General features: G+C 37.1%; 4 protein-coding genes, 1 long non-coding RNA gene and 1 pseudogene across 8 annotated transcripts; 3 read left to right on the top strand and 3 right to left on the bottom strand.

The window, feature by feature from the left end:
- The first annotated feature begins 9,888 nt into the window (after nucleotides 1-9,888).
- LOC105051315 (BAG family molecular chaperone regulator 3) lies at nucleotides 9,889-11,419 on the top strand. The gene is made up of 2 exons (XM_010931684.4): nucleotides 9,889-10,178; nucleotides 10,884-11,419. Exons 1-2 carry the CDS (start codon nucleotides 9,941-9,943, stop codon nucleotides 11,111-11,113), a joined length of 468 nt encoding a protein of 155 aa, XP_010929986.1. The 5' UTR covers nucleotides 9,889-9,940; the 3' UTR covers nucleotides 11,114-11,419.
- Nucleotides 11,420-20,031: 8,612 nt separating this feature from the next.
- Nucleotides 20,032-32,532, top strand: LOC105051316 (uncharacterized membrane protein At3g27390). Its single transcript, XM_010931685.4, has 10 exons — nucleotides 20,032-20,400; nucleotides 21,487-21,595; nucleotides 21,699-21,891; nucleotides 21,990-22,126; nucleotides 29,457-29,745; nucleotides 29,967-30,073; nucleotides 30,156-30,300; nucleotides 31,479-31,677; nucleotides 31,758-31,998; nucleotides 32,079-32,532. Exons 1-10 carry the CDS (start codon nucleotides 20,307-20,309, stop codon nucleotides 32,332-32,334), a joined length of 1,770 nt encoding a protein of 589 aa, XP_010929987.1. The 5' UTR covers nucleotides 20,032-20,306; the 3' UTR covers nucleotides 32,335-32,532.
- A 3,051-nt stretch (nucleotides 32,533-35,583) lies between these two features.
- LOC105051317 (uncharacterized) lies at nucleotides 35,584-52,562 on the bottom strand. The gene is given in 8 exon segments (XM_010931686.4): nucleotides 35,584-35,962; nucleotides 45,339-45,405; nucleotides 48,204-48,695; nucleotides 48,698-49,834; nucleotides 49,837-49,890; nucleotides 49,893-51,594; nucleotides 51,733-51,800; nucleotides 52,355-52,562. Coding segments are annotated over 8 exon segments (3,810 nt in total). The 5' UTR covers nucleotides 52,482-52,562; the 3' UTR covers nucleotides 35,584-35,799.
- An 8,387-nt stretch (nucleotides 52,563-60,949) lies between these two features.
- On the top strand, nucleotides 60,950-78,232 carry LOC105036854 (uncharacterized). 4 transcript variants are annotated; one of them, XR_012134550.1, is made up of 9 exons: nucleotides 60,950-61,460; nucleotides 62,236-62,320; nucleotides 72,803-73,025; nucleotides 73,121-73,362; nucleotides 73,451-73,660; nucleotides 73,742-73,834; nucleotides 73,913-77,303; nucleotides 77,437-77,511; nucleotides 77,617-78,232. It is a non-coding gene; the product is annotated as an uncharacterized lncRNA (long non-coding RNA). The 4 variants fall into 4 exon arrangements; XR_012134552.1 differs by having other exon boundaries at nucleotides 73,121-73,660; nucleotides 73,913-74,014; nucleotides 76,783-77,303; XR_012134551.1 differs by having other exon boundaries at nucleotides 73,121-73,660; nucleotides 73,913-74,014; nucleotides 74,097-77,303.
- A 4,934-nt stretch (nucleotides 78,233-83,166) lies between these two features.
- LOC105051318 (very-long-chain 3-oxoacyl-CoA reductase 1) lies at nucleotides 83,167-88,215 on the bottom strand. Its single transcript, XM_010931688.3, is given in 4 exon segments — nucleotides 83,167-83,616; nucleotides 86,713-86,782; nucleotides 87,463-87,874; nucleotides 87,877-88,215. Coding segments are annotated over 4 exon segments (957 nt in total). The 5' UTR covers nucleotides 88,106-88,215; the 3' UTR covers nucleotides 83,167-83,370.
- Nucleotides 88,216-98,348: 10,133 nt separating this feature from the next.
- Nucleotides 98,349-111,544, bottom strand: LOC140851472 (uncharacterized; annotated as a pseudogene).
- Nucleotides 111,545-115,325: the final 3,781 nt, after the last annotated feature.

Below are 115,325 nucleotides of genomic sequence, written 5' to 3'. Positions count from 1 at the left end.
AGGGCAATGCTCATTTTATCAAATATAAAGTAAAAATCATAAAACAATTTAATAAAATAATTGTAATTTTTTAAGATCATTCTTCTTACAAATTGTGAGCAGACAGTACTACGAATTATTAGCTTACCTCTACCAATGACAGTGCTTACCAGTTCACACCTAATTAATATAAATTCAAATAATTCACATTAACTTTTAGCTTATTAATAATTCCCTAATTTTAGAGTTCTAATATTCAAATTATCCCATAATTTCCCTACACTTTCTTTATTCAAAACTCAAAATAAATAAAGGGATAGGGTTTTATTTCATGAATGCAAAGCCCTTTGCTGGACTTCTTATCTGGATGATTTCAACACACAAAGCAAGGCCGACCATGAAGGAAGATTTGCATCAAAAGAAGGATGAGGCCAACAAAGTGATAGTATCGAGCCACTCAAATCGGTCAAAATGATCAATTTCATCATATCAAGAAATAAGTATCCAATTAGAATAAGTGTAATGGTTCAGGTTATCAATGGTGGAGTCCCAAGGCCAACGGGGATCAGGGTGAAGACTGGCATGATGGATGATCGCAACAACACCAGTTCAGGATCCTATAGTGGGGTCAATCCTGAGGTCCACAAGAAAACAATAGGGACCCTCCACTGGATCCATAGATCCATGTAGAGATAGATAAAAAGAGGAAGAGACGAGAGAAAAAGAGAAGACAAGACGAAATATAAATAAGAAATAGAAGAAGGAAGTAGGCTTCATTACCTCTCGGCTCGCATTGGAAGGAGGAAGAGGGCTATGGTGATTGGTGGTGTTGCTGGAGCTAAGGCTAGCTAACAGGTGGTTGGCGATAGCGAGTTGGCTGAAAAATATGAGAAAAAAAGTAAATAAAAATGAGTTTTTTTAAAATATAATTTTTTATTATTTATTTTTAAAAATATCTCTAACCATAATTTATATTTCGATCTATTGTTCCTGTATGAAATCGTGGTTCCAACCCATAATTTCAACGTCATCTCAATTGAAATTATGGGTTGAACCCATGATTTTGACTGGGGGATGTGGCAGTTCAAAATAGCAAATCCAACTAGCGATTTCATTTCAGTGAAATCGCGAGTCCAACTGACGATTTCAGTGAAATTTCAGATCCAACCCATTATTTCATTGAAGTCATTGAAAACGTGGGTCTAACCTATGATTTTAATATTTTTAAATACCAAGCCAACCCATCCTGCTCCCATCCATCCAAGAAACCTCTCCCCTATTGACAACCTCATCCCCTATCAACTGAACCCACCCTGCTCCTCATCTATCTGAGAAACCTGTCCTCTTATTGGCAACCTCATTCCCACTCTAAAATTGACCTAATGGCTTCAAGAAAAGGAAGAGATATTTCAAAAGAAAAAAGAACTCGAGTAGAAAAAAGAAAACAACCATCATGTAGGTACGAAGAAGATTTATTTTTAAATAGTAAGTATAGCGAAAACTTTAGATCAAATTTTTCTCAAAGAAATATTGTAGAGGGAAGAGTAGTTGATTTAAGTTATTTTAGTAATTTTTGAATTAAATTTTTGTTTAAAAGGATAGGCTGGCTTTCTATGATTACGCTAAACAAGCCAACATATCCTAATCTAATTAAATATTTTTATAATAATTTTAATTTTAATAGTTCAGTTTATTCTATTACATCATATGTGAAAGAAAAAATTATCGAGTTTGATTATAGTATTATTAATCAAATTTTGGATATTTTGTCAAACGATGATAGATATTTCAGTAGTATTTGTTGGAGTCGTAGAGGTCTAGATTATCATACCTATATTAAAACTATTTTTGAGAGTGATAGTTTAGTTCGAAGTGCTAAACCTAGTGCACATCTGTTATTACTTAAAAATAGACTAATTCGTCATATTTTTACATTCAATTTCCTACCTAGAGGAGGTCACAGAGATAATGTATCACATGGATATTTATCTCCTCATAATGATTCTTTCAGATGATAGGATTAATTTGCTATATTTAATAATAAATTATATGAATGAATGCTTTCAAAATCTCAAAACTTGTTTACCTATGGAGCTGTTATAACCTCTATCTTTGAAGCCTTTAATGTCTCTATCACTGATGATGATAAAGTTAGTAAGCTTAGATCCATTGACACCTACAATTAGTCATCTCTAAAGCATATATACTTATTGATGGGATATAGAGGCATATGTTTGAGGTAGATGAAGAAGAAAATGATAGTGAAGGAGAAGGTCAGCCTATCGATAGAGACCAGCCTAGACATCCTACAATCCGATCGGTAGTCTTCCGATCTACATGTATTGTCTACTTGAGTAGATGCATTGAAGATATTTGTCAGGGAGGGACTTGCATATATGGATGTGTGACTAGACGAGACATTTGTATAGAAAAAATATCATAATATGCCTAACTTTCTCAAAGTAAAAGGCACACATTCTGAAACGGCGTATAATTTGTCACTTTACTAAAATTACTGTGAGCAACAAATTAAGGCTTAAAATAACTGCATGAGTCACATTATCAACTGATGTAAAGAGTAATATAGTGCTTAACACATTAAAAAGACGACCCATCTCAGGTAACAATACATATGGTATTGCAGAACTAAATCTAGAAAATGGACATAAAATTTAACATTAGCCTTTATTAGTTCTAAGCACATGTGATGCACATGAAAAGATTATGCAACCGTAACAATTAATGAATAATCAATGTATTACTCCAATATATTTTAATACAACATAAATGATTAAATTTTTTAAAAATATTTATTCAATTAAATTTAATCTAATTAACATAGCACAACTTGATCAAATTTAACCATATCTTTGAAAATAAATATTATACCATAATAATTTAAAAAAAATGACTTATGGTGGGGAATAAAAAAATCAGATGGAGAGGTAGAAAGTGGGGTGGTCAAAGGACCGAGGAACACCAAGAGTACAATGGGGCCGGATGGGGAGCATGGTGGGGTTAAACAAGGGCCAGACCAAGACAAATGAGGTCAAATGAGGATCAGATGGAGAGCTCGGATGGGAAGCTTTGTGGGGCCGGATGGGAGCCGAAGGGTGGAGATTCGATGATAAGAAGCAAGGTGGGCCGGAGGGCATAGATCGGATGAGAAAGGGTGTCGGATGTAGAAAAAGAGGTCAGAAAGAAGGGAGCAAGAAGGGACCACGATCAGAGAAAAGACACAACAGAAATCATGGCTTGAAGCCATCATTTCAAGGAAATCGTGTCTTCCAGACACCATTTCAGTAAAGCCATGATTTCACAATATGGTACTTTTCAGATGCAATGTGGTGGGTGGGTGTGCAACATAGAGGGTGAAATCGTGGCTTGAAGCTATAATTTCACCCTTGGAAGGCAGTTTGGGAAATAAGTTGGCGATGGAGGTATTTTTGAAAATTTATAATTAAAAAATAATATTTTAAAAAAATTCAAATAAAAATAAGGAATGGTGATGATTAGGCATTAAATCAAGCCTCAGGCATTATCAATGGTCAAGGGGGGTTCGATCAGGATCGGCAGCATGGTGGCGGTGAGGACAGGTGGCTAGCAAGGAGGAAAAGAAAAGAATAAAACAAGAGTCAGGGTCAAGAACACGAGCATCAATGGTCTCATCATCAAATCAGACTTTCTATCAATCGGACCTGCATGCAGGTCCCAACAAAGTGTGGCAGTGTTGCCGGTGACCGAAAAAAAGAAAAGAGATGGGGCACCGATACCTCATCTCCGGTGATATCTTGATTGGGATTTTGGGGAAAACAGAGTGGTGGAATGGTGACAAATAATAGAGTAGATAGGAAGAATTGGGTTGCAGGTGGCTTGTCCAGTGGTGGTATAAGCTGGGGAAGAGGGTAGACTATTTAAATAGAATTGGATGATAGGGTTTCCTGGCCTCCAGCCTCCTACCTCCTAGAACTTCAACCCCCCACAGGCAGTCATAAGGGAAGGTGGACTCCCATTGAGAGTCTGCTACCTGCTTGACATGTGCTGAGCACGTGTCTGACCAGCCTTGTGGTTCAATTGGATGGCAGGTTCAGGCCCAGGCCAGTTCCATCAAGTTAGGTTTTGCAAAGAGATGGAACTTTGGGTGTCCAAGAACCTGAAATATTTCAACTTGGCTTTGTTGGGCAAGTGGAGTTGGTGCTTGCTATCTTTATGTAGATGACACTCCATAAAGTATGCTTATCAGGAGCCTATATTATATAGATGGCACTCCATGAAGCCTATATTATACAAAGGGTATAGGATATAATTGGATACCTGGATGTTAGGTTCTGGTCTCATGAAAAAGGGAAAGGGTGGGCTCTCCATCGCCAGGGCCAAGGGGATCCTGGAATGGTCCCAAAACCCATGGCCATGCTAAGAAACTTGTGTTTCAAGGATTCCTAGCTCTGGCTCCTTGTAGGCTCGAGTGCTTGTTAGTTTTTAGCATTTGGCTTGTGGTAGTGTTTGCGACCTTGGTTTCAATTTGTGGGTATCCAATATATGGATGACAGATTAGATAGAATGATGTACCAAAAACAAAAATATATCATATAGAATGGATGGTGGACATTTATTTTTATTACATTCTTGGAAGATACTAACATGGAATCAAAGTAGATAGATAAGTATATATGAAGAATCAGGGTAAGTGCTTTTAAAGTGAGTGCCCTACATGGCGTGCTCTCTTACATGTAAAATTAATGTTGGATGCTAATGCCAACTCTTCAAGGTCATTCATTTGCTTTCATTCTAGTTTCATATTAGCTCCATATTGCCCTTGTACTTTGGGTTTATGAATGTTCTTTCTTTTTTTTCTCCTTCAATTATAGCCACTCTTATCACCAGCTTTACAATATTAATTAAAATCCCGGAGACAATTTTGAAAACAATGATTTGCTTATAGGATTGTAGATGGGCTTCTGTTCCACTTGGATTCTTTTTTTTTTTTTTTTGCTCCAGACTAGCGTAAAATGAAGAAAAGATTAATATGTGCATTGTTGATTGATATATGTGTGCGCGTGTAGAGAGAGAGAGAGATTCTATTTATAGAAGTCGGTAGTATCGAACAAATTGATCATATTTCTAATGAAGGTAATACTACTTGATCTACCAATCTTTCTCATAGCTAAATGGTAAAAATTATTCTTAACCAAACTCTTAAATTTGCTCCATGTTAGACTAGAAATATCGATATCCCTCTCGCAAAAATTTTACCAAAAGTATGATGGAAAAGCTTTAGGAGGGTAAAAGCTACCCTTTGGATGATGATGTAACCTTACACGGTAAAATAAGTTTGTAGCTGATCCAGCTAGTTGTCTAGATGCTCCTTGTTTGAAGCTCCATCATGCACTGGTTTCTCAATTCAACTTTTAACTTTACAATGAACTTTATTTTTGAAATTGGAGATAGCTTAGTATAGGAGTTGCTAGTGCTTTCTAGGCATCAATTAAGATGCGAGCATGTCAGTTGAGTGGTCACTAGTTGCGTGTGGCAAGTCATCACATTATCATCTCTCGATATAGAAGCCATCATTCTGATCCTTACTTTTCGATGCACTTGAAATACTACTAACTTTTCTCCCATCTACTTGAATTGCTCGCATGTGTGGACTACTAATTAGGTCCGCACTAATAAGATGATCAAATCAAAGGGAGAATAAAGCAATTGTTTCAATCTGCTTAATTCTAATCGTTCAAAAAAGAATAATAAAATAATAGACTTTCAAAAGCGGGATTCCAAGCCCTTTACTTTTTCAAAAAAAAAAAAAAAAAATCCTCTATTTATATTAGGGATGTTTGTATAGCAAATCTGGATAAAATTTCTCTTCTAGTTAAATGAAGTGAAAAGCAAGGCAGCACCCTTTTTACTTTCTTCTAATCAATGTGTAGAAAATTGTGGTACAAGGCCCTTGATTTACACTAGTGAGCTCGGTCATTTTAGAATCAGAGTCGATTCCTCTTCTGGTTAAGATAACTTTTTTCTTATCTCACCTAAAAAAAGATAACTTTTTCTAAAATAAAAAATATTATAAATATTTTCAAAATAGGATAAAGGTTAGATCTCAACTCTATTAACTTAGCCTTTTGTTACATCATCACATACCTCCTAGATTACAAGTTATAGCCTCCCAAACTTTGATTCATGACTGAGTATTGGATATAGTGAATCTCCCACTGAAACCCATCCAAATCTACGTGAACTGGTCAAAAGGTCCACAGTGGGTATAATGATCTTCATGGATTCTAAACTTAAATGCCATCTTGTATCTCGCTTGATCTCAAAATGAAAAATTTTCCTTTTCGGTTGGAAATTAGACTTGTGCTTTAATGAGAGATGAACTTTAAAATTTGTGCAAGATTTAAATTAGTTTTAGATTTTATTCCAGCCAATAGTCAAACATATTTTTGACCCATGGAAGATTAATCACAAGTGTAGAAAAACTCCTAGTCCACAAAAGCATGCTACTTAATATTCAAATCAATTATTTTGTTAATGAGTTACAAACAGTACCTAATTCCAAAAATTGTTACATTATTAATGTTTGCTAAACTAAAAAATATTAATTAAAAAACTTGGAGGTCTTTATTCTTCTTTATGAAAATTCAAGAGCAATATAACCACCTTTTTAGGAAAATTAGGAAAATCCAATATCTGCTCTGGGGTAAATTTTATGTCATTTGAGAATTAAACTACTGCTTTATGAAGTGAACGATTGAGTAACTCTTTTGCTATCCAAGCCCATGCAGTGTCTTTTTGTGCCTCTCTTTCTTCATTTTTTTTTTTTCCCCAAGCTTCTAATAAATAAACATCAATATTAGAAATTATAAAGTTGATATTAGAGAGATTCTCTCTCTTTCAGATTGTTGGGTACGTACTGCTACCACAATGTTTGTCTCTCTTCTTGCTCCACCCTATGCTCGACATTTTTGGTGCTACAAATCTTATCAATTAATTCCTTGGATGCACATCCGAATATCCTTGGATGACTAATGCAGTGTTTAGTAGGTAATATATAACACCCACCATGCTTTGCTTCATGGTTATACTGCCAGACATAGTCTTTTTGCTAGCAAGATAATCTTATACCTTGGCAAGACATCAAAGGAAAAAATCACCTATATGGCAAGGTGATTAAAATATTTTTTAAAAGTATTTAAAATTAGGGGGGTAATTTTGTTTTATGATAAAATTTAAATACCATAAGATCTGATTCATATTAAATGCATGCACTTATCCTTTACACTTATCTCTCCAATTAAATGCACAAAATTCCTGTTCTGCAAAATAAATTCTACACTTTCAAACTATTTAGATAATTTTTTTATCCCTTTAAAATTTATTCTGTAATCAAATACTATCAAAGGCTAGAACAAAGGAACAAGAGAGCAGTCCCAAACCTTCTTCGCCTTAATAGAATTCAAATGTTGATAGCAGCTTTCTAAAAAGTAGGCCTACATGAACTTTTATCCTTGCAGGGAGGATTAGCAGCATGATCTGCTAGTCCAAACGACAGTGAAATCTTTTTAAAAAGAAGAAACCATAATGAACCATGGCCATGGGATAAATAGGTGATTTGACATCACCAACCCACCAAAAGGAAAAAGCTCTGGGTTCATCCAAGCTCTTTAGTGGAGGGAACTTGCTTCTTGATTCATTTTTCTTTGAAAACAAGAACTTTCATGAGAGAAACTTTGACAAAATTAGTTGGAATCAAAGCCTTAAGATATGTGTATATAAACCATTTCTTCTGTGATTTGATCTAGGTTTAGCCTTTTAGGTAGGCCTCTTTTAAATTGTAATTCAGCTCAAGTCTAAGTCTAGACCCAAGACCACCACAACTATCATTAAATATTGGATTGATTTTGAAGACTCATGTAGACATCTAATTAATGATCAATAGGGGAGTTATGTTAATGATTTCTATTAGGTATTCAAATAGTGAATGTATCTTTATGGACCAGGCTAGTGTCTTGGAGTAGAATCTCACCAATGACTCATGCAGATTGGAATAAATTATTAATTTAAAGTATATGCACCTTTTTTTCTTAAAAAAAAAAGGTGTAGGAACTAAGAGAAGATCTATCTTGTAAGAAATATTTGGACCAGCCATCATTTTTCCCATCAGTGCATATTGGAGAATACATGCAATAGTGATTTTGAAATATACATCATTAATTAGAATTCACAACCTCTATCATATCAAATGCTTAAGCATTATGTGTGACTCGCACCACCAAATCATGCCTGAAAATATTTTTACTTCTTTATATTTTAAATTTATTTAAGAGGCATCTTTCATCTATCTTTTCTCATATGTGTTGTCTTGAGAGACAAAATCACAATTGATTTATCACAAATAAAAATTATACTTAGGAACCATCAAATTGTATCCCAAGCTATCAAGAAATAACATGATATTTGAGCATCCAATGACATCCATTCATACATAAAGTACCATGTGAATTCGTATATGCTCATAATTGTTATTTATTATTAATTCTTTTTAACTAAGGAAAAAAAACCAGAGACATGCATGTTGAACACATGCAAAAATATAGTTACAATGGGTCTATGCAATAATAAGCTAATATGCATACCAGCCCTCAAATTATATATCCCCATCATAAATAGACAATAAAATGCAAGATATTTAAGCATCCAATGTTAGTGATTCCTATGCAAAGTAACACGTGCATTAAGATTGCCTAAGATTTTTATGATAAGAAGAGTCAGGAATCCATGAACACATGAGGAAATAGTCACAGTGGGTTTGTATCAACAAACATATGATTAATGAGTATCCAAGGCCAGCCTTTCATGTGCGAGGTAGATATACCCAAGATTTTTATTAATTAGCATCTATATAACTAAGAGAATGCTGAGGAACATGTTAAAAATATGCAAAGCAATGGAATAATTGTTGGATTGTGTTCCAGTTAATAAATCGACTTCCTCGGATTCCTCAGTTCAGATTCCTCATTGTATGTTAGTGAGTTAAAAGAGTTAACAAATGAACTGGTATGAACTAAAACCAGATAAATTGAAGTATGTATGTATATATAGTATCCAGATAAACCTTGGCAAGAAGTATTCTAGAAGCTTAGGTATATAAACCAAACATTTAAGTAGAATCAAATCAATAGAATAAAGCAATCCATGTAAAATTCCAAAAGGAATAAACATAGAAACTTCAAGCAAGATTAGATCAAAGATCCGATTAAGAACTTCGACTAATTAAGCTATCGAGTTGGATCGTAGATTCATCATGCCAGGTGATCCAAAATCAAGTAATCCTTAACATGTTAACCAGGTTTTCTGTGGTTTCCTGTAAACTTTTCATGCACTTCCAAATCCTTTTTTAATCATTTCCTGCTAAAATTTCGCCCATAGATTCCCGCACTAGATTCCCACATTGGCAACGACAATTCTTAACTGGCTAAGAACTATCTAGTTTTCCCATTTCATGGAGTGTGACCAAACCTTCATTATTAAAAGACCCACCAGATTAGGCCTAACCGACCAACAATGTATCATTATGTTTCCCCACCAATCAAGCAAAGCGTGCTGCCAACTCCATGTTCTGTGATGCTCTCAAATCCCCCTGAAAACTCGCCACAGGAAACTCCACTCATATTACTATTATAATGGGATATCCAAAACATACCATCTCTTTAGCCAACAAAACTCTCCAGAAGGTAATAAAATTTCCATTTCCTTAGTGTTTAACAGAGGCCTTCAAAAAAGAAGCTTACCAAAGCCCATACTTTTTCATTACTTTAGACATAAAGCAGCTCCTGTCTATCAATAAAGTCTTTATCCTGATGCACGCTTCCAAAGCCTGTCCAGCCTCTATAAGTACTCTCCAAAGTCACCAGACTATCTAAACGCATTGACAAAGAAAGAGAGAAGAAAGAAAGGAAGAATGATCAAGTTGAGATCAAAGAAGCTCTTCAAGAGAAGCTCTAAATTGAGCAGCAGTTCGAGCAGCGTTGTCACTGGAGGCTGTGGTGGTGGTGTCAACATTGAGTGGGAGATGCGGCCTGGGGGCATGCTGGTTCAGAAGAGAGAGGGAGGAAAGGGTGATGAGGAGGTGATCACTGTTAGAGTCTCCACTGGGTCATATTGGCATGACATCTCCATTGGAGCCACCTCCACATTTGGTAAGCAAATGCTTTAGTTGTTACAATGGACCTTTTAATGTTGATTTGACTGTTTAGTGGTATATTGACATGAGGTGCTCCTATCTATCATCCAGCTAGAAATTTTCAAACCCTTTTTTCCCCCTAAGTATTGTATTGCTGTGTTTTAACAACCATTGCTAACCATCATCATGACAAATTAAAAAAAAAACACTTCGAACTGTTAGAAAATAACAGCAATACAGCACTCTGCATATTTTACAGACAACAAACATCAACTTGTTCTTATGTTTAAAATTGTAACAGTATATTGTTAAGTAACAGCAATGGGGACATGATATAGTTGTATAGAATCTCGAATTATTCTCATTTTTTCCCTATCCAAATGGTTCTCCATATTATAGTCCAGACTCAGTTTACTCAAGAAATCTGTTTGTTGTTATTAGTGATGGTGTTTTTACTAGTATTCATTTTTCTTATTTCTTCTGCACCAAATGTGTACATTAATATATTAATTATCTTATGTGCTTTATTTTTGTCCAAATTAGTAGATATCTTTTGTTTTCTGACATCTTTGTTAAATCACATATGCTGACCTTGTGACCATGGAGGTGCCTTAAAATTGTTAGGCAACTAGAGTAAATTTTCCTTGTTGCTAAAAGCCAGATCAACATCACTTCTAATTATGAAGTATCTGATCATCCATGGGTGTGTGTGGTATTGCAGGAGAGATGAAGATGGTTGTGTCCATGGTGACAGGGCTGGAGCCCAGAGAGCAGAGGCTTTTGTTCAGGGGAAAGGAGAGGGAGGATGGAGATCATCTCCACATGGTGGGAGTCAGGGACAGGGACAAGGTGCTGCTGTTAGAGGATCCTGCCATCAAGGAAATGAAGCTGCAAGCAATGTCAGGAAACCAAGTCATGGGGAGCCCTTGCCATGCCATTATAGAGGTGTAGGCCATGGGGTTGTGTCTTTGTTGCCTTTTGAACTAACTTCTTGAGAAGGTGCAGGGCCAAAGTTTATGCTGCCTCTGCAAGAGATAACTAGTCTGCTTCTAAATGTAGTGTGATCTTGAGTTATATGTAAAGCTGATCTCAAGTGGAGATGTTTCAGAGTTGCATTCCATAAATTATGGTGTAATGGAATGAAAACCTGACTTGCTTATGTCCAAGTATCAACATGTAGTTTTATGTAAATTTGATTTCATGTGGAGATGCTTAATACTTTCTCCTAGAAAAATGTAAGTTATTTGATGATTTTTATATCCTTTCACTTCTAGTTTTTATGCAATTGGGATCAAGGGAATGCTAAAGAGGAACTCCTAATGTCTTTTCTTCTTGAAAAGAAACTTTTAGTCTCCCAATCATCTAAACCCAAGCATTTTAACTACTGCTAATTATTTTTAGCTTTTAAGTTAGTCGTTTCATCACATTAAAGTTTAAAAGCATTTTAAGTTAATGCAGCAAAGAAAATTTGGACCCATATTCAGTAGCAACACACATGTGGAACAAAAGTCAACTCAGTTAGGGTCAGCTATATGAATCCTTTTCCTCCATCTACTCTGTTTAGAGCCATATTATCTGAAAAATGTATAGATATCATGTCATTCCTTCTACTTCATCTCTTGTGATTTTCGGTTTCCCTCTATCTTTTTTCTTTCTACATATTTCAAATCACTTCTTTGTGCTGGTACATCTCCAAATTATCTAAGTTACACTTTTCTTAGTTGTTTTCAACTGGTGTTACCCCCACCTTTTTCTGAATAACTTCATTACTTGTTGCATCTTTTATTGCATTATCATGCATTTATCTCAATATTCTTATTTTGGCCATACTCATCTTTATGCATATATATTGTTTTCTAGCTGCCTATTGTAAAGTATAGCTAGTGGCTATTCTATAGAATTTTCCTTTTCACTTATCATGTATCCTCGGATCATATAATATTCTAGTCGTACCTCTCCATTTTATCTTGCCTACATGAATAGCATCCCCTTCAATTTTTCTTTCTTTATGAATAATCAATCCTAGATATCGAAAATAGTCGCTCTTAGGAACTTTATGTTCTCGATTTCCATTCTACCTTCATCACTATTTTTAATTTACTAAAACTATATTTTTCATGTCCTGTCTTGATATACTGAATCTAAAATCCTGAACCTCAATCCTAATTTGATCCACTAACACTATATGATCAACAAATGACATACATCAAGAAATATCATCTTGGATATGCCTAGTAAGCTCATCAACAACAACACAAAAATATAATAACTTAGAGCATATCCTTGGTGTAAATCTTTTATGATTGGAAAATTGGTTGTATTATTACCAAGTATTCTCATACTAATAATCACTTCATTATACATATCCTTACTCATATTAATAAATGGATTTTTATTTTTTTTCCAACATCCAATATTAGACTTTTCTAGGGGATCACTCATATGCTTTCTAGAAGTCAACAAATATTATATAAAAATATTATCAATAAAAATTATATAAAAATATTATCTCTTTTCTCTATAATTCTCCATTAATCTCCAAAGGAGAAAATACCTTCCATAATCAACCTTCTTGATATAAAACTAAATTAGTTCTTTGATACATTTATATTATACCTCAACCTGTGCTCAATCACCTCTCCCAAAATTTAATAGTATGGCTCATAAGTTTAATATCAACATAGTTAGAATGATTTTGGATATATATCTTTATTCTTATAAATAAGTGCCATACTCGTTTGAGTGTTGTTGCCTTTGAGTGGTTTCACCACATGAAAGTTTGAAGTATCAAGCCAAATCAGATTACTTATGAAATGCTAATTGAAGTCATTGCACAAGATTGTAAACTAAGATTTGCAGATCTCTGTAGGAGAGGCAAACCATTTGATAAGACAAAAATAAACACTACAGGATGCAAGAAAGAAATGTAGATGGCAATATTCACTTGAAATCCACTCATGAAAGTATCTATCAGATATCCTGTGTATTTTCCCTGCCTGAGTCTCATGCATTAATCTATCAGAGCAGAATTTGTAATCAAGATCCTTTATTATGCTTTTTATGGTTAACTATTTAATCATATCAAATAGTACTGGGCTGCCACATATCCATGAAAATTTCATCACCATAGTCCATAAGTTTAATATTAGTGTTCCCCTCATGACTTGATATGCTGTCAATAAGCTTAAAATGAATTACTCGGTCTCGAACATTTTTTATGCTTTCTTGTTTGGTTTGTGCAGCTTCCTTTTACTCAAACTTTCTGATTGTCGTATAATCCCAAGTTGCTCTGCAAATATCATTTTCTTCCTGCAATAAGTGCATGGATAATATAAATTTTATTACAAAAATTTTTTGCCACCTATTGAAATATTTTTACTGCCTCTGGATGTCAGAATAGAAAATTTTCATTAAAAATGACAACAGTAGACATGCTACTTGCTTTATGATGAGAGTTGGCACAATGAAACATATGATTCATCTACCAGCATCATAATGTACATAGCTAAACATTATTTGCATCCTCTTATCTGCTAATCCAAACAACAGATGATAAATCAGCACCTATGAATATAATTTTTACTTAATGGGAACTTGTATAATATGTCTTTAATTTTTTCCTCTCCAGTAGTTATTTATTGATGTATCTTTTACTTAGGGATTGGTTCAACATGTTCCTGTTAGAATGACTTTCTCATTTTCAAAACTTACAAGGTATTTTGCTGATTGTTGATTCTATATTTTCCATTATAAATTATTCGTAGGTACATTTGATTCGGATATAGAGTATGTTTCTTAGGATTCCAAAATCAGCTTCTTAAGTGGCCTCCTCTTCCCTATAATGTGCCTGCTCTTTCTTTGTGTCTATGATTCATGACATGCCTCATCTGAGCCCAGTGTTCGTGAGACTCTATTTATAAGTAAATATTGAATGTTGAAAACTAAAACCCATGAAAAGTCAGTGGTTTGTGCATGTTATAATTTCTTTAGAGAATAGGAGGGACAAAAACTTATTGAGAATAAAAGAGAAGTAGTTCCAATTAGGTCAGGTTTTGTGTCATGATGTCATGTAATGATTAATTATCTTGAGATGATGAAGGAAAAAAAGAGAAGAATATGCAAAAAATACTAAGCATTGCATAGTATGAGCGTGTATATTGAGTATTTTGTGGAAATATGTCAGTCCTTTGTGTCATCAAAACATAGATAGAGGACAATCTTTGCTTCAAGTTCACCACCTGTCCACTAATTGCAATATAAAGAGTGCATGGAATAAAGCATACCTTCAGAAACTAGAAATTTGTTGCGATGTTCATTGCTCGCAAACCATTAACTGATTCCATGGTGCACCAGCCATGGTGTTGAGCTGCAACTATTGAGGCATAACCTTGCTTTTCAATCAAGCATGTGTACGTGATTCCTCTTCTTTCATCCTCAAAAAAATGGATTTTTCAAAAACATGCTTACAATTCAATGGACTTGCATCGAAAATTGAACCCAAAGATATGGATTTTCAAGTGCACAATAATCATTTTGCATGTATGCAACTATGTATCAACCTACATCCATAACTCTCAGACCATATTTTAATATTTGTCATATGAAGATCTAAAGAATCATTAATACCTCATTCCTTGTGCATGGAAGTTTCACCTGAAGCTATAGATTATTTGCAGAAAAAATATATCGATGGTTTAGTTGATATTATGAGAAGTCTCACTAATGATTTAGTATTTTTGACATTAATTCTTGTGGTCCATACCACCATCAATCACCAAGGAGTACATTATCTAGTTCGTGTGGCAAGACAATATTTTTGCTACTATTTATGTAATTTGTATTATTTGCTTTCAACAGCATGCGTTTATCAATTATACTTTCAGAACTTTTATTACTAATGATTGTTATTAGATCAATGTCACCCATTATTTGACAATGAAATAATATAATCATTTGTTTATTGTTTCAATACCTCATATATAATTTTCACTTTTTGGTAATAGGAACAAAATTTCACCTTCCTTTCTATGATTTAGCTGCAAAGGTAAATGAACTTTACATTCCATATAATTAGAAATATGACCATGCTTCATGACCTTATGCATCTGATTCAGATTTCAAATTGACCAACAAATTTTCCACATATATAAAGAGAAATTTCTTTCTAATAAAATTCCTGGTGTAAAGTAATTTTCTTTGCTAAATTCTAGCATCCTATCTCTTCAAAATGATTTTTTACTTGAATATGTTTCATCTCATTTTAAACTGCTGATGCTTGACAAAGTAGTTTCATACTTTCATAGGACTGAAGTACAAAATTGAAGCTTGCTTTTTATGTAACAAACAAGCAGTTGTGCCTTTTGATTTGTGCACCAGACAGGATATTTCAATAAACTCTTTGGTGGGCGGAAATTATTCATGCATTTGAGACTGGTAGCAAACCAACAGCTAAAGTACTCAAAAAATCAACAGCAGACTTTATTATGAGAACATGCATCCATGACTAGTGATCAAATCCAGTTAACAGTTGTTATGAAACTGACCACAAAGTTCTAAATACTCCATTGCTATCTTAAACAATCCTAACAACCCTAAAAGCCCATCACCAGTGCTTTACTTTTATGACTTATGAGCCACAATGCTATAAATCAGCGGCCAAAGGATACAGTGGCCTGGTGATGATTTATGCTATCAAACATAAAGGAGATTATTTCCATAGCAGTCATTTCAAGGTAATAGAAAGCTAACTAATTTCTTTCAGTATGTGCAGGTTGAAGTGCTTAGGATTGTCAAGATACATGAGATACTTTGCCCAGAACCAGAACTTTATCTTCCTGATAGAGTATATGTCATTGACAAGAAACCTTACAACCAGATGCTTTTTCAATGGCTTCCAAAGAGCATCAGGAAGGTGGCTTCAAGGTAGCACATAAATTTGGAGATGAGTTATCCAACGAGTAATCCAAGAAGGCAAATGTCTGGATTCTCAGTTATTGGTCCCATTGCTAAGTTGATGGGATCCATATTTGAGATTGGGCAGCATCGGCGATGCGACTTGCTTCCATCATAGAACTCTATCGCAGAACAACGGCTACAGTGACTTAAACTGCAAGAGAAGGCAGTAGTTGGATTATAATTGGTCTGGAGGTTACATTCTAAATACCTTGCCTAGCAGGGAGTCATGCCTGGATCATCTATTCTTCTTATTTAACTTTAACTAAGGTGTCTTTTTCCAGTTCAAGGTCTGCCAAGTTTCTCCACAGTTTGATATTTCAGGCTCTGGACTTGGTGATTGTATTAAAGAAGACAACTTAAATGACTAAACTTTCAATTAGAATCAATTCTTTTCTCATCAAATCTTGATTCTTAATATTTCATAATTCTTCAAAAAATATAGTAACAAATAATTGTTGAAATTCAACAAGACAACATATTACTATAAAGTTCTGGCAAATGGGTCGTCCGATGATTTACTTGTTCATTTCTTTCAAGTTTTATGAGTCAAGTTGACTTGATTCTTTTGTTGACTGGACAAAATCAATAATCTTATAATTTCTCATATGTTTATAGAGAAGCCAATGGTATTGTCAAACTATACTAGAGGATTCCTCGATTGATCTTCCTATTCAGTTTTGTAATATTTTATTTTCTAATTTCCATGGATTTATTTGTTCACCATTAATTTAAATTTATCTTGTTTACCAAAAAAGAAGTCAACGTGATGTATAATCTTCACCTCATAAACTTGGGTGATTAAGTCAATGAGATGGTAGCCACTGGTGGCTTCCGAGATGTTGCACTGAAGTTGCATCACAATCAAGAGTAGAAATGCAAGTTTGTGGGGCAAAAGCTCAATGACTGCAAGATGTCTACGATACTCACTGAGTCTGGATCTCGGTCCATGAGTAGAACATGTTTTTAGCTCACTGGACTAATTATTCAAAGCCACTGGTTGGATTTTAACTACTGTTTCCATCTGAATAGAGAGGGGCATTAATTATATCTCATGTGTTGTTACTTTGGCTGATGGAAACTAATATCTCAGTTGAAATTATATCAATATATTGACAAAGATTGGACAGTTTAATATTTATTTTAGTTATTAATTATTTATAATGATTGTTATTCTCATTTTTACTATATTAGCTATGTAATATCACCATGAGATTTCAAAATATCTTGGCTTTCTCCAATATTTCTGAACTTATGTTTCTGCTATGACAATTCTAGACATCAGTTCATCTCTGTCTCAGCTACCCTACTGGATGTCCATGACCTTTCAATTTTAAAAATCTTAGTTTTAACTTGAACTTTGTGGATTTTGTACATCACAAACAGAGTTGTGAATGTGCTGACTCTGCCTAATATCGTTTCAGCTTGGATTTTATGAAGCCAAATTCATTACAAAATTTGTCCAGGCTCTTCCCACTTGCTTCGCATTAACGTCATGGTTAACAATTTAATTATAATTTTGATTGGTTCCTGTTAGTCCAAACAAAAGCTAGAGAAGCTTTTCTAAAAGGAATTGCTGCCACTAGTAAGTCTGAAATTGACCTGTCAAGTTGGAGAAATTCTGAGCTCATCTATCCCTGCTATTGTTGCACAATTTCTAGTTACTTGAGTGTTATCTCGGTGGTTTAAGCGAGGGGTTTTGGGAGTTTTGAGTCCTGAAAGTTTTTTATACCTCAATATTTCTCCCTGAAAAAATTTCTCCAAGTAAATATCCAAGTTTCGTGATTTGAGACAGTCCTAACCTCTCTGACCTGAGTCACATACATTATATACTCATGAATAATGCTAAGTTTGATCCTATCAGAGAGGAAAAAGAATTTTTTCATCCTACTCAACTCTAATATCTCAAAAAAATTTGAAAGTTTATAGAAGAAGTAGGATTTACGTATCATTTTCTCTCATTGATGATTATAAAATTGAGGTACATAGTCTTAATTCAAGTTTTGAGCTCATCTATTTCTACTATTATCGTGCAATTTCTAGTGACTGGGGTTATTATCTCTAATTTAAGCAAGGGATTGGGAATTTGAGTCGTGAGCGTTGCTTATACCTCAATACTTCTGCCTATGAAAATTTCTCCAAAAATCCATGTTTCATGATTTAAGCCAGCCGTAGCCTCTCTAATCTTAGTGATTATGCATTATCTATGCTTGGGACTACTGAAAATTAAAAGTTTAATTTTTCTTTTACTACAAGATGGACTACTCCCATCAATGATACACTTTCCACTATCATTTTCTTAAAAGAGTTTGTACTTTAGTAATGGAAAAAAATTAAATTAACAGTTATTCTTAAACACAAGTGTATCAATAAAAATAGTCATCAATTTTGAAAATAAAAATTATTTTGTAAATTTGCAGAAAATCATTTGATACAATATTTAAAAGAGAAAGATGATTATTTGACAGTTGGTTTGGAAAAGGACCCTTCCACCACCAAAAGAAGAAATAGAAGAGTGACAAGCAACAAAAAGGTTTAGTGCGGTTGTCTTCTATCCTAAATTTAAAAATACTTAAACCTTGCCTTGTGCCAGCAAAACGACAAAGTCCGTGAGTCCCTATCAACTGAGATGTCAGTCTCAGTTTATTTCTGCCGTATGCTTCTTTACCACTTTTGGGCCCACATGCTCTCGGACCAAAGGTTCTAATTGGACTGTGGGAAATACCTACGTTATCCAGCTGAAAGACACATAGCATAAGGTGAAGCTGGCCCAACCTCAGCCCTAATTAGAACATTTTCTTATCCGGCACCCCAACGTATTTTTGAGCTTATAATGTATTAACCTAATAATAATAGCACTGGCTAGCGTTTTAACTTGTAGATTTGATAGTCGATAGCTTCTATCTGAGTTGCACCTTGACTGGATTCTTGCCATGTCTTACTGAATTCACAAGCAAAGAAATGTTTAACCTAATAATATTTCTTTGTGGATCCCATAAAATATATAGATAGATAGTAGATATCATATACACATGAATCTGAGATTTCATAGTCATCTTTTATAATAGTAGTTGAGATATTTTAACTACTAAAGAGCACATCAGATTGCAATATTTTGTGATCATTATCTCAATAAATTATAATATAATTCACATATGATCGACTATCGATTGTAAATTAAATAAGATTTGACTGACTCTACCGATGGAATCTATTATTTAGCCAACAACAACAATAAGCATTCATCATCAACTAATATCCACATCCAAAAATAAATAAATATGGATCCGAAATTTGAGAAAATATATTCTACGTATGCACGACATGCCGTCAATCTCTACGTAGAAATGAACGAGTGTAATTGATTGTATGCATGATCAGCATGCCGTGGAAGATATAATTTCTTCTAAAACTCAATTTTGAATCCACCAACGAAAGAAAATGCAAACCACTAGTTAAAAACAATATAATTTCTTCTAAAACTCAATCTTGAATCCACCAGCAGAAGAAAATGCAAACCACTGGTTAAAAGCACATTCTATCATCCACCAATGAAACAAAGGATTAGCCCGTCTCTAACCAAGCTCACCACCCACACTCCACTACTGACAAAATAGAAGCCATAATTGTAACTTAGATTCTATGTCACAAATATTGTCCATCCAAAATGCCATTATTTATCTAACATTCATAAATCATCATCTAATACAGATGGATGGCTATGATTGAATGAGTCCATCCATCAAGTGGACCAAACCGGTGGCTGTGGCCTACCTTCCGCTTTGCCTTTCTTAGAATACTAAACCACTGATTATTATTCTACGGTCTTCACGCAAGCATATATTCTCTTCTCGCCGCTGGCTTCTGAATGCCTTCAAATACTTCCAATTTCTCGTCTCTCGGCCGGCGGCAAAGCGGTTTGGTTAACCGCCGGCTTCTCCTAAAAAGGCTTCCGTGTCCCAACCACTTTCCAAATGATTCCGAGTTTCTATTAGAGGAGTAGAGAGACCCACTTCGGTTTCCATATCGGCCATGGTGGATTCGGTGGGGGAGGAGGAGGAAAAGAGCGATTTCGACGCATTTTTTTGGTGGGTTTTAAAGTGATTGGTCTGCTTTGCGGTTGATTGGGAGTTTTGAGGGCATTTTGATGTGGGTTTGAAGGGTTTGTCCTGGGGGTTCTTTTCTTGGAGTGATGGAGCCTCCGAAGGGGTTCTGGGCAACGCTTTGGAGCTTTCTTCGCTTCTTGCCCTACTTCCTTGGGCTGCTGCTTCTGGGCATCATCAAAGGTTGGTTCTTTAACCCTTCTTCCTTCTTCTTCTTCTTCTTCTTCTTTTGTTTGGTATTTGTTGTTAGGTTTAATTTTTCTTGGAGTATATGGATTAGGCGAAGTTATTTTTCTGTTAGAGATTACAGGATTGTGCGGGCCATTTTTCTTCAGAAAATTTCCAGCTTTCAAATTGGTTTTGCTAAGTTGAAACACACGGACACAAAAGAAGAAGAACAAGAAGATTACACTGTGGTTTAAAATGACTTACGATTAAGGCTCTGGAATGGTTTTGTCAGGTGAATTATACTGATGGAAATTTTGACTTAACTACTGAGTTTCAAGTCTTAGTCTGATCTTGGGTTTTGAACTCATCGTTGGAGGATAAGTTTATCTTCTGTTGGTTGCAGAGGTGGCAGATTCATTTGCGCTTCTACCAGCTCCAAATTTAGAGTTTCTCATGCTATTAGTTATTAAGATTTTGTTGGGTACTAACTGATCCAAAAGCTATCTAGGGCATTTGAATGAACCCATATTTGGACAAGGATTTCCTGCAGGAGTATCAAACATTAATTTTGTTTTAATTATAGGGATAGATCTTTAGAGCTTATACTACAATTGCTTTGGAGTACTTAAGTTGACTGGTAATACTATTTAAGGGTTCTAAATTTCTAATAATTGTTGGACTAGGCTGACAACCTGGTTACTGGTCTCTAAACAATCTAATATTTGTCAGATCACCTGGAGTACTTAGGTTGACTAGTACTACTATCTAAGGGTCCTAATCAAATTCTTGTTTCTTCTCACTTTGTCCCATCTGGCTCTTTCTCTTTGTTTTTCTCTATTTTAATTTCCCTTCATGACTTGCCACTTCTTTTCGATGGGTACCAAAATACTACATAATTCTTTTCTTCATTTTTTGTTCCTTGCCTATATCTCCATGCCCCCATTTCCTCTCCTTGTTAGCCACGTGATTAGTATTGGATATTTCCAGGTCACAGGAAATATTGATACTCATTTACATGCAGGATGTAATTTATAAGTAGTGGTAACAATTGATACTCATTTACATGCAGGATGTAATCATTTCTTCACTTTTCATCTTCAGGTGCTCTGCTTTTCCCATTAATATGTCTTATCATGACAATTGGAAATTCTGCAATCATTTTGGGTCTCTGGCCAGCACATGCAATCTGGACTTATTACTGTATAGCAAGGTAATACATATCGATATCGGTTCACAGTTCCTTTCTCTTTTGGTTTGTCATCTGTATTGTTTATGACATGTTAATTGTTTTCCCTGGTTTTTTTTCAAGGCAGAAGCAAACAGTTAGGACCTGTCCTAAAGCTTGTCCTTGGCACTGGTATATCAGTCATCTTAGTGTTGTGGCCGCTGGCTGGCATCTCAGGAAGTATCTTAGTGGGTGCTGGGTATGGCTTCTTCGCACCAGTACTTGCTACTTTTGATGCTGTTGGAGAAGGAAAGACAAATGAGTTTATCCATTGTTTTGTGGTATGTTTTATGTGTTACTTCTAGAATTAATTTGGATAGTCTTCAGGTATATTCTCTTTTAGAATATCTCCAGATTTTGAGGTACTCAAAAAATGTAGGATGGAACATGGAGTACGATTAAAGGATGCTTTACAGTGGTCAGGGACTTGAAAGATGTGTGCTTTCACTCTTATTTCTCAATTATGGATGACCTCCGTCTGCATGATCCTCCAGCTGGGAAACCATATGAGATCAGGTCCGACATTTGATCTTTTTACCCTTAGTTTGTCCTCTGTGTATTCTAATTTCTGTTGTTGTGCAATCTCTTGAACAGCTCTAAGTAAAACAAAAAAGGGGGAATAGAAAAAGAAAGAAAATAGATGATGTAACTTCAAATCAACATGCTTCCAATTCTGTGCTTTTGACCTATTCTTAATTTTGAAAATTGATCTATGTTTGTTTTAACTCAAGGAAAAAGCTTAAGGAAAATTCATTTAGGTTCAAGACACACATCTAAATGCACAGACAAACACAAATGACGTAGTGCCATCATGTGTATGACATGCTTGATTTGTGGTAGTGTCATGCAATAACTTTTGAAATAACTGAAGGTGCACTTGGTATTGCATGCAAGACTAATAAGGACTGTTTGAGGGAATTATTTTTTATTAAATTTGACACTTCTTGTAATTTTAGGTAAAAATGACAGGTGGTGATTTGGTTGAATATTTGGTTGATTTAGTTGCATTTGGTTGTGTAGGTTAGCATACTCCTTTAACTCTTTCTATTGTCCTTTTATGGACTTAAATTTTCCTTAGTTGGATATTGCATTTTTAAGTGTAAATTTACCTTTAGAATGAATTCTTTTTTGAGTAGAAAAGAAAAATTAAATTATCATGGTAGGGAGGATATGGGAATATGCTTGGTCCAGAATTCCCCTATGTCCATGCAAGGTGTCTATATTTTTGAAAAAGAATGAATGTAGTAAAACATATGTTTTCCAACAATAGTAATTTATCTTGTTTGTACCAATATATTTCTCATGCAACTTGTGGTTTGGCTATAGCCCTAAACCCTTGTTACAAAAGATTCCTACATAGGTTGACACTGTGATCTTGTTTATTACTGAATTAAAAATTCCTTATATTTTGAACAACTGTTCTTATTCTATTCTAATGTTGATTCTTTCATCATTTTTCCTAGTGGATTTGCTTTCATCCACTTTATTGACTATCAAGAACATGTGGTTTCAAAAACCACCGAAATGGGGTGCGATCGATACCATATCATTCTGGATGGAATCGGCACAAGTACTTGTGCTGGGATGCTGAAATAGTTGTACCAGTACATACTAACCTTACTGGCCTGTCTCGATGCATATTGGCAATACCTGACGAACCATACTGGTCAATATCGGTGTTTTTACAAGTTTTTGAAACATGTTAGTTTCGTTATGTACCGATACTTGGGCTTAAAACCTTGGGGGATGAACTCTCTCCCCATGCACTTAGAGTACTCAACCTTAAAAAGGGTATAAATCCTCTTTGAAGTAGTTTGTGTTGTGGATGTTATGTTGTTTGCACACAACTTTCATTTTTCCATGAGTGCTTATTTTTGGATAATAACCTTTTGATATTAAAATGATCATGTTTTCTGGTAACAATCTAATTTTACTTCTGTTCTCTTGCAATAATATGCTAATACTGAACTGTGAAGGCTGAAGAAACAGTAAGTACCTAGAAAGCAGGTATCCATCCATTTCAACCTACACAATAATCTGACTACATCAACCAATGTCTCTTGCTACCCTTGAATTTGTTGAATAGAGCAACACGTATGCTGCTATTCATAAAGAGTTGCTACCATATTGTACTCTCTGTTGCTTAATATCGTCTTTGGAATTGATCATCTTCACATTACTCTTATATGCTTTATGTCCAAGACATGAAATTTTAACTCTTGGGTGGGAAAACAGCATTGGATTTAGGTCTTGCTGGAATTGTACAGTCCCATTAGTACCATATCTGTCGAATAGGAAACCAAAAATCTAGGGCACTTGCGAGACCTCAATTCTCTATTGAACTGGGATGTCTCGATTGTTCGAATCTATCTCAATCAAGATTTGCCGTCTCACTACCGGACCCCACATTGGTACCATTTTATTATAGTGTTGGTAGTGGTTCGGTATGATACGAGATAGCATACTGAGTGTCTATGATGCGAGACACCATATTGGTACCAACCCGGTTAGGTACAGTATGGGTGTACCAGCAGTTCAGCATGGTATGGCATTCCGTGGTCTCACCTATCTTGGTTGCATTCTGATGCTTGGAATGCACCTGGATGGTCACGATGTATTGGGATACATTTTTTTTTTTTTAATGTTTTCTTTTTTATTCTTGTTGTTCTTGGCTGTTTTAGTCTATCCTAAGTTCTTAACTGTATCATCGGCTGCTGATATTTATTGTTTTGAAAGCAAACTGAGACAAGGTCGCATACTGAACTTAAACTCTTATTCAATGGTTTAATTACCAACATTGACACTTATCCTCTCAGCTTAATATGGTACTAGGATGAGTTGGGATGGACCAAGATGGACTAACATGGTCATCAGCAATAAGAATGAAAAAGAAAAAGGTTAAAAAAAAAAAGGCATTGCAGAATCAGGCTGTCCCAAGTGCCAAACTGTAAGGATGCAACCATCCCAGTCCATTCCAACTGAAATGGTTGGAACATCCCAATCCAAGAGAGAACCACTGTTCCATATCCATCCCAAGTGCCAGTCTCCGATCAGAATGGTATGGTATAATACCATTGGGATGCAAATCCTGGGTTAGAATCATGACCAATATATTTTGGCTGCGGTCATAGTGAATGTTTTATCATATTATGAAGCTATATCTGCTTAGGTTATAATCTCCACAGCTAGGTTGGTCATTATTTTGAAATTTTAAAAAAGCCCTCCTAGATGGAGACATAAAGGTCAAAGTTTCCGTGAACCAATAACTTGTTTCTGTCTTGCTCAGTGTATAGTAAACCATGCAAGTCAAAGAAATCCATGGATCAGACCAATCTTCCAACGAATGAAATGATAAGTTCAGTGAGTTTGTTGTGTCACATGCCTCAAATAAGTTATTGCAATCTGTTTATATATGTTTGCAAAAAGAACATCAGAAGCTAGGGTTTTGCTAGTTTATGTTGATGACGTACATATAAATAGTAAGGTTTATTCTGGAATCAGTATTACAAAATATAGTCTTAAAAGGATCTGCCAAACAAAAGGGCTTATCTGCTTATGCCTACTTAATAAATTAGAATTTGCTTACTTTAAAGAGGGTAAATGTACCTTAAAGAAGATTGTAGCTGGGCATGTGCCTTCGTGGATATCAGGCATGTCTATCACGAGGCGAGCAACATTGCAGACTGGGTCGCCACTTTTGTTGCTAAGCACTCAGGAGAGGCACTCTGGACTCATGTAGCAGTTTTGCCGGTGTCCTTTGGGATATCTTTTTTTCTGGCTCTTTTGGGTGTATTTATACTAGGCTTGTATAAGTTCTTTGTCTTATCAAAGAAGAAGAAGAAGAAGATTGTAACTGACTACATAGCTGAAATAGGACTCTTGGTATACACCTATAGATCTGATATATCACTTGATAATAGAGGAAAGATATTTGAAAAATCCAATTGAAGGAAAACTCATTTGCCTGATCTATGTTGCTCAAATCTTCCTATGTGATCCTAAAACTCCTAATAAAAAAAAAAAATAGCGCATCAAATCATAAGATATCTCAAGAGAATGATCATCTTCAATTGATTAATTATAATCTGCAAGATACTGTAAGTATGAGGGAAGAAACTTTGCTAATTGGAGTGAAATTATAATGTTTTATATAGATTAATTATGGAAGCTAAGTACAGGGCAGTGGCTCATAAAACTGGTGGGTGATATTCTTGAAGTTGTTTACACAATCAGCAGAATTTACTAAGGGAGACACTAGAATGTCATGTGATAATCAATCCACGTGTTTATTTTCTGTCCAGAAATTCACGAAAGAAAAATTATACGGAAATTGTGGCTTTAGCTAATTGTTATTAACAGGCAAGTGGTTGATATCTTTACCGAATCACTTGATGTTATTTAATTGTGTCTAGAAACTAAAGTCTGTAAGTCATGTATTTGATTTTTAAGATGTTTTTTAGACCCATTATCAGGGTCAAACACTTTCAAGGTTGTAACCTTTTTGTTACCCAACTACACTAGCATATGTTTCTTGGTCATACCAACCCACCTTCCTGGTGACTGACTTATGAGCTGATAAAAAAATGGAGCACTCAATCCTGTTACTCTACAGAAACCTGCTGGTTCTTTTCCTCCTCCATTCTGTCCCTTATCTTGCCGGCTACTCCGGTTAACTCTTCTTGTTTGTTCTTTCTGTTGTGCCATCAGTTCTCATCATTTTTCTCTTTTCCATTTTCTGGACATCCATCCATTAGTTAAAGGGAGAAGAAGATTTTTCCGGTTAAAGGATCTAATTTGCAGAGACTTGTCTAATCAGATGGAAGATTGTACCTGATAAGTTTGTGGTTTTTTAGATCTTGAAATGATTTGTCTTCATTTGACAGGAAGCATATACATGCACAACATGTGGTATTGAAGAAGCGAAGTACTAAGTGTCATGCCCATTCACATCAGGGGCTGGCACAATAGGTACCATACTGTACTATGTAATGCCAGGGAAGTGTCTGAGGCTCATGGGAAAAGCAAAGTAGGTCCATGACCAATATGGACTGGCACAGAGTGATATGTGTCATACAAGGGTATGTACCCTTGTATGGTACCTTGGCTGCACAATACATGTAGTATGCATGAACTGGCATGACATGATATATTAACTATTGTAGTACTAATCAATGCAAGCTATGTTTTGTTAAAAATAAGTGGTGCAATGACTATATCATGTGCATAGGATTGACACCTGATGAATTCTTTTGCTCGTATAAGTTAAGTCACTGAATACATGGGGCTGATGCTGAAATGAAAGACTTGCACTCTTTGCTCTAACTTGGCTCCTCGATCTTCTTAAGTTTCAGCATGCTGGCTTGCTGTACTCATGTTGTGATGAGATGATAGAGACTCCTGTTATTGATAGGGTGTAAAAGCATGCTTGTAAAGAATCATAGAATTGGTTAATTTAATTGTAACAGTGTCAATAATGATCAAATAAGGAATCACCACTGGCATCATCACCAAGCCTTTTCCAAGAAATGGGGTGATTGACTATAAAGCACAGCTTCATGGATAACATGTGCAATTTTTTTTGATTGAACATCAACTTTAAGTCAATTTTCAATTCTTTAAGAATTGTGTTGAATCCTTGGTTGAGGTGACTTCGGGCAGGTGGGGGGCTTGTGGCAGCCTCCTTCATCATGTGTTCGATGATAGACAACAATCAATTTCATAGAGGGCCAACTGCATAAATGCAACTAATCAGACCATGACTGAGATTGAAAAAATGATATTTCAAACTACAAGAAATTGTCTACAATTGTTTCTTTTCTGTACTTATGATCCCAGAACTTTCATTATGATCAGATATTGCCAACATGAAGCCTGACCAGCCAAATATTTAATTTTTTTTTAAAATTTTCAGAGTCATAATTTCAAGAAATATCTAGCAATTATTCTTTCTATTTTTTAGTATTTTTTATAGGCCAGACTAGTCTAGGGGGCTTTTTGGGTGTCACTTGAACTTGTTGGAACTAGCTTCCCATATGAATGGCAAGATGGAATGATGTTTGGCTGATTGAATGATTAGTAATTTTCTGTTTTGTGATTTTATGGCAGCAGGGGGATAGGAGGGAGAGAGGAATGGTTAAATGGGTCAAGAATTTAACACCATCACTTACCAATATTTGCTTCTAATCAGTAAGTTCTAAGCTCAGAATAGTTCATCTTGATAGATAGAAGCCTTGGTCTGACGTGATGCCATTAAAGTGTGAATCTTGGTTTATCCAGCCAAAACATGTGTTTGGTTTTCCTACCAGCTCTTAGAATTTACATTATCAGGCTTTCAATTGATGCATCAATTCCATAATGACCTGGAGTGAATGTCAGTATCATAGAGATGCATCCTTAGGTGCAAGACAACATAGTTAAGGCTACATTTTCCTGGTAGTGGTAAAAAACAAAGTTATGGGTGGGATCACAAATATTGATTGTAAATTTAGGAGCCCAGGTCTGTGGTCTCTTGGGTTACAACTCAGGCTGATTGGGTCTAACCCAAACCAACCAGGATATCTTCCATGCCTAACATGACACAATCCTGTCTTGGGTTAAAATTTCTCCAATCCAACCTAACCTACACTTGTCCTAAGTTAAATTCAGGTTGGGTTAGGTTAGTGTTGGGCTGGTTTAGGCCACATTAATTGTGTTAGTTTGGGCTGAATGGGAATTTAAAAATAGGGAAAATTTGGGTACATTTTGTTGAATTAATATTTGCTGGATTGAGGCATCAATCATTCATCATATTTGATGATACACGATATTATAATTTAATAGAACTAAAGATGTAGTTAGTATAGAACATACAAGTAGTTTATATAAAACACATATGAAATATGTACTGATTAATTTATATGAAATGTGAATATGACTTATCTATTTGTTTACTTGTTGGGTTAAGTCGGATAGGTTGGCTTGATTCGTGTTTGGCTTGGGGTTTGAGCTAGGATTGGTTTAAGCTGAACCATAACCCAACCCAACTTGATGTTTGGTAGGGATTGTTGAGCCCAACCCAAATGTATATAACCGTGACCCGACCCTACATACTGAGTGGGTTAGGCAATTTGAGTTCCTGTTGACCCTATCCAGGTTGTCCCCCTAGTGTTGTCTAGGTAGATTTTTTTCACATTTTTTAACTTGGATGGAGGACACGATTTTGTTGATTTGTGTTAAATACAAGCCTATTTTGTTATATATTGCATTACTTTGGGACTAGCTAGGTCTTAGGCCAAGGCAAGTCTAAAACAGACCTAGGTTTTGTCTCTGCAGCAAAGCCAAATTTTGAAGGGACTATCTTGGCTTTTGACAACCCTGTAAAATTAATATTAAGCCAAATCATTACCAAATTTCCAATTACAATCCATCTAAAATACTGAACTTCATTGCCACATTTTGTGAGTCAACCATACCCAAAGCATTTGCGCACTCTTGCTCTCTCTGTTGCTAGATTAGACAAGTAACGTTATCAAAACTGAGGTGGCATGCTCAATCTGTTAGTTTTCCTGTTCCCCTTTCTTTTCTTATCTTTCACCAAACATATTTCCTTGAAAAATGCTTTTCTTTAATATAGACATGTTGGCAAAGGCCTTACCGGCAACATGTTATCATTTCTTTAAGCATGCCTTTTCCTTATGGCATCGCAATATCTAAGAAGTGAATCTTGTTATTTTGTCAAGGAACCAAAATTAGCTTGTGATCTTATTACTCATCAGTATGCTTAGCATTTTGGCACTCTCTCTCTGGTTTTGCAATTTGGCTGAATAAAGTAGTTTGGCTAATAGGACTTCAACTTGATATCTTCCAGGCTGCAGTGTATTCCTGGTTCTTTTTTAGTTGGTATACTTGGAATCATGATTGATGTGCCAGTGATCACAATAACTGCCATATGCAAGAGCCCATACATGCTCATCAAAGGATGGAATCGGTTGTTTCACGATCTCATAGGCAGAGAGGGACCATTTCTAGAGACCGCTTGTGTGCCATTTGCTGGTCTTGCTATACTCCTCTGGCCATTAGCAGTTACAGGAGCAGTTGCAGCCTCCATCATGGCAAGTTTTCCTCTAGGTGCATATGCAGCTGTTGTTGCTTATCAGGTTTGATTTGTTTACTTGACCATTATATTTAGGTAATATATATCTTGTACCATTGATACATATTTTTCTGGATGGGGTTTATCTAACCATGTCTGACCTACATCATTGCCTTATCCATATTCCATGTATGAAAGCCATATGAAGAAAGTTTTTTTTTTTTTTTTTATTCCAATTTCACATTCTGGAAATGCATACCGAAACTCAAATCTTTGATGCCTCAGGAGTCCTCAATATACATGGGGCTTTGCTACATCATTGCTTCCTTATCTATGTTTGATGAATACAGTAACGACATACTTGACATGCCAGAAGGGTCTTGTTTTCCTAGGTGCTACTCGAATTCTCATTCACTCATTCTCCGGAAGCTTTCAGTAAAACACTGACTAGCCATTCTTCATGGATATTTCTAGGCCTCAGTATCGGAAGAAGGAATTGTTACATGCAAGCACTTTCCCCAGGCCTACCTCTTTTCGCCGGGAAAAACAGGAAGGAAAAGGCCCTCCTTCACGCGCTACATCCTTCAAAAATAGCATCCGCGAATTGAATCCATTCAAGGTAACATATTTAGACATGCCATAAGCATGCCTGGTATTATTATGATCTCTACTATTATAATGCGAGTGCTTGGGTTTTGACTCCACCTGAGCATTTGACTCCACTTTTTTGGATCCCTGGACTGTCCTGCATATGAGGGAAAGGAAATTTGTATTTTACCTTCTTCTTTTCAGAAAAATGAGTAACTGTGAGTCCCTTGCCTTGGATCATAACCATCAATGCAGAACAATTTTATATTACTAGAGTTCATCCAACCTTTTAGAATTGAAAATTAAAAAAAAAAAATGACACCAAGGGATGGCAGAGTTGTATCTCATCCATAGGGGGCTCCCCTCGCTCCCTTGTATTCACTTTCATGGACTCTGTAACATTTTTATTCTTCTTTCCTTTCCCATAACCATGATACACACCTCTCTCTTTTTTAACATAAAGTTTGCTTCTATTAATTTAGTTGTTCCTTTCTTAGAGAGTACTAATAAAGGTACATAAGGGGACGGCCCAATGCCTAAGGCTCCCACCATTGCTGGCTAAGCACTGTGATGTGTACTCAGCCTTAACCTGCATGTGGAGAGACTGTTTCCATATTTCAAACTCATGACTCTCAGGTTACAATGGAGCAAGCATACCGTTGCACGAAGGCTCGCCCCTTAAAGGTTTATATATTAAAATTTGGAGTACTATAATCGGTTGAAAGAAGCGGGAAAAAGAGAAGAACACTATTATCAAACATGTATAAATGATATGGGATCATAGCCATCCCTGCTGCATGAATCTTAGCCAGCATGCATCACACATATCAAAATCTCGTGCATATGTATCGGAACTCATGGTCAAAAACTCAATACTCTGCCAAACTGTAAAATTGAATCTGTTCAGTCTGTAATAAAACAGAACGACCACTTTTTAATTGGTGGGCTAGGTTCATTTGTAAACAGCCTATGGAACAGCCCAGGAAGAGGGACATTCAGTGATATTCCTTAAGGTCCCAGTTTTGAATCTTGGTGGTGGCATACCTACCATATTTCTATTAAGAAACTAGAGAAACAAAGAAATACTCAGCCTGTATCAGTGCCTTTAGAGTTCAGGCTACCATCAATGGTCATTCTCTGCATTATTGTCTAATGGTCCTGTATTTTAAATGTGGAATTTATGAGAGCTGATTTGAGGTACTGTTATAGTTACTTGAACACCTATTCTTGGAGTGTAAGCGCTATGGTGACAATTTGGTGTCTGAAGGAGTTACAACCAGTGAGGATATTGAAGAAGCCAGATCAGGCAAAGGTGGAAGCAGAGTAGTAAGCATAGGTTTGCCAGCATACTCCATCCTTCAGGCACTTTTGCGGTCTGGAAAGGCCAATACAGATGGTCTACTGTTAAGTAAGACAGGCATCAGTCAGATTTTCACTTGATTTATTTGTTTTATTTCATGTATTTGATTTGCTCATCTTGGATTTCAGGTGACAACACACTGATAACCACTGATAATAGACCCAAGGATAGATTTTTTGATTGGTTCTTTGATCCTTTAATGATCATCAAGGAGCAGATCAAGGCTGAGAATTTTTCAGAAGAGGAAGAGAACTATTTGTCCAAATTGGTCTTGTTACTTGGTGATTCCAAGCGATTGAAGAATCTTAATGCTCAGTCTCCCCCACTAAATGAGAGGAGGCGAGCTGAAATCGATGCATTTGCTAGAAGGTATCAAGGAATTGTGGCGATCAGTTACTACTTTTTTCAATCTTGTTATCTTAGACATTTTTTTTTCTTCCAATTACAAGGTTGCAAGGAATCACCAAATCTATCTCAAGGTATCCGACGGCCAAACGCCGATTTGATGACCTTGTGAAGTCTCTCTCTGAAGAGCTCGAAAAGAATATGAGAGGAAGTCAGTCTGTTAATGTATCTCCACAATCTCAAAGGTCACAAGGTGGCATTACCCGGTTATTTAGCCAAAAGTCGCTTGGGAAAAAAGCAAGCATCCAAGGCGACAATCAAGGGGCATTGTTGGCAACTGATGGACTACCAGTTGTATGACAATGTTGTGTATTCTGTTTATCATCACCAATGCCATTTGTCTTCGCTTTCAGAGTTTCTTTTGAGGTGCAGGTGAGGTAATTCAGTTTGAGCCCCCATCAAAACCTTCTATTGTATCTTTTCAGGAAGATACATTTGTATATTCAATGTAATTTGTATTTGTTTTTATATTCATTTAAATCATTTTGGTTCTTAAAATCCCGTCAACTGAGAATGCCGAGGATATTTCAGATCCAACCTTGAATCTTCTCTAAATCTTATTGCCATCTGGGTATGCAAGAGTTAGTGCCTTTACACGGTTCTGGGAGTAACCAGCTCTCGCTTGCAAGGTTGACATTGAAAAATTGAGGTCCACTTTGATCCGTTGGCAGTTTTCTGAGTTGCAGTAGTTTTATATCTGTTTTTGTTGTTTCATGTGAAGCAGCTTATTTGGGGTTACGTTAATCTTCACTGGTTAGGGGTAAAAAACTTATCTTTTTTTTTTTGGTAAGTATTTTCCAAACTGCATTTAGATAGCAAAATAATTTATTTATATTTTTTTATGTATTGAAAAATGATTCAAGAATATGTTATTTATATTTTTTTTGTATTATTAGTTTCCTATATAAGTTACTAAGGTCTATCCATATTTTTTATATTATTTTTATTATATAAATATAATAATATATAATAATATATTATATTATAATATATTATATTTTATATGTTATAATATTAATAATATATAATATATATTCATAAATATAAAAACTATACATATAATGTAATATAATATTAATATATTAAAATAATATATTAGTACATAATATTATATTTTTATTATAATAATAATATAAGATATTAATATTATATTATAATAATAAAATAAGATATTGTATTATAACATCATATTATTATAATCATATCTAATAATTAAATATCTTATATTAAAATCATAAAATATTATTATTCAATAGTGATACTATATTATATTATATTATGAAATTAGGGGTATATTAAAAATAAAATAAAAATATTATTTTTTTGATTGATGAGAAAATAACTTATCCATCTTCTAAATGGATGTTTCATTTCATGGATAAATACTATTCAGGGAGAAATAATTTATCCATGAGAGAAGTGTGAGAAAATAGTTAAGTTGGCAATGAAAAAATTGATCTATCTATGAGGGTAAAAGTAGTATGTATATTATCCATCCGGATTTATTTTATATCCAAATCAATCCAGATATGGATAGAAATTTGAGGATCCGACTAATATCCATATCTATTTTCATCAAAAAAAAAACGGATATGGATATGGATAGACAACTATCCGATTCATATCTAAATATCCGAATCTACGTATAATCCTATATAATTTAATATAATAATTATTAATATTAAAAATTTATAAAATTATATAAATATATTATTAATTTAATTTATTATTTATTTAATAATATTTTTGATGTTACAGTCATAAATTTTAATTATCTAAGTAATATTCATAATTATATCCATATTTTTAATATTCAAATTGTATCTGTTTAAAATAAATATGAATATAAATTTTTACATCTAAATAATATTCGTATTCATATTTATATTCGTCAGATAAAATAAATACGGATATGAATATGATGATATCCGATCCGTTTTCAACCCTACGATATTTATCCACAAAAGAATAGCCCTAAACGGTATCGGTAACGTTGATATCTTGTCTGGCAACTTGGTTAAAAGATTAATGCATCCGGAGAAGGTTAGGAAGGGTCGTTAACTTTATGCATTAAGCTTATCTGATATTCTGTTCTGGACGGTGGCTAAGAAATTTTGTCATGGATTAGTTAGCCATTGCCTAATGTTGAGGTTCTTTATCGGCTTCTTTGCCACTAATGACAGCTGTTTTTTTTTTGCTTTTTCTTTTTATTAGCATATATGATCAAGAGATTTTCTATCATAATGGTTAAGTAAATTATCAACAATTTCCTTTAAAAGCAAAATTATCAAAAAGAAAATATCCATGTTGAGACTGTATTTTGAGAGAAAAAGTCTATTTCCGTAATGGAGGAGACCGACCTACAATTGTCCAACCGCCCTAAAGATTTAGAAGATTATTGATCTGCCACTGACCAATTTAATCAATTTGGGCAAATTTTGAACAAGCTTCGGAAACAAAAGCCGTCATATGTAGAATTCAATTAAGTTCTGAATTTACTTTAGTGTATCACTTAAAAATGAAATTAATATAAAAACCAAGATCTAACTTTTTCTCGAATATGAAATTACTAGAAGTTATAAGTTCTAATTCAGATAGACTTTAATGTATCACCTAAGACGAAATAGAAATCAAGATCTAACTTTTTCTCAAATATGAAAATAATTAAAATGTTTTTATTACATATGATAATTTACGTCCTCTTTTAATCAAAAGAAGAATTTAATCTAATTTAAGATGGACTTTAGTAATATAAAAAGAGACATTTTCATTCTCTTTTAACTAGAAGCAGAAGAAGGTTCAGATTTTTTATAAAAAAAAAAAAGAAAAAAGAAAAAAAGAGGACCTTTATAAAATACTAGAGACCTTGCACTTCACTTTTAGCTAAGAATTCAATTCCAATAAAAATCTCACTAATATAAATATGAAATATATAGTTTTGAAGAGAGAAATAGATGAACTGAAAGCAAAAACCAAAGACTCCACTTTCCATCCAGTAGAATCCAACAAACGGAGTGAAAGTAAATAGCATAGGTTCTAATTTCCTCCTCTCATATATACAGCTTATGGATCTTAAAAGACCAATAAAAGTAAAGTAAATAGCATAGGTTCTAATTTCCTCCTCTCATATATACAGTTTATGGATCTTAAAAGACCAATAAAAGTAAAGACATATAATCCCTCTTTTTAAAATTCTTATTATTTATTATTTTATTTAAGAGATTCAAACAAAGAAGCTTGAAAGAAATCCTTCGCCAGATCACCTAAATATTATTCACAATACACCAAACTCCTTGTTACCTCTATCTCATCACGTTTATGTTAACATTTTCCCACGAGAGGGCTTCCCAAAGAACCTCCCCGTGTAAACCAAATATTTACTGGAGATGGGGGAACAGTGTGTTAATTTGGGGCCAAAATGCCAACTTTTTCTTGGTGGATCCTGAGAAGGATGGCCTATGGTTTCTTCAGGGATGTGTGGGCTGAGATGAATTTTCAAAATATCATCCTATACTTGTGATTCACTAACAAAACATGAATCACCATCAATTTCAAAAGATGAACCGCTATCAATTTAAAACCTCAACCCACATCACAGAATACATGAATACAAGCTCTAATCCTTGTAGTTTACCACTTGTCAAAAGTTGGTGCAAAAGCAAGCATGGTGAAAACAAAATTATGGTCGAAAAACTCTCTGATTCCCAGCAGAGCCACAGAAACCAGGCGTCCAAGGTAGTTTCACTCACCAAACTGCAAAGCATTTTATGTAGTCGTATAGTCAGGTTGAGTTTCGAGGACTATATCAACAGGCTGGCTTTCAGAGTCCTCAGCTTGTGATTGAGATGCCAAAAGTTTCGCCTTCTTGTAGCTGCTTGAACTTCTCAGGATCGTACCTAAAGGCACATTCTTTTTGGATGCCTTCGATCTGGTCAAATAAAGGCAAGAAGGTAAATAACAAATTAATTATTAACTGGAGAAAAATATTAGAATATAAGAAAATCCTTTTACATATTTATTATAACTAGAAAATTAGGAAGCATATCCATGGTTACGTTCAGAAATGTTGAATCAATTACAGGATAAGATCACGTTACGCTTATGTGTTCAAGCTAGCCAACAACAGCCACCTACTCCTCGCCTCTGTGAAAATGTAGGTGAAACTCCTAATCTGTAACTAGCTAAATGCAAGAACTACATTTTATTCAGTTTTACACCCTTGGTCCCAAAATTGATATTATTCCAGGTGGTCTACTCGAAGTTCCCATGTTATTTTACTGTTGTTTCGAATGGCAGCAGGCAAGAGTAAAAGTCCCGAAGGCTATACCATTATAAAATTCCCAATGGCAAATAAATATTTTTATTTCTAATAAATTAAGCAAAGGTGAGAAAGCATGTGCTAGTATCTCCATGTGTGTGCAAAAATGCAGCCAGACTCACTCTCTTCATCCCTCAGAGAGAGAGAGAGAGAGAGAGAGAGTGCAAGATGCAAATAGGTTTGCGATATCCAGTGACAACCAGATATGCATGAAATTTGTGTCAGAAGCATTTATACTTTGGATGGTTCAGCCAACCTTTGCTTTCCTAAGGTTTCCAATTGTCTGAAAAATAAGACTTCTCTTGCATACATGTTTCTGACATAAGCAGTAACTGGCCAAATTCCAGATATGCTAAGCCAGTTAAAAACATGATACTGATAGAAGATAAATATTGAATGGTAATAAATTATGCATAGTACTTCTATGCTATCAGTCATAATCAAGAAAAAAACAGAACAATAAAGTTTCAAATTAATAACATTGAGGGATAGAATTTATGCCTCTGGCTAAAGTAAAAATTACATGCTACAACGCCATCATCTTTGCAAGTGTTGCAATGCAGATGGATGTAATTGTACAAAAGGACATAATAGTGTTGAGTTTAATGATGTTGTGATTCTACATGTCCAAAATAATATCATCTGGTGCACAGAATGAACATTGGTGCCTAGGAAGCATGAATACGTCAAAGCACATACCATGTCCATATAGTTTTTGTATCAGATACCAATACTTGTGAGACACTTATTGGATATGTCTCAGATATTCATGTTAAGTATCCTTTTTTTAAATCAAAAATAAATTAAAAAAAAAAAACTAAAAAAACTCCAGCTGCTTCTCTAAAACACTTTAGATACTTCCGTGATACCTCCAAAACTAAGAGGGGGTCAATTTTGTATTCTAGTGATATCTTACTATTAAAATATAAATTTGGATGATGAGGTATAAATAATAACTAATAATGAGCTTGTAAAAGCGAACAATAATACCATGCAAAGTATGGAACATGTTATTTTGATAGCCTACTGAGCTTTCTGTATGCCCTTTTTACATACATATGTGTCCTGTACTTATGCATGTATGTATGATATACACAGATAGGCATATATGCATTTATGTGTGTGTGTGTGTGTGTGTGTGTGTGGTGTGTTCCTGGATGTATCCTAGCCATAGGGTATCCTATTTTCTCAAGATTTGTTGTAACGCATATTAGTATCGTGTCATATCTGTATCCTGTATCCATGTCAGTGCTTCATAGATTAGTGAACATAAACAAGTTATAACTGACAGGCGCTTGAATTGTCATTAGATGATGCAGCATGCATGCTAGGCATCTTGAACAAACCTCATCTCCCTCTTTGGGTGGCACATCTGATGATCTTGAGTGGTGTCTGCTTCATGATGATAAGAGCAATTGCAAAGGCATTAGGATTGCCACATGAACTAGTATCTCGATCTCTTGCATCCTTTTCATCAATAAAATAATATAGTCATCCTCTTCATTCTTTTATATTTGATCAATTTCTTGCATCCCTTTCTTCACCACTCAGTTTTGGACTAACAAGTCACAACCAGGTACTTCCAAACTTTTTTTGATACTCAACATCCTATTACTCCCAAGTCCCAATCCTGTCAACTGATTTCTTTGAATCCTGATGCAGCACCTCACCCGACCACTGCTTGTCTCTATTGCTAAACCAGTTTTTTTCTTCAGTCCACCTCGCAAGAGCATCTCTCTCATCAAAAACATAATGCTAAAAAAAAAAATCTGGACACTCATGCGCCTAATGTTGCATCTTTTTCTCCCTCAAAGTCATGGTATAGTCAATAAAGGACAATAATTGTTAGATTTCTGGCAAACAATCTATTGGAGGATTGTGCAAAAGGTTTTGAGCATTTTTCCCACAATTCTACTTAATGAAATGATCCAGATTATAACTTCCCACCATTTTTTGACTTCACATGCCATGAAGACTACATTTAATCTTACAATATGACTACCTAGTGGCTTGATTTATTGCCCATGAGAGAGGTTTTCTCCTCTATCAACTCAAAACAAGTGTTTTATGGCAATCAATAACCTGGAGCATGTAGACATGGATTTCACACTGGTTGACTTGTGGCTGAGACTGACTAGATGAAGCAAAATTGGAGGTGATTTTTTATCTAGGAAGCAGGGCGAATCATAATTTTGATGAGCAAAATTAAAACCTTGCTTTTGGGTGGTCTTGTGTCATCAACAAATGTCTTTGCGACTAGACTGAGATTCTTATGTAGCAATGAGGCCTGAAATTCTGCAGTGTAGAAAGCTTGGATATTGAGAGAGAGAGAGAGAGAGTCCAAATGACAATGAGCATAGCAAAAATAAAAATGTAAAGATAAATGTGTGGTAAAATATGGGCTTCATAAATGAATACACAGAAAGAAGCACAAGAGCAAAAAATAGTGGAGAATGGATTAATGATATGGCATGGGCAATCAATATCTTACACAAACCAATTGTTAGGGAATGTTAGGGACTCAAAAAAAAAAAAAAAAAAAAAAGATAAAGATAATAAGAGAATCATGCACATTTTGGTGAAAGGGAAGCTGCTTAAAAACTGGCTCCTTCAAGCAAAATCACAAAGCTAATTTCCATGAAATGGCAAAACCAATGTGCACCATGCCTCAACAGTCGAGCAAAATGAGGAACAGCTTTAGCAACAAAGTAGAAAAGTTTGATCTCCATGGCAGGTTTGCATCCACGGTGAAGCATATTTTTTACATGATTTTAAGAATTCAAAAAGTGTTTGAATAACTCAGTATCATCCTTTTCTACTATTCCACCTCTGCAAAGAAATTTTTGCATAGTCTTCCCCCGTCCATAATGATATTTTTGTGAACTTTGAGCAAGGACAGAGTACACCTAAGAAAAACATCAGGAGTTTATAATAATTTGACTACTCGTTGGATAACACCAAGAAAAACAATGGGGATCAGATGGTGGGTCTAAGTTTATTTGCGGAATAAAGCATCATGTTGTGTGATCCCACATTGTCATCTGATAGCATGATTCATATCAGTCAAAAAGCCTTCCTCTCAAATATGAGCTGCTCGTTTAGTAATCCAGTGTGCCTTTTTTAGTTGGCTTTGTTTCCTCATTAACCAGCTAGTGTACACCCAAAAGACACTGTCATCAGTTTATAAGTTTGCTGTAGTATTCCCAGGCCTAATATAATTTTTCAGGCCAAATCTGAGAACATATCAGGCCTTGAGGTCCATATTAGGACACAGACCATTTGAAAGACCTACACGGTCCCTTTAACCTCAAACCGTTCCCAGCCATGTTTTCTTGAACCCTGAAAAAGGCCAGCCCTTAAGTCTACTTTTGCTACAAACCTAGAAAACTGAAATCTCAATCTACACGCTTGTCTAGCAATCAATTCTAATGCCCTACTATTCAATCTGAACAAAAACCCCTCCTTCCATGAAGGTACTAGAAAATCAAATTTATTCTTGATGATGACCTTGATGAACTGGACCCTGATTTCAGGATACATTGCACAAAGCATCAAATATACAAGAGAAAAAGTGCAGGTTGTGTGGTGAGGTAGCTAGACTTAAGGTAATCTGAATTTTTGGTTTGTTTGAGGCAAGGTATGCTAAACCGGTACCGTCGGCCATTTGGCCGACCGACGGTACGGTTCGGTATGGTTTCATACTGTACCAAACCAACAATCCGAACTGAAAGAAAAAAAGAGAGAAATAGAGAGAGAAAGAGGAAGAAAAAAAAAGAGGGAGGGGAAGGAGCCGGCGGGGCCGCCGGACGGCCTCCGACTGGCCGCCGTGGCCGTCGGAGGGCGCAGTCCACGCGCACGGCGCCGCAGGCGTGAAACAGGGGCATCGCCCCTGTTTCGCAATTTTTTTAAAAAACATGTTTTAAGTGAAGTCGGCAAACGATTTGCCGGCTTCACGATTTTTATTTTTTTAAAAAAAAATCTTAAGTCGGCAACCCAATTGCCGACTTCATAAGTTTAAAACAAAAAAAAAAAAAAAAAATCGAAACAGACATCGTCTGTTTCGAAAAAGAAGAAGGGGGCGGAGCCGCAAAGAGGCTCCGCCCGCTCGACCGCCCTCAGACCGTCGGCGTCGGCTTGCCGGCCACCTGGAGCCTCGCAACGAAGGCACCGTCCGTCCGGTAGGTTCTTCGCCCCCCCTCCGAGCGCTCTCTCTCTCTTTTTTGCTCTCTTGAAAGTCCTATCGGCGATACGGGGCTCGAAAGCCCTCCGACGGCCGCAGCCACCACCGCCAGCCTTCGGCGGCTCCCACCTTCCTCCCTCCCCTCTCTCTCTTTCTCACTTTCCGTTCTTTTTTCTTCGGTACCGTCGGTGTACCGATTTTACCGGCTGAATCATGCCGGTTCCCCGCCGGTCCGGTACGAGATGGGGTGTACCGACCGGTTCGGCACGGTATGACAAACCTTGGTTTGAGAATTCATTATACTATTGTTTGCATAGACATCACTTTGTATTGAATTTAGCACACCATATCCTTAAATCAACCCCAAAGTAATTAATCTCTCTCTCTCTACTCTAGTTATTTCCGAAAATCCTAGGGTTGCATTTGGCAGCTGGCAATCTATCCAAATTGCTAGCAATTTAATGTGGTAATATGGATTACTGCGTTTGGTATACTTTTTGGGTTGGTAATCCAGATTGCCTTCCATGAAGCAATATGGATTACCAATAAGACGGATGGCTATCTAGATTATCACTTCTTTGATTATCTTGTAATAAAGTTTTTAAACGAAATTACCCTCATTAAAAAAAAAATCAAACAAAACCCAAACCCTCTTTTCCTTCATATGAAGCCGCTCCCTTCTCTCAACCCCTTCCGTCACAAACCCTAGCCATCGAATCTCCGCCTCTCACATCGCCTCCGGTCAAGTTGCCGCCGTTCAACACAGTGCCATGATCACTCTTCGACCGCTAAGTCGTATTTTTCTCTTTTTTTTGTCACTGTAGGCAGTAATCATTTTGAGGTGGGTTGTCTCTGTGAGCCGCCAAGCGGTGGAGCTGGATGAGGCGGTGCTGGATGCGAGCCTGGGGATGCCCTGATGGCTCTCACGGGTGGCAGACAAGAGCGTCACCCCGACGAACCCCGTGATGAGCTCCTCCATCGGTGAAATCCGTGAGGCCGTGGGTGGTGTTGCTGGTTGTCGACGGCCCCTATGTTATTGAAGGCACGGCCGATGGTCTTGTAGTGGGTAGTGATGAGCTTGCCGACGGCGGAGATATGGTGGAGTTCCACCCAAAAAAGGTACACAAAGAGGATGTAGTAGCAGAGGATGTTGGCAGTGGAGTGGCTGAGGTCGCCGGAGTGGAGGTAGGCATTGGGGACAGCGAGGAGGGTGAGCGATGACCGCCGGATAAGGTCACCAGCCACTCGGGCTCGAGCTCTGTTGGAAGCTGGAGAGGTCAGTTGTTTACTGTACAGGAGCTCCAAGCCACTGCTACTCTCACAAATCATAGAGCACCGGTGTTCGTGCTCTGTAATTTTCACAATGCCTTTTTTTTGTTATAACAATTTTTTTTATTTATCTTCATATTTTAACATGTAATTTAATGAAATATTTTGCTCAATATTTTTGCTAGAATATTTTGCTAGATTTCTGAATACTTGTTATTCGACGGTGGGGGCTGCGAGAGCGCAGCTTGTGGCGGGACAGCGGTGACGGTCGGCAGTGAGGGCGACAGTGGTGGTGGCCGACAGCCAGCGGACAGGCACATTGCTGTCCGAAAGCCACAACACTAGGATGATGTTGAGTACAAGTCATAATATATGAATTTTTAATAGATTTGACTTAGGAGTATTTTGGAAATTTGAGTTCACATAACCAGTAATCTGATTGTCATATCAAACATGTCAATCAAGATTTCTAATAATTTTACTGCAACATTGCATGCGCATATCAAACACAGTAATCAACATTACTGGCTATTTAATGATGGCAATCTATCTTGAATGCAATCCAGATTATCTTTCAAGATTATCTTTCAAGATTGTCTAGCAATGCACCAAATGCAACCTAGGTACTTTAGAAAGCATCCCCTATTGTCCAGATTAATAAATGTGGTACACACTTGTTGGAAGATTGGATAACAGCCATTTGAATGATATGATGATTGTCATCAAAGTAGATGTATTTATTTTTTGGTGCACTTGTCTTTGAATGTGTTATCTACTCGCCCGCACATCCAGCTTGAAAATTTCAAGTCAAATTGTAATAAGAAGTCAATGCATTAAGCACATATCTTAGATGAATCCTAGGCATAGGAGGGAGAATAGGCAATATGTGCACGAGAAGAAATGAAAACACAGCAAGTGCACACATGAGTGTGGGTTCGAGGGTGGTGCAGGTTGGGAGGGAAAAAGAGAAAATGTAAGTGAAGGAGGGAGAGCAAAAGGGACAGGTGGTTTTCCACTTCAAATCTCCAGTACTAACTGCAAGAAAAATGTAATAATGCTACAATATCATAGAACTTGAAAGACTTCTTTCCAATTTCCTAATGAAACTCTGCTGGTATGGGCACCATCATCCAAGTTAATGGTCTTCATTCTTAACGTGGCTTACTTAGAGACCAATGTCAGTTTAGTGCAGAAGGACTTCCTAGTTGAAGGTTTGTGATATCACTATCCATAATTACTCTAAACAGGGTGGTATAAAACAAGATTAGCAACCAAAATCATTTCACAGCAGAATGGATTCAGTTCAAGCATAAAAGCATCCATTCCAAAGTGGGCAAGATAGCTTGCAGTGAAATGCTGAGGGAAACCCTAAAAATTATAGTGAAAGTGAAACCCCTTCATAACTATTAGCTTTCAATATTCTCTGTTCTGCAATACCACAAATTTAAGCTAAATCTATCTTAATGATTGTTTTATATATTGTTTCTCTTTTACCCTTTTGCTAAATCACTCCTATATGTGCCCAAATATAACACTCATGTTTCTGCAGCATGATAATAAATACCCAATATTCTTCATACACAAAAAAAGTGAACTGGCTTTAAAGTCACTTTTGGTCTAGAAAAGGACACCACCTTTCTAAAAGGAATAAAATGAGGAACTTTTTGATGGCAAGCCAAAGATTTTTAAGGAAGCTTGCCTGTTTCATAAATAGATCATGTTCTATAAATTCCATAGGATGTTTCATGGAACAACATAGCTGAGAAGGATATACAAAATGTTGATATGCTTAATACCATATAATTTTTGGTACACGTCAGTTGATTTTTGATGGTTTCTCGAGTAATGTTTAATCTGCTTAATTAAGTATAATCACTTCCTCTCTAAAATAGGAAAGAAACCTTAGTGACATATATACCAGTAACAGATAGCAATATCAATACACTGAAACAATGTTTGTTTTCTGAAAGATCAGGAATCAAGCTTAAATACCTAAATACCTAGGACAATAAATGATGCTTTTAGTAAAATACAAGGAGATAGGGTTCATATCTCTCTTCTTGATTCAGCTAACTCTTAGAAAATTATCTATATTTTCACCCTTTTCTTATTTGAATTTTAGTATAAGGAGACAATACAGAGTAACTCTACACTCAAGATTTAATTCAAATATTCGATAAGAAAGTTTCTAAAGCGACTACCTCCACTTGTATTACCTTCAAATCATTATTCGAAGAAGAAATTAAGAAGATGGTTACCGCTAGCATGATTCGGCACATTGAACAAAAAAACCAAAAAAAGGAAAAAGGTGAGGCAACTGGGCACCCTCATATAACAGTCAGTAAAGAAGAGGGAGCATGAACCTATTTATTTTTTTAATGAAGAGGGTATAGCAAAGATAGAATGTTGCGGTGGAGTAATATCATTCATAAGTAAAGAGATCCAAATTTGACAATGAAGCTTAAGATATTCACAAAATTAAAATTTAAGATATGTAAGAGCAAAAACTTGATATGACCAATTGAAACACAAGTCAAAAGAGGCAAATGGAATATCAAGGCAAATTTGAATGAAACTTGTATGTTATAATGTTTTTGATAAAGTTACCATTTGCGCAGGGGAAACAATAATCCTCTAAGCCAGAACCATACTAATTATGCAAAGCATGTTGACAGTTAATTACTAAATATAAGATGACATATCCAACTTAAGGGGATGCCTTTGTTATGATGACTTGTCATTCATTCAATTTCCACATTTCTATTTAAATATTAATATGTTTCTTCTAAAGGTCATTGCTATTACAAAGGAAGGTATGTTAAACTCATGCTTGGCGAACCTATCATCAATAAGAGTGATAAAATTAAGTATAGAAAAGCCTGGAGCTATCAAACTAACTACTAGTGATGAAGGCCAAGACATTCAACACATGCCTAACTTCTACAATCTACAATTCCCAATGCATGAGACAGCTTAGAAGTGGCGAAAAGGAGAACCAACTGCAAACTACAAATCTGGAACTATCATAAAATAATCCAAATTATGCCGTCCCTTTAAAAGGCTTAATTTTCATCCTTCATAGTGACCACCACATAGAAGATGGAAAGCTTTCCAATGCAAAATTAAAAGGATAAGGAGATCCATTTACTCTAAACAAAGGGGAAATTTGGGCATATACTATAGTTCCATATTTATACTGCGACAAAATTAACAAACTCAATGAGACTAACACTGACTTTTATGATGATTGATGTCTGGAAACAAGTAACTTCTAACATTCCCCTGTTCATTCCATTATTATTTACAACAAGGAGCTAGATTTACCAACTTGTTTTACAATTTGAATAGTTCGTCAAATTTCTGACAGTCCACAATAAAAACTAAAAAGATTAGCTTGTTCATTCAAGTGATTACAGTACCATGTCTATTTTCTGGAATAAAACAAGTCAGTAAAGCTTTGCGTTGAGCTATGAATATTATGCAAAGATCTAGAATAGAAGAAACAGTTTTATCGTTAAATTTTAGAAATATACTTACTGTGACAAAACGATGCCCCCATCATCAATTCCACGATCTTTTTTACCATATGCAGCAGGTTTAATTCCTAAAACCATTAACAAGGAACTTGTATATGTTAGCTCATAAAGTGATTATTTTGGGCATATGCTTGCTTGCAACTTCTAGAAAATAAAATTTTCCAATCTATGGCAGCAGAATATATGTTTCTGAACACTGAAGTAATATGAAATCAGCATTTGCAAGTATTGCAGACAACAATCACTAGTTGCAGATACTCTGAAAGAAACTACACTAAACTGAATCCAATCAGTATAGTCTAGGCTCAAAGAACATGTCCAGTAACACACTCAGAAATTTGAGCTACTAAAGAAAATATATCTGCACTATTACAACTCAAATTTTGAACAAATATTAGCTTGTCTATGATACTAAAAATTTCTCTCCATTAGGAATAGCTAACAGAGGAAATAGACATAGTAGTGAATGCTCTAACTGGTTGCAACTGATGTAATGATCTGGTAATGGCAAATTCCAAAAGTACAACTATAATAGGTCAGAGCCCTCTGCTGGGGCATAAACATGTGCATTATAATAAAGAACCATAATCAGTTAATCAGGCCATAAATCCCATTAAAGGGTTGCCTGATGACTAAATCTCCCTTAATTATTAGCTTATGAATCAATCTCATAGCCAATATTACACCAGTCATAAAATCATGAACTCCATGTTATTAGAAGAAGATTACAGGCAAATCCTTGACCAGTGTATTGCAAAGCAAGGTATATAAGGTCCTACAGTAATGTAGAATGCAGGTCAACTTAAGCTGCCATAGAGAGCTTAGCGTTCCATTTCATTCTGAAAAAATTCAAGCTATGGAAGTTCGAAGACCTACTCATCCATTTGCTGAAGTAGGTTGAGCATCTAAAATTGTTATCATGGTTTTTCTCTACCATTAAATTAAGACTTAAATTTTGTGTTAGCCCATAAATCTTACTTACAAACTAGCTGCCAAATTAAGGGTGAGCTTGGCACAATGGTAAGGTTGCTTTGTGTGACTTGGGTGTCATGGGTTCAAAATACAGAAATAGCCTCTCCACACGTGGGCATAAGGCTATGTACAACTGACCCTCCCCAAACCCTACATGGTGGGAGGCTCATTCATAGGGCTTTTCCTTTTTTATGCTAGCTGCCAAATAAAGAATTTGACTGACACACTATTAGCATCAATGCAAGTCAGAGTTTGATAGGTAATGTCTTACAACAAGCCGAGCTTGATTATTAGGCAAACCTAGGCCTGCATTTCCAACCTATCAAGTCAGCCCAAGCCCAAATTTAATAGCTGCATTGAGTTTTGAACCAAGAATGGGTTTGCTCAAAGATAAGCCATTCATGCCATGCCCAAGAGTTAATTTTAAAACTAATATTAATATATATTGCCTAAACCACATTCCCAATACTAAGAGGCCTTTTTATCCCAATCTCCCTCTAAGGGGCACCTCTTCCTCGTTCTCGCTCTTCCTCCTCTCTCTCCCTCCCTTTATTGCCATCAAAACCACACCATCTCCAAATCCCTCAGCCACTCACACTCCACAGCTACCATCCCATACCTTCAACCTGCCCTGCCTCTATCTCTACCACCATTCCTATTCCTGCCCTGCCCCACCGCTCATCACCAATGCCACCATTAGCACTCTCACTAGGTACCACTATCCTTGCCTTTGTCTTGCAACCCTTCCTCATAACCATCAACCCCAACTCCCATAAACCTCTCACCTCTTGTGCCCCCCCACCCCCAAACAACCAAAAAAAAAAAACACCCCCCCCCCCAACACACACACACATGCTTGCCATGGTTGGGCAGTAACGTCCCCACAGCCAATTGTCTACCCAAGGGACGAGTAAACTAGGCATATGCTAAGTTTAAGCTTACCTACAACTAGAGGTCTAAGTATTAAGCCATGCCTAGGCGCAAATAGTTACCCAAAGACAAGGCCAAGCTATAATAGAGCCAGCATGTTAGGACTTAATGTTCAGGTTGAAGCCTAGTCCAAATCCGAATGCCTGTTTCATCAATGCCCAGACCTAAAGTAACTTAAATTTCAAATTTGGATATGTGATGTGTCCATACACTTAAGCACCAAGACACTTCATGACACTCCTTGACACTTCAAATCAACAAAATATAGTGTCATCATTGTCAAGTATCAGCTTTGGCCACTTAATACCTACAGGTTTTCAAGTCAAAAATAATATTTAGCAAAAATTTATTAATTTTCTGGAATTTGAAAGCAATTTTCCAAAAAAAAAAAAATATGCACTATATACATGCATATGTACGCTTATCTACATGAACACCCATAGATTGAGCAGACAAACATGTTTGGAAGAAGAGAATTTGAGACTAAAATGCCGGAAGCAGTACGAAAGCATCCCATACAGGGAATAACTTGGGAAACTTCAGTTCAAATAATTATGCATACAAAAGTTAGATACAAATCACTAATGATTCACCTCCAATCCATGCCAAGAGCCGAGAAAAGGGGAGATCTACAATAAACCTTAATATATATGGGAAAAATATACAATTCCATGAAACTTCTATGCAAAAGCTCATGATGTCAGATGGAAATAAAAGTTTTAACAAGGATAATATTTTACTCCAGATAGCACAGACATGATTCTTGGTGACATTAACAATTCCCTAGGTTATGGCAAACAAATTGCAACCTAGCACATTGAAAAGGTTACAGCCCACAGCACATCATTTATGATGAACAAACCCAGATACATCGAACTAATCAATTCAGTTCATTCTGAAGTAGTACGGTATTTTTCTAAATGAAATAAATTCAAAAAGCTTAGAAACTAAGAATCACCAGTACCTGTAGTCTCTGTTTCTTCAAGGTCCCCATCTGAGTCGGCAGATGTAGATGAATTATCTGAGATTGCTTTCATATGATCTCCTCTGTTGCTAATCACAAACTTATCATCAGTACTTTCACTTGTGGCATCATCAAAGATAGCACAAGGAGTAGCTAACGAGGGCTTTTCTTCTTTAGAATGATTAAGAACCTTTCCAAATCTTTTACTTGGAACCTTCCTAACTGCAACTCTATATCGCTTAGTTTGATGTGGTGTATCTTCAGTGCTGTCACTAGATGCCGCCAGATCAGCCTCTGTGCCCTTACAAGAAACATCAGCACTATCACTCTGAGTAGCAGGTGCACCTACAACATCACCTTTGATGACAGCATTCATCTTCCCAGGTAATGGGACTTCATCTGTTGAGTGCACACTGTCATGAGATTTAAACTTACTGCCAGAAGCAGAGGTCTTTTCTTTGGGGTGATGCACATGCTTGCTTTTCTCATCCTTGACAAGGATGCCTGATGAGAAGTATCAGATTTGTACTCCAGAAGCTTCTTTTCAGGCCTGCTATCATCATCTGAGTTTTGTGGTGGCGTCAAAATAGAAGACGTATCACCAAAATTCATATTTGATTTACTTGACCTCTCTCGAGGTTTTTCATCATGTGTTGTTTTAGTTTCAATTTCCTTTTTTGGGAGCTGTGCTATAGAATCAGTCAGAATATGATTACCAGGATCAGCATCTTGGTATTTACTTTTATGCATGTGCTGCTCGTTTGAGCTTAAAGGCTTTACCATATCAGCAACGGAATCTTGTGGATGCATGTTTAACTTTCTTTTCCTTTTACCTTTATCCTTTTGTAATTTCCCAGTTTCAGTCTCCTTTAATGGAAGCTCTGTTGCAGAAAGAACAGATTCATGTGTGATGACTTTAGGGAGAAAAGAATCGAAGTTAGTGTTGCCACTACCTGACTTGGAAAGATCCATCTTTTCATTTACTTGAACAGAATTCTCATCAGTATTTCCCAACGATTCCTTTCTGTTATCTTCTGTTATAGTTTTTGCTGAATGGTGGGCAGTTTCACGCTTGTTAGATGAATCATTCAACCATCCAGTTGAATCTAGTTCAGAAATATTTCCAGGAGATATATTATGGAAAGCATCTTGAGCAAACATCACAGCATTAGATGTATTACCTGATTCTGCATTAGTAGTTCTGAATGCTTTTTCAAAATTCTCTCGAGTACTCTGATCCCCTGCAGAGAGATCATGATTGCTGGATGTGTTGTAAAAATGTTCTGCTTTGGCTAACTTTTTCTTGCGGTGACGTGTGATTTTATCATTGTTATTTGAATGAATGACTAAATCTACTTTTGAAGGACTTCCAAGAACTGCAGGTTCTCCATGACCAGTCATTGGCTTAGATTCTTCACCCAAATCTTTATGGTTGGTTTCCAATGTTTCTTTGGGCTTCTCTTCCAAAGGTTCTTTCCCTAGAGAGTTGGCAGATTCTTGTTGGATGAACTCATGATTTTGAAATTTGGATTTTGCTGATCTTTTGCTTTTACGTTTTGATTTTCTGCCACCAATATTAGAAAGCATACCAGAATTCACTACAGCAGAATTTTCGAGAGTGACAACCTCCTAAGAATAGTTGCTCCCTCATCTTCTTTACCAGGTTCTCTATGGTGGTCCATGATCTCTCTTTATAGTTCTCTTCAGTAACTTGATCACCTGAAAGATGAGCAATCCCATTTTTATTAGGTTGCAGATTGGTCAGTTCAGCTTTCTTTGTATTCTTTTTCCTCTGATGATGTGAGCTTCTACTATTGGTGCCAGAAGGAACTTCAATATCTAAATTTGCAACCTTGTTAGGATCCCCAAATTTGTTTAAAATGGTTGCTGCATCTGACCCTTCATGCAGATCTCTACAGTTGTCTCCAGATGCTTCATAAGGATTCTTTTTATTCACATGTTCTGAAGGATAAGAAGGATCAAACTTGCTTGCTGTGTTCTTTGGTAATTCATTCTTGGACTTTTTCCTGCTGCAAAACGAGTTAGTTCGAACTTCAGGACCCACTTCTACAGGATTTGTAAGTGATGCAGAACCTTCTAGAACATTAGGCTCCTCACCCTGTTCCTTATGGCTATGATCAAGAGGATCTTCATGGTTCTCTTCAGTGACATTCTCTGTAGCTTCTTCAATGTGGACTGCAACATCAGGTTCTTTAGTCAGACTTTCATAGTTGCTCACGCCTACCTCCTCAGCATTACCTTTAATAGCTTGTTCACCTACTGGAACAACATCACCACTTACATCCACTGAGTTATCAGATGGCCCAATTTTGGTATGTGGTTCTTCCATACAGTGTGATAAACTAGTATCACCATTATTGGATGGAACAGCTGACTCAACTTCATTGTGAGACTTGGATGACCTTTTTCTCTTTTTCTTTTTCCTTTTATCATCAGTCAGATTTTCTGGAAATGAGGAGTCACCTTGGGGTAGCTTACCAGATAATTCCACTGAAAAAGCCAAATGTTTCTCCTGAGAATTAGTTCCTGGAGGGACATTTTCCAGCTCTGATGTCTCCTTGTCATGGACAGGCCTTTCAAATTTATTTCGTGCTGCAGGAGCCTCAAGAAGTGATTCCTTAAAGGAGAAATCTTTTTCCTTCTTGTGCTTTTTCTTCTCTCGAGAAAGATGTTTTGAATCTACATCCAGAATGAGATTGTTCACTGGGACATTACTCCTTTTACTGGATTTTCCTTTCTTGGTAGAAACAATAGAAGCACCTCCATCACTAGCTCCAACATCAGGATTCTCACATCCTTCCTCTCCACCACCCTTCTCCTCTTGACACTCAACCAGGCTAGTTTTGGACCATTCTTGTGGTCCAACCTCTTCACTGACCTTACAAACCTGTTCTTCATGCATGTCTGTTACATCAGGAGTATGATCAGGTTCAGACAATACTTTCTCTCTTAAGTTCATGACCTTTGATGCATCCACATTTGCATCGCCCGTATCAATCTGATCATGTGAAGAACCTTGCACACTATCAATTTGACAGATTCTAGCATTTGGCAATGATGAGTTACCATGACTGGCTAATCTGTCCACAGAAGTTTCAAGCAATGATTGCTTCTCATCCACAACACCTTGAAACTTATCATTTCTGCAACCCAGCAAGTGACCAACATTAGGCTCCGCATGAAGCTGATCATGCTTTTCTGCTTCCTCAACATTCTCACTCATGACGTTTTCTGCAGTTCCTGCTTGACCTTTCATCATAGAGACAGGAGGAGCATCAATACGAAGAAACCAAGTCCCTTTGATACCATCAAAAGCACTTCTAACAAGCATTGAATCGGACAAATGATAGAAGGATGATCTGCGCTTGACCTACCAACATTAGAATGTATTCATATCTCAATGACAAAAAGCATTTCCATATAAGAACAAAAAAGGAATATGACAAGATAAGCATGTCGAAGGACCCCAAGCTTAAAACTTCACAACAGCTTCAACTTGCAAGCATACCTTCATCGCCTGGATGGTGATCTCTCCGACATTTGGAAAGCAAAGAGCATGCTCTATCCTTATCTTCCCTGATCCACAAAAGCACGAAATTTATACTGAATAACCAAGCTCTAAAACAAACAAACAGACCAAACATTTAAATACGAGTCGAACAAAAACACAGCACAAATACAAACTCATGCATTAAATATGAGCAGATAGAACTGAAATGGAATCATAAACCATGGAAAAGGAGATAAAAAATATACACATATAGCATGAAAACGTTATAACCTACTGCGAAGCACTTAATTGGTACAGCTACTACACTTCTCCAATTGTCAATACCACAAGAAGTGCAAGATCATAAATTGATAACTTATACGCAAATGGACCAGAAAAACACAAATTCTATAAATTTCCGAAGAAGGAAAAACATAACAGGATCGATAGAAAAGAAAAAGAAAAATAAACATCCTGTAGAGATTACCGAAAATGTGGAAACAAAAAAAAAAAAAAAAAAAGCATTTGGAGCAAAAGGAAAAGGAATCCGAATTGAGGAACACACACAGGCGATGAGAAAACTGAATCCAGATCGAGAACAAAGATTCGAAGAAGAGGAGGGAAGGGTATCAGATCTCACTCTTGAGATCGGCGACGGTGTCGTCGGGGGACACGACCATGGCGAGATGAGTATCGAGGCTCGTGTCGACGAAGACCGGGAAGGACGAAGCAGCCGCCGCTGGCAGAGAAGGGCTTCCTTTCTCCATTGGAGGTGGTTCGGCTTCTCGCCGGAGGGGGAGGCGGAGGGTTTATAGGATGGAGAGGGCTTTAGCGTCTAGCTGGCAACATTTTCGACCACAGTGCGTATATATAAGCGTATAGAAGTTTATGAAATCTGGACCGTTGATTTTGGTGTTCTCCTGATTCTTCGTTTCAACTCAACGGTCGGTGATGAACAATTGCACTGCGGATGCGGTGGAATGGCGGCAATGCTATCGTATACACTATTGCAAAAATAATAAGAGGCTGCCGACACGTGTCTTTTACCGGATCTCAAAGCAGGAAAACCGCACTCCACGGCGGCGGAGTGAGGCGGAACGGCGGAGAAAAAACAAAAAATTGTGTTACGTCCGCTCCTCTCCGCTTTTGCACCTTCGAGTCCTGCTGGTGGCTCTCATTTATCCTAAAAATGTGTTGAGATACATGCATCACCGGGATAAAAATCATATCATATGGGATCTTATTTGTTCTCCCTTTCTCTTTTTGAGATATTTGATTCGTAATTAAAATCAAAATTAGAATAAAAATAGAATAGCTTGGAATTAGAATTAGAATGGTCAATCTTTGAAGCACTTATTCGGGATCGAAATTGGAATTAGAATCGAAATTGAAATAAAAATTTGAATCTACAGAAGAGAATAGAGATTGAGGCGTGTTTGGTTGGAGGGATTGAAGATTTAGAATGGAATCGAAATATGTGACTCTCATTCCAGTCACTTGGTTAGGAAAGTTCATTCCGATTCTGAGATGAAATGAGAATGATTACTCCCTCTAAAGCCCATTCCGAAGTCTCTCTCGGATTCAAAGCCCATTCAGGATTTAATAAATTATTTTTCAAAATATCCCTCCTATTGAATTATTTTATCAAAAAAATATGTTGCTTTCGTGACCCATCCCCTAAAAGACTCGATAGGCTCCCTCAAATTAAAAAAAAAAAAGAAACCCTAGCCTCCGATGGATCTCATAGGCGCTCTTCCTTACTCCACGACCAAAAGACCGTCTCCCACCTCCATATTAGTTCCCTAGCTGCTCCACCCCTTCGAGCCTCCACCTCTCTTCTTCTCCAAAGGGCTGCCCATTTTCATCCCCCGCGACCTCCTCGGCTCCATCCCATCTCCTGACTCTCATCTTCTTTACGTCAGTCCGAATCACTGGTAAGTCTCTCCCTCCCTCTCTCCCTCTCTCAATATCTCTATATATTTAGATAGACAAAAAGGTGTTTGAAGAAATGCCTAGCTAATTTTATTAGAAAAATATTTATTCTTTACTTCAGCTATAGATATTTATATTGATCTAACTATATACATATTTTTATTTTTTATTATTAATCCACTCGTTCAATGTGTTTTGAATGTGATGATTTGCCAGTAGCTTTAGCTATAGTAGTGGCTATCTTAATGCTCAGCTAATTGAACTATTTTAATGCTTTACTTCATCCATTTCACTTAGTTGAGTGGCTTCTAGTGTCTACATACCAGTATGGTTGGGACTATAGAAAGTCTCTGGCTACAAAGAAGGAGATACGAATTTCCTTACTGCAAAATATGAAGAACTTGGAAGTCCTCTAAGTATAAAGAAGACAAAATTAATTTAGGACTGCAGTAAAGCATGTGAGTTGGTCTATTTTGATCTCTTGCCTGCTGAGTCCATATCAATTGGAGGTATGATGAGTGTTAAGAAACTTGTCAATATCTTGTGAACTCCTGGATTTTTTTCAGGAGATGCCTAATCTTGACCACTTGTAAGTATATCCAAAAATTTTTAGATGATTTTTACCATCATTAGTCATTTAGGTTATAATTCAACTATATGATTTTAATTACACAATCTGCTACCATGAATATTCATTACACAATCAATTCATTTATTGCTTCATAGTGGGTCTGTAATTGTTCTGAAGCACTCGACTAGTATTAAAATTTATAGAGCTTCATAGTTATAAGTTGTAAGTTGCCGCTAGTCCCAATACCACTTTAGCAAATGGCTAGGCAGCTAGTCACCTATCTTTATTCAGCACTTGTTGATCAAAAATATAATTTTAGCTAATAAATTTTGACTGAGAGGTTCTATGTGCCCTCATAAACCTACTAGGGAGTTCCTTATGGTTATGATTTGTTTTTAAGAGTTGAATGAATTCTTCTATTCTGTTCATAACCAAAAATTGAGTAGATTATTTTGTTATTCTATATTTTTGACACTCCTTCCGGGAGTCTATACTTTTGTTTGGCCAATAGAGTATCTTTATATAATGAACAATATGCTTTTTCACTTTATAATATAGCTTTGGGCTCTAATTTACCAATGTTATGCTATTGGTTATCAATGTTTTTGCTAAAAGATAATATTGTGGATGACTATGTACATAGAAATGGCTCGTCGTTATATTAGAGGTCTATTTATGTGTATAATATTTATGATTTTTTTTTTTTTTTTTTTTTTTTTAGTTATGTGATAATTATGATTATGATGTTATGAGATAAATATTGTCACTGATGATATGATTTATATTCTGTAACGTTAGATATTATTAAGTTTATTTTTAAAATTATTTCTATGTTTCTTTACATAATGGCCCACCATTAGAAAAGTAGGACAATTAAAATTATTTTGTAGAAGTGGAGAAACTGTGAGTCGATAGTTTCACTTTGTCTTAAAGCTATATTGAAATTACATAGGGAGTTGTTCAAAACTCCTAAGCCTATTACAGAGAATTGCATTGATGATACATGGAGATGTTTCAAGATATATTATTATCTCATTCTATTTTCTTATTACTTAGATATTTATTTATTTTTTGATGTTTTAGAATTGCTTAGGAGCATTAGATGGTATCTTTATTAGAGTGTTCATTCCTACTGAGGACAAACCAAGATATCGAACAAAGAAAAGTAATATTGCAACAATGTCTTAGGCGTTTGTTCGCCTGACATGCAATTTATATATGTGCTGTCTATTGGGAGGGTCTTGTAATGATACTCATTGCTCCGAGATACTATAATTAGGCCAAATGATTTGAGAGTACCTCAAGGTATGTATATATTGATGAACACAAATATGCAAATGAAGCTTATTTTACTTTACTTGCCTTATAATTACGATGTGTAATGTGTTTTCATTTTATATGTCAAGCTTGTTATTACCTAATTGATTCCGAATACACCAATGGTGAGGGATTTCTTGCCCCATATAAAGGGCAACATTATCATCTTAATGAGTGGAGTAATGGGCGATGATCATAATCTGTAAAAGAGTATTTTAACAGAAACATGTCCAAGCTAAAATGTGATTGAGAGATGTTTTGGACTGCTCAAAAGATGATGGGCAATTCTTAGGAGCCCTTCGTCTTTCCTATACAAATCCAATGTCACATTATTATGACCTACTGTCTCCTTCACAACTTAATAAGGAGGTATATGCGTAGAGACCCAATAGAAGAGGAAGAAGAAGAAGAGAATGAAGAGGAAGAGGAAGGGAGGAAGATGAATAGGGAGAGGATAAAGTTGAGTTCATCACCACTCTTGAGACATCTGACCATTGAACCAATTTCAGAAATACTCCAACTCAACAAATGTTTAAAAATTGGAGATCTACATCTTCCAGTAGTTGATTGTGTTTTGTGTTTTTTTTTTTTTTAGTTCAAGTATGTTAGGTGAATATCAGAACATTGGAATACAATGGTTCTTGTATCTATGCCTGATGCTTTATATAGGATATACGGAGGTCTATTTTTTAGTTGTATTTTTATGTGAGATCAATTGGAGAATATCCTGTCTATATATGTTTGCCTATTTATCAATTTTTAATCATATATATCTATTCTTCTGACATTTGGGAGGATTTTATGATAATTTTTTTTCCAAATTTGTTGTTACGTTTTCTGTATGCCAAATTGCAAGTGCATTTGTGCTAGATAGAATCTTATTGGAGTACAAAGCAAGTCTTGATCATTCTGTCAAGCTGACTCTCTAATGTTTTAGCCTCAAAGCTGTCAAGTTGAAAGCAAGTAGTTATTTGCAATTAATAAGTAGCTTGCAGGATGAGTTTGTAATCCAAATTACTTTATATATTTTTAGTTCTTTGGTGTAGTATGGTTCTGAATAATGAGTAACATGGTTGAAACTTGAGAGCATACTCAAGATTAGGTATAAGATGCATGGCTGCTTAATGTGACTTTCTAGAGATAGATCTTATCCAGAATGATTTTTAATGCTTTCGATAATGCATTCCCTTATATATTGTATTTGATCCGAGACTTACACACAGCTACAATTGTAAGAGTGAATCCTTAAGCTTGAGAAAACAAATATGTTAATCCATAGTCATAGGCTGAAGTATCACCTTTTTTGTCTCATTGTCCATATGCACAACTTCTATCCATTATTTTACTGTATCATTTTTACCATTAAGTACTGCAAATGTCATATCTTTTTCTACTATTTTTTACGGTTCATGTACATATATTGAGTTTGGAGATTATGTTGCATTCAACAATGAGAAAGGAGTTATTGAATAACTATTTTTTGATTCAAGTATGTTTGGTGATTATGTTGCTTTTTTTTTTTTGCTATTTCTTCAAATGTTGTTTTCTCCATTGGATATTTATAGGAGTATGAGAACTTACATATTTTTCTTTCTTATTATTCATCTTTAAGTTTTGATTGAATAACTCTTCACCATACTAATAGTTTCTTTAGGCTATGCTAAAAGATATATGATTGTTTTATTTGTCTTGCTCTATATTCATATATAATTGTTAAAGATATGCATGCAACTCTTTGTTTTGGCATCTTCTTCATATGATTATTGTCATTGTGATACATCTATCAGTATCCATCTGAAATGACATGTCTATCATTTTTTTGGATGAAGATCCTCAAGTATGTTGGTATAATCATTAAAGTCATGATTTTAATTATTATAGGATGGAATCTGATGAATGTAGTCAAGTTAATCGTGGTAGAGGAAAGAACAAGTGTGCATAAAAAAATGATGAGGATGCGGTATTAGTGGAATACTTTTAAGAGTTGTCCATTGATCCCATTTGAAAAAAGGAGGTGGTTTTAAAAATAAATATATGAACAAGTTGCAGAAAATGATTGAAAAAAAACTACCTGATTGTGGTTTGAAGGCTACTCCACATATTGAATCCAAGATAAACTATTTAAAGCAAAAGTATAATGCTATTGTAGAGATATTATCGCAAACAGGATACACGTGGAATGACCAAAAGAAGATGATCTCCTGTGATAAAATATGGTACATAGAGTGGTACAAGATATATTTTATAAATATATTTTTTATTCAAATAATATTTTTTGTTGTTCATCTCTTACTCAATATATATGATTTTCTAATGACAAGTGCATGAATCCGCCAAAGATTTGTGAAAAGCAACTTTTCCTCATCTAGATGTACTTGAAGTGATCTATGAGAAGGACAAGATGATGGAAAAGGATGCTGAAACATTTACAAAGGCTATTGAGAATATAGAAAGAGAAGAGGTAGCTATTTTGGATGATGAAGATCCAATATATCTTAGTATGGATGAAGATGATGGAAGCCACTCAGTTACACAGCCTCCTTCGATAGAGAGAGCATCTAGTAGCAGTTCAAGAAAAGTAAAGAAGCAAAAAGTTATCCAAGGGAAGGAGGCAAGAATGGCAAGAAAATCTGAATTTATGGAGACTTTAGAGGCTATCACTACTAGAAAAAAGTGAATTTACCAAGAAAAAAAAATCCCTTACAATTTCGAAAGATTTTTCAACAAAAAATACTATCAAAAATTTTCAAGAAAAATTTTTTCTCAAAAAATCCCTCGTCAAAATAATTTACAAGGGTTTTTTCGAGGGATTTGTCCCTTACAAATGAGTTCTTAGAAAAAAATTGACAAAAAATATTTTCTCAAAAACTCCCTTAGAAATTATTTTTGCAAGAAATTTTTCAAGGGATTTTTCCCTCATAAATGAGTCTAAGTCAAAAAATTTGATGAAAAATTTTTCTCAAAAAATCCTCAAAAATTATATTTGCAAGAGATTTTTCGAAGGATTGTTCCCTTATAAATGAGTTCTTAGAAAAAAAATTGATGAAAATATTTTCTCAAAAAATTTCTTAGAAATTATTTTTCAAGAAAATTTTTAAGATATTTTTTTCTCATAAATGAGTTCTTATTTAAAAATTTTGATGAAAAATATTTTTCAAAAAATTTTTCAAAAATTATTTTTATGAGGGATTTGTCGAGGGATTGTTCCCGCATAAATAATTTTTATGAAAAAAATTTTGATGAAAAATATTCCCTCAAAAAATCCCTTGAAAATTATTTTTGTGAAGGATTTTTTGAGAAATTTTTCCCCCATTGAGTCCTAGTCAAAAATTTTGATGAAAATTTTTTTCTCAGAAAGTCTCTCCAAAATTATATTTGTGAGGAATTTTCTGAGGGATTATTTGCTCATAAATGAGTTCTTAGAAAAAAATTTAATGAAAAATATTTCTTCAAAAAATTTCTCGAAAATTATTTTTGCAAAAAAATTTTGAGAAATTTTTTCTCATAAATGAGTTCTAATTTAAAAAATTTTGATGAAAAATATTTTCTCAAAAAAATTTCAAAAATTATTTTTGCGAGGGATTTATCGAGAGATTGTTCCTCATAAATGAGTTCTTATGAAAAAATTTTGATGAAAAATATTTTCTCAAAAAATCTCTTAAAAATTATTTTTACAAGAAATTTTTTGAGAGATTTTTTTCTCATAAATGAGTCTTAATCAAAAAATTTTGATGAAAATTTTTTTATCAAAAATTCCTCAAAAATTATTTTTGTGGAGATTTTTCAAGGGATTGTTCTCTCATAAATGAGTTCTTAGGAAAAAAAAAATTTTGATGAAAAACATTCCCTCAGAAATTGTTTTTATGAGAAAATTTTTGAGGAATTTTTTTAGATAAATGAGTTCTTATTTAAAAAATTTTAATAAAAATATTTTTTAAAAAATCTTTTGAAAATTATTTTTATCAAAATGATGATAGGAAAAAGTATAAAATAAGGCACCAACCAACTCTTTCAATATTCAGTAACTTTGGTTGTCCATTTGGTCAGTGTAGAATTCGATATTTGAATGATGCAGAGCTTACTATTGCAATATTATATGTATTGTTAAACTGTAATAAAGTGAAACCATATCTTGAGTGAGTATCGAATCCTCCTTAACTCCACACAGAATTTTATACTCAATTAATAAATCCATCAAAACTAATACAACATGGTATTTTAGTATGTTTGTGCGGTATATACATATTTCCACATTTGGATGTCTTAGTAATGCTCAGATAGATGCAAGGATTGAGGCTTCATTTGTATCATGGTTTAAAGATTATATAAGCTTTAACTCCTGCTTGTACCAATAGAAATTTTTTGTTCATATAAAATATAAGTACTAATACATTGTTTTTACAATTTATGATTAGGTGCACAATCCATGTAGTATGATATGAAATCAACACTTGAATGACTTAGCTTGGGATCCCATAAGAGTGGTAAAAACATAGCCCATGTATTTCATTGGTAGATTCAAATTCCATACAGATGCATACAATGAGGGCAAAAAATAATAATCAATAGTAGAGTGTGTGTAAAGGGCAGAGAACATGGTGATAGTGAAAGTAATTTTTATGATATTCTTAAGGAGGTGATAGAGTTACGGTATCCAGGATAAGGTGATAAAAGGATGGTGATATTTTATTATGAATGGTTTGATCCTATCATAAATCGGAGGATGAAAGTGTACCCATCAGATATAAAATTTATTTTATATTTTGATTGTTGTAATCAATATTTGATATTTATTTTATTTTATATTTGCATTGTTGTACATCTAGAGATGTTATCTTTAGATCGAGTTCATGGAAAGGAGAAGGGAAAGTTATCTACTTCTCAGGACGACAATAATAGCTATTTCAACTCCTACAACACCAATCAGATTTGGGATGACGCATTTCATAACGTTGATGAGTCAACGATCCAATGAAGTTGGACTACTTCTCCAGTTTTCGAGCCAGCAGCTTCACCAAGTTTAGTGGTCTGCCTAGATCACTAATCCACAATGATCAAAATGATCCACATTAAATCCGATAACCATTGTGGATTATTAATCTATTTAAAATATGCTTAATCTATTTCTATCATATTTAAGCCGATCCACTTAACATGTTTAAATCCATTAAATCTATTTGAAATGTATTTAACATGTTTAATCTATATATTTTAATTTGATCTATCAATAAATAGGTTATATAGATGGGATCAGATTATCCACCTAATGAATAGATTAAATTTAAATAAAAATTTTTATTTTATTAATTCAAATAAATCAGAATAAGATTGATAAATTTTTGATTAAATCTACGTATATTCCGGCTCGATGTAAGAAATTTTTGGTCCTAACTCTTGGTCAGATGGTAGGTTAGAAGACCCACGCCCTCGTTCACCGCCCAATTTTTGGGGACCTGCCTCAGCACCCACGCCCTCATTCGTGACCGGCCAGTCCCACCGCCGACGCCCTCATTCGTGACACCGAAATCCCTTCCTCTTCCTCGTTCGTGACGCCCCAAATCCCCACCACCGACTCCCTCGTTTGTTCTCCCGCAATCTCACCGCCGCCAGCAACCTCGCCGTTCCCTCATCTGTCGCCACCTCGCCACACCGCGTCGCTGTGCGGCCGTGCCTTTGCCGGGCCGCCTCGCCGTGCCGTCGTGCAGACCGACGCCTCCATCTCCCAGCAATCCCAAAGTACCACTTGTTCTCCTTCTTCCTCCTCCTCCTCCGATTGACGCAAGACCCCATGTCCCCAATTGCCAGAAAAATGGCATCCATTTCTTTTAGGAAGAGATCGTAGAGAAACCGATTCTGATCTGGTTGCAGTGGGCTTGGCACGAGCAACATGGCCCTGGGCCTGCCATGTTCAGGACCTGGACACCTGGTAAATACTCGTCTAGGATGTCATAAGATTTAAATTTACATAAGCTGCATTTTTACCTGAGAATTTAATATACTAGACTTGTAAGGATTATCACATGGATTATAGAGATATAAAAACAGAGAGGAAGAAAATAATAATATAAAATTAAGACTAAAAATTATTGGGCGATTTTTTTTTTTTTTTTTTTTTTTTTTAAGATATGGTTGTGATACTGGTGGCTATTTTTTGACGAATGTGTCAAAGGGTACAGAATATCATAAAAAAATAGCCAATAGCTAGAAACCCTTGGTATCAGACATCTGTAGAGTAACAAAAACTGTGCACACGTATCTAGCTTTAAGCCTTATTTCATCATGGTTTTGGGCTTCCAATGCCTAACGCTTGTTTGCCACTTGACGACCGGTCCTTTCTTTTGGACCATGGGCTATCACAAAGGCCGAGGCATTGGCCAGTAATATTTTGGACGGCTCCCTAAGAAACAATTTCATTGGGACACTTCTCCATGCTTCTAGATACATGGTGTTATTTTTTTTTTTCTAGGAAAACAAAATAATCATGAATAGTACGTTCATTTTATTAGATGCATCCCATTCTTTTTTTTGGCTGCCCTGCGGTATCCAATTTGGACTTTTGAAGTGTTTCTTGTGGTTTCATGAGGCATGACAAGTTTTGTTACTAAGGTTCCTCAGCGGAAAAAAAAAATCCATGGATGGTAAAATAACTATACAGTTATTGCAATTGAAAGCATCTTACTTTGTTGTGCACACACTGGCAGGTGGAGGGTAATCTCAAACAGGGACAGAGAGATCTTTTGAAGTGCATGGGTCAATCTCAAAGAAAAGTTGAGAGAAAGTTGGACGGTAATGAGAAATATTCATTTCTATTTACAAAATAGATGTAACGGTTCTTCCATTGTGATTTTCTTTTGAATCTTTACTGACATGTACATAGTTAAATTATTTATATATCATAAATAATAGTATCCTTCATTTTATATGAAAGCTACATTATACTAATCATTCAGAGTTATCAGTTACGGTGAGAATGATGAGCATCAAATCTGATAATAATATGTCTCGATATTATTTTAAACAATTTGCGGGACTTATGAAAGAGATAAGTCCTCTCGATAACCCAATACCTGCCGACTTCTATAAGACAAAGAAGCTAGTTTCGAAGCTTGGCCTATCTGCTAAAAAGAATAAACTATTGCTTCAATTGATATATATTGTATTACAAAGATGATGAGTCTTTAACTGATTGTAAATTTTGTGGTCATCCTCGATGCAAATCAGATAGGACAGGAAGTGAGAATCATAGACAAGTACTTTATAAGAAGATGCATTATTTGCCACTCATCCCCAAACTTAAGAGGCTTTATGCCCGAACAGATCAGCTGGACACATGAGATGGCATTATGAGAATAGACAAAAACATGGTGCTTTGTGCCACCCATCAGATGGAGAAGCATGAAAATATTTTGATCATACATATTATGATTTTGCTTTACTCCATACAATCTATCTGCATCACCGTACTCCTGTTGGTCAGTAATTGTTACGCCTTATAATTTACCACTTGATATATGTATGACCGCTCCATATATGTTTTTAATCTTGCTCATTTCTGGACCGCATTATCCGAAGATGATGATAGATTTGTATTTGCAACCATTGATAGATGAATTAAAAGTTCTATGGAACGAGGGTGTAGTTGCTTATAACATTTTAAGGAAGCAAAAATTTTTCATGAGAACTGTCTTAATGTGAACAATCATGACTTTTTAGCATATGGCATGTTGTCGGGGTGGAGTACAACTGAAAAATTAGTATGTCCTTATTGTATGGAGAGAACGAAGGCTCTCTGCTTGGAGCATAGGGGTAAAAATATATGGTTTGATTGTCATCATCAGTTCTTGTCTTTTAATCATGTGTTTAGAAGAAATAAGGATGCCTTCTGAAAAAATAAAGTTGATAAATCAGAGCCACCTCTCATATTAACAAGAGACCAAGTATAGAAAAGAGTTCGTGGATATCCCACAATAATTGAAATAGGTCCATATAAATTTCGTAGATACAGAGAACGTTATAATTGGACGAAACAGAGTATATTATGAAAATTACTATATTAAAAAATAAATTTAATCCGATACAACTTAGATGTCATGCACATAGAAAAAAATATATTTAACAATGTTCTTAATACTGTTATAGATGTAAAAAATAAAACAAAGGATTAAGGCTTCATTTGCGTCATGGTTTAAAAATTATGTAAGCTTTAACTCCTGCTTGTGCCAACAGAAATTTTTTGTTCATGTAAAATATAAGTACAAATACATTGTTTTGGCAATTTATGATTAGGTGCACGATCCATGTAGTATGATACGAAATCAACCCTTGAATGACTTAGCTTGGGGTTCAATGAGAGTGGTAAAAACATGGCCCATGTATTTTGTTGGTGGATTCAAATTCCATACATATGCATACAATAAAAGCACACTACTATAAAACAGGCCTATGGCAGCGATTACTACGACAACGGTTAAAAAATTGCTGCCATAGCAAATATAGCGATTATAAGTAACCGCTGCCATATGGTAGCGATTATAAGTAACCGCTGCCATAGGCGACCTATGACAGCGATTAAACATAACCGCGGCCATAATCCCGACCTATGGTAGCAGTTACAAATAACCGCTGCAATAGGTTCTAGATATTGCAGCGGTTGACTAACCATGGACATAGGTTGGAGATATAGTAGTGGTTATAAATAACCACTATCATAGGTTCGACCTAGAGCAGCAGTTATGTGTAACCGCTTCTATAGGTTCGACATATGGCAACGGTTACAGTAACCGCTGCCATATCTCTGACTTATGGCAGTGATTAGGTATAACCGCTATCATAGGTCGAATCTATGGCAATGATTAATAATAATCGCTACTATAACTGATTATAGCAGTAGTTTCGTGCAACCACTGCTATATACGCTGAATATAATTTTTTTCATATTTTTTTCTAAATATGATATAATTTTAGAATTTAAAGTTCATCTTCTATCATTAGAGTGTGATCACAAGAGACCATCTCGATCCGATAGTCCTAGCTATGTCGATCAATAAAATTTGATTTCGACAGCCACGAACGACCGCATGATGATCTAGTAGATAGAGATCACCAATGGATCTGAAAACTTACAAGAATGATCTTGGTGATGTTTGTAGCATACTATCAAAATTTTACTTCAATCAGATATCATTATCATGATCAATTTAGTACGGGATGATTTCAGCCATTAAATAAAAATGAGTGATGAAAAGATCAGATGGTATTTGATTATAAGATGATTTTTTAGATAAATAATTTTTATTATTATTTTAATTATTTATATGGTGATGATCATAAAATTCAAACTATACCTATATGAACCGTCCACGTTAAGCAGATTTTACAAAAGCACAAGCATGATTACTTAAGGACTTTATGAATGAGTATCAAGAGATATAATTTTGGATCATTTATATATGTACGGTTTGAATTTTACGATCATCATCATATAAATGATTAAAATAGTAGCAAAGATCATTTATCTAAAAAATCATCTCGTAATCGGACGTCGTTTGGCCTTTTGATCACTTATTTTTTATTTAACGGTCGAAATTATTTCATATTAAATTGACTATGATAATGATGTCTAATTAAAGTAAAATTTTGATAGTATGCTACAAATATCATCAAGATCATCGTTGCATATTTTTGGATCCATCGATAGTCTTTATCTATCAAATCATCACCAGTCATTCGTGACTATCGAATTCGAATTTTATTGATCAATATAGTTAAGGCTATCGGATCGAAATAATCTTTTGTGACGATACTCTAATGATAATTACTTAGATAATGAATGATGAAGATAAATTTTAAATTTTAAAATTACATTATATTTAGACAAAAATATGAAATTTATATTCTACCTATGGCAGCGGTTATTTATAACCGCTGCCACATATCTATTGCAGCGATTATGCATACTACCATAGGTCACGTATGGCAGCAGTTATGTATAATCACTGTAATAGATGATATATGGCAGCGATTTTAAAACCGCTGCCATAGGTTAGGTCTTTTTCCCAGCCTGCCCCCTCTTCTTCATTTCGCATCGATGTTTTGATTTTTCTCTTCTCTCTCTCCTCTCTACTCGAGCCCTATCCTCTCTGTCGCTAGCCCGCCCCACCACCGCCCCCTCCCTCTAGCACCACCGTCGGCTCCCTCTTCCTCGATCTCCCTCGGCCCGTGCCCCGCCTCCCTCTTCCCCAGCCTCCCTCGGCCCGCCTCCCTCTTCCCCCGACCCTACCTTCCTCTTCCCCCAGCCCTGCCTCCCTCAGCCTCGGCCTTCTCGGGCCCCACCTCCCTCTTCTCTCAGCCCCATCCCCTTGGCCTCGTGCCCCACCTCCCTCGGCCCCGGTCACCTTTGGCCCCTGCCCCCTTTGGCCCTATGCCGCACCCTATCGCCGCCCCCTTCCTCTAGCGCTGCTGCCAGCGACCCCCCAGCACTGTGTGACCCCCCTCCCCGCAGCTACAGGTATGATTTTTATTTTTTTTTATTTCATGTCATATTATTTTTATAATTATGTCACAATAATATTTAATAATAATTATGTCATAATACTTATATCATAATAATTATATCACAATAATATTTAAAGAAAATCGTTGTCAGCTGGTTCTGGGCCTTGTCGGTGGCTGTAGACTGTGCCATCAGGTTCTGGGCCGTGCCGAAGGGTTCTGGATCGTGCCGGCATGTTCTGGACCAGTCCGACGGGTTCTGGGTCGTGCCAACAGTAGGGCTGGAAGTGGACTTGGGTCGATCTGAGGCCCATCGAGTCGGACTTGCTTCAGGTCGGGCTTTGGTCTTGGCCCAAAACTATTCGGGCCGGGCTCGGGCCCAAAAAATTGGGCCTGATTTACTTTCGTGCTGGGCTCGGGCAGACCTTTGGCCCGGCCCAAGCCCGACCCGGGCCCAAGCCTGAATCAGGCCAAAAGTCAGGCCCGATATTTCTTCCGCCCTCCAGCCCCTCCTCCATCTTTGCCTGGACTCTGGTACAATCAAATCGAAGTCGACGGAGTGGGAAGTCTCCCTCTTGATCGGAGGGAGCTGCTGTGGGGAAAAGATGATGCGTCGATGCCAGAGGTGGAGGCGGCAATGGACTTGGCTGCAGGAGATGGCGGCTGCGGTGGAGGGGAGTTGAAGGCATTGATGGTGGTGGAGCTCTTCGATCATCAGTCCTAAAGGTCCCAATCTCGGAGCACCTTGTTCGAATCCTCCTGGAAGGGGTTCAGAAAGACGATCAACTTTAGATTGCTGGTGATCCGTGACAGATCCTGTCGGATGGTGTCCCAGATGGGCTCCATCAATGTGTTGGGCGGCGATCCGAAGCCGTCGGCCGCGATGCCACCGTAGGAGCTCTCGACGGAGGGGATGCTCGGCGGCACGATAGTAGAAGCCTTCTGGTAGGCGGCGTTCTCTGGTACTCCTCCATTCCCCCCGCCGACCTCCCCCTCCCGCTCCTCCCTCCTCTCCCTTGCCTTCGACCATCCCCTCCCCCGCTCATCCCCTCCCTCCGTAAGGACCGCAACAGTCTCACCCAGGCCCGATTGGGTTCGGACCTTACACCTTATATCGATTTGAAATCGGGTCAGCCCAATTGGGTTCGGACCGATCTCAGGCCCGAGCTCGGGACCGTATTTTTTCAAAAAAATCGGGCCTAGGCCCGACCTGAAGTTCGAAAAATTTTTTCAGTCGGGCTCGGGTAGGGGTAGAACCTGGCCCAGTTCCAGCCCTAGCTAGCAGATTTTAGGTTGTGCCAGCAGGTTTTGGGCCATGCCGGTGGGTTTCGGATAGTCAGATTCTGGGTCAGGCCGGCAGGTTCTGGACCGTCAGATTCTGGGTCATGATGGTGGGTTTTAGGCTATGCCGGCGGGTTCTAGGCCATCAGGTTCTAGGTTGTGCCGGTGGATTCTGAGCCATCGGGTTCTAAACCATGCCGATGAATTCTGGGCCGTGCCACTTTATGAAAAGTGTTTTCTTTTTTTAATAAAAAAGCTGTGATGATTTCGGACAAAAAATAGTTAATTCTTAGCATGATTTTAGTAATATTTCTCTCTTATTTTTTCTCTTCTTCTGTAAATATTTTAACAATTCCGAATGGTAATGTGATCTTGGATGGCCTATGGCTGTTTAACGGGCAACCATTCGCAGCCGATTTGGTTTACTTATAGCAGACACTGAAAGTAACATTACAATGCATGATTAAATAGTAAATCTGAGCCTCTCTTTTACATATTATTTCTATAATTATATTTATAATTATATCATAATAATATTAATAATATTTATATCATAATAATTATGTCATAATAATTATATCATAATAATATTTAAAAAAAACTGCTGTCGGTAGGTTTTGGACCTTGTCAGCGGTTGTGAGCCGTGCCATCTGGTTCTAGGCCATTGGTTCTAGGTCATGCCGGTGGGTTCTGAACTATATCGGTGGGTTCTGAACCGTCAGATTCTAAGTCGTGCCACTTTATGAAAAGTGATTTCTTTTTTTTATAAAGAGGCTATGATGATTTTGAACGAAAAATAGTTAATTATTAGCATGATTTTAGTGATATTTCTCTTTTTTTTTTCTTGTTCTATAAATATTTTAACAATTCCAAACAGCAAAGTGATCTTGGATGGCTTGCGACTGTTTAGCGGGCAATCGTTCGCAGCTGATTTGGTTTACTTATAGTAGATACCGAAAATAACATTGTCACACATGTTTAAATAGTGAATCTGGGCCTCCCTTTTACTTTAGAATTAATGTAATTCTTGTTATGAAATTTATTGCATAAAATTTTTTAGGTTATTGTTTAGTCACTGTTGCTTTGGATTGTTGCATTGTATAACGGTAAACCTATCAATTGATTAGTGTACATAATCTACGACATCCGTAAATTTATATATTTTAGTACGGATGGGAGAATTATGTATAATGATCAATTGATTATCCAATTTGAACAGTTTAGAAATTATAAATAATTTTATAGATAATTACAGTAATCAAATGGTATGCTAAGAATTCGAAAGAAATTTCAGACAGTCTCTCTCTCTTTTATTCTTCCTATATGGAAGAACTAAAAAAAAATATTGTTAAAATTTTTTTCGGTCCCTATTGCATACCATTTGATTACTATAATGAATCTATAGAATTACTGTAATTTTTGAATGGGATAGGATCTATCTTTATCTATTATTTGTGATAGAATGCATTTATTGCATATCTGAAAATATTATTTAATATATTTTTATTCCTTCTAATATTTATTTATAATGCATTGGTATGTAAAATGTGTAATACAAATAATATATTTTATTTATAATGCATTAGTATCTGAAAATGATATTTAATACAAATAATATTTTTTGTTTGCCTATATAATAGTCCATGGTTCTAGGCCATGCTGACGGGTTTTGGGCCGATGGGTTCTGAACTATGCCGGCGGGTTATAGGCCATGCTACTTTACAGTGGGTTCTAGGCTATGTATAGAACCATAGATCCATCTTTTGATTAATATACATATTCTATGGTATTCATATATTTATATATTTTTGTACGGATAGAAGAATTATGTATATTGATCAATTGATTATCCGGTTTGGACAGTTTGAAAATTATAATTAATTCTATAGATAATATCTTAATATTATTGTATTGTGTCTCATTTTCATACATAATTTAATTACAGTATCACCACTTTTATAATAGATAAGGGGTGGATGAAGTTGAGTAGACTCTTGCCAAAATATGAGGCTGGACTTTAAAATTTTTTGATTTTACTATAGAAAAATTCGATGACCATGGACTTATCCAATATCTTTGTAAGAAGTGTATGGGTGGGCCTTGGCTACCTCATCAAAATATAAATGATCACCTCATATTTATGGCTTTAAATTCAGCTATGAAATTTATTTGGATCAACATGGTGAGTGCAGGCTGCAAGAAAACAATCAACATAATGGAGGAGTGGAACAAATGATTTGTGATATCTTTTCATTTGTTGGCTACAATAATGATGCATCTACGTCCATGTTTGATCCTGTGGTTAGTGGAATAATAAATAGTGAGATGTGGAGAAGGTCCTCAAGTTGATGGAGGATGCTAATATTCTGCTGTATCCCGAGCGTAAAAAAATGGTGAAACTTGAGTTCTTAATCCGATTGTATCATATGAAATGCTCCAATGGGTTCGGTAATAATGGAGTGAACTGTATACCAGAGCTTTTGGAGGATATTTTTTCGGACAATACACAAATCTCAAAGAATAATTATGAAACATTGAAGATTATTGAACAGTTGGATTTTACTTACACTAAGATATATGCATGCCCTAATGATTGCATGCTCTATTGGGAGAGGGATGCCAACCAAAATAAGTGCAGGAGGTGTGGTATATCAAGATGGAAACAGAACAAAGATGGCACATTGACCCGTATACCTCAAAAGTTGATGTGACACTTTTCTTTGATATCGAGACTACAAAAGTTATTTATGTCGACGAGGATATTGAAGGACATGAGATGGCATGAAAAGGAGCAAATAAAATATGATGCATTGAGGCATCCAATCGATGGAGAGGCATGACAAAAGTTTAATAAAATATATTCTGACTTCGCACAAGAGATATGCAATATGAGGTTGGGCTTGTCATATGATAGTTTCAATCCATTTAAGCACATAAATATCAACCATAGTGTATGGTCAGTGTTTACTCATATTTACAACCTTCCATCATGGATGTGTATGAAAAAATCTTTCGCTTTCATAATAGTGCTCATCCTTGGACAGATAGAGGGAGGGAACGACATTGATGTCTATTTGTAGCTCCTTATTGCTGAGCTGAAACATTGTGAAGTGTTCAAGGTGTTCCAACTTTTGATGCTTTGATGAATGAGTCATTCTCTATGAGCGCGGCACTTATATGGATAATAAATGACTTTTTAGCTTATGCCCTAATGTCGAGTTGGAGCATGAAAGGTGAGCTAGCATGTCTGATTTATGAAAAAAATATTCGATCTAAAAGGTTGACACATCAGGGGAGCTTTAGCTTTATAGGACATCGACGTTTTCTCTGTTGAAACCATCCATACAGAAAGGATGCATGCTCCTTCGATGGCACCATTGAAGAAGGTGAGGCACCTGATCGGATGTTCGGGAGTGAGGTGTTAAGAGAGTTGGATGGTCTCAGTGTTGAATTTGGGAAAGGTGATCCGATTGGTGGTAAGAAGAAGAACCGTTAATCAAAAGCAAATGACACACGCTTTAATTGGAGGAAAAAAAATATATTCTTTGACTTGCCATATTGGGAGACAAACTTATTGCGCTACTGCTTAGATGTCATGCACATTGAAAAAAATGTATGCGAGCTCCTATTGGCAGTGATCTTGAATATCAAGGATAAGATCAAGGATGGCTTGAATTTTTTATTTGACTTGAAAGAATGGGATATTAGAAGATCACTCCATCCGGAGCTGTAGGGGGAGAACAGTGGAAACTCCCTCATGCATGCTATATTATGAATACCTTCGAACTGTTCACATTTTTTTGTGTGTTGGAAAACATAAAAGTCCCAGATAGGTACTCAAGCAATATATCAGAATATGTGAATAATAAGGATGTCAAACTTGATGGATTGAAGACTCATGATTATCATGTATTGATGCAGGAGTTGATCCCAAAAGCTATTCACCGTGTGTTGCCAAAAAATATGAGAATAGCTGTTATTCATCTTTATAATTTCTACAGAGATATTTGTGCAAAGAGGTTACTTAAGAAAGACGTAAAAGAAATGAAGACAAGGATGGTGACTGTATTATGTGATCTAGAGAAGATATTTTTACCATCATTTTTCATAGTTATGATGCATCTCATCGTACACTTTGTGGAAAAAGTTGTACTTGGAGGTCTAATATTTGCTGATGGATGTACCTCATCGAGAGAAATATTCAAATGGTGAAATCTTATGTAAAAAATATGAATCATCCAGAGGGACCATAGCAGAAGGCTATTTGAATCAAGAGTGTATGGATTTTTATACCATGTACTTAAACAAGCTCGAGACATATCGTAACCAACCAATGAGGAATTAGGATGATCAGTATGAGCCAATTGCGTCTGCATTTGAGTCCATTCTGCAGCCAAATGGACTTTTCACTTCATACCGCCTCACTGATTTGAGCCTTGAGGAAAGGGATAAGACGCACTGCTATGTGCTATTTAATTATGATGTTATTAAACCGTACATAAGGTGAGTTACTCAGTCTTATTTATTTCTTATTACTTAGAAGAAAATATCTCATTATATCTAAATTTGTTCTTTATGCATGTAGTAAACACAAAGAGGTCATAAGAGTAAAATATGGTGCTCTAAGTATGCAAAAAAAAGAGAAAATGCACGGCAAAGAATTTTCTAAGTGGTTCAAAGATCATGTAAGTGAGTACATATTCTTACCTTGTACACCTTATTTGAATATGTTTACAAATTAGGTGTCATGTTCTTAGGTATGGAGATTACCACTCGTGATGTGAGCCCTGAAATACATGCTTTTTCAATGGAACCTAATCATATCGTGCGTAAGTACAAACAGCTCATCATTAACAGCTATAGGTTCAATATTCATAGTTCGTCTGTAAACATGGCAACACAAAATAGTGGCATGATGTTGAGCGCCATCACTAGGTGTTATACTAACTCGAAGGATTCACAGCCTTGTATGGAGAATTTGAACTATTATGAGGTTGTGGAGAAGATAGTCATCTTGGACTATTATTCTAAAAAGAGGATTGTATTGATGAAATACGATTAGTTTGACATCTTATCTCAATCAGGGATAAAGACTGATGAGTACGGCTTTACTCTCGTCAATATGCAATGCTATCTCCGTACCAAAGAACCGTATATACTTGCCTTCCAAGCTAGTCAAGTCTTCTACGTTAGTGATCTCTTAGAGCCTCAATAGGATATTATTGTGAGGATAGTGTCTAGGCATATCTTTGATAATATCGAGATTGATGATGATGTTGGATCATGCATACAAAGTGTTCTTATAGGACAAAACTTACTTAATAATGTCGAGGTTCCAGATACATTTGTCAGGAGTGATGGTGATGTCTATATTGTACATGCCACTAGACGATGAGTTCAATATCTTGATATAAATGTTAGTATATATTTATTGATGCTCTACTAATATTATTGTTCAACAACATTTATATTGGTTAATGTTCATTAACATTGCAGGTCACAATGGCACTGAAATGCTATCTAGCTTTCAACCTCATCCTTTGGCGAACCATGCAGAGCTCCTCATCTGAGCCGCTGTCGGAGCATACTCCATCCACTTTCACATAGGCTTCGGCTTCGCAGACACCACCGGTATCTGAGCATCCACCAGTAGTCACATCTCCAGCACATACTTTACCCATCGATGAGGCTCCACCGGCATCTACGTTGCACGATCCCAGTGAGAGTAGATTTTTATTATATCAATTATTTATTTATTTATTTTTATATAGTTATTATACACTCTTATATATTCGTAATATATTTTCATTGCAGGAGCATCATCCAGTAGGATATTTTATGGTCCCACACGCATGCCGCATGTGTGAAACCGTCAGCATCAAATCATAATGGAGTATGATTAGGAGGGGAGGCCAGTAGAAGAGACCGCACAGGAGATGCATTCTTTTTTTGGAGTGCTTGTGAGGTGGTCTGACATCATTTTCGTACTACCTGTAGACTAGCGATTGATGGATGCTGGTGTCAAGGACCGAGTGTGGGAGGAGATTTGGATAAGTGTATCTTAATTATATATATGCATATGATATATTTACACTATGTTTGACTAGAATAATTTTGTAACGGACTTCTAATAACTTTATACAGAGGAGGAATGACTTTTCAAATTATGAGAGGGCTTGAGATGTCCGACTGCAGAAGATTAGAGAGTTATACCAGAACTACAAGGTCAAGCTTCATAGAGAGTAGCTAGAGCACCATAGGAACACTGAGGAGGAGCTTGTTCCTTGGATCTAGGACTGTCTTTCGAGTCAATGGGCGGAGATGGTCAGGCATTGGAGGAGCCAGGAGTTTTAGGTTTAATTTGTAATTTATGAATTTTTTATTACACTGACAATTATATTTGATTTTAACTTATGTAATTTAAATACTTTGTAGGCTGCCTTCCATCAGAATCGGGAGAATTGGGCTACTCAGAAGTACACGCACACTCGCGATCGTGAGTTTATGGCCAGTTGTGTGCATAGAGAGGTAATAAATTTTGACCCTTAGTTTATATTGAATTATTATTTTTTTATATATTTCTAACAGGCTGGTTGATTGTTATAGCTGATGAGAGAGGGAGTGATACCCACCCATAGCATCATCTTCCGATCTAGTCGTACGGACAAGAAGGGCAGGCTGATCAATACCATAATTGAGAGGATTTTTGTAAGTAATAACTAGAGTATGATTAGTATAATTAGTACTATAGCATTTCTTATAAGATTTTATTTGAATTTACAATTACAAGAGCAATTAGACGCGCTTGCGAGTGAGGGCCCGGACACCTCTGGCCCCCATGACCATTTGTCTCAGGTTCTGGGATCTGAGCACTCTGAGAGGATTCGTTGCAAGTTCGGACATATGCCAACAAGCTACTGGTCTGAGGCGAGCATTTCCTCACATGCTTCTGAGGTCGTCAGTCGGAAGCAGCTTGATGAGACCTTGGTATAGGTAGCTCAGGCTTAGCAGCGTGCATCTCAGCTATAGAGCATCATATCCGCTATGGTGACACAGTGCTTCACTCATCTTGGAGCTGATTTTTCAAGTATTCAGGATATGTTGGTCAGCGTTTCAGTTCCAGCCCCTCCAGTTTCAGTTCCAGCCCCTCCAGTTTCTGCTCCAGCTCCAACTCCTCCAGCTCCTGCTCTAGCTCCAGCTCCAGCTCCAGCCCCTTCCGATGATAACGAGATGTTTGGAGAGGAAGATTTAGATTTAGCAAATTTTTAATATATTTTATTTTTATTTAAAAAATATTATAATATAATTTGATCAATAATAAAGTTTGAGTATTTGAGACATATTTCTGCATTATTATTGAGTTTCATATGAAATTTTTTATTCTTTCAAGTTTTAATTTGAGCAATTATATATTGAATTGTATTTATCAGATAAAAAAGTAAAAAAGAAGATAAATTTATATTTTTTTTGCTATCCAACAGCCTACGGCAGCGATTGTGCAATCGCTACCGTATCTATGCCAACCACTATCATATATCTGTGCCAATCGATGTCATAATCTATGGCAGTGGTTTAATAACCGCTGTCATAATCTACGACAGCAGTTTCAAAACCACTGCCGTAGAAGATATAGTAGCAATTTTTCTAACTGCTGCTAGAGTGCTGCTATAGATTCTATAGCAGTGGTTTAGGAACCACTGCTATAGATGCTATAGCAGCGGTTTATCAACCACTGCTATATACCGCTGTGATAGATCCGATTTTAGCAGTGGTTTAATAACCGCTGCTATACCCATGTACGGCAGTGGTTGCAGTAACCGTTGCAACAACCGCTGTCATAGATCTACGGTGACAGCGACAATGACAGTGATTGTGAACCACTGTCGTAGGCTACAGCAGTAATTTTTTGGGCTACAGCAGTGGTTCCGAACTGCTGCCATACCTTTTTTATAGTGGTGGCAAAAAAATAATCAATAGTGGAGTGTGTGTTAAGGGCAAAGGACATGGTGATAGTGAAAGTGATTTCTATGATATTCTTAAGGAGATGGTGGAGTTACAGTATTCAAGTCAAGGTGATAAAAGAGTGGTGACATTTTATTGTGAATAATTTGATCCTATCATAAATCATGGGATGAAAGTGCATAAACAATACGATATTATTGAGATTTGATATCATAGAAGATATCCAAAGTTTGATCCATTCATCCTTCCCTAACATATGGTGCAAGTATATTATTTACCTTATCCTGGAAGGATAAGAGATAAGGTAGATTCGTAGGTGGTCATCAAGACAAGACTGAGAGGTCAAGTAGATAATGACCACATTTTGGAGCCTATTTTTCAATATGAGGAGATGTCTCGAGTCAATGCAATAGATGATAATGAGCCATTGAAAATTTTTGAGACAGTGAGAGATTATTTGAGGAGGTTGATGCATATCTTGAAGGCCCTATTGATGATGAAGAAAAAGAAGATAAAAAGGAAGTTGAAGAAGAAGAGGAGGAAGAAGAAGAAGAGAAGGAAGAAGAGGAAGAAGAAGAATATATATTTCACTACCGAAGATTATTCAAAAGGCAATAAAAAATATGAAGATGACAATAAGGATGATGATGAGTAATTATGATATAATATTTATGCTTCTAGATAATTTTTTTATATTTTTTTGTTAATAGATGATAACTTATTTGTATATGTGCTTATGTAATATCTTTGATATTTGTTTTACATATATGTTACTATAATCTTTACTTGATATTTATTTTATATTTAGGTTGTTGTAATCAATACTTGATATTTGATTTGTTTTACATTTACATTGTTGTGCATATACAGATGCCACCTTCAGACCAAATAGGAAAGGAGAAAGAAAAGTCATCTACTTCTCAACCAAAGAAGACTCGTGCAACCATTAAAATCATGACAGACTTATCACTACCCTTAACCACCATGACCCCTCAGATGCTTCACTCGCACCTACCATTGTCACATCATCTTCTTCTTCTATTACACCACTCTCTTCAATCGTGCCGTCTCTTTTCCATCCTATTCCACCACATCTCTCTACTATGACCTTGGGAGCTTTTATTACTCAACCATCATGTTCTGGTTCCATTCCACCTTCCATTTCCATGACTTTCACTACCCCACCCTCTTCCTTCACTATGCCACCATCATTTTCTACATATCCATCACTTTATTTTCAATACCCAAATACCATGCCACACATACCTAGCCCTACTTGCAGCCATTTCTCTTCCCATACTATGGTTCCACCTGGGTAGTCACCACCTATCCAACCTATGCACACTTCTACCACTACAACTTCTAGCCAAGAGAGTTTGCACACACAAACATCAGAGAAGGCACTGTTAATTCTAAGTAGTTATGGGTAAAACTATATAATATTTAGTTCATTGCAGTATTTGTTCAATTGAAATAAATATATATGATTATTTGACTATTGTTTATCTATACAGTTTCAATAATGATCATATGGTGACCCATGCTTTGGTTGAAATTCTTAAGAGCAAGTATGACGGTCCTTACTCTTTATAAAAGAAGATCCCAAAAAGGACACGAGACATTTAGTTTTGTGAGTTTGAGGCAAGAATATTTTTAAGTTTATTAGATGCCTTTGTTTACTTATATTTGATTTAAAATGTCTATATATATATTTTGTTGATACTAAACCTTTTTTTTTTTGTAGAAAAAATTTCAATGGGATCTAAAGGATGAGCAGCATATCCGAAGGAATTAGGAGCACCATGGTTCATATCGTCTTACTGATATTTTTAATGATGCTCATGAAAATTGTGACTATAAGTCGAATTGGATTGGGGAGAGTGTATGGCAGGAGCTGTGAAAATATTAGGATAGTGATGAGTTCAAAGCCAAAAGTCAGAAGAACAAGGAGAATCATGCATCCGATTGTAATGGATTAGGCTTTTCACTTCATACTGGTGGTTCGTTTAGCATTAACGACCATGCTACAAGATTGGTATTGATTTATTCTTTATGATATTTTTTCTTTGTTTATTATTAATGCATCTTATTCTTTATTTACTTGTTAATAATATAATTTTTGTTTTTAAAGTTGCTAATGTTGTTTGTGTCATGAAATTCATACGCAGAAGTTGAATCGAGCACCTATATTGGATGAGCTCTTCAGACACACCCATCAAAAGAAAAAGGATGACAATCAGTGGGTAAATAAGAAGGCAGAAATAGCATATGCAAGTATTCAAAAAACTATAATTCATATCTTTATATTATTTGTATGTTTAACTCATTGTATTTAATATCTTGCGCAGACTAGTTTTACACAGAAGTGGCAAGAGATGCAATCAAGTCAGAGCTCGACTGGAGAGGATGGTGCAGAATCATCACAACAGTAGCCTCAGCCATCCATGATGCATGTATGAAAAGAAATAGTTAAAGTGAACAAGGGGCAGATTTATGAACTGTGATCACAGGCTAGCTTGTTGACAGGCTAGCTTGTTGACAGGCTCCTCATCTTCTGGCCGCACATCCTCATGAGTCATTGAGGAGTGGATTCAGGAGCAAGAGAAGATTTATAATATGTTTGAAACCGTATATGCTCGAAATGAGAAGTTAGCTACTCATAACAATCAATTAGCAATCCAGAATAGTGAATTAGTCATCCAAAATAGTGACTTAGCTACTCGTGTTTCTCGTACGGAGGAATTCATGCGCCTTATGATGGAGAAGATGTAGATGTTTCCAGCACCACCTCCAACTGCTACTTCTGCAAATGATGATAATTGTGATGACGACGATGATGATGATCAGGAGAAGGATGATCATTTATGATTTTCTTTTTTATTATGATTGGAATGATGATACTTGTGATACTTGTTTCTTTTATTATGAACTTGGATATGACGAGGATGATGATACTTTTGGAACTTCCATTATGATTTTGATACTTATGATACTTTCGGATATGATGGTCATTTTTTTCTTTTGTGGTGATTATGATTTTCTATTAGAATTAATATGCTATATTTATGAATATAAATTTATTATTATATGGATTATTTGTATATCACCTAATGTATTAAAAAAAAATATTTCAAGTTTTTCTAATGATCAGATTTAAATACTGTCAGGGATACTTTCCTCGGAAAGATGTTTTGCAAGAGATTTTTTTTCTCTTGAAAAGTCATTTTGTAAGGGATTATTTTCTCAGAAAATTATTTAGTGAGAGATAATTCCCTCAAAAATATAGAAAAGTCATTTAAAAAATTCAAAAAATTCTTCAAAAAATTCCTCGAAATTTTTTTTAGAAAAATCCCTTAGAACATCTCTTGAAAAGATTTCCTCGAAAAATCTTTCGATAAATTTCCCCCAAAAAATCTCTCGAAAAGATTTCCTTAGAAAATCTCTCGGTAAATCCCTCGAAAAATCCCTTGAAGAATTTTTCTCGAAAGCTCCTTCGAAAAGATTTTCTTAATAAAATTCTTCGATAAATTTCTCTTGAAAAATTCCTCGTAGAATTTTTCTCGAAAACTCCCTGACATAGATTCCATTGGAAAATCCCTCGGAATGATTCCCTCAGAAACTTTCCCTCAAAAAATCCATCGAAAGTTTCCAAGAAAAAAATTCTGTTAAAAATCCCTTGAAAAATAAATTCCCTCAAAAAAAATTTTTTGATGAGGGTTTTTTCGACACCTTATTTCCATCGGAAATCCATCAAAAATCTCTCAAAAATGGCTCTTTTTCTTGTAGTGTATGTCTAAGAGCCTTGGGACATTTATGTCACATATGGATACTCATTTTGGTCCCATAGCTGAAGCAATGGCATGTGAGTAAGAGATGGCTAAGAAGAATGCAGCGAAAATAGTGGAAGACTTACTTATGTTAAAGACATTGACTAGTAGTGAAGTGATAAAGGCGGCCAATATTCTCACAGTAAAGCCTAACAAGAGCACAGTGTTCTTTTCCCTTCCATCACACTTAAAGAGGTAGTATGTGCTTAGCCTTCTTGACTCGGGCATTAATAGGTCAAGTTTTAGACGTTAGTGTTTTGTGTGATGCTATTGTTGATGGAGTGCTTAATTTTTTTATTAAATTTTATAAAATTTTATTCTATATGTTGTTATGCAGAGCAAGTACCACTATGGTAACCTTGATTCTTGATGATTAGGCTTTTTTTATAATTTTATCAATGTATTATGCTTAGCTTTGCAGAATTATCTATATCAATTTTGGGGTTTGCTCAGTTTTCAATATATCGTATTTTTATATATTCAGTATATCATTCTCATTTTTTAATGTATATAGTATAATATAAACATTTTTGTCTCTAAATTAATAACATTAGGAGCTACTCACTTTATCTAAAAAAAAAATACAATACTTCTAACTAATAAATTTTTTACTAAAGAATCTAACTAGTTATCATATTAAATTATATATAAATTTTTTAAAAAGATATTTTTGATACCCATTGTTGAAAGTTTTAGAACTACATTGGAGAGAACCACCACTGATCTATTAGTTAGATTTTCTAAATTAATAAATTATATTTAATTTCAAATTTTTTAGTATTAAACAAGATGAAAATATTAAAAATATTTGAAAATAATCAATTTTTGGAGATTTTAAGTTCAAGGATAAGAGCGAAAATTTGAGTTGATTCCGATTTCTATTTTAAATGAACCAAGTAACAACAATGAGAACATCCATTCCAATTTCGATTTCGATCATGAACCAAATGTTTTGGGGGAGTTGGTCATTCCGATTTTCATTCCAATTTCAATTTCGATATCCATCGCAAACCAAGCACCCCCTGGTTTCTATATAGATTGGGCCATTCCCATGCTATTTAAAATCGGAATCGGAATGGGACTCTTTCCAATCAAATGATTGGAATGGGAGTCATCCATTCTCATTCCAATTTCAAACCCCCACTCCCTAAACCAACACCCCCAGATCTATTTTATGCTGACCACCATGGAGAGGATATTGGATAGACTTCATTCTTTTACCAATGCCACCCATCTACCATCCATAATGTGGTACACGGTACGCTAGACCCGACTTCATTGGCCCCAAGACTCTCCTTCACAATGCTAACAAATCCAAAATAAGTTTTGGAATCAATATTAAACTTTTGGGATCAATTAGTTACTCAATTTGATATCAGAATCATACAAAGAACTCTGAACTTGAATTCCTTCATGCTGATTATTTATTATATTTCATTATCTCAATTAAAATATAACCCGTCACATGGGTCCACCACATTCTTTTTTTTTTTTTTTTGAATAGATAGAGGAGCTAAAATGCTAAATTAGGAATAAAAGAGTATGACAGAGTATATGAATTATATCATAGCTAAGGAAGACCAAGCATGTAGATATGTGAACTGAAGGTATATTTGGTTGAGGGAGTTGGACTGTGGAATGCAAATGAAAATAGACAACTTCTACTCCAATCATTTGATTGGGGAGAGTTTTATTTCCATTTCAATTTTAAGGAGAACAAGATGTTCCAATCCTCCAAAAATCAATACTTATTCTCTCATAATATTTAAATCTAATTTAAATTCACTCACAAACGAAACACATGAGCAGATATGATCATTCCAACTCTCATTCCAATCCATCGAGCCCCATAATTCCAATACAGTAGAAAATCACTGACATGGTAGAAATTATGATGAAACAAAGAGCCTAAAATGTGATTATGCAACGATCAAGTCCAAAAATAATCATAATAAAGAGTAAAATGGTATAAATGTTGGAGCTTGAGGAATTGTACTCATCCATTGACATAGCCCTGTCATCCTCATCCTCTTCATAGAACGAGAGGTAAGAAATAGGAGAAAAAAGATTTCTTTCAGATCTTTTAATTATTTTTTTCAAAATATTGGCTCAATTTGTTAAGATCGGTATAATTTCTAGCGGCAATTAGAGGAAGGAGAGAGAAGAAATCAGAAAGGGAGAAAACTATCTTTTAGAACTTTTTAAACTTTTTAAACATGTTTTCGTGGATCAGAAAAGATAAGCATTAAATTCTTCTATTCTTAATGGTAGAATCCTGTACTACTATGGATAGCTGTTACATTATCTATCTCAAAGATGGTGGCACTTATTTATTTCATGAATGTGTCCAGATATTTTCAACGTGATACACAAATGTATTGCAAAAATGAAGGAGAGTAGTTCATCTTCAAAATGAATGATGCGGTGGCTATTTACGATTGATTCAATCGAGGAGAAAGAATAATTTCTTCAACCAGCTAAATTTGGATCTCTCAAAAAGAGATTTAGAAAAAGATGGAAGAATCCTCAAAGTAGAGCTTAAGTCTCATCTTTTTCAGTAATTCTCCACCACCTCATAATTGGGGGTACATTACTCCTATTTACAATAATGATGTTTGCTCTTACATAATTCCGGTAAGATTCCTCTTGTTATCTTCTAGAAGAATGTATACATTGAACAGCTTGATTTGTACTTCTCTATCAAGTTTCAATATGATTAAATCTCTAAAAAATATGATAAATATAAAAAATAATAAAAAATACTAAAATTCTATGAAAAATACATCTTGACTTATACATCAACTTTATCTTCTGTCACTTTGTCTATTTTTTATGAATTAAAAAATAACTTTTAACTTTTCAAAAAGTTTTAGCTTGACTAGTCTATTTCAAAATTTAAACATTAGATTTTTGACTTGAAATTATAGATCTCAAAAAGATATTTATTTTCAAAAAAAAATGTCTTAATTAAACATTGTATGACTAAGTTATAGTCTCCTACAGTTTGACATGCAATTCAACTTCTTAATGTAGTGAATCTTGCTTCTGAACCCTATCCAACTAAATTTGTAATGACCCAAATGGTCCATATTGAGTCTAATGATCTTCAAAGATATGCATATCAACAAGATGTCCATATTAAATCTAATGATCCTATTAGATACTCATAATCATAAAGATGGTCCCATCAAATCTAGCAATCTTCTTGCATATTTGTAGTGATCAAAATAATCTATATTGAGTCCTATTCATAGTAGTTAAATGATCTATATTGAATCTGATGATCCATCTGAATCAATGATAAAATTGTATTGTAATGGATCTTGTTCATCCTTTTCCTCCCTTTCTTCCCAACATCTCTTTTCCCCTAATTGCGTCTCCTACTACACTGCCCAATGTATCTCTATTTTGCCTGAACTCAATTATAAATCTTTGCTCTCTCCACAACAACCAAAGAGCAAGAGAGGTAGTAACTTATCTCTAAATCAGTTATCCTCCTTGCATTCCCATTTTTTTATAGACTGCGTCTTTATCTTATCACTGACAGCGGAGACAAAGAAGAATGCAAGGAAAAGAAAAAAAAAGCAGAGAGTACTCTGGAGAGACCGCTTCTGCACAGTCTTCTAATTTATATTTGCTAAGATATAAACCTGGTTAATGCTGCCACAGTCTGGTTCATATCAAACAAGCTTGACATTTATACACACAAAAAATGGAGAAAAAGAAAAAGAAAAAAGAAGCTTGACAAAGTCAGCTGGTGCACCAACATTTAAAAGAGACTTTATTGCACACGCTGTTCTAACTGTTGTGGAAATTAAGCGATGCAATCAGTTGATGCCAATATCATTCTGATAAGTGTGTACAACCGGTAGCATCATTTACGCCTTCAAGGGCAATAACCAACTCACCTACTTTGGCCTCCCAAGTCCACCACATCTAATTGTATTGATACAACATCCGGATAGTGACCTCTTCTACACAAGGTTTTTACAGTCTCCAAGGTTGAACAGCACAAATATTTATTTTTTTTACCCAAAGCATTAGGCTCTGATACAATCAATCAGCTAAATATCAAGAAGAAAATGAGAACTTACTAAGCTTTTCATCTAAGCATACAATCAATTTCACAAGAACAACGGAAATCATCAGAAAGTTTTTTTTTTTTTTTTGGCGACAATGGAAACATAAAATAAAGCAAGCAGATACACTGAAAGTAGAAAATAGATCTTGCAGGTTGATGTCATCGAGATGCTTGTGTCGGATGCTATTCTTCTTTCATTCTGGCATCTTTGAGCTGCCCCCTTTGCGGATGCTAAGGCAGAAGCCCAGGCAACATTTATCAAGAGCAGCCTCTGGCAGCATGGAAAGCAGACACCATAGGAGGGAATGCGGCCAGTAGGGTGTGCATCTTGGTTCGTAGCCAATCCACTGCAAGGCAGCATGGGCATAAGTGTCTGTTGATGGCACAAAGAAGGAAGATCTCCTGATAGGTGCCATTCTTGTTGTCACGTACAAGGGTGCCTGTTAACGAGGAGTAATATGTGATCAAACAGAAGAATTACAATTCCAGAGAGATGACTTGCTGAAGTGCATTAGTCTGACAGAAGATGACTTGCATGCTGCCAATGTCATTTGTTGATATTTACCATTTATGTTTTTTTTCCTTGACACTGATATTAGATCTAACAATAGCACTAAAGCCCAAGAAATTTGCATTTTAAAGGACATCACTAGAATACTTCTGAAAAAGATACAAAACCAGTTAATGCTGCAAAATAACAGTCATAAATTCTGGAAATATTATATACATGCCCTTCTGATATCTAGGCAGTAGAGGCAAGTTGACCCACAAAAGTGATTTTCAGAATATTTATCTCCTCTAATTTCTGAAAATTTTGCCTGGAATTAATTCCAGTTCATTGTTATAAGGATTTTTTTTTCTTTTTTTTTTTCAGAAATACATAGGAATGATATACTTCTCAGTGATTTACCATGTCATTACTGAAACCATCAGAACATTTGACAATATCTACAACTGAAAGCAGGACAATTTAAATCATTTAAGTCTACAGCTGCATTTTTTTGTCACAACTTCCCGACAGAAAGCATGCATCTGATTTTATTCTTACTAACAAGAAGCAAGTATAGTGTTAAATCCTGTTATCCTGAGCAGTTTCTATGTTGTATTTGTACAGTCATATGATCTCTAGTTGATACATTGAACATCTTCCACTTCAAAATTGTGTAAATAACCCTATTAAAGGATATCATTTAACACATCAATAACAATTGTTTCTGAAGTAGAAGCTAACATTTTTAAGTACAAAAAAGTCATCTTGGCCTTCGGGTCTTAAGGGGATCAAGTTTAACAAGATGAATACCTAATGCAATATTCAGGATGTCCTGAAACACAGTCCACAGAATAAATTTTATTTAATTATTTATTTATTGCTGATGATTGAGGAAGAAAACAGTATATGCTATGCCCATAATTTTCTATAGGTAGAATTTGGATTAAACATACCTTTGCCTTCTTTAAAGAAGAAAGCTTGCATTACAGTTTGCAGACTACAACAGCAGTACTCTGTGGAAAGCTCTCTGGAAAAAAGATCAAACAGCATATGGATATAAAGAAGGTTTTCTAGGAGCTGCAAGGAAGCTGTCTGGGATGACGACAGCAGTGCTTAATCCACTAATCAATATCCTTGGTCTTTCACTGCAAGCATTGTAATAATTTGTATCAGGCTTATTTTTGTCTTAAGACTGTAAATGATCTAGTAAAACAATGTGCAATGGTTATTGCCCCCTGACATCACAGCTATGAAGTTATTGTCTGCAATTTGCTTGTTTCCATTATTTTAAATAAGGACCAGGACGTTGAACTTTAATGATGACTTCTGTCCATTATAACAAAGTAAAGAAACAGGGTACACAGGCTTTTAAATGACTTCCTGATCAAGGTGAAGAGGAGCAAAGGGGGGCTGGGGGAAGCTGATAACATTTTCTCCAATCTACAGTAGATGTCTCGTAGACATCATATAAGCTACTAAGCAAGCCAACCAGAGTCTAGAATAAATTCTACTTCTAAAAGTTTTCATCCTTTATGTGTTGTTATCAATTTTACTCTTTGATCATGGCTTCTGCTTAGAAAGATGAATGTGGTTCTCACAGAAAAATTTACCTTTTGCTCTCTCATCTAGGCTCATTTCAGGTGTAGAAAAGCCTTGAAGAAGCTTGCTTCCTGGTTATATAAGCTTCAACTAATAATCTAATAGGTTTAAATTCCCTCCCTCCGGCCAGGTAACAGTATACTGTTCTACAAGGCCCTATCTTGCCCGGATATGCCTATGAAAGGTAGTGGAAAGTGATTAAGAAGGATAAAAAGAGGTAAGAGCTGGTTGTAATGTTATCTTGAACTTAGCTGGACTATACTTTGGGCCTTAATGGAAAACACGGACAAAGCACCGCTTGTTGGTTTAAGCTATCTTGATAAGTTTTCATCTAATGACATTATCCTATCCCTGGCTTTCATTTTAATTATCTTCAACTATCTAAATCAAAAAATGATGCACATCCATTGTTTCTATTCTGGTTATTAGTCTACTACTCTAAAAAGTTCCCAGTAAAGAAGTTGCTGTAATAACTTTATTATTACTCTCTCAACCAAGATCGAATGACCTCCACTATTTTTGCACTTGATTTTATTGAATCTCAAAGCTCTTATATAATATTACCAGGTTATAGGCTTCGTTTTGATTTTCTATGAAGTGCAACCCATATCAAAAGTTAGATACATGGCATTTCTAGTTTTTCACCCTTTTTAGTTTACTCCTCAAGTCTTTATGTCAATATGAATCAAACCATTATTAGAAGAGAATAAAATGAACAAATCAAGAGAAGACAGTCATGCTATATACACCACAGTTTTTTTATGGATTAAAAGAAGATTAAAATACAAAAGAATGAAATTGGGTCTTTTACTTTTATGAATCTAAGGAGTAAGGGCAACTACATCTACATAGGAAAGTAATGAAGAACAATAAAATTAGAAGAATATATTAAATATATGTCAACGATAACTGATGGCATTGGAGAGAGTACAATAGCAGCACAAAGCACAGCCAAAGGTCATATAAGAGAACCTCAGGCTATCCGAGTTTGAGATATTGAGGTATATAAGACTCAAAGTAGCATCAAAAGGAGAAAGCAGCCTATATCAACCATTTAGATAGTGTGCTTTTACTTCTAGGCACTCTTGCACACTTCATACCTATTTCAAGGATAGCCGACAGAGCCACAAAGAAAGTAAAATAGTACTGTAGAGCCCAGTTAAGAGCTGTATAAGAAAACCTCATGCCATCTGAGTATAAAGTTTTATGAGGCTAAAATGGAGAACACTAAAAGGAGCAAAAACTTATGCTGGCAGTTTCGATGGTGTGCTTTGTTATAGATAATTTTGCATGGTTCTTATGGATACCTGATGGAGTGAGAAAGAAAGTAACAGACTAAACTTCAGTAAAGAGCTGCAAAAGAAAACCTTATGCCATCAAGTATAGATGTGCTGCATGTGCTCATTGTATTCATAAATGATACATGAGCAAAACAAAGAACAGTTACCTGGCATTGAACATCTATCCCCTTGTTCTTATACTCAACATAGAGGCATCTCGAGAATTGGTCGACATACCTGATAACAAACAAAAAACCCTCGTTAGTTGCAACAAAAAAAAGAGATAGATGCACATCTGTCATCACGCAATTCCATATAACACATTTCTACCAACCAAATCCGTAAGAGAAAAAAATGCCAAAATGATCATAATAAATCTTATCCAAGCAATAGCTCATATGAACTAAATGATTTGTACCCAAAAGCTGACTGCTTTTTAGGATTTTCTGCCTGATAAAATGTATCCATTGAAAAAACAGTAATATGAAACAATCCTCCAAAACCAGAAACGCAAAGCACCAAAGATAAATTGGGGTTTTCCGACCAATAGTTTGATTTTATAAGGATCGCCATACATCACCCATCTAGAGACTCCTAATGATTTCAACCAAAAAAAAAAAAGACTTTTTTGCTCCTCTTTCTGGTTAACCCGGATCCCTCCTTTATTTTTTCTTCCGGTCATCCATATCTCATACTAAACTAAGCCACGAAAGCCATCCAACAAAATCTTTCATAACAAATTCAAATCTCACAACTAAAAAAAAAAAAACATGTTCCCTCATTTCCCTTCCTTCGAATCATCCATCCTCGCTCTAAGTTTCCAAAGCTTTCTAGCAAATCCTTGCTCCCAAATTCAATTCTGACACTCAAAACATAAAATTCTAGCGTCAAAACTACGAAACAAACACAAAACTTACGCTTTGGTGGCAGCATAGACAGCGTAGAGCGGATCGGAGGGAATAGCACTGGCGGCCCCCGAACCGATGTTCACGATGGCGCCGCGCTTCCTCTCCAGCATCCCCGGCAGCACGGCGTGGGCCACCGTGGTGACCCCCTCCACATTAACCTTGATCAAATTCCTCATCAACTCCTCATCCACCTCATGGAAGAACCTCGCGTAGGGGTACGACACGCCCGCGTTGTTCACCAGCACGCCGACATCGAGCCCCGCGATGGCCTCCCGGAGGCGGCGGACGCCCTCGGCCAGGTCGCCGGCGAAGTCGATCACCACGGTCTCGATCCGACAGCCGGCGTGCTTGGCTCGGATGGCGTCGGAAACGTCGCGGAGCTTGTCCGGGTTGCGGCCGACGAGGACGAGATGGAGGCCCGGCGGGCGAGCTGGAAGGCGAAGGCCTTGCCGATGCCGTCGGTGGGGCCGGTGACGACGGCCCAGGAGCCGTAGCGGGCGCGGAGGTTCTTGGCGGGGCGGAGGAAGGAGACGTAGAGCCAGCGGAGGACGGCGAAGGAGAGTTTGAGGGCGGAGAGGAGGCCGAGGGAGAAGAGGAGAAGGAGCAATGGCGGTAGGGCTCGGAGGTTCTCAAGGCAAGCGCAAAGCGCCATCTTTTAATTCTTTCTTCTCTTCTTGAAGGGAGTGGGAGGGCTCTGCGGGCGGTTTATACGAATTCGAAGGAGACCGGGTGGGCTCGGATCGTTGAAGCAGCTGAGCTGAGATTAATTGTTGATATTTAAGATGGATTTTGGGCGGCCGATTTTTATTTATTTATTTATTTGTTTGTTTGTTTGTCTGTCTATTAGTTAAGTGGACGGGTGGTGGTCGATTCGATGTTGGGGATGGAATTATTAGTTGTTGCAGCGGAGAAATCATTAGGTGATCTGGTTCCATGATGAATCTAGATGAAATCATTCTGACACAGGATGCTGCAGAAAGAGAAAGAAAATGGTGAATTTGATCAAACTAGTAATTGATCGGTGGAAGAAAATTTATCACACATATGGAATAAGGTGGTTGGCATTGGATTGTGCATGGATTAAATGGATGGGTGAATTTGTTGTTAGATTTGTGCCGGATTCACATGATTTTTTGTTGTGAGAGGATTACATTTGCTCGGTGAGAGATTCTGAAAATTTTATTGTTGGGATGTATTATATATAATAAAAATAAAAATATATGATCAATGATCTAATATATAACGAGAGATAAATTATATTATTATTTTTTATAATTATTATTTATGAATTTTTATTTTTAAAAATAAATTATTACATCTTCATCAGTAATAATTGCAAGTACATCTTTTTTATAAAATAAATCAAAAATTATTTAGAAACCGATCACTCGTTTGATTGCGTAAATCTATCTACACAATATTCATTGCAAAAAATATCTTTTAATGGTTACAATTGCTATAGGCAAAATCAATGCTAACTTCAAAAGTCAATATACCAAAAGATGAAAAAATTTTTCTCTGTCTCCACTAGAATTTTTGAAAACTCGCCGATCCCATTCAACTTCAGATCTATTATCTGTACATACATCATCAATGTAACTCTCAAGTTGAATATTAAGATATATGCGATCACAAAAAAAAAAGTCCTTGAGATAAAAGTCAACCAACTTCTTCCATTTTAGTATATCAAAATGATGAAATAAATCTTCTGAACTTAAGCAAGCCACACAAGTAAGCAACTCAAAATTTACCTCATTGAAGCGATCATTAAGCTCTTGGAGCTGCATATCCAAAATAGTATCAAAAAAAATTCACACAATAGTGATGCAAATTGCTAATATTAGTTCTACACCGTGGGTTATCAGAATCAACAAACTCTTCATCCATACTCAACATTTCAATGTTGTGCTTATTACAAAAAGAAGAGATCTTACCTAGGAAAGTATCCCATCCATCATCTCTAACATTTTACAATCGCCTCTTAGCAACTCTCACAGTGCAATAGCATTCAATATATCCTAATCTTTACTTTGCAAAGCCAAGGATAACTGATTTGTTATCCCCAAAATATAATCATCAATTATAAATTAAAAACAAAATCAAATGATCGTAATATCTCAAAAAATCCCATGCTTGAGCTTTCTTCCTGAATCTATAGCTTCCTTCTTAACAACTTCAAGCATTTCAATTATATGAGAGAACAATTCAACCAAATTATAAATAACTTAAAATGAGAACTCCAACCTATGTCTCCTGCCCTCCTAAGACTCATCTCCCATTTAATTCTATTCCATTTGAATAACACCATCACTTATCCCTTATTCAACTTTGTCCAATTGCAACTTTCGAAGTAAGTTTTTACGTTTACAAGAGCCTCTAACAATATTTAACATGGTGGAGATTATATTAAAAAAATTAGCAATAATAGCCACAAGAGCTAATAGAAGTTGATGTGCAAAACCATGAACATAATAAGCTGAGCTATTTTCATCTAAAATCAAAGCTTTCAGGCCATTAAATTCATCTTGCATGTTGCTAGCCTGTCATAGCCTTGACCCCTAACGTTATTAAGCTCAATCCATACTCAGCAAATAAAGAATCAATTACAGATTTAAGAGATAAAGCAGAAGTCTCAGTCATATGAACAACACCAATGAATCTCTCATTCACTAACCCCAGTTTATTAACAGATCGCAAAACTACGACCATTTGTTCTTTGTTGGACACATCACTAGATTCATCCATTAGTAAACCAAATACATCATCCCAATTTCTTTAATGATAGCATTTACCACTTCTTGTGCAAAGTAAGGAACAATGTCTTTCTATATTTCTAGAGCTTTCATTTGATTTTTTTCTGAGCATTTCGAAGCACAACTTTACGTACAGTTTCATTTTGCTTAGTTGTATACTCTATCATTTAAAAAAAAAAAACTTATTCAAAGATTTATCTGACTCATCATGACCATGAAAAGATAATCCTAACCGCAATATAATCTAAAAACATCTATGAGGTATTTAGAAAAATTTGATACTCATTTTTCGCAAGATTAGAATGCTTATGAAGAGCAACTTGAATGGATTGCTTTTTCCTCACCAAATTTTCACATCTTGTAAGTGCTTGATTATTAAAACTATTAACTCCACCAACATGATCACCTAGCCTCTCTATTTTGTTCCAACAATTAAATCCATCTGACACAAATGCATCATTCCCACCCTGATTCACAAATTGTTTTTGAACAAGTAGCAACATAAACAATATGCTCTATCCTCTTTTATGCTATACTTAACCACTTTCCATATTTATCAAATCAGTTCGGATTAAAACGACGTGATCTTGTTTCAATTAATCTAAAAGGAAATTCATGGCTCTTAGGTTGGCAAAATCCTTTGAGCTAATAAAATCGCCTTATTTCATCTCTTTGATTGGGTGATAATCTGAAATTTTATCTCTTTCATCAAGATCAGAATGAAGAGTGTTCAAATCAACTAGTTTTGGCATTAAAGGAGTACTAGTAGATGCATTACCTATTCTACTTGGGCTGCTGCTTCCACTTTCACTTTTGGTGTCAGAGGAAGTTTTTTTTCAAAAAATTCTCCATAATTTTATCTGAAAAAAATCATAAAATGATAAATTCCTTCACTAATAAGCTTTTCTATATATGATCATTAATCAGTTTAAGGCAAATACAATTAGATCAATAAAAACTTACTATTTGACAAAGATATTTTATGGGATAGCTGGAGAACAGAAGAGTCGAAGACAATATGCAGCGAGCCAACTATCAAGGTAGGTCGGACACCCAGCCACAGAACAGACTTCAGAAAAAGAAAAACCTCAGATCAAAATAAACTCATGTTTATCACTCAGTCCATGCCAGGCAGAGTCACGGAGAAGAAGGTTTGAAGGAGGGTTTCAGGGTGGGACTGACGTCGATAGAGTCACAGAGTAGTGGGCACTGAAGGGGTCATGGAGCAGTGGCCAATGGGCACTAGTGGAGTCACGGAGAAGAATTGAAGGAGGTTTCACCATTTCAAGGCTTGGGCTGGGGGCTAGTAAAAAAATTACATGGATTATGGGCTTCAGGCTGGGGCAGTAAAACAATTACATGGATTATGGGCTTCAGGACTTAGGCCATCGGAGGCATGGCCCCAACACCAATACATAGGATCTACCCCTGCATTTGCTATGCCTTATGCAATGTGGAACAAGTGTAGTTGCCTTATCATATATATATTTCAAGGATTTTATAGGTAGAGAATCTTTGGGCTGAGTCTTTAATGTTGATGGGGTCGACCAACATAATTAAACATGTATTACTAATTTACTATATTTAAAAGTGAGGAAACAAGTAGAAAAAAATAAGAGTTTTTTTTTTACATGTATACCTTCCTAAACATTTAAATTTATGTAATATTCTTGTAAATTGATATTTATATATTATCTTATAAAATATTGTTTTGTATGTATACCTATTTTCTCCTTGTTCTTTGTATATGTACCCATATCATTTAACATCGTTAAAAAATTATAGTTTAAAATTAAAATAACTAAAATATTCTTATGGACTGATGTGCATAAAGAATAATTTATAAAGGTATATATAAATAGTATTTTATGAAGATATTTATGTAAATTTAAATATTTGAAAGGTTATATATATAAAAATCCTAAACATAAATACACCTCTCTTGATTTGTTAATTCTTTCCTTATTTTAATGAAAAAAAATTAACATGTACAACTAAAATAATAAATATACTTAATTTATTGATTTACATAGATAAAAGATCTTTTATTAAATAATAGATCAAATTATTTTGTTCAGAAAATAGACAATTGCAACCATCCATGTTTCTCCAATGTATAAAATATATTTCTAAGAAAATATCTAAACCTAATATTAGATGGATTGCTTGTATATTTGCATAAATGGATATAGTTATGGGTTTGAGCATTGTGTAATAATAAAAATTTGCAATATGGGTTTGGCATTAATCTGAGCAGTTGGGGAATTTACTTTGTCAAGTGCTTTATCGAAGTTTGCTTTGCTAGATGAAGAAGACTAAGCAAGTCTCCTTCCTTGGCCTCTCTACCCTTCTTGAGCCTTTAACTTCAATATTTATGATAGAGTGGAGGTAAATAGTGTTGGAAGAGAGCAATAGAATAAATAGGATATTACAATAGATTCTTTACTCTGGAATATTAGGAAAGTATGAGAAACACGAATGCCATCATTTTTTGAAACCAAGAAGAAATTGTTGGAGGATGCGAGTAAAGCTTGGTGGTGGCATGTATGAAGCTGGCTCCCTCTTTCAAAACTATGGAAAGTTTCATGAGAGGAAACTATATTGGCTGTTAATCTCTATCAATCCTCTTGCTGTTAGTAGCATCATTTTGGTTTGCAATGGTTTTTATGATTCTTTTCTCTATTCACTTTCTCTCCTTCTTCTCTTTGTCTGAGGGATTTGTTCTACTTATTTATTGAATGAATAAAGTTCTAATGAGCTATCCCATCTTCACTTAAAAATAAAATATAATATAGTATTCTAATATATAATATATTATATAATCTCTCATCATATTGTTATATTATTTAATATATTATTATATTATAGAGTAAGAGGGTCTGAATCTATTCAAATTAAATAGATAATAGTAAATTAGAATTTTTTACATGTATACCCTCCTAAACATTCAAATTTATGTGAATACTCTTGTAAAATTATTATTTACATATATACCCTCATATTTCTTTTACACATCATCCATAAGATATTTTAGTTATTTAAATTTTAAATTATTAATTTTTTAATGATGTTAGATAATATGAGTACATACATAAAAAAATAATAAGAAAATAAAAGATACATATGCAAAATAAGTATTTTATGATGGTATATATAAATATAAATTTTGAAAGCATATTCATACAAATTTGAATATTTAGAAGTGTATATATGCAAAAAAAAATCCAAAAAAATAAATTTGATATTTGAACAATGGATATAAATTAAAGCATTGCTTTTAGCTATTATAATTTTTAGGATTATAGTTATACTATGCTAAAGCACAACATGCATCAAGCATCGAAAGCTGTCAAAGCTCAATAGTAGACTTTCCTATATTGGTGGCCCAATCTGTATACTATTTGCTGTTAAATGTGTGTCTAAAGTCAATTATTGACTGACATATTTTATTTTAAAATCTATTTTTATATTTATAAAACTCTTATTATTAATAAAAGATAATTTTTATTTTCAATCATATTTATGTATATCCATATTTATTCTAGAAATTAACAAAGATGATTTTGTATATTCTCAAAGTATTAAGAATTTAAGACATACATTATTAATAGTTAGTTTTTAAATACTCTCCAATCATAGGATCGTCATGGAGAACAGTGATTAATATTGAAAATTATGTTTCAAAGCCAATCATCAGTCTGTTGATGGTTGAGCTTATTTTATAAATATATATAAATTGATAAATTAATAAAATTATTATTTAACTTTTTCATTATAAAGTAGTGTATATCTTCTTAATGAACTTCAATTATTATGATGAAGTTCTTAAGACTATCCTAATCGATATAGGAGGATATATCATTTAGTCCTTAAAATAAGTTCACGATCAAATAATATGCTATTACTAGGATGATGGTCTGATTATCGTATAGGTCGTTGTGTATCATATATGTTGGTTATCCTTGTAATCTAGTGGTGTGAAGATACTGGTATGGCATACAAGTGAGACATAGGAGTACATCTCATTGAACATGATCAATTGCTGAGTACTCTGCTGTCAAGAGTAGCTCGCGAAAGATATGGGTATAAGTGTCTCTCTGACTGAGATCATCATGGTGACTTGCCAAGCAACTCACTGTGCTTTGGTACCGGACTATCTGAATTTTTAATTCAGTGATGAAAATTTTTTGGTACAGTCAAGTACTTGCGAAGTTAGTATGTGAGTCAAGATGGATTTGACCCCTCTAAATAAGTAGGAGTTAATATATCAGTGTATTTCAATTCAGTAAAACTTGATCAGATAATCCATGTGATGGATTTGAAAGGTTGAGATAAAATATAGCTGATTACTCTGGGGTTGACAGTTAAACCCAGGTCATCTTGAGCATTAAGGTCAAAGGATGAATTATACAGTAACCATATACCAATAGGTTCATGAATGATGCTTTGCAATCTTTCGATCTATCCGAACGTCAGGTATCATTGCTGGATGGTCACTTTGATTAGTATAGAAAGTTCATTCCTATACTATCAACTTAGGTTCAAACATATAAGATCACATTCAAAAGAAGTTTTCGACTAATCATGTGGCTGATCAACGATTGAGAATCATTCTAGAATTTAATCGTCAATTCGATTAATGATTAAATTTGTGTAAAAATTATAATAAATTAATTCATTAATTATTGATGAAGGATAGAAGATTCATTAGTGATTAGATTACTAATTAATTTAATTTGATTAAGTATTGAAGTTTGGATTAAATCTAATTGAATTAGATTCAATTTGATTTGACCCGATTAGGTTATGAGATGACCTAATCACTAAGGGTGTTTGATTCCTGATTCGAGCTCGATTAATTCTTAATTTAATTAAAATTTAATTAAATTATTTATTATTTAATTAAATTAGATAATATAATTGGATCTAATCTAATTTGATTGGATTAAGAACCTAATTAGATAAGAATACAAATTCGAATTTGAGTTGAACAACTCCTTGCGCCACCCTACCTGCCCATCGCTTCTTCACACGTGAAAAGAGTTTTCATATAGAATTTTTTGCTCCCAAAAGGTGTGTGATGCTTCTTCTGATCCTCTTTGGATTAGAATTTTGTTGGTTTAAGTTTGAGTTCAAATTGGTTTGAAATCAAACTTAAACCTAGAGTTCGAGATTGGTGGGACTCTTCTTGCCGTCAACCACCTTTTCTCATCACACTAAAATGGTTTTTGGCATGAATGTTTTTGCACCAATCTAAGGTTTGTCACCCACTTTCTGAGTCTCTTAGATGTGAATTGAGTTTGATTCAAAATAGAGTTCAAATCTGATTTGAATTCGTGATAAGATCAAATCCTGTTTGAACCTAAACAAAATGTACAAACTCTATCCATATCTTGATGGGACACCACCCTAAGAAGGGGTGTTTCTTGTGTGCACCATTAGATTACTTTTGGTGTGAGAGAACCTCAGGGTTTAGGCATGAAAAATTTGAGAGAGGGGTGGCCATCCAGGCATGAGAAAATGAGGAAGAAAGTTCCTCTTTGGGCGTGAGATCTAGGGTGGGCTTTTAGGGTTTCCTAGTTCCAGCTTTGTGAGAGAAAAACAAAAAGAAATTTTGTTCTTCTTCTTCCCTACCATCTCCTTCTTGAAAAGCTCCATCTTTTGATCCAGAGATATCCATTCGATCTGAAGAAAGAGTCTCCATCAGCCATCCAGAGCCTTCGTCGCGAGCTAACACTCCTAGAAAGGACGATCTATTCAGGGCTTTGAGTGGATTACCTGTAGAGGTCGGATGTGCTGTGCGGCTACTTGATATCAGAAAGACCTCCTACTATGTTCATCAATAGTGCTGATCATCGATCAATGATCAGATAATGAGTTCTGAACTCATCGGATCAGATCTAACCGTTAGATCTAATTCAGACCATCGATACGATCGATGCAGTCTTTTATGTTAAATCAGATTTTTTTATGCATTATTCTCATATCATAAATCCTTAAAAGATAGTTTAAATCTGATCTAAAGTATGTGTAAAATATTAAAAAGTTTAATCTACTACTTTCATAATAAAAATTTTAAAAAATGCATACTTTGAACTGCCTGTTTTCCAACAATGGTATCAAACCTTTGATTTCTTATGATATAAATTTTTTGAATATAATTTGATATTAATCTAATTTTAATTATTTAGATTAGATCTAAATAACTAATCTAGAATATGAGCAGTGTAGTAATCTAATTGGATAGATCTCCATAGCCATCCGATCATAGGAGAAAGTAAGATTTTATGACTCTGTCCTCTCATTCGATGAGGTTCTCCTATGGCGTGTAGGGGTGCTGGACGATCTTTTTCATGAAGATGAACAACAAAAAAATTTTAAAATTTTATTTTAGTTCTGATATAATATATCTTAGATCTGAAATTAGAATTTTAATTAATGGATGATTGTTTGTAAAAATATTTTATAAAACTAAAAATTATTTTCAAACATCAAACTCCAACCTATGTCAATCTAAAACTTAATTAAGAATTAAGTGATCTAGATTTAAGAATCAAAGATTTAAGATATCAATTTCAAAATTCATGGATTAATGGGTTAGCTCGAGTCAAGTCTATTTAACTGGATTAGATCTAGAGTTAGAAATCATTGATAATGGACCATGTTAGTAATTGATCAAATCTAATTAAAAGTTAATTCTGATTGGATCAATTTTTCTCTTGATCAATTTTCAATAATTGTAATTTGTCAAGTCCATGTCTTTGATTAGACCAAGATGGACCTTGATCGTAGCTCCGAGGTCAAACCCAAGTCATAAGTCGATCAAATTGAAACTGTTTAACCAGTTGGTGTCTAAGGTAAGTTTGACAATCTTGATCGGTGGTTACTAATTGAGAGCTACTTGCATAGATTGAGTTTATGACGAGTTAATGATATATCCTCCCATCGATCTCACTTATCTGACCAACATGATCAATCATATTTTGATTAGATCACTTAATGATTAGGCTTGACCCATGCTAACTAAAAATCAGTATGACTGATTTAGGTGCCCCTAGTTAACTTGTCTTGAGTCCTTATCATGACTTGGTGAAATCAGTGGGAGGATTTATGACTGGTTGGGTGGACTAGATTGAACCTAATCTTCTTTAATCTGACTTAGTGAAGTCAGTGAGAGGATTAAGAATAACTAATCAAATCTTTTCTCATATATCAATTCAATTAATTAAATCTTCTAAAATTATTATGTCTTTAAAATGAAATAGTTATGGAGATAACTAGATCATTGCCTCCCATTAAGTTTGATGATAATAAGTCTAATAGTTGGATGATCATTGGACAATCCAAAAGTTTGATGCTCATCTACTATTAAAATTACCATTCATAATATGACGACTCAGTCGAGTCTCTCTTATGGGTGATCAGGATGACCGACCAAAGTCAGACTTGATTATTTGTGGCTAGATTCTTAAGTGTGATCATATTAATGGTTGGACCTAACTAGACCTTTCAGTAGAGGCTAAAGCCTACTGTTAGAATTCTAAGATAAAATTAATTACTAAAAATATTTGATGAAATAATTGATTAAGAATTTATCCATAGGATAAACATGGGTGAGCCGGCCAAAGTCAGGCTCATATGCAACTGTGTAGATTCTAGTACTCGCTAAAAAATTAAAGAAATTCCTCGAATTGAAGGTAGAAGTTATCAATTTATTTAAAATAATAAGAGAACCAAAGTTTCTATATCAGTATCGGACAGCATGTCGGTGCCGGCCGATACGGTATCATACCGTACCATATCGTACCGATACACGGTACGCCATAGCATATCGATTTGGTATCGGTACATAATTTTTTTTTTGATTTTTATTTTTTTTTGAATGTTGAAGTTAATAATTGATAAATACAATCTGAAAATGGCATTATATTATATATTATTGATATATTTGGATTCAATTTGGAGTTAGATAGCGATACAAAGACTCTTGATCCAAAATTTTAAATATATATTTATTTACATTATATTTCAACTATATCATCTTAAAATAAATATATATATATAATATATATTAAAATATATCTAAATATTAAAGTACAAAGCATAATAATTGATATACGAACCTCAAGATGTACTCTGTATTTAATTTTTTGTCGAGTGTCTGTGATACTCGTAGATGTCTGGATCATTAATATAGTCTGGAGGGACATCAGTCCAACCCTCTAGCCAAGCTGCACCGTACTCTTGAATATTCATCCTATAAGGTATCCTCTCTGCATTGTAAGATATCTCAGACCTCTCACTAAAACTCTGACTCTGAGAAGTATCCTTGGGATGATGGTACGGCTATGGAGGAGCCCATCCAAATATGCCAGTAGCAAAATCTGATCCGTAAGATGCTCCAGACTGTATAGGATAGTAATCACTAGAAGACGATGTCTCGGATGTACCATATGCATATGGATTATAAGGTGGCTGCAGATAATAGGATCCATAATGCAAGGATGATGCAGATACATCCATGGATCCTACTTCACGTGCAAGATCGTCCGCAGCTGCATCATGTGCTGGATGACCTCTAGGAGCCCATCGTCTATATGAAATTGGCTCTCCACGGTCTTTACCAACTTGTCCACCATGATCCCTATCCTGTGTGACATATGTAAATTGAGACTCATCGATGAATTGAATGTCACCCCATGGTTGTATCTCATAAACGGTGGTCTCCTGTCTTTCAATTTCTCTCTGATCATCAGATCCATTGCTACTACTATCAGTAATATCATCACTCTCCCTGGTGTCCGTATCTAAGCCAGATAGCTCCTGTACTCTCGAGAGTAGTACACGTACAACTATTTTTTCCTTTCTCCCTTGTGCCCCTTTGTGACTGAGTTTCCTATGATTGGGAGGATGGATACCTTCTTGCTGGTTGTCGGAAGAATCGTCTATACATCTCTCGCTCGAATCTCTAAAAAAATATATCAGACAACGAGTCATGTAATGAATGAGTCCCTTATGTCCCCTCAGGCTGTGGCTGATCAGCTGGAATCCTATGTGAAATATTTTCTTCTGCCCATTGCCCTAAATCCACCCTGATCTTCCTCGCCACCACACTGGTTGATCGTGGAGGGGATCCTAGCTCATCAAGCTCTAGCTCCTACTACTGACCTGCAAGCCATCCGATGATCGGATCATTATCCTCGTCGGCATAATCATCCAGCATCGGATCAGTGTACTTCAACTGAACTTCTTTCTGAATGCATTTTAACCTCAGCCTCAGATTGTAGTGAATATATACAAGATCGTCGAAGTATTTTTGTGTCAGAAGATTTCTCTGTTTGCTGTGGATAAGGACGAAAGTGGATCAATTAAGCTCACAGCCACTAGCAGAGACCGTTTGAGAAAGAATACGGACAGTCATATGTCTTAAATTTTCTGCTGACGTTTCAAAATGAATCTACCATTTAGCTATAAAAGCAAAATTATATATCAAATTTGATGATATTATTAAGCAAAATTACATATCAATCTATGTTGCTCATTATTGATATGTAATTTATCTAAATTCATCTGCTTTTTGCTTACAACAGTTGATGAAACTCCAAAACTGTCTGATCCCTCTCTAAATTATTTTATCTAAAATAAAATATATTTATTATTTATAAATATATTAAATTAAATTTAATTAAATAATTATATTTATTTTAAACTAGCATACCTCTTGCAGACACAATGACGTGATTTCTGGATCGAGCACCATCTTATATATGACATTGCAAAGAGCAGCAAGAAGCTTACTGTCCATATCTATCTTCAGAATGGTATACTGAAATCTCAAATTCAAGTAATAAGCTGTCGATAAATTTCGAGACTGATTAAGCATATTGTTGGTGCAAAAATCTGCTTGCGCCGGAGAAGCTGGAGTCGGAGAAGCCGCGGTCGCCGCCGGGACCTGCAAGGGAAGTCTAAACCGGAGGTGGGGTTGCTCCGGCAAGACCCTCCGACGCTCAAGTCAGTTCTCTGTCTCAACAAGAATGGAGTGCTCGAACGAAGAATTTAGCAGAGTTTTGAGATAAGAAATGAGCTTAGAGAATAACGTATCTGGGTCCCCCTTTTATAGGCGGAGGAGGCAACGGATTGATGGCGACATTTGTAACCGTCTGGTAGTGGGCCGCCCATGGTCAGGGGAATTGATCGCGGAGGATAGTGGAGTAGACACGTGGCTATTGTTACGGCCTGCCACGTAGAGCCAGTTGCAGGTAGTGGAGCGGCGTCCGTTGTCGCTAGCTGTCAGGGAGTAGTGGAGTCGCGTAGCACCTGCCGCAGGGAGTGGAGCAGAATCGTGGCTGTTGACACAGCCTGTCAGAGAGTAATGGGTTCGCCGCAGGGGGTGATGGAGCCGTACGGAATCCGCTACAGGAAGTGGAACAGGATCATAGTTATTATTGTGACCTGCCAGGGGGCGCGGACCTGTTGATTGAAGCTTGGCAGCGGTCGGAGTCCGACCTTTGTAGAGGTCCGGGAGGGGTCCTCCTGGCGGTTGGGGTCGTGGGTGGAGCCCGACTTCCGTGGGAGTCCGGGCGGAACCCTCTCGGAGCTGAAGCAGCGGGCGGAGCCCGGCTCCCGTAGGAGTCCGGGTGGAATCCTCTGCAATCAAAGTTAAAGGTGAAGTCCGGCTCCCGTAGGAGTCCGGACGGAGCTTACCAGCAGTCGATACCGAGAGCGAAGCCCGGCTCCCGTAGGAGTCCGGGCGGAGTCCTCTGCAATCAAAGTTAAAGGTGAAGTCCGGCTCCCGTAGGAGTCCGGACGGAGCTTACCAGCAGTCGATACCGAGAGCGGAGCCCGGCTCCCGTAGGAGTCCGGGCGGAATCCTCTGCTATCAAAGTTAAAGGTGAAGTCCGGCTCCCGAAGGAGTCCGGACGGAGCTTACCAGCAGTCGACACCGAGAGCGGAGCCCGGCTCCCGTAGGAGTCCGGACGGAGTCCTCTGCAATCAAAGTTAAAGGTGAAGTCCGGCTCCCGTAGGAGTCCGGACGGAGCTTACCAGCAGTCGATACCGAGAGCGGAGCCCGGCTCCCGTAGGAGTCCTGGCGGAATCCTCTGCAATCAAAGTTAAAGGTGAAGTCCGGCTCCCGTAGGAGTCCGAACGGAGCTTACCAGCAGTCGATACCGAGAGCGGAGCCTGGCTCCCGTAGGAGTCCGGGCGGAGCTGTTCTGTAGTTGATGTCGGAGGTGGAGCCCGGCTCCCGTAGGAGTCCGGGCGGAGCTGTTCTGTAGCTGATTCCGCTGAGGGTTCCGACTGTGGGTATTTTATACCCAACACCAGTCCCCCTACTTTCGAGTTTGAATTTCAAACGAAGGAAGTACAGAGAGAGATGGGCACAGCCGGAACCGTCTTTTCGAATCCTGCGCACTGCCGCCTCCAGATATTTTGGCATTTAATGTGTGTACGTCAGAGCCCGCTTTTCGGTGAAGGTGACCTGAAGAGTCTTTTCGGAACCTCCGTCGAAATGCGATCCCCAAGCGCCGTGCCACGAGAATTTGCGAACGGTCAACCCTCGATAGTGATGAAGGGGATAAGCGCGACACGTGGCACGCACCAGTTGGCCTAGGAAGACTCGCCGCCATAACTGCGCTAGGATCCGTCGGCTATTTAAACCCCCTAGTCCTTTCATGGCTTCATCCTGGCGCCCTTCTTTCGCCTGAGAGCCTTGCTTCCCTCGCACCAGTCCTTGCCTTCTTCAGCTCCCCAATTCTTCTCTAAGGGTTTCTACACCATGTCCTCTACCCCGGAGGCTGTTCTTGAGGGGATTTTTAGGGCTTGGAGAAAGGTGAGGAGGAGAACGGCGGCCGGTGAGAATCTCCATCGTTTTAAAGGGGGCTCAGGAAAGAATTTCTTCAACAACAGAGGTTTAGTAACGGGGGCTGTCGGTGAAGTTATTCTGCCCGCGAATTTTGGAGTAGCAAGGCGGGGTGATACCGGTCAAGAGGGCAGAGCTGCCGTCATAAGCCATGACGGGATCCTTGACGCCGTCGGGGTCGAGGGACCGGAGGCGGTCGGCGTCGACGGTGGGGCAGTGGAACTTATTGCGGGGACGGTGGAAGTAGCGCATGCCGACCTTGCCGGAGCATTTTGGGTGGCGGCTGTCGTGGAGCATTCGGAGATGAGGCACATCTCTGGCGTCACTACCGCTTCCAAGGTGACTCCGATTCTTCTTGAAACAGGTCTTCGCTACTGCCGTCGTTGCCCTTACCGCCTCCGGAGATCTATCCCACCCTTTTCTCGCTAGGTTGGGACTTCGGAGACAGAATGAGGCGAGATGGGGCGAGAGCTGTTACACGCACTGGAGAACGCGATTGAGAAGGACAGAGACGGGAAGAGGAGTTCGCAGCTCGGAGCGGCCTCCGGTGCACCCTTCCCGAACCGTGTTTGCGAGGCTTGCGATGACGTGTATCTTCTTCTTCTTTTTTTCCTGACCCATCGGGTCTTGTAACGTATACTCTTGTTAAATGAAAAAGAGATTTTGTTACCTCGTCTGCATCTCACATTAAATAGTTGTCTGTCAAACTTCTTCATTTTTCTTTCCTTCTCTTCGTCTGCATTACGTCATCCCAAGGTCGTCGACGACCTCTTCTGTTCATGTGGGGTTGTCATTTGCCGAGCTACTTTTCGGCTCTTACGCCGTTCGGAGATACCCGATTGTCATTCCGTCGACGGTTGCAGGTTCGCTTGGGGCCCTTCGGGCCCGAAGTCTCTCCTAGGGCTTGAATTTGGGGGTTCGAGCTTCTGTTGCCTTCGGGCACTGTTTGCTTTCCTTTTTTGCTTGGGTTTTTTCTCTGCTGAAGTCGGAGCTAAGTTCGGCTCCCTTGGGAGTCCGAACGGAGAAGCCCTCCTGAGGTTGGAGTAGCCTGGCTCTCGTAGGGGTCAGGGCGAAGTCTTCCTGCAATCAAAGTCGTAGGCAAAGTTCGGGTCCCGTAGGGGTCTGGACAAGGCCTATCGGCAGTTGCTGTTGTCAGCGGAGCCCGGCTCCCGTAGGAGTCCGGACGGGGTTGTCTGTAGCTGATGTCGGCGATGGAACCCGGCTCCCGTGGGAGTCCGGGTGAAGCCTTCCTTGGCATCGGAACCCGGCTCCCGTAGGAGTCCGGATGAAACCTTCTTTGGCATCGTGGATGGAACCCGGCTCCCGTAGGAGTCCGGGTGAAGCCTTCCATGGCGTCGTGGATGGAACCCGGCTCCCGTAGGAGTCCGGGTGAAGCCTTCCTTGACGTCGGAACCCGGCTCCCGTAGGAGTCCGGACCTTTCATTTTGCTCGAGCCGGCGTGAGGTTTTTCTCTCATTATCAGCCTGGCTTGTGGGGGCGCGTTAGGGCGCTGTAAGGCCTCTCCCCCATCCGGTCTAAAAGAACCGGGCCTTCGACTTTGCTCATGTCAGGACGAGGTTCTCCTCCTGTTCCTGACATGGCTGTGGGGGCACATTAGGGCGTTGTAAAGCCTTTCCCCCCATCCGGTCTAAAGAAACTGGGCCTTTGACTTTGCTCAAGTTAGGGCGAGGTTCTCCTCCTGTCCCTAACAGGGCTGTGGGGGCACATATGGGCGTTGTAAGGCCTCTCCCCCCATTCGGTCTAAAAGAACCGGGCCTTCGACTTTGCTCAAGTTAGGGCGAGGTTCTCCTCCTGTCCCTAACAGGGCTGTGGGGGCACATATGGGCGTTGTAAGGCCTCTCCCCCCATCCGGTCTAAAAGAACCGGGCCTTCGACTTTGCTCAAGTTAGGGCGAGGTTCTCCTCCTGTCCCTAACAGGGCTGTGGGGGCACATATGGGCGTTGTAAGGCCTCTCCCTCCATCCGGTCTAAAAGAACCGGGCCTTCGACTTTGTGAGATTGCCCTTTTGTTTTTGACACAGTTTGCTTGAATCGTCTAAAGACGCATGGGTATGCGATTTTCGACTAAAACGAAGTTACTGGTAGTACATCCGTAAGTTTTCTGAGCTCCATGGTCGTGGGAGGTCGGCTCCTCCGAGCTCCTTGAGATAATAAGTTTCGGGCCGAACTACTTCCTTGATCTCATAAGGTCCCTCCCAGTTCGGGGCGAGCTTCCCCCGGTCCTGAGGTTGTGAGACAGCAGCTCGTCGAAGCACCAGATCCCCTGCTTTAAAGGCTTTGCTCTTGACCCGGGCGTTGTAATATCGGGCAACTTTCTGTCTATAGGCTGCCATTCGAACCTGAGCAATCTCCCACCTTTCTTCCAGTAGGTCGAGGTTAGTTCTGAGACTTTGTGCATTTTGGGGTTCATCGAATGTCACGACTCGTGCCGACGGGAGTTTAAGCTCGATCGGGATGACGGCTTCCGTACCGAAGGCTAAAGCAAAGGGAGTCTCCCTCGTAGGTAGCCTCTGGGTGGTTCGATACGCCCATAGCACATGATAAAGCTCATCCGCCCAAGTTTCTTTTGCTTTTTCCAGCCTTGTCTTAATTCCCTGCAATAGGGTTCTGTTAGTTACCTCAGCTTCGCCGTTCGCCTGAGGGTGGGCTACTGATGTGAAGTTGTGCGAGATGTTTAGATCTTCACAGAATTCGACGAATCATGCTCCCATGAATTGCCGTCCGTTATCAGTGATTAGGATTCTAGACAGACCGAACCTGCACACGATTGACTTCCAAACGAAATCTTGTACTTTTGCTTCTGTGATTTTTGCTAGTGGTTCGGCCTCGACCCATTTGGTGAAGTAGTCGATCGCTACAAGGAGGAACTTCTTTTGCCCAGACGTCATGGGAAAGGGGCCAAGAATATCCATCCCCCATTGTGCAAAAGGCCATGGGGCACTCAAGGGTGTGAGCTCGGTAGCGGGTTGTCTCTGGATGTTGGCGTATCTCTGGCATCGATCACACTTTTTGACATATTCAATCGAATCATGATGCATTGTTGGCCAGTAATACCCTTGGCGGAGTAGCTTGTGGGATAAAGATCTGGCACCCAAATGGTTTCCGCAAGCCCCCTCGTGTACTTCCCATAAAGCGTAGTCAGCTTCTGAGGGTCGAAGACACCTTAAGAGGGGCAAGGAATATGATCTTTTGTATAATTTGCCCTCATAAAGGATGTACCAGGAGGCTTGATTTCGGATTTTCCGGGCCTCTTTCGCATCCTGGGGGAGAACTCCATCTCTAAGATAGGTTATCAGTGGGTCGACCCAGCTGGGCTCGTGGTCAATCTCCACTACGGGCCGCGGTTCTTCTGTACTCGGATGTTTTAGAACTTCAAAGAGGACGTCTTTGGGCAATTCGGCCGGAGCCAATGTCGCCAGCTTGGAGAGAAGATCGACTCTAGTATTTTCCGATCTTGGAATCTGCCTGATGTCGAAACTGCTAAAAGTGGGGGTAAACTCCTTTACTTTCTCAAGATATTTGGCCATACTGTCCTCCCGCGCTTCATAGCTCCCGCTGACTTGTCCCACCACAAGTTGGGAGTCGCTGTGCACCCGGAGTTGACCTATTCCAAGCTCTTTGGCGATCCTTAATCCTGCAATCAGAGCTTCATATTCCGCTCCATTGTTTGTTACGGGGAACTCGAAATGCAGAGCGTACTCCGCGACGACTCCCTCCGGGCTGACCAAGATCAGGCCTGCACCCGCGCCTGCCATGTTGGAAGATCCATCCACATAGAGGGTCCAAAAGCAATCGGAGGGACTGGCTTCTTCGTTGGGGGAGTTCAGTTGAGTCTTCAGGTCGTCAACTTTGCTTTGCTCAGGTTCGGCCTCCTCTGGGATGGTGCACTCTACTATGAAATCTGCCAATATTTGGGCTTTGATTGCTGGTCTAGGTTTGTAGTTGATGTCGAATTCTGTGAGCTCGATTGCCCATTTTGCCATTCTTCCAGAGGTCTCAGCTCGGTGCAAAACTGCCTTGATCGGTTGATCGGTGAGTAGCATCACCGTGTGCCCTTGAAAGTAAGGTCGGAGTCTCCGAGCTGCAATCAACTAGGCGTAGGTCAGTTTTTCTAATTTAGTATACCTGGTCTCGGCATCCCTCAGCGCACGGCTAATGTAGTAGACCGGTCGCTGGACTTTCATTTCTTCTTTGACAAGGACAGCTGCGAGGGCTGTGGGAGAGACTGCCAGGTACAAAAATAGTTCCTCCCCAGGTTCGGGCTTCGCCAGCAGTGGGGGTGAGCTAAGGTAGCCATTTAATTCTTCGAATGCCTGTTGGCATTCAGAGGTCCAACAGAAGTTCTTCGGCTGCTTGAGGGTTTGAAAGAAGGGCAAACATCGTTCGGCCAACCTCGCGACAAAGCGATTAAGAGCCGCAATCCTCCCCGTGAGGCACTGAACCTCTTTGATCGATCTTGGGGCGGTCATATCTTGGATGGTGCGAATTTTCTCTGGATTGGCCTCAATCCCGCGCCCCGATACCATGAAGCCCAGGAACTTTCTTGAGGTTACCCCAAAAGCACATTTGGTCGGGTTCAGCTTCATTTTATACTTTCGAAGAGCGCCAAAGGTTTCCTCGAGGTCAGCGACATGATTTCTGGAAGACCTGCTTTTTACAAGCATATCGTCCACGTAAACCTCCATGTTTCGGCCGATCTGCTCATTGAAGATTTTGTTCACCAGTCGTTGATAGGTGGCGCCCGCGTTCTTGAGGCCGAACGGCATGACCCTGTAGCAGTAAAGGCCGTGATTAGTGATGAAAGCTGTCTTTTCTTCATCTTCTGATGCCATTCTAATCTGGTTATAGCCGGAGAACGCGTCCATAAAAGTTAGGAGCTCATGGCCTGAGGTAGCGTCCACCAGTTGGTCGATTCTGGGAAGGGGGTAGCTGTCCTTTGGACAAGCCTTATTCAGCTTTTTGAAGTCGATACACATCCTCCACTTGCCATTTGCTTTCTTGACCAAAACAACATTGGAGATCCACTCAGGATAATTGATTTCCTTAATAAATCCGGCCTTAAGAAGCTTATCCACTTCCTCGGCTATCGTCTTCTGCCTCTCCGGGGCATGACTCCGAATTTTTTCTTTTGTTGGCCGATGTTTAGGGTCGACCGTCAGATGATGTTCCATGACTTCTGTGTCGATCTTCGGCATGTCCGTCGGGACCCATGCGAAAACGTCCGCATTTCTTCGGAGAAAATCTACGAGACGCGTTCGCACCTCCTCCCCCAGATTGGAGCCAATTAACACCACATGCTCCGTGTTCCCATCACTCAAAGGGATTGGTATTAGGTCTTCGATAGGACCGCCCCTCTCTTCAGTGAGGTCATCGCGAGCATCCAATCCATCGACCGGACAGAGGTCCGCTTGATCGCTTCTTTGCAAGGCGATGTTGTAACAATGTCTGGCCAGGGCTTGGTCTCCCCGGACCTCTCCGATCCCCTGGTCGGTGGGGAACTTCAATTTCAAATGGTAGGTTGAAACAACAGCTCTGAGGGCATTGAGGCCGGGTCGGCCAAGGATTGCATTGTAGGCAGATGGCGCCTTTACCATCAGAAAATTCACCGAAGCTCTGGACTGCTTTGGATACTGACCCGCGGTCACAGTCAGAGCTATCATTCCCTCCGTTGGAACGGCGTCATCGGTGAACCCTATCAAGGGGGAGCAAATCGGTCTCAGATGACCGCTAAGAGTGGCCATTCTTGAAAAGGCGTTGTAGAACAGGATGTCAGCCGAACTCCCGTTATCGACGAGAATGCGACGGACGTCGTAATTCGCTATGTTCAAGGAAACTACGACCGCGTCGTTATGAGGGAATTGGACTCCCTGGGTGTCCACTTCAGTGAAGGTTATGGGTTCTTCAACTTTTTGTCGCTTGGAGGATGTAGCCGGTGCGCTGATTGCCTCCCGCCGGGATTTCCCTGAGATGACGTTGACGGAATCCGGCAGAGACCGGTCATCCGACCACCCCTTATCGGCGACCATAGCCGGAGGTAGTTGTGCAGAGACCTCATGAGAGGGCATCCGATGAGGGAAGGAGGATTGGATGCCGGAAAAGATGGCCGGAAGCGAATCCGTTGAGCGCTCCTTTAAGAACAAGGGTACTGCGAAGACACAGCCCTTCCTCTAGCTCCAATCCTGTTGGTGCAAAAATCTGCTTGCACCGGAGAAGCTGGAGTCGGGGAAGCCGCGGTCGCCGTCGGGACCTGCAAGGAAAGTCTAAATCGGAGGTGGGGTTGCTCCGGCAAGATCCTTCGACGCTCAAGTCAGTTCTCTGCCTCAACAAGAATGGAGTGCTCGAACGGAGAATTTAGCAGAGTTTTGAGATAAGAAATGAGCTTAGAGAATAACGTATCTGGGTCCCCCTTTTATAGGCGGAGGAGGCAACGGATTGATGGCGATATTTGTAACCGTCTGGTAGTGGGCCGCCCATGGTCAGGGAAATTGATCGCGGAGGATAGTGGAGTAGACACGTGGCTATTGTTACGGCCTGCCACGTAGAGCCAGTTGCAGGTAGTGGAGCAGCGTCCGTTGCCGCTAGCTGTCAGGGAGTAGTGGAGTCGCGCAGCACCTGCCGCAGGGAGTGGAGCAGAATCGTGGCCGTTGACACAGCCTGTCAGAGAGTAATGGGTTCGCCGCAGGGGGTGATGGAGCCGCGTGGAATCCGCTACAGGAAGTGGAACAGGATCATAGTTGTTATTGTGACCTGCTAGGGGGTGCGGACCTGTTGATTGAAGCTTGGCAGCAGTCGGAGTCCGACCTCTGTAGAGGTCCGGGAGGGGTCCTCCTGGCGGTTGGGGTCGTGGGTGGAGCCCGACTTCCGTGGGAGTCCGAGCGGAACCCTCTCGGAGCTGAAGCTGCGGGCGGAGCCCGGCTCCCGTAGGAGTCCGGGCGGAATCCTCTGCAATCAAAGTTAAAGGTGAAGTCCGGCTCCCGTAGGAGTCCGGACGGAGCTTACCAGCAGTCGATACCGAGAGCGGAGCCCGGCTCCCGTAGGAGTCCGGGCGGAGTCCTCTGCAATCAAAGTTAAAGGTGAAGTCCGGCTCCCGTAGGAGTCCGGACGGAGCTTACCAGCAGTCGATACCGAGAGCGGAGCCCGGCTCCCGTAGGAGTCCAGGCGGAATCCTCTGCTATCAAAGTTAAAGGTGAAGTCTGGCTCCCGTAGGAGTCCGGACGGAGCTTACCAGCAGTCGACACCGAGAGCGGAGCCCGGCTCCCGTAGGAGTCCGGGCGGAGTCCTCTACAATCAAAGTTAAAGGTGAAGTCCGGCTCCCGTAGGAGTCCGGACGGAGCTTACCAGCAGTCGATACCGAGAGCGGAGCCCGGCTCCCATAGGAGTCCGGGCGAAATCCTCTGCAATCAAAGTTAAAGGTGAAGTCCGACTCCCGTAGGAGTCCGGACGGAGCTTACCAGCAGTCGATACCGAGAGCGGAGCCCGGCTCCCGTAGGAGTCCGGGCGGAGCTGTTCTGTAGTTGATGTCGGAGGCAGAGCCCGGCTCCCGTAGGAGTCCGGGTGGAGCTGTTCTGTAGTTGATGTCGGAGGCGGAGCCCGGCTCCCGTAGGAGTCCGGGCGGAGCTATTCTGTAGCTGATTCCGCTGAGGGTTCCGGCTGTGGGTATTTTATACCCAACACATACTTTCATTTTTATGCTTCGAAAAAATATTTTAAAATATTCTTGAATCCAAACTTATCAGCTAGATGCAAATCTCTATCCATCTGATAGTCACAACAATGCTCAATGATGTTAATAAATTTTTGAGCATGCTTGGGATCATTCTCACTGATCTATTACTTTATCCTCTCCATCATGTAATATAGGAAGCCCATCTGGGGGTATCTCTCACTGTCCACAGCGCGAAGTACCTCATATAAAGGTTTGATAGCCTTCACTACCTTCTCAGTCCGCTGTCAAAATGACTGACTCGTCACCAAATTCTCCACATGACTTCCATCAGTGCTGGCCCTCGCATATCTACTCTCCTGCCACTCGGCACTGACAAACATCTGACGTAGGGCTGCTTTCTTCTGAAGAAGACTATCAAGTGCTATGTAGTTGGAAGCAAACCGTGTGATATCCAATCGTAAGATCTTCCCCCAGTATACATCTGCATCAATGAAAGAACCCATGTGTGATTGTAGATAAATCTAGTAATGGTCTGGACAATCTCCACTACCTGCTACACCCTGCGAATCTTCCCAATATCCATCAAAATAAGATCAATGCAATGTGCAGCACATGGGGTCCAGTATATTTGTAATCGCTGCTCCATCAGCAACTCTCTGACAGTCTTATATTGTGGTCCATTATCTGTGATGATCTACACGACATGCTGCTCACCCACTGAATCAATCATCTCCTCCATCAGACCAAGGATATATGTGGCATCGTGCATCTTATCTGAAGCATCAATTCATTTGTGAAAAAATATTTTTCCATCACAGTATGTTAAAAAATTAATGATGCTCAGTCTAATAGGATCTGTCCAACCATCACACATCACTGTCAGACCATATGTAGGCTATTCATTTTTGTAAGAAGCAATCCATCTCTGCAGATCCTCCTTGTTGCTGTCAAGAAGCTGACCATAAATGTCTTTAGATCCTGAAGGATCTACATCCTGGTCGGCAGCCTATATGACTGAAATAGCAGATCGGTAGTAAGGATTGGCTGTTGTATTTGCTGGAATATGGTTGAAATGAAACCATAATCCAATAACTCGCCACATATCTTTCTTTTTATCTTTTTTTAGTATACTGTCAATTATCTGCTGCTTTGAATCCTTGTTGGGTAAAGCATATGGATCCAAATCTTGAATGCTGGCTCCTACTAGATTATCTCTGAAGGACCTCCTCCTCCTGCCAAAAATTTCCAACAAAGAAGACATGCTGCGTCTACTTCCTCTACCACCAGGCTCTCTGACTGAGATAGTCCTCCTTAACTCAAATTTTTCCCCACTAGTTGCTAATCCAGATCCTGATTCATAGCATGATGGTCCGAATCACTCTCTATACCGGGCCATCTCCTCCTACCGGTACTGATCTGCCAAGCTCGTCTGAATGGCAGCCTCAATCTATGCCTCCTCATCATCTGAAACAGAAACCTCCTCTGACTCTCTAAAGTGATAAGAAGGTAGCTCTGCAGCTCAACGATCTACTTCGATTCCTTTCTACTTTGTCCGTTCCTTCGTTGCTTTCGAATCAGCAAAGTACTTTTTCATCAATTGTCAGATCTCTTGTGGATATTTTTGACACATGGACATATCAGGATAACCACCAACTATGTACTGCTTCAACCTAGTCACTCCTCCTCCCTTGAACTCTATGTTGCACTATTTGCATCTCCAATGATGCCGAGCCGAGAGCATCTCGCCATGATCCCAATCGATGTCACGCTCTGAATCTTTCTTCTTACTCATTTCTGTAAGTATAATAAAATATTAATTATTTTAAATTAACTGTAATATAACACTAATTATATATATTTTTTATTTAATAATATTTTTAATTATTTAAATATTTATAAAAAAATTTAAAAAAATCTCAAGTTAGATTCAAATATTTCAATTATTTTGAATCATTCTATACATTATACTCAATTTTAAAACTAACTCTAATTTTTTATTTTTTTTATTTTTTTAATAATTTTTATATAAATAAATATATACTATAAAATAGTTGATTAATTAAAGTGAATGAACGTCATATTCTAAATTTTTTTCTTATAAATATATGTAAGTATAACAAAACATGATAGTTTAATGATAATTAAAATAATTATATATAATTTTAAAATAATTTTAATAATTATTTTAAAATTTATAAATTTAAAATAAATATATTATATACTTCAAATAATATTTTTAAATTAACTAAAATATAATACTATTTTTATATATTTTTATTTTATAATTAATTTTTTTATTTAAATAATTAAAAAATATTTTAAATATTAAATATTTTAAAAAAATTGAGATTAGATTTAAGTAGCTTGAATCATTCTAAACATGATTCTCAAATTCTGATTTTTTTCTTTAAATATAATTTTTATTAATTTTTAAATAAATAAATATATAAAAATATTTAAAATATATATAATTAATAAAATTTAATAATTTTAGTGTCATCATATAGATCTTTCAAAGCTCTATCACATATAATTAAATCATACCAAAATCATAAAATTTTGATATGATTTTCTCCTATTTTCATTTTATCTCATTTTTATCCTATTTCTAACAATAAAAATAAAAAAAATATTTACTAACAAAATAATAGATTATCTTATCTCTGATCAAAGATCAGTCTCTTTTCAAATCACTCCTCTAATTTTATGAAAATTTACCTACTTTTTTAATTTTTTAGAGGTCTCAACGAAACTGTTGAGACCAAGATTGTCCACGGCCATGGGTGTTCTCTGAGAACTCTCAGAGAACACCAAAAGCCTGATGCTTTAATAAGCACCAGGCCCTCCCCCCTATGTGAAGTGGACTACACCTATTTCTCTCCCCCCTCCCTCCGCGCCCTCCCTCCGACCACATGAAAAGGCCCCCACCTTCCCTCCTTCCCCATGTGAAATGGTCCCCCGGGCGGTATGGTTCGATTCATCCCGAACCGACGGCGAACCGAGCTATATCGCCTGGTTTCGAATGGTATGGGTCCGAACCACACCGAACTAGGTGGTTCGATGCGGTTCGGGGTCATTTTTCAAAAAACAGGCCCGAACCGGATCGGTAAGGGATCGGTCCGGCTCGATACACCCCGTACCGGACGGTTCGGCCCAGTACGGCAAATTTTGGAGAGAACCTTTAGACTAAAGTTCATATCTTTAGGCTTAATTGATTCATATACTAATTAGATATTGATTTTTCTTTTATAGTTGTGGCCACCAACTTGTTGCTTCGATCACTGTTAGACAGTGATAAATTAAGATGATCCAATTTTGATAGCTAATATAGAAAATTGAAGATAGTCCTAAAGTACGAGAGGATCTTATACGTGCTGACAGATCCGACATCTGAAGAGCTCGCTTCTAACGCTCATGGTGCGATTTGAGATATTTACTTGAAGTGGCTCAACGACCGTACTACGGTATATTGTATTATGCGAGCGGCTATAAACGATAAGTTCAGTCACAAATTTGAGAAAGCTCAGTCAAAAAAAATGTTCAAAATATTGAACGATTCTTTTGGCATTTTTGATGACGTTGACCGGCACAAGATCAGTTATACCATTTTCAATGTCAGGATAAAGGAAGGGGGCGTCAGTAACCGATCATGTATTGTACATGATCGAACAGATCGAGCACCTCAGCAAACTCGACTTTTTCTTGCACGAGCAACTTGAAAAAGATGCAATTTTGAATTTCCTACCGAAGTCCTCCTTATCATTTTTCAATCATTATCGAATGACGAAGTCTGTGGTAAACTACCATGATCTGTTGGGGTTGCTGCAGATTTTTTAAAAAGCTTACTAATTCTACAAGGAGACAGTGAATGTAGTGGGAGCATCTTCTTCAAGTGAATGTCGTCCCTTTAAGAAAGGAAAGAAGAAGAAGAAAATAAGGTGCCAAGTGCTGGGGGTCAGACCGTGAAGTCCAAGTCCAAGTCCAATCAGAGTCAAGCAGAGTGCTTCTATTGTAGGAAGCAAGATCATTAGAAGAAGAACTATCCTCAATACATTGCTTCTCTTAATCCAAACAGATCGAAGAAGAAGAAGCAATCGATTGCTAAGCAAGGTATTATATGATAACTCCTTATAACCTCTCAATTTGTGATCTGGGTATTAGATACTAATAATCCTATTAACATTTGTAATTCGTTGCAGAGACTTCAGGTCGGTTGGAGATTTGAAGATGGTGAGAGATTTCTGAATGTTGGAGATGGAAAATCAGTTTCAGTTCTAGCTTTAAAAATCATCAAACTTATATTTAATTTTTATATCATTATTCTTAGTGATTGTCATTATTGTCTTAGTTTCTTATTGAATGTAATTTCTATAGACCTTCTGACAAAAAAAATTATAAAATTTAAAAAAAAAAATTGTAATATCATTTTGAATGGTGTTATTGTAATACACGGACAATTGAATAATAAAATTTATACTGTATCGTGGCCTAGTGTAATGTACACATCGAAAAAATGTCCTAGGATAGATGATGTCTTGGATGGCTACCTTTGGCACTGGAAGCTAGATCATATTAACAAAAATAGGATGAATAAGTTAATCCAAGAGAGAATCCTTAAGGACAATGATTGTGAATCATTGCTAACCTATAAATCTTGTCTACTTAGAAAGATGATCAAATCACCTTTTACTAAAAAAGATGAACGAGCCAATGATGTTCTAGATTTTGTACATACTAATATATGCGGATCAATGAGCACAAGTGCCAGAGGAGGGCATCAATACTTCATTACATTCACAGACGACCTATCTAGGTATGGGTATGTCTACTTGATGAATAACAAGTCTAAATCATTTGAAATATTCAAATAATTTCATAGTAAGGTAAAGAAACAAACTGAAAAAAGTATTAAAACTCTTCGATCTGATCGAGGAGGTAAATATCTTTTCAATGAATTTTTGACACATCTAGAAGAGAATGGAATTCTCTCGCAATAGACTCCTTCTGGAATGCCACAGCATAATGACATCTTAGAAAGAAAAAATCGAACCTTGTTAGACATGGTTTGATCCATGATGGGATTTTTGAGTCTGTCAATCTTGTTTTGGGATATGCACTCGAGTCGACTTGTTATGTACTTAATAGGATTTCAAGTAAGTCGAGATATGGGCTAGGCATAAATCAGTTCTCTCACATCTTAGGGTTTGGGGGTGTCCGACTTATGTCAGACGTTTAAAAATAGATAAACTAGGACTTAGGTCTGACAAGTGTATCTTTATAGGATATCCTAAAGAAATCAAGGGGTATTACTTCTACCTTGCTGATGAATAGAAAGTGTTTATGAGTAATAAAGCATATTTTTTAGAAAAAAAATTTTTAGTGAAAGAATTAGTGCTTCTAAAATCGAGCTTGATGAAGTTTAATGGGTAGAAGAACCGACACAATCTGGTGAACCCACAAAATTTGATTTGATTAAATTTAATTCAGAATCCGTTATTGATACACCATTAAGGAGATTCGATAGAGTATCGCATCCACCAGACATACTATGATTTTTTGATTCGAAATGGAAA

The sequence above is a fragment of the Elaeis guineensis genome, chromosome 9, assembly GCF_000442705.2.
Source record: "Elaeis guineensis isolate ETL-2024a chromosome 9, EG11, whole genome shotgun sequence".
Lineage (NCBI taxonomy): Eukaryota > Viridiplantae > Streptophyta > Magnoliopsida > Arecales > Arecaceae > Elaeis > Elaeis guineensis.
This window is presented reverse-complemented; position numbering and strand designations above follow the sequence as displayed.

Excerpts from the sequence above, each read along its gene's own strand:
- LOC105051315 (XM_010931684.4), top strand. The coding sequence starts at position 9,941 with ATGATCAAGTTGAGATCAAAGAAGCTCTTCAAGAGAAGCTCTAAATTG. Across the intron at positions 10,179-10,883 it reads TGGAGCCACCTCCACATTTG|GAGAGATGAAGATGGTTGTG; the intron begins GTAAGCAAATGC and ends GTGGTATTGCAG.
- LOC105051316 (XM_010931685.4), top strand. The coding sequence starts at position 20,307 with ATGGAGCCTCCGAAGGGGTTCTGGGCAACGCTTTGGAGCTTTCTTCGC. Across the intron at positions 20,401-21,486 it reads GCTTCTGGGCATCATCAAAG|GTGCTCTGCTTTTCCCATTA; the intron begins GTTGGTTCTTTA and ends TTTCATCTTCAG. Across the intron at positions 29,746-29,966 it reads CAGCTGTTGTTGCTTATCAG|GAGTCCTCAATATACATGGG; the intron begins GTTTGATTTGTT and ends TTGATGCCTCAG.